This window comes from Colletotrichum graminicola (genome assembly GCF_000149035.1).
Source record: "Colletotrichum graminicola M1.001 genomic scaffold supercont1.2, whole genome shotgun sequence".
Lineage (NCBI taxonomy): Eukaryota > Fungi > Ascomycota > Sordariomycetes > Glomerellales > Glomerellaceae > Colletotrichum > Colletotrichum graminicola.
This window is the reverse complement of record NW_007361006.1, coordinates 636672-760070: the sequence shown is the minus strand read 5'-3', so window position 1 is coordinate 760070 and position 123399 is coordinate 636672. Positions and strand designations below refer to the sequence as shown.

General features: G+C 54.1%; 30 protein-coding genes and 1 non-coding gene across 31 annotated transcripts in view; 20 read left to right on the top strand and 11 right to left on the bottom strand.

The window, feature by feature from the left end:
* Positions 1–3973: 3973 nt before the first annotated feature.
* GLRG_00683 (dynein light chain type 1) lies at positions 3974–4690 on the bottom strand (the record flags this gene model as incomplete). The annotated part of the gene is made up of 7 exons (XM_008091368.1): positions 3974–4038; positions 4127–4196; positions 4263–4289; positions 4355–4389; positions 4458–4491; positions 4550–4572; positions 4642–4690. 7 exons carry the CDS (start codon positions 4688–4690, stop codon positions 3974–3976), a joined length of 303 nt encoding a protein of 100 aa, XP_008089559.1.
* A 717-nt stretch (positions 4691–5407) lies between these two features.
* GLRG_00682 (RNA recognition domain-containing protein) lies at positions 5408–8217 on the top strand (the record flags this gene model as incomplete). The annotated part of the gene is made up of 3 exons (XM_008091367.1): positions 5408–5638; positions 5696–6502; positions 6715–8217. 3 exons carry the CDS (start codon positions 5408–5410, stop codon positions 8215–8217), a joined length of 2541 nt encoding a protein of 846 aa, XP_008089558.1.
* A 2687-nt stretch (positions 8218–10904) lies between these two features.
* On the top strand, positions 10905–13794 carry GLRG_00681 (uncharacterized protein; the record flags this gene model as incomplete). The annotated part of the gene is made up of 3 exons (XM_008091366.1): positions 10905–11334; positions 11390–11593; positions 11645–13794. 3 exons carry the CDS (start codon positions 10905–10907, stop codon positions 13792–13794), a joined length of 2784 nt encoding a protein of 927 aa, XP_008089557.1.
* A 4213-nt stretch (positions 13795–18007) lies between these two features.
* GLRG_00680 (uncharacterized protein) lies at positions 18008–19297 on the top strand (the record flags this gene model as incomplete). The annotated part of the gene is made up of 1 exon (XM_008091365.1): positions 18008–19297. One exon carries the CDS (start codon positions 18008–18010, stop codon positions 19295–19297), a length of 1290 nt encoding a protein of 429 aa, XP_008089556.1.
* Positions 19298–21202: 1905 nt separating this feature from the next.
* On the bottom strand, positions 21203–22770 carry GLRG_00679 (cyclophilin type peptidyl-prolyl cis-trans isomerase/CLD; the record flags this gene model as incomplete). The annotated part of the gene is made up of 5 exons (XM_008091364.1): positions 21203–21403; positions 21500–21637; positions 21758–21903; positions 22372–22397; positions 22733–22770. 5 exons carry the CDS (start codon positions 22768–22770, stop codon positions 21203–21205), a joined length of 549 nt encoding a protein of 182 aa, XP_008089555.1.
* Positions 22771–31175: 8405 nt separating this feature from the next.
* GLRG_00678 (uncharacterized protein) lies at positions 31176–32654 on the top strand (the record flags this gene model as incomplete). Its single annotated transcript, XM_008091363.1, has 2 exons — positions 31176–31459; positions 31517–32654. The coding sequence occupies 2 exons, from the start codon at positions 31176–31178 to the stop codon at positions 32652–32654; spliced, it is 1422 nt and encodes a 473-aa protein (XP_008089554.1).
* Positions 32655–33181: 527 nt separating this feature from the next.
* GLRG_00677 (uncharacterized protein) lies at positions 33182–34243 on the bottom strand (the record flags this gene model as incomplete). Its single annotated transcript, XM_008091362.1, has 1 exon — positions 33182–34243. One exon carries the CDS (start codon positions 34241–34243, stop codon positions 33182–33184), a length of 1062 nt encoding a protein of 353 aa, XP_008089553.1.
* Positions 34244–34867: 624 nt separating this feature from the next.
* On the top strand, positions 34868–39727 carry GLRG_00676 (vacuolar assembly/sorting protein VPS8; the record flags this gene model as incomplete). Its single annotated transcript, XM_008091361.1, has 2 exons — positions 34868–35086; positions 35216–39727. The coding sequence occupies 2 exons, from the start codon at positions 34868–34870 to the stop codon at positions 39725–39727; spliced, it is 4731 nt and encodes a 1576-aa protein (XP_008089552.1).
* A 1823-nt stretch (positions 39728–41550) lies between these two features.
* On the top strand, positions 41551–43710 carry GLRG_00675 (MBOAT family protein; the record flags this gene model as incomplete). The annotated part of the gene is made up of 5 exons (XM_008091360.1): positions 41551–41809; positions 41880–41947; positions 42028–42606; positions 42669–43530; positions 43604–43710. The coding sequence occupies 5 exons, from the start codon at positions 41551–41553 to the stop codon at positions 43708–43710; spliced, it is 1875 nt and encodes a 624-aa protein (XP_008089551.1).
* A 374-nt stretch (positions 43711–44084) lies between these two features.
* GLRG_00674 (uncharacterized protein) lies at positions 44085–44991 on the bottom strand (the record flags this gene model as incomplete). Its single annotated transcript, XM_008091359.1, has 2 exons — positions 44085–44804; positions 44884–44991. The coding sequence occupies 2 exons, from the start codon at positions 44989–44991 to the stop codon at positions 44085–44087; spliced, it is 828 nt and encodes a 275-aa protein (XP_008089550.1).
* Positions 44992–51536: 6545 nt separating this feature from the next.
* Positions 51537–53802, top strand: GLRG_00673 (uncharacterized protein; the record flags this gene model as incomplete). The annotated part of the gene is made up of 2 exons (XM_008091358.1): positions 51537–52529; positions 52600–53802. The coding sequence occupies 2 exons, from the start codon at positions 51537–51539 to the stop codon at positions 53800–53802; spliced, it is 2196 nt and encodes a 731-aa protein (XP_008089549.1).
* Positions 53803–54538: 736 nt separating this feature from the next.
* Positions 54539–54834, top strand: GLRG_00672 (uncharacterized protein; the record flags this gene model as incomplete). Its single annotated transcript, XM_008091357.1, has 2 exons — positions 54539–54627; positions 54702–54834. 2 exons carry the CDS (start codon positions 54539–54541, stop codon positions 54832–54834), a joined length of 222 nt encoding a protein of 73 aa, XP_008089548.1.
* A 339-nt stretch (positions 54835–55173) lies between these two features.
* On the bottom strand, positions 55174–56756 carry GLRG_00671 (F-box domain-containing protein; the record flags this gene model as incomplete). Its single annotated transcript, XM_008091356.1, has 2 exons — positions 55174–56304; positions 56361–56756. The coding sequence occupies 2 exons, from the start codon at positions 56754–56756 to the stop codon at positions 55174–55176; spliced, it is 1527 nt and encodes a 508-aa protein (XP_008089547.1).
* Positions 56757–57522: 766 nt separating this feature from the next.
* Positions 57523–58837, top strand: GLRG_00670 (uncharacterized protein; the record flags this gene model as incomplete). The annotated part of the gene is made up of 2 exons (XM_008091355.1): positions 57523–57637; positions 57693–58837. 2 exons carry the CDS (start codon positions 57523–57525, stop codon positions 58835–58837), a joined length of 1260 nt encoding a protein of 419 aa, XP_008089546.1.
* A 919-nt stretch (positions 58838–59756) lies between these two features.
* GLRG_00669 (uracil-DNA glycosylase) lies at positions 59757–60848 on the top strand (the record flags this gene model as incomplete). The annotated part of the gene is made up of 1 exon (XM_008091354.1): positions 59757–60848. One exon carries the CDS (start codon positions 59757–59759, stop codon positions 60846–60848), a length of 1092 nt encoding a protein of 363 aa, XP_008089545.1.
* Positions 60849–66959: 6111 nt separating this feature from the next.
* Positions 66960–70379, top strand: GLRG_00668 (uncharacterized protein; the record flags this gene model as incomplete). Its single annotated transcript, XM_008091353.1, has 6 exons — positions 66960–67152; positions 67246–67391; positions 67446–67539; positions 67604–67832; positions 67879–70208; positions 70264–70379. 6 exons carry the CDS (start codon positions 66960–66962, stop codon positions 70377–70379), a joined length of 3108 nt encoding a protein of 1035 aa, XP_008089544.1.
* Positions 70380–71114: 735 nt separating this feature from the next.
* Positions 71115–73820, bottom strand: GLRG_00667 (uncharacterized protein; the record flags this gene model as incomplete). The annotated part of the gene is made up of 4 exons (XM_008091352.1): positions 71115–71491; positions 71550–73517; positions 73582–73731; positions 73793–73820. The coding sequence occupies 4 exons, from the start codon at positions 73818–73820 to the stop codon at positions 71115–71117; spliced, it is 2523 nt and encodes an 840-aa protein (XP_008089543.1).
* A 580-nt stretch (positions 73821–74400) lies between these two features.
* GLRG_00666 (WD domain-containing protein) lies at positions 74401–75595 on the top strand (the record flags this gene model as incomplete). The annotated part of the gene is made up of 4 exons (XM_008091351.1): positions 74401–74704; positions 74767–74866; positions 74934–75338; positions 75403–75595. The coding sequence occupies 4 exons, from the start codon at positions 74401–74403 to the stop codon at positions 75593–75595; spliced, it is 1002 nt and encodes a 333-aa protein (XP_008089542.1).
* Positions 75596–75766: 171 nt separating this feature from the next.
* On the bottom strand, positions 75767–76641 carry GLRG_00665 (uncharacterized protein; the record flags this gene model as incomplete). Its single annotated transcript, XM_008091350.1, has 2 exons — positions 75767–76199; positions 76256–76641. The coding sequence occupies 2 exons, from the start codon at positions 76639–76641 to the stop codon at positions 75767–75769; spliced, it is 819 nt and encodes a 272-aa protein (XP_008089541.1).
* A 340-nt stretch (positions 76642–76981) lies between these two features.
* On the top strand, positions 76982–78258 carry GLRG_00664 (uncharacterized protein; the record flags this gene model as incomplete). Its single annotated transcript, XM_008091349.1, has 4 exons — positions 76982–77033; positions 77097–77249; positions 77304–77751; positions 77811–78258. 4 exons carry the CDS (start codon positions 76982–76984, stop codon positions 78256–78258), a joined length of 1101 nt encoding a protein of 366 aa, XP_008089540.1.
* A 745-nt stretch (positions 78259–79003) lies between these two features.
* On the top strand, positions 79004–79657 carry GLRG_00663 (uncharacterized protein; the record flags this gene model as incomplete). Its single annotated transcript, XM_008091348.1, has 1 exon — positions 79004–79657. One exon carries the CDS (start codon positions 79004–79006, stop codon positions 79655–79657), a length of 654 nt encoding a protein of 217 aa, XP_008089539.1.
* A 495-nt stretch (positions 79658–80152) lies between these two features.
* Positions 80153–81325, top strand: GLRG_00662 (uncharacterized protein; the record flags this gene model as incomplete). The annotated part of the gene is made up of 3 exons (XM_008091347.1): positions 80153–80375; positions 80504–80665; positions 80859–81325. The coding sequence occupies 3 exons, from the start codon at positions 80153–80155 to the stop codon at positions 81323–81325; spliced, it is 852 nt and encodes a 283-aa protein (XP_008089538.1).
* A 500-nt stretch (positions 81326–81825) lies between these two features.
* On the top strand, positions 81826–82032 carry GLRG_00661 (uncharacterized protein; the record flags this gene model as incomplete). Its single annotated transcript, XM_008091346.1, has 1 exon — positions 81826–82032. One exon carries the CDS (start codon positions 81826–81828, stop codon positions 82030–82032), a length of 207 nt encoding a protein of 68 aa, XP_008089537.1.
* Positions 82033–84573: 2541 nt separating this feature from the next.
* On the bottom strand, positions 84574–87654 carry GLRG_00660 (uncharacterized protein; the record flags this gene model as incomplete). Its single annotated transcript, XM_008091345.1, has 8 exons — positions 84574–84883; positions 84938–85425; positions 85484–86043; positions 86094–86375; positions 86425–86772; positions 86825–87367; positions 87434–87478; positions 87552–87654. 8 exons carry the CDS (start codon positions 87652–87654, stop codon positions 84574–84576), a joined length of 2679 nt encoding a protein of 892 aa, XP_008089536.1.
* Positions 87655–97134: 9480 nt separating this feature from the next.
* On the top strand, positions 97135–98123 carry GLRG_00659 (uncharacterized protein; the record flags this gene model as incomplete). The annotated part of the gene is made up of 2 exons (XM_008091344.1): positions 97135–97372; positions 97744–98123. 2 exons carry the CDS (start codon positions 97135–97137, stop codon positions 98121–98123), a joined length of 618 nt encoding a protein of 205 aa, XP_008089535.1.
* A 6587-nt stretch (positions 98124–104710) lies between these two features.
* Positions 104711–104800, top strand: GLRG_13019. The gene has a single exon. It is a non-coding gene; the product is annotated as a tRNA-His (tRNA).
* A 694-nt stretch (positions 104801–105494) lies between these two features.
* GLRG_00658 (elongation factor Tu GTP binding domain-containing protein) lies at positions 105495–109008 on the bottom strand (the record flags this gene model as incomplete). Its single annotated transcript, XM_008091343.1, has 5 exons — positions 105495–106057; positions 106457–106544; positions 106605–108748; positions 108783–108934; positions 108989–109008. The coding sequence occupies 5 exons, from the start codon at positions 109006–109008 to the stop codon at positions 105495–105497; spliced, it is 2967 nt and encodes a 988-aa protein (XP_008089534.1).
* A 479-nt stretch (positions 109009–109487) lies between these two features.
* Positions 109488–110908, top strand: GLRG_00657 (acetyl-CoA acetyltransferase; the record flags this gene model as incomplete). Its single annotated transcript, XM_008091342.1, has 4 exons — positions 109488–109552; positions 109633–109682; positions 109750–109825; positions 109897–110908. 4 exons carry the CDS (start codon positions 109488–109490, stop codon positions 110906–110908), a joined length of 1203 nt encoding a protein of 400 aa, XP_008089533.1.
* Positions 110909–112025: 1117 nt separating this feature from the next.
* Positions 112026–117099, bottom strand: GLRG_00656 (histone deacetylase interacting; the record flags this gene model as incomplete). Its single annotated transcript, XM_008091341.1, has 6 exons — positions 112026–112571; positions 112630–114330; positions 114379–115227; positions 115300–115912; positions 115959–116059; positions 116467–117099. The coding sequence occupies 6 exons, from the start codon at positions 117097–117099 to the stop codon at positions 112026–112028; spliced, it is 4443 nt and encodes a 1480-aa protein (XP_008089532.1).
* A 1016-nt stretch (positions 117100–118115) lies between these two features.
* On the bottom strand, positions 118116–118901 carry GLRG_00655 (uncharacterized protein; the record flags this gene model as incomplete). The annotated part of the gene is made up of 3 exons (XM_008091340.1): positions 118116–118148; positions 118223–118282; positions 118359–118901. The coding sequence occupies 3 exons, from the start codon at positions 118899–118901 to the stop codon at positions 118116–118118; spliced, it is 636 nt and encodes a 211-aa protein (XP_008089531.1).
* A 2919-nt stretch (positions 118902–121820) lies between these two features.
* Positions 121821–123399, top strand: part of GLRG_00654 (flavocytochrome c) — a gene marked incomplete at both ends in the record, with an annotated part of 2087 nt that continues 508 nt past the window's right edge. The window contains 4 exons of the mRNA XM_008091339.1: positions 121821–121854; positions 121943–122011; positions 122074–122311; positions 122371–123399. The exon at positions 122371–123399 is cut by the window's right edge and continues 508 nt beyond it. Coding sequence (XP_008089530.1) covers positions 121821–121854; positions 121943–122011; positions 122074–122311; positions 122371–123399 — 1370 coding nt within the window. The remainder of the gene's footprint in view (positions 121855–121942; positions 122012–122073; positions 122312–122370) is intronic.

Below are 123399 nucleotides of genomic sequence, written 5' to 3'. Positions count from 1 at the left end.
GCGACGAGCTGATGATCAGACACTACTTAAGCTAGTGTACGGCTGGAAAGGGCAATTCTGTACAATATCTTTCACGGATTGCACGATCTTGGTCGCCCCAGCTCCCATAAACCGCCCAATCGCAGCGCGTATAGATGCCATTAAGAAACTCCTAAGAAACCAAATTGGCCCGGAAAGCGATTGACAGAAACGTACACACTTTCAACACATATCAGAGGCGCCTATGTTAACTTCCAGGGTGGCTGAATAAGAGATGTAAGAGACATTGCTACGAAGCAAATATTGGGGTAGGTGGTTTTTGTACTATGGTACTCCGTACTTACAGCTTACATCCGACTTGCTCCACCTACCTGTGTAGCGTCCCTGTCTTTTGCCATCCGCTTGGTGGGAATGGGAGTGCATCATGTGGAATAATTGTACCGCCCACGCACTATGTAGAAATGGGGGAGAGGGATGCATACACTAGGCAGGTGCCTCATTCCTCAACTCATTGCCAGTACCTCCTCAAATGACCCCAGCCTCCAAGTGCTGACTACCACCACACACGAACAGTCAGGACCTTTATTTTTTTATTTTTTTATTTTGGCTCAGGCTGGGAAAGATGGCACTGCTCTAGGCCATCGGATACTTCGCATCAACTCGACTCGGTTATTTGACTACATAGTTTGGGACCAAGCCAGCCAGAGCCAGGAATCGTGAGACATCTGCGTGACACTTTTTTCGCCAAATACGTTACGCCATCCGATGAGGGCAGGCCTACATTGAGAGACTATACATAGCGAGGAACCGATGCCGATGAGTGCGGGCCGGGAGGGAGACTAATGCATAAGAGGAACCTTCAAACTACCGTAGTCCAGATACACCGGGGGGGTCCGGGGGGGTTCGGGCAAGCCCGGCCAGCCTCGGGCTCTTTCGTGGAAAGATGAGCGGATAAGCCGACTTGTAGAACGAACCGGGCTGCTTCTGCTTCGAAGCAGTCAAACCGGGTCGAAGATGTGAGGAATCGCCCTCCCCTAACTCACAGACAGGAAGCCTCCAATGTCGCTGCCCGAGCAAGTACATGGTGGAACATAGGTCATCCAGGAGGGGAACGGGAGCTCATCCAAGTTGTAGCTTTTCATAAGCATAACCCTCCGCCCTGACACTCAATCCGGGCCCTGATCGTCCAGATCATCCATCCCCTACACCAGGACCCTGGAATGGTGTCCGGCCGCTGGCGTCGGTGATGCTCCGTTCCCGCCAACCATGTGGTTCGAAAACAGCCGTAAAGATAGATGTATGATCCGGATCAATCTGCTCAATTCCTCTGCAGCAAGAACATCCGAGTCGATGAATTGAGTTGGAACCCCGGCGCTACCATTGTGCTTACCCCGCCTCCAGCAGCGATGCTCCGTCATACTTGGTGCGTGCATGGATGTATATGTACCTCGATTCCAAACTACCACAGACGCTCAAGTTCGTTGAGGCTTCTGGAGAGGGGAAGCAACGACGACGGCCAAACCAAGCCGCATCCACCATGACCTCCGCCCTCAAATCATCTTTGCCCACTCAAGTCTCCACGGTTTGTGATGGGATTGCGTCTTGGAATGGTATAGTGTAGCCGTCAAACGCAACTTGTGGCAGGTCGTAGAGGAGTCTCCCCCCCAACCATATGTCTAGCTTGGGGTGAGTGCTGGAACCCATCCTCCGTGCTAGAATCTCCCGCCGGGAACTTTTCCCGGGTGGGAGGAGCTGAGTCGTGCGTTCCTTTCGGCGTCATTGCATCGCCGGACCGAGCTGCACACGGTCAACAGAAGAATGGGTTGAAATGCGTGACGCGCATGCGAGGGAAGCAAGCTCGTCAACTCATCCTCGCAGATCACCTCAGGGCGATAACCGCCGCTCTCCACTGCCCTTCAACGACCCCCGTTGCATCTGCTGCCCATCCCACACTCGTGTCGATCCGGGAGCAGCCAGCCATCGGCCGCCAAGCAGAGCGGGCGGGCTGAGCTGGCTCCCCTCCCTCCCCTCTCCTCCTCTTCGCCCTTTTTGGGTCTCTCTCTCTCTCTCGCGCGCGCGCGCGCGCGCCCACGGGACCGTCAGCCCGCTTCTGGCGCTAGGGGGAAGGGCTTATCCTTGGGTACGTACCCTGATGGCAAGGGAGGTACCTGACAGGAACCTGAACGGCTGGGCTGCTTTCTCAATCATGCTACCTAGGTATGTGCCTGGCAGCCTTCAAAGCCACTTCCAGTGTTACCCCAAACTGCCCAATTCGGGCAATGTGGAGATCGCGGAACGAGACGGAGATGCGGCAGGTGGTTTAGAAGGACACTACCTCGTGCACGACCGACAGCTCGGCTTTCCAGGCAACACAACGACCGGTGCTGCCGGATGTATCAGCTCCCTGCTTTTTTGATGGTTTCCCCCCCCTTTCTTTTCTTTACCGGCTGTCAAAATTCTGTTGGCGTCCTCTAGGGAATGTCAGGGCCGCCTTCTCTTGGGGTTTGCTCCAGAGACCTGTTTGTGGTTGAAACCAAGCGGATGGGGATGGGAGTGGGAGTGGGCACGGGAACGGTCGATCCTCCTTCTACTGCGCTGCGCTGTGCTTCAAGAGAGAGCTGTTGCCGCTGTGCTGCCACCGCTGCCGCCGTATCTAGATGAGTTATCCGCCGGTTGGACAGGGGGATCCCCTTTTGCCATTAACCAACGTGCTGGATCACTTAAAGTGAGATGGAGACCGCCAATCCATATATCTGCTAATAAACAAGGGGTCCGAGAAAACTTGAGACCAAGTGGCATGGGCCCCGTTTCGCCTGCGCTGGACAGTGAGGTCGGACAATAGCAACAGCAATAACAAGTTATCTTCGTCCTGACCGACAGACGTTCCTTGATGCGACCTGTTCGAAACACCCCAGAGCCTAGACATGCGAAGAAGATAGCAATACAAGCACCAAAAAAATTGTGAGGCGTAATTTCTTATTTGCCGTCGCCGTCCCTATCTAGCATGGCCTTCAGTCCTGGGGGCGACCGGCGGCTGATCAGAGATGGAGGGTATGAGCTTGGCCAGTGCCGTTAGAGGAACCCGTCTGAAACGGCATGTGGACTGCGGTTCCCTCACCATGGGCAGGATGCTAGCTGCGTGCGAACTTCTTCTTTTTTTCGGAACCTGAGAGTGATCGAGGACGTCGTTTCTCGGCATGATTGGCATGTGATGTTAGGAACACGGTGAGATATGCACCGACTCTGAATGCCTCTCGTGGTCGAGCTTGTGTAAAGTGACATGCAGTTGTTGTCCGTTCATCCAAACATACTGACTTTATGGCTGGGCTTCTCTGTAGACCGTTCTGTAAGCCCTTGGCAGATGATTCGACTTGGGCGTAGTCACATTAAGGAAGCTACCGTACCTACCCGTACCATGAAAAGCAAAGCTTTTCCCAGTACGGGCCAATCTGGTATGCCGCAGCGTACGGCATTATCGACAGAGATCCTCCGAGGCAAATGTTGCTCTTCTGATGTTCCCACTGCGATACGTGCTCTCCTGCTCGGAGTTGGCTAGATTTGACGGTGGACCGTAGAGAAAAGGGCTGGCCAGGGGCAACATAGACACTCTTCTAGCAGGAGCCAAACTGTGCAATAGGAACTGGATCGAGTTGATCAGTAATAGGGCCAAAACGCCGCCCAACAAAAGTGCAGAGTAGGTCTAAGTACTGAACGAAGCGTTCGTTTCAACCTCTCTTTTGCAGCCAGCATTTTCATCACCTCTCCGTCCCTCAACGGTAAGAAATCCCACGCGCCTTTGTGCACAAGTTCATATCCCCCAATATCCCATACCAAGCCAGTCGATGGTGGTTCCCCCAACTCCCCATATGCTTCTGCTCTGTATACCATATTTGTGACATTTTGTTTTGGGCAGAAGGGTCGCAGGTGGTTAGACAGTTGTCGTCGGTTAGGCTGTTCTGTTGGCCTTTTCATCGCCACTTCGCGCATTTGTTGCCTATTGGGTCTTGAAGAGGAGGATCGCGCAGTGACCGAGATAGAAGTAGATGAAGTGCTTAGTTTCTGTGTCGACGAGGTCAGTTTATAGCTTCGACTCAGGATAAGGGTACCCGTCCAGGTGGACCAAAATGTAAACTCTCGACAGACATACCATGGGTTACAAAGCTGCCAAAGTTGCGACCGACAATGCAGTGCCATGTAGGACCCTTACGTTCATCAAACTACGTCCGCGATAAGTCAGCAGCTGATCGCAATCGAAAAGGAGAAGAAGGGCAGGCTGGACTAACGGTCCGCTTGATATGCTGGGCAATATCCTGGTCACAGCCAATGTCAGTATAAGACGTTCTCAATAGACGCAGAGCACGCCGAAATTGCGAACCTTCTCGATGCTGAACTTAGCCATGGCCTCCTGGGCTGTAGAAGGGTCGTCAGTATATGGCGGGATCTGGCGGAGGGGCTTCCCAAATGATGACGTTACATACCGACTTCAATTGACTCCTGCTGCATGTCGTCGGTCTGAAGACTGTCGGTCAGCACCCGGGGGTCACGGCGCTCAGTTATGGGCGATCCTCACCATGTCGGCGCTCTTGACCTGGGCTACATCCACAATTGCGTTAGCACTTGTTGTATATCAGGATAGCAGACTGCTCTGCTGTCGCAACAGACCTTCCAACTTCTCCCTGGGGGCAGGCGAGGTGCTCTTTGCGTCGGCCATTGCGATGATATGTGATGTTGCAGATATGCCTGCTGTTTGCGCGATCGTATCAGCACCGGTCCAGGTGTTAGTTTCGTTTGTACAGCAGGGCTCGGGCAAGCCCCTCTTCCTCCGTCTCGTCTGCTGCTAAGCCTTCGATCGCCAAGGTAAACTCACTTATGTGGAGAGATGAGCCGATCAGCTGAGTTCAAGAGGGCCAGAAGTAGAATGCGCTTACTTACCTTGGAAGGCTCTAAACAAAAGAATCGGCTTACTTGACGAGGGTCTTGGGGATGTGTGTCTCGCGTGTTTTGAGAAAGCCTGACAAGTGCTCGCGACAGGAAAAGGTTCCATTCCAGTTGAGTCGTAGTTGGGTTGCCAGAACGCACGGGCCATAGCTCCTTCCGAGGTGGCATGCTACGCTAACAAACAATGTTGACATGAAAGGCGGGGCTGGTCACATGCTGATAGCGATAACGATGGGGCGGAAGTAGGAAGAAGAAGAAAAAAAATTCGAGGTAAAGTGCAGTTTCCTTCTTGAATGGCAACAAATCTTTCAACATCCCTCCTCTCTGTCTCTTCCACAAGACACTGTGGCCATGCATTTATAGCCGCCACAACCACTTCGAGCACCCAAGCTCATAATCTTCCATTCTTACTGTTGTAACCTTTTTTGTGTTTTGTTCAGAGATACCCCCTTTCGTAATGACTGCTGCCACTGCCGCCTCTACTACCGCAATGGAGACCTCTCGTATTTTTGTGAGAGGGCTTCCGCCCAAGATCACGGAGGCTGACTTCCGGCAACACTTTTCAGCGGGAGGCCGTGAGGTTACGGATGTCAAGGTCATCCCCCAGAGAAGAATTGGCTATGTTGGATATAAGACACCAGAGGTTGCTGCCAAGGCGGTTAAGTACTTCAACAAATCCTATATCCGCATGTCGAGGATCAATGTCGAACTCGCTAGGCCGGTATGTTGAGACTCTTTTAAACAACTTGAACCCCATATGCTTATACTCCTCTTCCAGATTGCAGATCCCGTCCTCCAACACACCAAAGGGGCCACCATTCATGTGCCTCTGGCCACTCCGTCACACTCGGCTGCCCTTACGCCACCCGGCGCCGAAGACAAGGATGTAAAGAAGAAGCGGAAACGCGAGGATTTGGATGAGTCTGACCCCAAGCTACGCGAATTCTTGCAAGTCATGGGCCCTAGTAAGAACGCTGCAAATGATGTGCCAGATGTCTTGGACCCTGTCGCAGCCAAGGAGCAGAAGAAGTTGCTCCAAGATGGCGAGAGTGACGATGAGTATGAGGCTATCCCTTCTCGGCCTGAGAAACGGCAGATGAGGGAGGTGCCAAAGGGAGAGCAACGTTCGATGCCTACGCCAGAGAAGGATGAGGTGATGCCTGATGCTGCTCCTGTTCCTGAGGCTGCGGAAGACGCGCCTCAAGAACAGGCTTCCGTCCCTCCCACCAACGTGGTCACGACAGACGATGATTGGCTCCGTTCAAGGACGAACCGATTATTGGATCTAGTGGATGACGACGAGGTCCTCCAACCTCCAGCCCAACAAACTGAGGGAGAGCCACTCGGATGTGCACCCGCGGAACAGCAAAAGCAGCCCGCAAAGGCTACCGAGCTGCCCACGAGCGGCGATGCCAAGAGTGGGGCTGCTGCTGAGGATGCCCCGGCCCCTTCTAGTAAGGTCGAGGATAACGACACCCTCGCCACCATCAAGCGGAACGCCAGACTGTTTGTTCGGAACCTGCCTTTTAGTACTAACGAGGATGACCTGCAGACGCACTTTGGACAGTACGGAGAACTTCAAGAGGTAAGCAAGCAGCTTTTCATCCTGTTCCGTACCACTCAATGCCATTCAATCATGTGATGAATCCAGATAGGGACAGCTTACATCAAATGATGGTTGATGCGAACCTTGGATCGGTATTTTAGTAGATGCTTCGACTTTCTGAAAAATGATTTGCGTTCTCAGCTGCACACCCGAACCAAGCGACTGGACTCAGATTGCTAATATCCCGTTAGGTACATTTACCAGTCACTGCTGCAGGCGCAAGCAAGGGCTTTGCCATGGTACAGTTCATGAGTGGCGAGTCAGCTGTTGCCGCATTCCAGTCAACGGATGGTCAGACTTTCCAAGGGCGACTTTTGCACGTCTTGCCTGCTGAGGGCAAGCGTGATGCCGGGCTGGACGAGTTTGCAATCTCAAAGTTGCCCTTGAAAAAGCAGAACCTGATCCGCAAGAAGGCGCAGGCTGCCTCTAGCACGTTCAACTGGAATTCTTTGTACATGAATCAGGACGCAGTCAACGCCTCGGTGGCAAGTCGCCTGGGTGTGTCCAAATCAGAGCTTTTGGATCCCACGTCGGCAGATGCCGGTGTTAAGCAGGCCATCGCCGAGACGTCGATCATCCAGGAGACTAAAGCATACTTTGTATCGAACGGTGTAGATCTCGATGCCTTCAAGTCGCAAAAGCGGGGCGACACAACCATACTGGTCAAGAATTTCCCGTTCGGAACCACCATGGAAGAGCTGAGAACCATGTTTGAGGAGCACGGCACCGTCCTGAGGGTGTTGATGCCGCCTAGCGGTACCATTGCCATTGTGGAGTTTGCGCAGCCAGCGCATGCAAAGGCGGCGTTCGCCAAGCTAGCATACAGGCGCATCAAAGACACTGTGCTGTTTCTCGAGAAGGGTCCCAAGGGCCTTTTCAAGAATGACGCCTCAATAGACATGACGCAGGGCAAGGAGGATCGGCCCACCGGTGTCCAGAAACTCAGTGTTACGGAACTCTTGGGACGGGACGAGCAGGGTGAGGCTGACATTGAAACTACGTCGTTGTTTGTCAGGAACCTCAACTTCTCCACAACCACGGAGAAGCTGGCAGAGACGTTCAAACCATTGGACGGCTTTGTGTCCGCGAGAGTGAAGACCAAGATGGACCCCAAGAAGCCGGGACAAGTGCTGAGTATGGGATTCGGCTTCGTCATCTTCAAGACCAAGGAGCAAGCACAAGCGGCGCTCAAGACTATGGATGGATTCGTCCTCGAGGGCCATACTCTTGCCGTCAAGGGTTCGCACAAGGGCCAGGATGCTGCAGAGGAACGCCGGCGGGAGGACAAGGCCCGCAAGGCAGCTGGGCAACGGACGAAAATTGTCATCAAAAACTTGCCCTTCGAAGCAACCAAGAAGGACATCCGCACCCTCTTCGGCACTTACGGCCAGCTCAGGGCGGTGCGGCTGCCCAAGAAATTCGGCAATTCGACAAGGGGTTTTGCTTTTGCCGAGTTTGTCACACCCCGAGAGGCCGAAAACGCGCTCAACGCGTTGCGAGACACCCACTTGCTGGGCCGCAGGCTGGTCCTCGACTACGCAGAAGCCGAGGCCGTCGATGCGGAGGAGGAGATTGCCAAGATGCAGCGCAAGATCGGTGGGCAAGTCAACAAGGTCGCCATCTCGCAGCTCATGGGCCAGAACAGGAAGAGGGTCAATATCGGAGGCGACAACGTCGACGAAATGGATATGTGATAGGAGGGGTTGAGGAACATCAACAACTCGAAAGGAGAAAATAGAAGCAAATCCAATACCTGTCTCTGGAATCACACTGTGGGTGCTGTACCGATCTTTCCTACAGACAACTACACCACCGTCACGTCATTGAGTATTTCCTGCAAGTGACATGATATTGATACCAGTCGACAAGCATGTGCCCTGCCTGTTCCCCCTTTCACTCTCCTCTTTGCCCTCTGTAGGATGTCACTTTCTTTAGCTTCTGGCTCTAGTGGCTATCCATCCAGCTGTAATTCTGTATGTAAATCTGTCTCGCTCATCCCTTGCCCCGCGATTCGGATCCCTGTCCACCCCTTGTCACCCTTCCGATCAATCCCCCCCTTCCAGCGCCCCTCGTCTAAAAAATAAATCGACCCGCTATTGAGGGCGCCTTTTCCCCGTGGCACACATTACCCGCGGCGGCGAGAACGGAAGCCAGGAGGCTTTTGTGTTAAACGGTCGGTGGGGTTGCGGAGGGCGAGTGCAGCTCACTACAGCCTGTGCTATTTAGCATCATATGCGCTTCACCATTGGACGGGTCATAGTAGAAACCGAGGGCGAAGAGGCGGGATGGTATAGGGGCTGGGGAGCTTCTGCCTGTCATCTGCCCTTCTCTTTCTGCCTGCCCGGTCCAGCTGGACGAACTCTATCTAACTAAGTATATGTCCCTCGTCGCCTCCTTGACCCGCAAAGCAGGAATGCACACATTTCCTTCCTCAGTGCTCTGTCTCTTTCTAATCTGGGCAGCATGCCAACGTCCTTGTGCACTATACCCTTTCTTCTATTATGTGTCTGATTTCATCTCTTACTTCTCTCTTCCCCGCTCAGTACTTTTCATCTTGGAAGATTTGTGGTGAAGATAGGTCTTAAGCCAGCACCGTGTTGAGAAACCTTCAAAGCCCCATCAACAGTTGAAGCTTGTCCATTGTCATTCTCCTCCCAGCCTCGTCTGTCTCCCAGTGGATATGATAGCAGTTGGACATTTCTGAATGAGGCGTGGTGGGTTTGGTGGTACTTGCTGAACCAAGAAATCGCAGCTTACCCGAATTGGCAGCAAACGCTCCTTAGACCAACCCCTTGCATGTTCGGCGCCCTCGATTCGTTCACCCCTCCAGCTTGTATAGTTCCAACGATATTCGCCATGTGGGGATGTCCCTTGTCAGACTAACAGACGTTCGTGTATAGTTAGGCGACTTAGTAGTTGTAGGGCGAAGGGGAAAGCCCATCCAGCTCATCTTGGGCGTTCGGTATTGGCCAACGCCTGCCTCGAGGGTGCATTCCTTCTAAGCTGCCAAGTCATTTCAGTCAGATTTGAGCCTCGCACCATCGTTGGATCTGCCATTACGACGACCCTCCTCCCTAACGGCCCAGAAGCACGCCCACCCAGCACCGTCCTTACTTCAGAGCTTCTCACCACTTTTTACCCTCTCTTGCTTGCCTGCTGGTCTTTCCCTTGGCACCCTGGATAGCCACTCTCGGATCCCCATCCGACTTAGCTTGCCGGAGCTTTCTGTGTCTATAATTCTTTACGTGCCTTTCTCTTCCTAGAGTTACCTCTTTCTGAATGTGTCTTGCCATCGGCCCCGCCATCCCTTTGCTCACTCAGGACCCCATTTTCCACTCCAACAGCTTGGGCGCGAAGTGACATCTGCCATCCACCCCGCTCAGAGGGGTATAGTTCGCAGGCGTCTCACAGTCCGGAGCCTCGAACGGAACCCTACGGAAGCACATGCTCTGTGTCTAGCTGTTCCAAGGAGGACAGGGCTGGGAGATGTTGACATTCGTACCCGGGGAATGGACGAGACGGATGATAAAGCAGACGGCTAGGAAGGGGGCGTATGTGTTGCCGTCCATCTGGAACCCGGGGTGCCGAACCAAATGGATGGCCTTTCCAAAGCTCACCATGCACCCACTCTGCCAGGTCACCCCATCGCTCTCTTCCTCTCGCTCGGAAAGCTAGGGACTTTGTGGATAAGCCTGCCCAGTGATGTCGTTCGTTCCCTCGCCTCCTCTCTACCAGACATTGAAGCGGGTGTACCTGACTTCAGGAACTTATATTGACGTACGCCCCATGCCAGTCTCATTCCTTCCAGACTCTCCAAGCTCTTCTCTTCCTCTTCCGCCATCTTTACTTTCTATCCTTTTGCCCGGCAGCACCAGTAAATCAAAATAGAGAAGCACTTTCAAAGCAGTTCCCAGAGCTGTGGAAATCAAACACGCTCCTTTCATCTTTGCCCTTTTCCTAATCAGAAAATACCATCCCAACGCTCACTTTGTCATCATTACCCCCCATTCCAGTCCTTCTCGAGAGGAAATTTGCCACGAGGAATTCATAATCCCGGAGCATATCACGCTGGAGATCAAGCATTTGCAGTCGCCTCACTTAGCAACAAAACCCTTGCCTGCCCCGTCACGGAATTCCTGAACAGTCATTCCTTTCACTTATCCTTTTTGCCTCCCAACTTTCCTTCCATTCTTTCAGTCAAGCTTTCCGTGCTTGTCAAGGAATCCGTTTACAATCCAGTCGAACTGTCTACCGTTGGAAAAGAAAGAAGACCAGGAACGGAATAAGTTCTACGCATCAACCAAACCCCATACCATCCATCACCCTTCGGAGGAATCCCCAGCAACACGAGATCAACGCTATATACCCAAGAAACGCACAAATGGAGCACCCGCGTCCAATGCTCCCGTCCCAACGCTACTCTCCCTCGCCCGTATACAGCTACGACAGCAGACGATGCACGCCGACGGGGAGACAGCCCCTGAAGGAGTCAAATGGCAACGCCCAGCCGGCTGGCTCTCATCTGGGCAGCCTCGCATCTTCATGCCGCAATAGCCCCCTTGGCCTATTCTCTCCTAGCTTTACTGGCATACCTACACCACCCATTGTGCCGTCTCAGGCCGGGGTTGATTACAGGACCAGCGGTAGCATTCGAAGGCCAGATGCCCTCCAAATGGCCAGACGGGCACGGCCTGACATCAACCCTATCTACTATGCTCCCGAGTTTCGACCCTACCGTGACAAGCAAGATCAGAAGGACCCCAATGAGAAACAGATCTGGCCTCGGGTATTGGAAGATGCCTTCCTCGATTGTAAGATTTCCCACATTGAGTAGCGCGGTACCACCCTTGCTGATGCGATGCCTAGCCCTGCTTATTATCCCTCACATGGGGAGGAAAAAGTACAGCATGCAGGGCAAGCAGTTTGGACGGAACATGCTCATCAGCGAGTATCTTTGGATCGCGTACTGCGACAGCCTGCAACCTGGACAGAAAGCAGAGGAGCGGAAGAGGAAGCAGGTATCAAGTCACATCCAAGTCGTCAAGAAAATGTTTGAAAAGCACCGGTGCTGTAAGTCAGACATGAATCATATACAGACATCGATATCTAACATTTACCCAGACCACTTCTTCTTTGTGAAAGACCCTGACAAAAGCGAGGCCCGTCTCAAGGATAACATGGAGGTTGCCTCGTTCAAGGACAACCCAGTTCTGATCGCCCTTGCTGAAGGTCGTCTTCCGGATGTCCGTCCCAATTATAAATACTTTGCGCAGATCCTGGCCATGGACTCCCTAGTGGTCATGAGACCCAAGACAGCCTGGATCTTTGTTGCCTCCAACAACGTGAGAATGGACGAGGACGGCGAGATTTACGACCACCACGGCAAACCCCTCGACAAGAGCTACTATCCCCACTTGGAGAAGAACATGCACAAGGAGGATGGAGCTTCCAGAGGCCTTAATGGTAGCATCCTCTTGCATGAGTATAACAAGGAACTCTCCCAGAAAGAATCCGCCGCCGTCACCGAGCTGGCACAAGAATGGGAGACCAAGTTCCCGGCTCTACACGAGTCGCTTGAGTTCGCCATCCGCGATAACAAATGGCTCGACATCCTGGAGATGACTGTTACACTAGAAATCCATCCTCGTAGCAACTTTCCCGCCGGTTCGGAGCTCAACGGCTTCGTCGAGCTAAGCATATCTTTGCCCGCGCTACAGAACCATCGCTGGAAGTGCGTCACGAAGCTGGCACGCCCAGAAGAGCTCCGCCGTGCCGAAACCGACCGCCTGATCGTCGAACAGACGAGCGAGGTGGGAATTCAGTACACCCACCGACCCGGATGCCAAGAGAACAAGTTTGAGTGTGACTGCCGCAGCCGTCCTAGGCAGGACGTCCGCGTTCCTTTCCCTGCGGCCGAATGGGCCAGCATCCTCAGCACATGTGCAGGCTATCTTGAGCCCGCGGAGAACAAGGCCAAGATCGAGGACGACGAGGATAGGTCCAAGGCTGCCGAAGACGCCGCGATCGAAGCCGAGAGAACCACCGCCGAGTTGATCCAGCAGGTCGGCATGTTCCAGGAGCTGTGGTCTATTCCGCCTGACAGCTCGGATCGCCGCGCGTGGACGCGCCGTGGCATCATCCTATGGAAGTTCCGCACAATCCACGCGTTTGACGACAAGTGGAACCCCATCTTCGAAAAGCCGGTGCCCCCAAAGGGCAGAAAGCCTGCTGACGAGGAAGACGAGGAGCAGGGCACTTCGTCCCGACGCGGTGGTCGGTCTAAGCGGGTTTTCAACCCGCCCGGCACGACCTGGCGGTTCCTGACGGCTCTGGATCCGGTTTCTTCTGCCCATCAGCAGAACGTATGCATCAACCCCGCGGCTGCCCCTGGCCGCGATATGCTTATGGCCCCAACACCTCCCTATTCTCATCAACTCGCAGCCGTCATGAACGATAACCTGACCTCGGCCTGGGACCCCGTCTCCATGTCTGGTCAGCTGCCTAGCCTAGCATCCACTGGGACACTTGGATTGATGGACAACTTCTCACACGGGCTGGCGACGCCTCCCCCAACGGCATCAATCCACTCGTCGTATGCGAGCAGCTATGACGGCAGCCATGAGCTGGCAAGCGGGTCGCATCACCATCATCATCAACTTGACTTCCTCGCCGCAGCCTGCACCAGCTCCATGGATAGCCAGAGCACTCTGGTCACCGATATGGGTCCCGCTTCCGCTGACCCTTTCCTGTCGGCGACGGGAGGCATTCAAGTGTCAAACGGCGTCGGCGTCGGTGTGTACGACGAAGGTGAGGTCGAAGGGATCTCCGATTGGGACACTGCGACGTCGTCTTTCCACAGTCTCAATCACTGGAACGGCTGGAACGAGACCTCGGACACAAAAACGCACCAATGGCAGAACGAGAACCAGCGCAGCGCCGCAGCAAACGCCAACCTCTGGACCGAAACTAAGGATCATCATCAGACGTGGAATCAGCAGCCATGGGCCCAAGCCGTCTCGGCAGTTGCTGCCGTTGCCGGCACGGACGGCAGGTCCGGATGGTCGCCAGTTGACCAGCAGCGCGGGCTGCCCTCGTTGGACCAAATCACCCCGCTTAAGCCCATGTCCGGGATGAAGAGGGCGCGCTCTAACAGTCTCGACATGGAGAACCGGGAGAACTATCCCGCTACAGCAATCCAGAAGCTGGTGCATCACCGAGCGCCAGCAGCTGTGATGGATGAAAGCGGTCACGGACACCGAAGCTGGGAATGAAACGTTCACAAAGTGACTACAAGGTGGAAGACAGTATAGCCTGCCTCTGGAAACGAGTCTCTTACTATTCCAGAGCTTTGTATGATACTTGTATGCGGCGGGCATGCGAGTAAGGTGTAGGTGGGTGGTGGGTGGGATGACTGACGGCCGATTCATGTGTGAAACGCTTAGAAGAAAAAACACAAAAAGAAAACCCTCTATAAGAAGAGTTGGGGGGGGAAGGAGGGGGTACATTGTAAGGAAGTGGGGGAAACCCGTGATTTGATATACTACTGGAAAGAAACGACACCCTTTGATACCATAATTTTGTTTTGTGGAGTTAGTATAGGGTGTGCTTGTGGAGCTTAGGCTAATGAAAACAGAAGACAAATCTTGCTTCGGTTTCCACATCACGGCTACGTTGGTCCGACAAGACGGGATGTTTCTCCCGTCGTCGTCCGCGCTTGCGGGCTGCGGGATGGGTTGGGACGGTCCAGAGGGCTTGGTTGAGGGATGAGATGAAACGCTCAGAACAGAGGCGGCAGAAGGCGGATGGATGGATGCCTTTTCATGTACCCACACTCGGGTGTTCCCCGGGTGAGAGCACTTTTTTTTTCCCTTTTTCATCAGCGTTTGAGGTGATGGAAGTTTAAACATCAGATGACCCCCTGTGTGCCAAGACAAGTGTTTTATGATACGTTGTATACACACCACCACGATTGCCAACAAGAGTGGTTTTGTGTTTCTTCGCTTCGCATTGTTGTGGGCATCGCGGCGGCTGCCCAGCCTATAGAGGCGAATGTGGTGGACTCTTCCATCATGGCTGTAGCGCCCGGACATAACGGTGCTGATATTGCCGGCAACTGGGACATTCAGTTGCATATTTCATTCGGAACAACATAATGAGACGCGGGACAGCATGAGGCAAAGAGACCACATGAGAGCACGTGGGTGGTTTTTCTTCTTCTTTTTTGCTATGCAATGTGAGTACTCAGACAAGGACGATCAGTGGGCAAGCGGAGGATGTTCGCAGGGTTTCCTCTTATCTTAGTTTACATAGGTTAGAACAGACGAAGGTTGCGAGGGTGGTCTGAACAATGCGAATGGCAGCAGCGGATGAAACGATGCATGTCTGAACAGCGTTGGCGGAGGTGCGTACACACAAGTGATAGCGGGAGTGGTGGCAAAGATGGATGAAAGGACCGAACAGCCGCGTGCTTGATACACGACCCAGCCAAACGCAGAGTCGAAGTTACACTAGTGGTCGATTGAATGCCGCAATTCTTGCGGCGGTACAGATAGAGCAAGTGCCATCTGGCTTGAGCCTCAGCCGTGATTTGATATGGGCAGGGGAAGGGGAAAAGAAAAGCGAGGACAACTAGGATGTGCACAGACGATGAGACAAATCCGATTTGTGTGTTCTGACCAGCGGGCAGAATTCCATTGTAGGCTTGCTGGGATATTGCCTGATAACTGACATATCCAGTGCATTGCGCTCAGAGGCGCAGGTGACATGCATGGTTCATGGTAGGTGGCGTGGGCCTGTGTTTCGCGTTGGGTTGCATTTCGCTCTTCTAGACGCCGTCCAGACGCACAACGACAAGCTTTTACCTTACGCAGGAGGATACCCTTGGTGGTCTGCGGACATTTGACTTGCATATCGGAGTAGATAGTGGTCCGTTTGGGTTCGCCGGTGTTGATCAAGATCTTCATGCCGGTGGTCGTCACTGTAGCTCATGAAGATCTCTGGTGCAGGATTTGAAGCAGGTCGGTGCTCCGAAGTAGGTAGGTAAGTTGACACCTAGTCTATCCGTGACTCCGTCCGCGGCAATACACACGGGGGTTCTTGGCTGAGGGAGGTGCGTCGGCGAAGCATTCGGGTTTCCGATTTGGAATGAGAGAGGTCTGCGATGGAGCACACTGGTCAGCATATTAGTCACCCGGGCGGCATCATTATCCCTGGTCCAGTCCAATTACGCAGGCCCCGCCAGGCGGTTGTCTGCGCCAACGGTGGCCAATCGAGTAGACCGGCAGACCCTTGTTTCCAGGCGGCGCGGCAAAGCAAAACGGTGAGTACACGAGGCCGGGCCGGCCTGACGGCCACGCCTCGTACGAATAGACGAGGCGAGGCACGTATAAGAAGAAAGGTGAAAAAAGTGGTCGAAGGGAGTGGCGTTGGCGCGTCGATGGTGGAACGAGCAGAAATGGAAGGCAGGCAGTCTTGGATGGGGTGAGAGGTGCCAATTTTGGCAGGCGCCGTCAACGTGCAGAGCGCGCTCGTTGCCAGTCAAAGTGGTGCAAGACCCTTGCGTCTGGAGGTCGCGTATTTCGAGCAGGGGCCGCATGGACATGGTTGACTGGATGAGGTGCATCGAGGCCTGTCTAGGTACCTAACTCTTGGAGAGGAGCGTGGGCTCCCCCCCTTGTTCTAGATATCTTGCTGTGAAGCATGGGGCTAAAGTCTCCCACCCATCCGTTTTAGCCTGCAGAGGTTGTACGGGTTTCGGCATTCGTTGCCCACACGCGCCAGGGTAGAGTAGAGCAGAGGCACCACAGGGCCCGTGGCGCCTTCTTACCTAGGTAGGTACCTAGTGGACCAAGATCGGTGCAATCCCCACGAGGGTCGGTACCTTGTAACGGAAGAGCAGCACCCATTGGTACATCTGGCCCCCATCCGTACCCCACCTGCGCGCCGGATACGACGTTAGGACGATTCGATGTCCCGTAGCCTGGGCCATCTCCCGTGCAGTGCTCCCGACGTCTGCCCGACCTTCAAGGCGCCACCACCTCGGCCTTGCCAAGACGTACACTTCAACCGCGGCCGTTCCTTGTCAAACATCAACCGCGGGACCTTTCGTGCTTCGTGCTTGACTGGCGCCCGAGACCTCCCATCAGAAACGTACCCTCTTCTTCGTCCCATAGTATGCCCCGTCCGACCCCATGGCCGGCCCACCGGCACTCGGGCGGTATTGTATGCTCTTTGGCCAGTTTCCCAGCATTCCCCTGTCCGAGGGCGCACCTCACTTCCCACCGCTGTCGTTTTGGATCGCAACACCAAGATGTGCCGCATGGGTCTTAACTTGTCAGTCCGGGGGCCCATTCGCGTCGGTCGATCCCGACGCTGGTCAACGGGTTGGGCTGTGAGCAAATAGAAGGAGAGACGGTTTGAGTCTAGATCTGTAGGGATATCCAGGGCAAGGCGGCAGATGCGAGCCATACGGCCCTGCTGCTTCCTGGATAGACAGTCGTGATATTAAACCCAACGCGGCCTCGCTTCCCAAAAAGGTTTTGTGTTCCTGAACTCACCTCATTTCCCTCGTCGACCAAACACCTCTCTCTTCGGCCTCACTAATTCGACAAGAGGAAGAAACAATTCCATTGTTTCCCTTTTGCCTCAGAGGCCTATTCTCTCGACCGCCTACCTAGTCTCCTGGCTTCCATTGTGCGACAATTGAGGCAGACAGGCATCCTCCTTTATTTGTTCCTTGTCCCCTCTTCTGCACGACATCGACCGCTCGCTCTTGCCTCTTTCGCCTTTCAACCTTACCCTCACCCTTAGGTATCACGTTACTGTCTGGACAAGATCAGCCCGCCTTATGTAGCAGCACAAAGCCTCACTCATCTCTTATCTTTTTATTCTTGACTCAGCTGGTATCTGACTGCGCCGGTCGTATTAATCACCTTTTAAACCCTGAATTACTGTGTGTGCGTGTGTGTACAAACAAATAAGTTGGTTTTGCAACACACCTACCTGCCCAGTCGACAAATATTCGCCCGCCTCATCAAAAGCCCATCTACTTAAGGCAGACGACCTTTTCTCAGCCAGCCTCAATAACTACGTCATTGCCTCTCTTCGATTCTTCTGGAAGACTTGAATAAAAGAAATCGACTCGTTCCTTCCTGCTCAGCAGCTAGCTGCCCACCTGGTTTGTTTACCTTCCTTCCTTCCTTCCCTTCTAGTCTACCAGCGCCAGTCCCTAACGTCTTTTTTTTCATCTAGCAGAAAACCCTTTCTCACTTTTGAGATTCTCTCTTTTCTTTCTTCTCTCCATACCCACCACCACACTCTCACGACGCTTCCTTTGAAACCAAATCGCGAGTCCATCAAGCTCTTTACATATCCTTTTACTCTGCGAGTATCAACATCATCACTTTCAAAAGTATCATCCTTCACAAAAATTCCCACACTCTTCCCATAACTTTCACCAAAATCATCATCATCACCAAAATCACAATGGTTCGCCGCAACCTCTTGGCTGTCGCCATCGCGACCATCTTGGGTGCTCCTCACGTTGCTGAGTCTCACACCTGGGTCGAGCAGCTCAACCGAGTTGCTGCTAACGGTACCCTTGTTGGTCCTGCTGGCTTCTCGGCTGGATGGACTGGTCGCATGAGCTCTGCTTTCAACGACGCTACGTTTACCAACCGTATCCCGGGTGATGGCTTCGCCATGTGCAAGCAGCCCGTTGGCCAACAGGTTGAAGGCTTCCCCGCCCTCACTGCTGCTCCTGGCGACTTTGTCTCCCTTCGCTACCAGGAGAACGGCCACGTCACTCTCCCCAACACCCCAGAGAACAAGCCCCTGAACCGTGGCACTGTCTTCATCTATGGCACCACTGAGCCCAAGGCTGATGACACTCTCTTCGACGTTCATCGCCAGTGGACCGCTGATGGCAAGGGTGGCGACGGCCGTGGCCGCCTCTTGGCCACTCGCAACTTCGATGACGGTCAGTGCTATCAAATCAACGACAAGTCCATCTCACAGGAGCGCCAAAGCAAGTTCCCCCACGAGGCCGCTCAGCCCATGGGTCGCGATGTCTGGTGCCAGTCGGCTGTTCAGCTGCCAGAGGACTTGGCCCAGAACTCCGACTACACCCTCTACTGGGTTTGGTCTTGGCCTACCCTCACCCCTTCTGCCCACGCTGCCTCCAAGAATGGCCAGTTCGCCGACTTTCCCGCCGGCTTCACCAAGGATAAGCGCGCTGCCACCTCCAAGGATGTTACCGTCGCCGAGCTCTACACCAGCTGCTCCTCCATCAAGGTCAAGGGTGAGAAGCTAGTCAGTGGCGTAAAGTCAGCCTCCAAGTCTACTTCCAAGTCCGGCAAGGCCAACGGCAAACTTGCTGGGTTCAATCTCCTCCAGAAGCCTGACTACAACAACAACGCAGTCAAGGACCAGCTGGCCAACCAGTTCCAGGTCCGCGTCGACGGCCAGGGTGCCCCGATCAGCTCGAACCCTAGCAATGGTACTCAGAGCAGCGCTCCAACTGCCACTGCAGCTCCCGCTGCCCCAACTGGAGCCACCGGTGTCACTAGCAAAGTTCGTGTCGTCACTGTTACCGTCACCGCTCAGCCTGTCACTCTCTACTCGATGGTCACTGTCACTGCTTATGCACAGTCAACCCCCGCTCCTGCCAAGAAACATGCTGGCAATGAGGGTGCCGCTCAAGCTGATGTCACCCCTTTCCTTAAGGGTCGTCACATTCGTCACAGAGACTCTTGGAAGTTTGGCCAGAGCGACTAAGCTTTTGGGGGTTGAATCACGCAAGCACTGTCATGGACGCAGCTTGCCTCAACAACTCAACACTCAACTGTTCGCATGATTCACGAAACATTTTCCTTCTTTCACTTCAACAATACCCATCATTCTCTACCACTCTTTTGGAGTTTGGGCTTTTTCGGTCTTTCGACCACTTGGTACACACGGTTACAGGCATTACGTTCTCCTCAACTTTCCGGCATTCACAGCTACGGAATTGGACAATGGTTCATGAACAGGAGTATTACGGCTTGATTTGGGATTACAAGCATTGGCCCTTGTGGACACTGGGCAGGTTTCCCCCTTCTTCTCTTGACAACTCGGCATATAAACGGAACGGCATTTCCGGCGGCGTTGGAGGATAAGGATGATACCAACTTTTTTCTTCTTCTGAAATTGCCTCATTTGAGGATTTTTCTTCTTTTTCATTTGGTTTCGGACAGGTTCATCATCGAGTTTTCAGGTCTCCCACATTGGAATGTGTACAGGAGATGCCTTCATCGACATGGTTCGGGAAGCATATCCCCCATGTTCCTCACACCACTCTACTTATCTCAGCTATTCAGCCTTGTGTCTCCCTACGGGTTGTGCAGATTGACTCTGCACTTAAGGGGTATGAGATGAATGATGGAAAGGCAGAGAAAGGATGATGAGGCAACGCGTTAAATGGTCATAGAACTCTGAGGCTATAGCAATCACTCAGAGGTCGATAGTGATATGGAAGCCAGTTCACTCACTTTGCAATCTTGTCGTGATCCATGTGATTCATGTGATAAAATGTTTGGCTAGCCAGCATGCCCTGGTGTGAAACCTTGTGTGACGTTTTTGCGTGGCTCTTTCATATGTGTGCTTCCTGATTGACTCACTCAGCTTTGGTTCTGTTTACGTATGAAGAGTCCTTTGAATGTCTCAGTTATCCCGATGGCCATGCTAGATATGAACCTCGGAGTTCATACATCACTGCGACAAAGGCATATCTTACGAGGCTTTATGAACTAGCCGTAAGGCAGGTTGACTTTGCCGGAAGCAAGTGACCACCCAGATATGTACAAATCATTTAGGCAGGCAGTGTGAAGTCACCCAAAGAAATGGTATACCTGAGGTTCATCACGATGCCTGGAAAAGGAGTTGCTGGTTTTTTCTATTTCCTTTTTTTTTTGACCGCGTGGGCAGGCCATCCACTGGAAGCATTTTACCGACGGAGGCTACAGCAGGCCTAAAACACCGTTGTCTTGTGGTAGAGGAAAGGCCCTATTGCTCTTTGGAAATACCTCCGATCGGATTGATCCCGACGTGCCAAGTAGATCAACGGTTCGTGTAGGTGACCGTCCAGTCGACCAGGGGATTGCAGGTTTGGCTCAAAGCTTTTCTGCAACATGAGGGGATTTCCTTTAATGACGCACTATTGCAAGAGGGGGTAAGGGGGTTCAATATTCGGGAGGGAGATATAAAAAAACAAAACAAAATGAACAGGTAAGACGATGAGATAGCAGCTTGAGAATTCGTTACTCGCAAACGTAGAGACAGCGCGCAAACCCATCATAAATTTACATTTCACCGCGAAAAAGTCCCGTCGATTCTGCTCAAGGAACGACGCGCCCCTGATTGTCCGCCGTCTCTGATGTAGCTAGACTAACTCCGACACTCGGCATGACTAGGCCCATAGAGTGGCCGCGAGATCCTCAACGGGACGGGCAGTATCACCTTCGTCTCGAAGATTCATCTCTTGTCGTCCAGCGTGAACTCAACCCCTCTTCCGTGGTGCAAGACCCCGAAGAGACGTCCGGGGGAGCCGCGCGCATTGTTGTGCCTGCCATCTCCCGGCCTCGGCTCGATGTCACCGGTCCCTCACACACCGACCACCCACAGGCAAGCAGACGGGCTGCCCCCTTACATCTCGCCGCACTGCGCGATGACAACGTCCTGGTTCGGCTGGTCCTTGCCGCGGTACCCCGTCTTGGTGGACTCCATCATCTTGACGATATCCATGCCGTCGACGACCTTGCCAAAGACGACGTGCTTGTTGTCCAGAAAGGGCGTCGGGACGGTGGTGATGAAGAACTGCGAGCCGTTGGTGTTCGGACCGGCGTTCTACAAGCGCAAATAGAGGGTCTTGTCAGTAAAGCATCGTTACCAAACCGGTGACACGCCTGGTAGAAAGGAGGTGGACTAAAGGGGTGAACGTACAGCCATGGAGAGTAGGCCAGGCTGGTCGTGCTTCAAGTTAAAGTTCTCGTCCTCGAACTTGGAGGATCCGTAGATGCAGACGGAGCCGGTGCCATCGCCGTTGAGGAAGTCGCCTCCCTGGCACATGAAGCCTTGGATCTGCGGAGCGTCGCGGTCAGCCTTGCAAAGCCCCTCCTCTGTTCCCCGTCACGGCCCTTCACACGATGGACGGCGCAACTATGGGACGGGGGGCTATGTGCGCCGGGTAGCGGAACTTACAATACGGTGGAACTTGGAGCCCTTGTAGCCCTGCGGGCGGCCGCGGGCGTCCTTGGACTCGCCGGTGCAGAACTGGCGAAAGTTCTCGGCCGTCTTGGGCACGACATCCTTGAAGAGCTCGAAGGTGACGCGGCCCAGGGGCTCACCTATGTTTTCGGTAAGGCGTCAGAAACTATAACCGGGCGGCGCGGGTGGGCCTGGATGTTTGGCGAGCGGAAGGATTGAGAGCTGGAGGGCGGAGGGCTGAATGACGAGCTCAGAAGCCGAAGGAACTAGAGCCGCAAAATCGAATTGCAGAGCCACAAAATCCCATCGCCATTGAAGACGATGCCCATGGGACAGCGTCTTTGACCATCGCCTCAGCTCGCGTGCTCCGTGACGAGCCGGCCGGCTGGAACCATGGTACGAAAAGGGGCGCTCTCAGCATGTGCGCACATGGGCAGTACCTGCCACTGACTTCAGAGGTTCCAAGAATTTCTCTCTTGGCTCATCCGAAGACGAGACGAGTGACCCTCTCTTTCTGGGACGCCCTTCTCGATCATCTGCCGCAGCACCCGAGAAAAGTAGGTGGATGAATAGAGGCAGTGCCCTGTTAAGGAAAGGTGTGCACTTACCGCCAAGGGTGATATCAAAAAAGACCCTGTTGACACGATTGTGTTAGCCCTGGAAGCTCATATGTTCATGGGTTGGGGAGGTCACAGCTTGGGATCATGGAGATGCCGTATCCCACCCCCACCGGCTTGTGGACAGGAGGGTGGTGTGAACGCGTGATCTCAGCCACCGCCGGCGGTCCGTTAAACCCATACCCTTTGGTGCCGATGAGAGGGCAGGACGGTTCGGTGAGGTCAGAGAGAGGCGCTCCCGAAGGGGGGGAGGGGGGGCGAAGCTCGATGTAGACCAAGGGCTACGTCCAGAAACTCTACTCCGTGCCACGCGGGCCAGCGGAACAGTGGAGGAGGCTGTGGTCAGACTTACAGCGGGTTGCCCGACTCTGGAAGCTTCGTGGGAGGCATGCCTGCGTGTGCGGTGGTATTCCGTATAGGTCGCGTGTGAACGGGATTGGGGAAGTGGTCTGTTTCCGTAGGCGCCGGGGGCTATGCTGTTCTCGGGAAACGAATGGTCAGGACGCTAGGAAGTTGCGGTTGGAGAAGACACTGAAAATAAGCTGGGGATTCGCTGTAAGAAGGCGGGGGGGCAAGCAGAAGAACAATAAAAAAAGGCACATGGATGCGGATTAATTCAGCGGTCGAGGCCTAAGCCGAATTGTCGGAATGGGACAGAACGTATAGAATGTGTGGAGACTCTGAACACTTCCCTAATTCTCCTCTCCAGCTGGTCCGGAGGTGGGGGTGAGCAGAAACGTCAGCGAGATGCAGCCGCCATGCGGAGGACCCTAGGTACTTGTTTGGGCTCATTTGTCCCTTCCGGCTGTCTTTTGCAAGCCTGAACTCAGGGCCTTGCAGACCTGGTCGGCATGCATTCACGCGTGTCGTACCCAGCAGGTTGCCCCGGCTATTGCCACTACATGTGTAAGACAGACAATCGATTTGAGGCAGTAGCTCAGATACTGTCGAGTCAACCACAGAGCCCGATCCGAACCTCATGGCTATAGTCGTTTGACGACTTTTTGACCAAAACAAGTAGAGGAACGGCAATCCCCGAGAGTCGTTGGAGCAAGCCCCGCCATGTCGCTGTCCAGTTTCGTACCCAGGGTATGGTCGGTTGCCAGAGACGTTTGCGTCTGGCGGGCAGATAACGACGCTAGAACTCGGCAGGATCTTGACTGTCCTCATATGTAGGCAAATAAATGTTCTGGTGCAGTTACCGAAGCCCACACGGGCACATCACCAAGAAATGGAGCGAACAGGTAGTAGCGTCTCTGGAAGAACAATGAAGCCGGACGAGCTCTCGTCTGGTATTTTAGTAGCCGTCATATGTCGGCATTAGTCCATAGAGATCAAGACATCAGACCAGGGGACCAGACACTAAAAACAGCAAGCTTGCCGTTGCCTTCAAGTGTCTGATTCCGTGATATATCAAGAGGAGACAGACAGGCGTGGTCCAACGCCAGCATACGGCTACGGTCTACCCATACTCGCCCAATGTTCCGGGGTCTTCGCACTACAGCCCGCACCGGCCCATAACACTCAGCGCCCATGTCTTGCCCCGAGTCATCCGCAAACTTTACGTGAGCCACCATGGAATACAGGACGCTCTCAAGTCTCAACCACCTCGCTGAGGATCACACACAGCGCAACCCCGCAAGCTTGCTCTCTCGGCAGTAGGTTTCGCGAAATTTGCCATGCCCCCGTGCTGCGAAATGTATAGCCGGGCAGGTTGGCGGCACCATGAACAAACCTCGGAACGGATATAATTTCCCGAAGGGCCGTCTTCCGTTCGCCGTTTATCCGAGCCGTGGCCGGGGTCGTCGAATATAGAGTGCTGGCCACACAAACTCGGCGTCCTGACCCCGGACCAAGCACGGCACTCGGCTCGGGCATGTCATGAGTAAGGCCATTGCAGCAGTAAGGGCGCCCAAGAGCAGATAGGGACGGATGGTGAAAATGTCATGTTAAGCTTCTCCAGTTTTGCAGAAAAAGCTTGGTCGTCGTGGTTGAAACGATAAACCAGCCATATACACGTTAGCGTAAGCCTTTGGCGACACGGGCGGCGAGCGAAAGAAAAGGTTAGCCAAAACGGCGTTGAGTTCGTCTTTAATCCCAGGGAGACCCCCTCCTTTTGTTCTCCCCCCCATGTATCCGTATTTGTGGAAGTTTTTCAAATACCTGTCGTTCATGTGCCTTCCCCTCCTGCTCTCGGCCGCCAGTTGAAGGGGGAGGGGAGGCCAACAATACTCTGCACAAGGTCTCGCGTCGCTAATACATACGAGCTCCACGCATAGCGTAGCTTTCTTCCCTTGCCGATCTGCCATTTTAGCGAGTGCAATTTCTCTTGAACGAAAAAGATGCAGAGAGCCCCGCGGGTTCTGCTGCAAGCTGCCGGGCCTGGGGCCGAAGTGAGGGGATGCCCAAGGTCCGAATGCAGAGGCCGCGTCACGGCAGTCGGGGTTGCTCGCTTGTCGCATGCCCAGCCTCTCTTAACCCTAGGCTAGGGGATTGGGTTTTGCGGGCCTTCTGATTCGGATTCGTTGAACTATTTCGTCCCTCTCCGCTCTTGTGTCCATTGTAAGAACAGAATAACTCCCTCCTAAGAGAACAAAAAACCAAAGAAAGCCGAACCCTCATGACAGCATCGATAGCCCCTACGGGCGACGCAGAACGCAGCGTCTGAAAGACCGGGTTGGAGCACTCGGACATTCGCTGGCGTTTTTCGTTACCTTGCTGCCGTTGCATCGCGCTGCCGTTATCGTGGCAGTTTGACTTAGTAGTATAAGGTGTAGCTAAATAAGGCCTAGGTCGGACGTCCCCTGGATGTCACGGCGTCAAAGATCGACGGCGCAAGGCAAGGTTGACAAATTTGGAGAGCCATGTCGGGTTCCATACAATGAGCTCAGCCACTCTTGCTAGCAGTCCGATGGGCACTGGCTCGGTGGAACGCGTCCACATCGTCTTGGACCACGATCCGCAAAACGGGTTCCAAGGACGACATTTTGGGGCCTGCGTTTTGTTTCGGACGCGGTTGGTTCCCCCGCCCAGCCCGGCCCAGCCCACACATGACCGGGTGACAGAACACTGGCCCCCATCCAGGTTGATCTTCCCGGCGTCAAGGAGGATTCCACACTAGTGGTAGGAGGCAAATCGACCCCAGATCATCCGAATGCCGGTGTTCGGCAATGGTTAGCAGCCAAGGTTGGCGGTTGACGATGTACTGCACGATGTGGGACTAGCGAATTTGGAATCGGCAGTCTTCTCTGCGTCTGCACAGCCTGGCGCCACTCTTAACCCGGGCAAAACCAAGCAAAACAACCCATGATGACATCGCCATTCTGATGTGAGAAAGATAAGTATTTGGCCTCCGCAAGACTCGTGGTCTGACATCACGATGCCGAGGTTGCAAGACAGCTCGTGCCATCCGGGAGGTCGGGATGGCGAACTGGTCAGGCGGTTGACAGCATAACAGTGGGGCTGTGGGAAGTCGCGGTCGTTGCCCGCTTCCGCGACTTCCGTAGGGATAGTTGTGGCATGATTACTGCCAGTTGTATCTATTCAACAAACATACCTAATGTTTGAGTAATGGTGAGGGATATCAAATGGTCCGTCTAGAGGCTTCGGGGTTTACGGGTTGACAGCGTTTGGCGCGGTATAGATGATGATGGTATGATCCTGGTTGTATCCAGGGAACCTCTGAATTACCTACCCAGCCTCCGGGGGGGGGGGGGATATCTTCCCTTGAGAGAGACTGACTGCTATGTCGGAATTTTTTTCTTCTTCAGTGGGCCGTTCCGTCCGGCTGGTTCACGATGATGAGGGCATTCGTACACATGTGTGAGGGCGCGTCAGTTTTGCATAGTCACAATGTTGACGGATAGCGATAAAGACATGGTAGAGAATTTTCATGGAGGCATATATGTATGATAGAGTCCGTTATCGTCGACCATGCTTCAGATGTATCGGGGAACGTGATGACCAAGCAAACGGGTGCCAAGTCGTTCTTGTCGCCGTCATCAACGGTGGGGATAAGTGGTCCTTACTTAGTACAGGTAGGTCAGCGTCAGCATCCCTGGGCATCGGCTATGGAATCCCTGTACGCACCGTCAAAAGACTATCCTCTCACACTGTCGCTCTGCTAGCCCCGGATCAAGCGGCTCATCCCCACGAGTCACAAAGGACACCGGCTTCATACGTTTCGACAACACCCATACATTTAAAGCATTTTCAATGTTCCCTCCATTGGTCGGGAACCAAGTATGTGAGGCGTGTCAGCCAGCCCATCGCTGTTGCCGATGTGCGCAGTAATATGCGCGCGGTGATATGTGCACGCGCTGGTGGTTGCCAAATGGTTACGTGGATACCGGTAGATGGGCACCCCAGGCACAACCGTGGTGCCCGAGAAGGCTAAGCTTTGCGAGGACGTCTGAGCGTTTCCAGGGGCGGGCTCGATGGTTTTTTGAGACAGGGCTCGACACCGGAGTGTCTACGAGAAACAGCTACTCGCCAGTGAGCTGCAAAGTAATCGTGGCCTGGCATCAGATCAGACGTTCGAGACATGCATGTGCCGTGTTATGTCGCTTTACGCAGTGGCATTACGCTTTTCGTGTCCGAAGTCTGGACCTGGGGTGATGGGCCACGCCGACAGCGAGGCAGCGCTTGGGCTGTGTGGAATGGCACGGCACTGACAGTTCCAAGAGAGCCGCGGATGGCGCCCTTTTTGCAGAACGCTAACGTTGGCCAAGGAGTCAATTCGAGCAGTCAAAGATGATTGGTGTTGGAAAACGCTTGGATCAGCGCTATCGAGTGAGTCACTGTGGCAAAAAAGCGTCGTCTTTGTCTGTGACGCTGAAACATCACAAAGATGAGGTGAAATCAACTACTCATCGGCCCTGGCGTTTCGGAGACACATCCCAACTTTGAGTGGCTGCAGCTAATGTTGTCTACACGCTGTTCATCGTCACGAGAAACGTGTGATTTGTGGCGATTCCAACTTCGGACTGACCGCCTCGTCCAAGTCCAGCACACTGCTCAGTTGCTGGATCTATTATTGACCATGTCTGAGACGTTGAGACATGTCCAGATGAGGCGTAACATGAACTGAGATATCCCCTTCAAGTCGACCAAGCAACATATTCCTTCTTTCGTATGGAGCGGATACATGGATGCTCCGCTTCGGTTTCGTTAAAGCGGGAAGACAAGCCGCCGTTTAGTTCCTGATGGGTTGGGTGAGGAGCATGGCGATTTAGAACGCGTCGAACATGTTGCTCTTGGCTTCTTCTTATTCTTCCTTATTTTTATCATCATATTTACCGAGCCTGAAAAGTCTAGTGTGAATTCGTTAGTGCCATGCCAACTAATGACAGAAGCAAGATGTTGATAGCGTGCTAGGCGCAATCCGGTGCTTCGGGCCTCCCAAGGATCCACAACTCAAGGCTTGTCCGATATGCTCCTGATGAACTGGTGCCATCAAGTCAAGCTAATGTCTTGCTGTATGATGTATAGTAAGGAAACCCTCAAAGTCAAAATTGGAAGTCTGCTCATGGTGGCCAGGATTGAAGAGTAAAACCAAAATGCCGCTGTGTCACCACAGGAATAAGCAAGGGTCTTTCGACAGCTTTGTGTTTTACAACCCTTGTAGAATGCCATGGATGCATGGCAATTCGGGTTGCTGGAAGCAGTGCGTGTTGAGCAAGCGACCACTGTTGTTCATGGCCCCGAGCCCGTTGCTATCCAAGCACAGAATGTCGGTCGCACAAAGGTAGTCGAACTCGTCTTATCGTATGGCTTTCAGAATGTATAGGGTCGAGACTGATTGAGGAGTTGAACTCGGGCAAGCAGTCGGTGAGAAACGCGACACAACCAAGCCGGTTTGCCCCACCCACGCCGGACTTGCTTCAGGTGTCAGGCCGCCGCTCGGTGCTTGCTTCTTCCTTTGCTGGACTCCTGCAAGTGCGTGGTGCCGCGGCCATGCCGTCTTCCGCCTAGCACCGCAAACCTACCCTTCTTATGCTTCCCTTGGGTGTTCACCAACGCATCGGATTGTGGTACCGGGGATGGCTAACGGCTGGCGGCGGCGGTGGCGGCCGATGGTCGGGAAGGGGAGGACAAAAGGATAAACAAAGAAGATTCGATTTTGAGATACTGTTGTAGATGGGCGAATGAGGGGCCATCCATGCTGTAAGATACCGTCGATAATTCAGTTCTGGCCCGAGGGAGTGGAAACAGGGATACGAAGTCAAGCGACGACGAGGGGGGGAAGTAAAGGAACTGGAAGCTTTGATACCTTAGCCATTCACCATATCGGCAAGGGAAGGACCCCGTGAAGCACGCGGCAAGTCCGGCCAGTATTGGCCCAATGTTGCTGACACGGTTTGTGCGGGCGCCGACCCGCCTTGGATGGAGGCTACGCGGGTATTCGTACCGCCTCTCTAGGTGCCACTTGTCAGCTTGTTATCGTAGCAGTATACTGTGATACTTCTGTAGGTAGCGTGGGTATCAGATTGGCATCAGTTGTGCCCCTTGACCTGAGACGATTTTCACCAGGATAGGGTTTGTGGTTGATGATACAGTGTATTCGTCTCCCGGCAAATGACGACGACGACAAAGAAGAGACATGCTGGCCGAGATATACCACAAAGCTAGGTTGTCTAGCAAGGGGCACGTAAATGTAAACTGTAGACACTGCCGAGTGTGGATGACATAGAGAGAAAGTAGAGATGGAACGCACCGTGGGGAGGCCACAGACCACATTGCAGTCAATCTCTGGCCCAGCCAAGCAAGCGCTTGGGACTGACCTGTATATCGTGCTACACATACTTGTAGATATGTACTCTGTATCCGTACAGATATATACGTGCGCCCAATCCTTGCTACCTACATACATACTATACTGCATGTACCTCTTGTTTGCGCACCTCGCACCTCGAAAACGTCAGGACGTGTAAACCGATGTTTTGATGAAAGTCCAAGTCTCCCCATTACCTGTATCCTGGCTGTCCCATTCCTTCCCGCTTCGCTCTTTCTTCTCCTGTCTGTCTTCCTTCTTTATTTATTTTGCCTCTTGGTTTCCAAACTAAGATCTCGTAGTACCACCATCGCATCCCCCCCAGCGATAGCAACCAAGCAACCTCTCTACTGTGAACACTTAAAACGAAATGTGCCACTAGTCCCAAAGGAGGACAGTGACTTGACTGAGTGTTCAGTCCCACCACTCACATTGCCCCTAGTGCGCTGCCATTTTGCTCAAAAAAGACAAGTCTGGGACTGGCAAGCCAAGTAAGGTTACAGAAAGGGTTTGGGTCCATGCCCCTTGACTGCTCGCTCGGACTCCAAGAGGTGTCCCTGTCGGTCACCTACACATGGGCATTGTATCCGTACAGATGCTACGCTCCAATATCTGTGTGATGCCTTGGACACTCGGATGCCCAGGCACTGTACCTACTGTAGTTGGTATGGAACAGAAGGTGTGTTGGTACAGTACCTAGGTACTAATTAGGTAATTCCAAGGCGCCTGTCTGGCCTCACATTTCCCATCACACGGATGGAAGAAAGCGGGAGAGCACACGCATTTGTGTCGCGTCTCCATGTCACCCTGCCACCCTGCCCCTTTCTCAGGCGTACTTTTTGGCTTGAGTGAGGCGTCGGCACCGGCACACTATCCTACCCTCCCGTATCTGTGCAGAGGAGATATCAATGTTAATAATTGTCAGAGGCATCGCAGTGGCACAGTGTGAGTTCAGCCAGCGCCTCTGATACCCTCTCACCCTCATCCTCACCCACCCTCATCTTCATCCTCACCCACCCTCATCTTCACCCGCACCCCGGGCACAATTCCCCACTCTTCCATCCCTCCACCTCCTTGCATCCATTGACTTGTTGACCCTGTCCAATCCCACTGCATCTTGCAGCCTGTCGCTCCATTCCATCGTCCTTCCCCGTCTTTCTTTCCCAGCTTGCGATGTGGTGCGTCTGGTGGCTGCACATAAAGTGTATGTGTATACGTACACTACTCAGTAACTAGGTACCTGTCTCCCTACCGATGTGCTTAGTCTTAGTGGGTAGAGGTGGTCTGCAAAGTACTTCGCACCTAGTGGCTGCGCCTGCTGTCGCTGGCTCTGCTTCTCTACTTACTGGTTGCTCCTTCCATTCTGCACTTTGCTGGTTTGGGTGTCTGGGGGCTGGGGTCGGTGACTAGGTCCTTCTTGCTCTTCCTGCTCAGTGTCCTTCGCACTTACCCGCCCGCCGTCTTGCGTACCCACTTTTCTATTGACTGGGGCTGTGTTGCTGTCCGTCAGAGTTCCACGTCCTGATCCATCATACTTATCCCACTCCACCTGCACTTTCCCTCACTCCGCAATCTCTTGCCTGCTTTTGTCAACCCTTCCACCAACCCCCATCCGACATCGTGTCGTGATTTCTTTCCTGTTTCAACCCCTTCTACCGACGACGCCATTCAGGCTCAGAGTAGAACTGGGATCACGACAAATCCAGTACCAACCAAAATCGCTCCGAGAGGGATCTTTCATTTACTAGCGACCCTGTCTCCATTCCATACCGCATGCGACCGGGGGTTCAGGTCAACCATTTCCGTCCAGAACCACTGTTTTCGGCTTCTTGGTTTCAACTCGTGGCAGACTTTCCTTCCCTACGACACCCAACTCGCTCCTCCATGACCTCGACTTTCTTCCGACCGTGAGTCAATTCTTCGGCATCACCCACCGTTGGTGCTCGGCTTTTCCCCTCCCTTGCCTGTCTCCGATCGCTCGGACTCGGTATTGATTTTGGACCATCGCGAGCCTGCCGTCAAAATGGCTGTCATTGATCAGGTTCTGGTCGAGGTTTCCCGCTTCGTGGTGCGTCAAGTCACGGAGTCAGCCTCATCCCTTCCACAAACTGCGGCACCTACATCGACCCTCGGCGAAGTCCCGTCTTCCACCGAGACGGTCACCGACAACCCAAGCCCGACCGGCAACTCAGGTAATGGAGGAGGGAATGGAGGCGGAGGAGGCGGAGGCGGTGGCGGCGGTAACTCGAGTTCCCCGTTGCTCTTTTTCGTTGCCCTAGGTTTCGGAGTTGTCTTCACCAACCTATGGTCAGCAACTTGCCCAATCCTGCCTGTGTATTATCAAGCATCTAACATCTGCATCAGGATCATCGTTGGAGTCAAATACTGCTTCCGCTACAATGCACGCAATCGTGCCATGCGTCTCAACGAAGATGGAGAGCCCATAAACCTCGAAAATATGCCTCGCCCGCATCGTCGTCGCCGTGAGAAGAAGTTGATGACAATGGACGAGGTCAACGACAAGTTCCCCATGACCAAGTACAAGACATGGGTTGGCGAACGTGCGAGAGAAGGCCTGCCTACTGCCGGAGGCGTGTCCGCTCCGCCTAGCCGTGCAAATAGTGTTCGATCTGCCGACGGTATCGTTCCCGAGCTGCCTTCTAAAGAACGCGAGTCTACAGATGATCGCCCTACCACTGGGACCGGCAACAAACCCGCTGCCTCCGAAAAGACTTCCGAAGATGCAACAAAGAAAGACGGCGATACTTCAACAACAGCTGGCCATGCTGACGCCCCGCAAACCACCCCTACTTCTGCGACTCATCTTCAGCGTGTCCATAGCGACGATGATGACGAGGAAGACGATGAGCACATCAACGCCGCTGTCCCCCCTGAACTGATGGCAACCAGTGGCGATACTTGCGCTATTTGCATTGACACCTTGGAGGATGACGATGATATCCGCGGACTAACTTGTGGTCACGCCTTCCATGCCGTCTGCGTCGATCCATGGCTTACCAGCCGCAGAGCCTGTTGTCCTCTCTGCAAGGCGGACTACTACACCCCAAAGCCTCGCCCAACCCCTGGCGAAGGTGACCCGAGCGCTACTGGCGAGATGGGCCGTTCAGCATCCCGCGCCAACATGCCCAATGCCCCTCCAACTGCCTGGTACAACCTGACCGGCAATAACATTGTTTTTGGACGCCGCAGAGGCAATCGGACAGCTAGCAGCCGTTCCGACCGTCGCCATCGCGCCCGTCAGCAGAATACGCCTGCATCCTCTCCCCAGACTGCCCAACAGGCATCATCGCCTGTTGCGGAGAATCAGGAGTCTCGCGGGCTCCTAGCCAACATCAGATTGCCTGCATTCCGCAACCCCCTTCGACGTGGTGACAACCAACAGCCTGGTAGCCCGACAGCTACTGGCGCTCATGTCACGCCATCTCAGCTTGAGGCCGGTACGCAAACTGCACCTGCTGTCACCACTACTGAGACACGGTGACCGCGTTGATAAATACCATCCGCAAAGGTGATTTCGATCTTATATTTTCTTTTTTACTGCTGTGTTGCCCGTGTACATCATCCATACCCCAAAGACGGATATGCAGATCTTAGCAAAGGCCTGCGATTTTTGCTGCATTATATATGCTACACGATGCCACTTCTCATACCCACACATACATACACCCGTCGAGAGGATGAAGCCATATGCAATAAAAGAGGACGGTGGGAGATTCTGTTGCGGTACGGCAGAGAAGGATTTGCGTGACTGCACTAGGTGGTGGCTTGGTTTGGTTTCTCTCGAATTACAAGGGGAGCGGCGGAGTTGCGGCGATATAGGCATCACTCGTCACGGAATAATGACAATTGACAAGAAACACAAACCGCTGGTGCATCTCAGGGCTATGACGTGCTTTCCATAGTGTTCACGGCGAACACCGGCCTACCACGAGAGAATACTAGGATATCGGCCACGCCTGCGGTGGATACTAATGCAGACATAAATTTCCGGCATCATGTAAATGGGTATCAAAGGTACGACCCCTTCTGAAAACGACCACCAAAGTCTTTGGCTCGATTGAGCAGCTCCCTCCTCTGTGCTGTTCCAATTTTGCCTCCCAGGGACATGTCCTTCTCCCGATCGAAGGCTCTCTTGCTTGGGTCGTCTTCCTCCTCTTCGTCCTTACCCTGCTTCACACCTCCTTTCTTGCTTTGCTGATGTTCTTCGTACATGCTGCGACCACGTGCCGTTGCGATGTTCTCGCTGATGCGCCTGTCACGCTCCTCCTCTTCCTTTGTACGGCGCGGCTGCTGAGGGCCTGCCGCGTCGGTCGCATCTCCGCGGCCGAGCACAGCATCCTCCAGACGCTTGCGTTTCTGCTCCGGCGTCTCAGTCCATATGCTGCTGATGCCGCCCGCGCCGGAAGACTTGCCGCTTCCGAATTTGCGGTTCTTGAGCTTTGTCGGATCGCGTTCGTGGTAGCCTGATTGCGTGGGGGGTGCGAGCATCCAGTCGTCGCGTTGAGGCGCCACGGAACTTGCAGAGGCTTGGGACGCTGCTGCGGCCGCCGCAGCCTGGGCTCGTTGGGCGGATGTTGTAGAAGACGGGAGGGCAGGGCCATAATCGTCATCGGAATCCGAGGAGCTGTTACCGTTCTCATCGGCGCCACGGTGGTCTGGAGGTGGTGGCATCGCTGGGCCTATCATTTGTTTGGGCGGTGGAGTCGGTCCTATTGCGGGCTTGCGTTTCGGAGCTTCTGCTGTTGATGTAACGCGGGGAGCAGAGGGGCCACAACCATCTTCAGAATCGGAGTCGTCGAGAGGAATTTCGCTGGTATTTGTTGGGTTGGAGGGGGGGAGATTTGGGCCGATGGAAGGTTTTAATGACGGGGAGGGCTTCGAGGCTGCTGTGGCTTCTGCTGCTCTTCCATGGGCACTAGGACCGAAGCTGTCGTCATCGGAGTCATCTTCTAGGTCAATCTCGTCGGTGTTGCGCGATTGTTTTGTCGGTGGTGAGTCTTCGCCTTCGTCATCTGGGGTGCGCTTTCTCTTTACGAGATGCGGTGGCATTTGAGGACCAATTGAAGACATAATGAAGGCTTCGGGTTTGAAATGTCAAAGTGAGTGCGTTGATCAGGGATCACAAGGGTTATTTATTATTGTACGACCTGGGGTTGGCGCAATGCGCATGGATGCGTGTCGGGTGTAGCTGCGGATACAAGACACTGGAGCGTATGCCTCTGATGTAAGTTTTAGAGGTCCGGTCTAGTAATTAGTGCTTGGGACAATCAGACAGGCTCTTCGGAAAAACACCGGTCCGTGCCTGAGCTTTGGGTTGTTGGAACCTGGAACCTGGAACTGCAAGGTGCGCCCAGTTGGTGTGGGCTGTGTGTTAAGCTGCGTAATGCGTGCGCTCTTGCAGACTGCAACTGAATGCCTGTTAATGTTGCAGCTCACATTCATCTGATAGGAGCTTTAGAAGCGCGTATCACCAAGAGACCTTCGCATCCGTACAAAGTTCCCCGTTTCCAACTTGTGCTTCCTACTAAAGAAGTCCATTCCTATACACTCTCCCTACCAAAAGCATCCATTAAAGCTTCCGAACCCAAACCGAACTCTCCGTCCAACCCGACTGCGACCGCAAGCCATGTGCCTTATGAACCGCCATTGATGACCCCACCATCGACAAAGAGAGACGATGGACCTGGAGACGCCATGGCAGATCAAGACGACAGGCCCTCCGTGGGGAAACCAGCTTTCGGCGACGAAGAGACTGTAAAGGCTGAGAAGGAGGAAGACGGCATTGCCGGCCTCTTGGATGACGAGACCCAGATATCCAGCAGCACGCCACCAGCAATTGAGAACGGCGCCGTTCCCAACCGATATCGCGACATTTTGCGCGAACAAGCTGACGATGTTTCTGAGGAGGGCTCGGTAGATGCAGCCCCGAAGCGGGCGGGGAGCCCGATCGATTCCCTGATGTCAATTCCTGATGATTCCCCGTCTATCCAGGCAAGTAAAGCCTTGAACAGATAAAGAGACATTAGCTGACCTAGGACCCAGGGCTCCGTAATCTCTTCTCCGAGCAGCAGTGTCCTCCCATCCGTGGCCTCTCGACCAGGCCTCAGCAGCCCAAGCCCCTCATTCCGACCCTTTGACCGCCGCTTCCAGTCTCGCATCTCCTCCGGCTTTATCCACAGCCCACGATCCTCTTCCCCCGCCTTCCTCACCGGCCACAGCCGTTCTGCATCCCTCAGCTCGGGTCTGTTGGACCGTGATGACACTGATACACCCACCCCGCCATGGGAAGTCGTACGATGGACGAGATTAAGAAAGCTCAATGGCCAGGCCTTCTCAGAGGCTGGCAAGCGCAACTTTGGAACACCCACCTGCATTGCTGTCTCTGCTTCAATTGTACTTGGGACTAGCAAGGGCATAATATTAATGTTTGATTACAGCCAGGTTTTGAAAACCATTATCGGGCCCGGTACCAAAGCAGTTGAATGCGGCGCCATCACGGCGATAGCGATTTCGGCAGACCACACCACGATCGCTGGTGGCCATGCAAACGGAAGCATCTTCACCTGGGAGGCGAACCGCGCATCAAGACCGTTCTTGCACATACCGCATCTGGATCAAGCGCAAGTCCTGAATCGGACCATGGACGGCCACCTTCCCAACGTTGCTGTTACTCATCTCGGATTTCTCGGGACAAGACACACGGCGCTCGTGTCGGCGGACGACCGCGGTATGGCGTTCTCACACCTGGCTACGCGAGGAACGGGATCCCTTGGCCGCACCGTGAAAACAACCAGGATCCTTGGAAGGTATCCGAATGCTGCACCTCCTACAAGCAAGGCTCTCAAACCCAGTACAGTTCTGGCATTCGGCTCTTTGCCTCTGGGCAACACTGAACGCGCAACTGACACCATGGGTCTTACGGCGATGCTCACCCCTTACCTTTTGGTCATCGTATCTACGACACCCATAGCCCAGACCCAGCACAAGTCGGCCAGACCGAAGGACGTTGCTCACCACGGCGCGATGACCGGCTGTTTAGCATGGTTCCCCGCGGTCAAGCTCAAGGTCCCAGATTCAGCCACAGGAAGCGACATCTCCAAAGCCAAACTGGTTTACTGTTGGTCGGACGTTTTGACTGTCCTCGACGTTGACGAGATACCGGCCGAGAACAAGGACAAACCTCCGACGCTGAAGTTCAAGGCACGGAGTAGATGGAAGTGCGAAGAGGCCATCGTTGCGGTCCAGTGGCTCAGCCGTTCGGTCCTTGCTGTGCTGACCATCACACAGCGCTTGGTTGTGCTGGAGGATCGAACCATGCGCATGACCGAGAGTTTCGATCTGATCAACAAATTCATCTACCACGCCGATCTCTTCTCGAAACAGCTGCATAGTCTGGTGGAGCAGTTGGATGAGGACGATACATCCATGCATGGCGTCGTGGCTGATGCGTTTAATATGAGCTTCAAGACCTACAAAGGCAAAATTTTCCTTCTTGGGTTCAACGATGTCTCCATCGGGTCATTGTCAAATTGGGCCGATCGAATCATTGCTCTCATGGAGAATGGTGATTACATCGGAGCCATACAGCTCGGCACATCCTACTACACGGGTGATGCTGATAAGCTTACCATTGGCTTGCCTGAAGACACCGGCTTGCGACATTCGATGGTGCGCGATAAGCTTATGGAGATCATGAGAGCATCCCTCAAGTACGCTTTCACGCAGCGGCAGAAAGACAGAACTTCTGCTGACGACAGTCATCTGCGGGAGCTGGCTGAGACCTGCTTTACTGCCTCTCATAGCGTTGGCGATATCGACTTCCTCTTTGAAGAGATGTACGAGTGGTATGAAGACGCCGGCGTGGAGGGCATCTTCTTCGAAACCATGGAGCCTTATATCCTTGAGAAACAAATCACCGTCGTACCCCCAGCCGTTATCAAGGCCACGGTAACACATTATGTCACCAAGGGATGGGAGAGCCGTCTTGAGGAGATGATTGTTCACATGGACACTATGACTTTGGACTTGGACCAGATTACCTTATTGTGCAAGCAGCATGGCCTTTACGATGCGCTGATTTACGTCTGGAACCAAGCGCTGGACGACTACATTACGCCACTGATCGACCTGCTAACCTTGCTGGTACCTATCATGGGCAATGGTGACTACATGTCTTCCGGGAATGTGGAAGACGAGATATATGGCGTGAACGCTTTGAAGATGTTCCCTTACCTCTCCTACACGTTGACTGGCAGAGTATACCCCACTGGAGAAGTTATGGATGATGCAATTGCCTCGAAAGCTAAAGCTGAGATATACTGGTTTCTGTTTTCAGGAAACAGCGTCATCTGGCCAAAGGGCAGCGATCGGCGGTTCCTTACACGACCAGACCAGCATACCGAACCGTCCTTCCCGTATCTGAGACTGATTTTGAAGTTCGACGCCCCAAGCTTCTTGAGCGCCGTCAACGAGGCCTTTGAAGATTCATTCCTCAACGACTCGCCTGAGAAGCAAGTTAACGGCGGCTTCAGGGGCGATGTGCCCGAAGAGCAAATCTTTGGTCGCACTGTTGATCGCCAATATATAGTCTCTATCCTCCTGGAGATCATGAACCCCTCAGACTTCGCCGCAGAGGACATTATCTATCTCGATATGTTCATCGCCCGCAACCTTCCCAAGTTTCCCCAATACTTATTATTCCCCGGGTCAATTCTTACAAAGGTCTTAACGGGACTGTGCAACTATCCTGGAGCAGATCTATCCGAAGACGCACAGCTCAGCGCCGAATACCTCCTGTCAATATACCAGCCTCCCGACGTCAACGCGTTAATCCCCATGTTCAAGAAGGCTGGGTTCTACCGGATTCTAAAGAGGCAATACAAGGTTGACAAACAGTATGGCAAGCTTGTCCAGACTTATTTCGAAGACCCCGCTGACCGGGACGCCGTCTTTGAATGCATCGGGGACTGTCTACGGCCACAGAGTGGTCTGGACCGTCGCCAGGTTCAAGAAGTCCTAGACGCAATCAAGAACAACGCCAGGGCCTTGCTCGAAACGGACCCTCTCCAAGCCGCGAAAGCTCTGTCAGCTCAGTCGGTTGACATTCATCAGCATGTTCTCGACTCTGTCGAAGACGCTCCGGGGATACAGTTCTTTTACCTCAAAACATTGCTCGAGCCCGAAAAGCAAGACGGCGAGTCTCCGACGAACCCAGATCGGGTTCTCATCGAACGCTACGTACAGCTCATGTGCAAATACGATCCGTCTCATGTTTCCGACTACATCGGGTTGGTTCAGTCTGTCAATCTCAGACTCGATGTCCTGCTTCCGGCCATGGAAGAGACTGGTGTCATCGATGCTGCAGTTGTATTGATGGCTCGCGAGGGCCAGGTCAAGGATGCTATGGAAAGACTTGTGAAGCACATTGGTACTCTTGAGTCAGCCTTGCAAGGCATCCTGACGGGCGCTCAAAAGGAAGAAACCGTTGGAATGCAGTCAGGGGCGGAGGAGACTCTACGGGCACTTCAAAAGTACGTCCATGTGGGTATCTGGCTTTGCCAGGGCCAAACCAAGTCGTCGAGGAAGGTGAATGGCGTTCAAAGAAAATCAAAGTCCACCACGCAAACGCTATCACCAGACGAAGAACTCTGGCTCAGCCTGATCGATGCAGCCGTGCAGACTACTCGACAACTTTCTGCGACTATTGAGACCTTGACTAGTACCAAGAACGGCAATGGGACAGACGAGACCCACGACGCACCGGGCGGTCTGGACAAGGAGAAGCTCTTGGCACTTTTGCGGTTTCTGGTACAGCACACTTTTACTGCGCTTCTAACAACGACCTCGAATCCTACCGGAGCTCAGGCGAGCGGCCGACTGCTTACCAATGCCGGAAGCAATTTGTCTTTTCTGCGTATCCTACGATCCTTCCTCACCCGAGCCGCGGCCTCTTCGCCAAATTTAGCAGACCTGCGTTCTGTCCTAGCTTCAATCTTTTCGGCATATGCCTATGAGGAATCAATACTTCGGCTATCCAACCGATTGCTTGAGCGAAGTTTGTTCGTCAACGTCAAGCAGGCAGTGGAACTGCGACAACGTGGTTGGCGACCTAGAGGCTCGACATGCGAAGCTTGCAGTCGCCGCATATGGGGTCCGGGTGTTTCGGGCAATGTTTTCGAGGCCTGGGAGGAGAAGCAAGCGCGGGATGAAGAGCTGAGGGCGGAGAGAAAATCGCAAATGACCGCAGGGGACACGGGCAAGGCTGGAAGCTCGAGCGATACGTCCCAGACCGCGGGGGACTCAAAAGGCAAAGGTAAAGCGGCACCTGTGACATCGCAACATCCAGCCGAAGACGGTACGGACAAAGTCACGAGTGGTGCGGATGACGCGAAGACGAAGCCGCCAGAGCAACCGCTAGGACCCTTAGTCGTGCTGGCTTGCAGACATATTTATCATCAGAGCTGTTTGGATGCCTACCAGGCCCGACCGGACGTTGAGGGAAAGAGCCGAGTGGAGGCGCACGCAAGGGAGTATAGGTGTCCGATTGACGGGTAGATGAATGAGGTGTATCTTCTGTGTAGTAGGCGTGTACAAATTTCACGAATTCATGATAAGTATCGGAACCTTCTTGCTTCGCATCGGCGAGCCCCCGAGTGTCTGGAATGGACATCAGCGTGCCTTTCCTTGGCTCCTCTTTAGTTACATCTCTCTTGCCATCGTGCCGTGCCCTAGTGAATGAGCAATAGGGCCGAAAACATTGAGCCACACAGGGGGATAAGGTAAGATCTTAACTGGTCTGCTCGTTGTTCCAACACCATATTTTCCCATTTGATTTACGAGACGCAGGATATGGCAGCTTCAGATACCATCAAGGATCGAGGTGGCCCGAGCAAGCGTATAGTAGGCAACCGTCAGTGCTTTGTAAGGGTTCTTAGCCAGGAGAACACCTGTGCTAGGCCTGTATAACATTGCTCCATCAAACTGAGCCTGGAGACGCCATTCGATCGATTAGAAATGCCTGTAAAGACAATTACCGACGTGTTGCGCGATACAGACGTTGGCAATGCTATATCTTGAGAGCCGGAGAACGCAGAGGTGGATGGTACCGTTCAAATCCCTTCGTCGCGTGCCGACAGGCCACTCCAACGACATAAATCTCGCCAAACCGAAGAAAGCAGGACCACAGGCATACGTGCTGGGATCATCTGGGCTGAAGCCGAAATTCCACCTGCCATGAAGTTGGCGTCCGGTTTCCCTGAACAAACAACGCACGTGCTGCCAAGTGGCCTTGATGAGCCTCGTCGCCGGATTACGCGTTGGATGATTGGCCGTGGGCCGAGGCATCTCATATATATGGGCGAGATGCCCGTCTTCGTCATCATAAAGACACGAGCGTGCCGGAATTGTGGTTAGACGCCACAAGCAAGATATTGAAAGGACAGCAAGTAACATCGAAGGGAAAGTCTCGTGCTATTTTGGCGGGAAACATCCAAGTATATAGGTAGGTAGCCAATGTCTCTCTGTTTGACGTTGGTGGTGGCATCTATCAGCCCCACATCGGAGCCGAACCCGAAATGTAAATAGATAGGAGCACGGAGTACCCGTATAGGGAACATCTATTCTACTAATGTTGAGAAGACATGCATACTAGGTAGGTGCTTTACCTCTCAAGATGTTCAATTTGTACCTACTTCAAATAGGAAGAAAAAAAAAACACCAAAAAAGACCTTGTGTGGGTTGAACAGAGCAACGGTACCTTGCATTCGCTAAACGCGCTTTTGTTGTCTGCAATAGGCCAGAACACTTCTGTAGCAGTTGGTACCGAGGCATGACACGACCCCTGACCCTCCTCCGTCGAAGCCCAGGGCAAAAAAAAAAGGGGGGGGGGGGTTCCGTCGATCCTCCCCGCCAACTGGGTGCTGCCCGACTCCTCCGTTGGCCAAAGGAGAAAAGAATGCCCCGGGTTTGCGGCCAGTGCAGCTAAACCAGCTAAGCTAGCAGTTGAGTTGTTAACAATGTGGGTCCTGCCGACCCTTGCCCAAAGCTTAGGCTTAGCAGGCAGTTTTGCGCTACAAAAATAACACCCCCCGTCGGGATGGGACACTTGGGGACAGAAATGCAACAGTCCATCTGGGGGAACATAAGACCACACTGCATCCTCTTCCAATCTCCCACAACGGCGGTCCCCTTTTCCCATCCATCTATCCAACGACTGCGTTCCCCACGACTAGCTCTATTTGGGCTTCTTTATTTCCAACCACTTCGTCGACAATGATCTAAGAGCACCCACTCGTTAGCTTCTTTCCTCCTTACAGCCCCCCTTTTCCGTGCGCACCAGCAGCTCCCTCCCCTCCCTCCGAAGAGCTCGCGCCGCAGCTATGGCCGCCCTCCTCAGGTTTCTGAGGAGCGTCTACGACCTCGACAACCTCGACACGCGCTTCACCAACGCCTCCTCCGTTCCCTACAAGACCGTCGTCGAGGCTCGCGCCGACCCCGCGCTGAGCAAGGAGTCGCCGGCCAAGGTCCGGGTCCACGCGCAGCCGTCAAAATGGAACACCCCTGAGTACTGGTTCTACGTGATATTCATCGGTGGCATCGTGCCGTACATGTTCTGGATTGCCTACGAGGTCTCAAGACGTGCGTTGACACCTCCTTTTCAGATGAAGTCCCGAGGAGTCTTTGCTGACGCCCAATTGCTCTTCTACAGCCTCTGACCCCCGCTATCACAAGTACGAGCGCTTCCTCTCCGAAGGTTGGATCCCGGGTCGCAAGATCGTAAGCCGCACCTCGTGACGGCAACCCCCTCCCGCACCCCCAACGATGCCATACCCGAACTCACACGTGGGATCTTCTAGGATATATCCGACTCACAATACCACACCTTCCGTAAGAACCTTCCATTCATGGCCATCCTCTTGACCTTCCACCCTCTCCTGCGCAAGCTCTGGAACGCAGTCTTCCCTGTCCCCGCCGACCTGCACAAGAAGTCCGTCGCCGAACAGGGCGCTGCCCGCCTTGAGCAGCGCGCCTCCTTCGACTATCGTTTCGCCCTGGTCTTCCTCGTTGCCCTGCACGGCTTCTCCGCCCTCAAGGTCCTCGCCATCCTGAACATCAACTACCAGATCGCCAAAAGGCTACCGCGCCGCCATATCCCTGCCGCGACATGGATCTTTAACATCTGCATGCTCTTTGCCAATGAGCTGTGCCAGGGGTACAAGTTCGCCGCAATTGCGCGGCACATCACCCCGCCGCCTTTGGGGAAGAGCCTCCTCGACGAGGACCCGTTCCTCGTGCGCTGGGGAAGCTGGATGGACCACCACGGCGGGCTGATGGGCCGCTGGGAGATCCTCTTCAACATCACCGTCCTACGGCTCATCAGCTTCAACCTAGACTATTACTTCAGTCTCGACCAGCGGAGCGAGAGTCATCTAGAGGTGAGGCCGACATATCAACCCTCACTTGTTTACCCCTCTGCGCCAGCGCTGACGTCCCCAAGAAGAAGCAACTCGACCCCGCCAATCTCTCCGAGCGCGACCGCCTTGCCACCTCGGCCGCGCCCCAGGACTACTCCTTTCGCAACTACCTTGCCTACGCAATCTACGCGCCTCTCTACCTCGTCGGGCCCATCATGACCTACAACGACTTCATCTCACAACTCCGCTATCCGCCCGCCACCATTGAGACCCGTCGTACGATCCGCTACGCCGTCCGCTTCCTCATCGTTCTCTTCGCCATGGAGGCCATCCTCCACTATGAATATGTCTGCGCCATCTCCCACGCGGGCCCGAATTGGTCCACCTATACGCCCGCCCAGCTCTCCCTCCTCTCCTACTTCAACCTCCACATCATCTGGCTCAAGCTCCTCCTTCCTTGGCGCCTCTTCCGCCTCTGGGCCCTCCTCGACGGCGTCGACCCCCCTGAGAACATGCTTCGCTGCGTCTCCAACAACTGGTCCCCAAAGTCCTTCTGGAAGGCCTGGCACCGCTCCTACAACCGCTGGCTCATCCGCTACATCTACATCCCTCTTGGCGGCGCCAATTTCCGCTCCTGGGCCACCACCGCCCGTTCCATCGCCACGTACCTGCTCGTCTTCACTTTTGTCGCCCTCTGGCACGATATCCGCCTGCGCCTGCTCATCTGGGGCTGGCTCATCGTCCTCTTCCTCCTTCCCGAGGTCCTTGCGCAGCTCCTGTTTCCGGCGAGGAAGTGGGAGGGCCGGCCAGACACATACCGCCGGCTCTGCGGCCTTGGAGCCGTCGCTAACGTGCTCATGATGATGATTGCCAACCTCGTCGGGTTCGCCGTGGGGCTGGACGGCTTGCAAAGCATCCTCTACGGCATCTTGCATGACTGGTCAGGTAAGTGTTGCCCCCCTCCCTCCCTCAGCAAGCTTTGCGCGTAGGTACGTACCTGACCTAACCCGGTATCCAGGCATAACGTTCTTCATGATTGCCTGTGCGTCACTGTACATGGGCGTGCAGATCATGTTCGAGATCAGAGAGTCCGAGATGCGAAGAGGCATCTCGTTGAAGTGTTAGACTTTCTCGACGTGGCGGTCCAAAAGGGAGCATTAAAGCGAATCGTTTGTTTGAATATACACACACATATATATATATATACATATATGCACTACTTCTGCTACCGTCTTAGACAGGTGTGATGTACCGTGTTGGCACTACTAGATATACATATCTCCTCTGGGCCGCATTTTAAGTCGTGATAGGATCATGACATGGGACACAACAAATCCCTGGGGGTATAATTAAGAGCGCGGTGCCCGCTCCTAGTCCTTCACCATGCGCCAACCCCCTCCGTAGCAATCGTCGGACGCATTCACAATGCATAAATATATCGTGTAGGTTGGTGGTTTAGATTCTCCTTGTTCAAAAAGCACCTTGACGTCCCATTCACCTCAGTTCTTGGAGTTGACGGTACCCAGCTCGGTATCGTGGCTGAGAAAGTGCTGCTTGGCAAAATTACCATCCATGCCCAGCTTCTTCTCCGTCACCCACATCCTCAGCCAGATAAGGCCTTTGACGACGAGGAAGAAGACGATACCAGCGACGGCGATGCCCACGATGTAGGCGGCCACAGTGCCGCTGCCATTTGCCCGGATGTCGAGAAAGCTGTACGTGTAGAAGCCCTGGGTGTAGTAGGTCACGTAGGCGAGGGCGAGGTAGAGCGCCAGGACAATGACGAGCCAGAGCAGGTGCGGCCACTCAAGCTGGGTGGGGGCGGTGCGTGGGATCACGATCTCGAAGAGGGCGAAGGCCGAGTTGAGGCCGTGCTGGGAGATGTTGCTCCAGGCGCTGAACTCGTCGGGGTACCACGGCGCCTTGTAGATGATGGTCCAGTACACGATGGTAACGATGAACGGGTAGGTGGTGACAGTGGTATAGTAGAAGGCGTGCAGTGCCTGCAGAGGGCGCGGGAAGCGTTCGAGCAGCGGGCTGCCGGTGCGGGCGTAGGTGAGAGTGTGGATAGCCGAGATGAGGAAGTAGAAACTCAGACCCCAGTAGGTCAGGACGGTGAAGTAGGAGAAGCTCTGGCCGACGGCCTTGCACCCGCCATACTCGGGGCGAGAACACGTCCAACCGATGACGAAGAAGCGGACGGTAAAGGTGTAGAGACTCTGTTGTAGGCGGTATTGTTAGTTTATGATTCGCCGAGATGCGCGGGGGGGGGGGGGGGGGGGGGGAGCCAAGACTTACAATGAGCGCGCGACAAGCACCCAGCTGGTAAGGAGACAAGAGCCAGGAGGTTTCGAACCGGTGAGACGGATCCCACAGGCCCGTCCCGAGGCGGAAGGCAGCGAGCATCGTGGTCTGCCTCGTGGAGTCTTGCGACAAAAGGGCCTTTGGTGCCTTGGTTGTTCTGGTTCTTTGTGATGATGAAGTTTTGGAGTTGAGAGCCAGAACGGCGGGTAATTAATTTCCAGAACGAACAACGAACCGGAGAGGGAGGGATTTGAAAGGGGAGGTGGCTTGGCCCTCGGTATGGGTCGTTGGGTTGCAGGGGTGAGCGCGGCTGGCCCGAGAAGCGCAATCACGTCGCTGCTGGGGTGGCCTGGTCCCGATCCTGAAAATGATGGTGATGGGTTTGATGTCGCGTCCGGCAGTGTACAGCCGAGTCCGTGTTATCTCCTGTGGTCGCTGCTATACGTAGTATGTGTAACCACCTGCCGAATGTGGCTTGTTAATGCATATATGGCCTTGAAGCTGCACACCGGACGGGGGGTCCGGCAGAGACGGAGCTGGAGTCGACGGTAAACGTTGTGATGCTCGATGCGTAAGATGGTTGAGTGGGCGCGGATTGCGACGACACGACGAGGGATTCAGCGGCCTCTGGAGAAAGCGAAGTGGCCTCTTGATTTTCTGGGTCCAGGGGCGCGGTCCTTGAAGAGGGTCTTGACCGTTGCTGCAGTTGGCCGGAGATGATGCGGGGCGGGTGGACGTATGGGGTAGGGCGATACGGCCTAAAAAATAAAAATGAATGAAAAGAACAACAGAAGAAGAAAAAGCAGAAGAAGAAAAGGGGAGGGGGGGCAAGGTGAGGGACGCCGAGGTTCATGAACTTGTCTACAGGTACTACTTACTCCTCCTCTTTACAGGATCGCGTCTACTCGTCATTCTAGATGTGTACAGACAGATATACATGGGCTCTTGACTGCGGTACCGCGCTGCATGGCTGGCGCTTGTGGGATGGAGGATGAGCCGTGATGAACGGCAGGTGTGACTAATTTTGGCTTGAAGGATTAGTTGCGTCTCTTATCCAGTACCAACAGCCAACGCTGACTTGGTTAAGGAGGGGGAGTATGTATGCAGCTAGCTACCTACGCTGAGAAGAAGTGTGAGATACCAAGGCTGAGACATATGCAAGCCATTGTGGCTTGAAATGGCTTACCATCCTTCTGCCCTCTCATGCAACTCGTCACGCCTTTGCCATTCCCTCGGTACCTAGAGACGCGCGTGTTGCGGGGTGAGGCTCATTCATGCAGGAGCAGGCAAGGCAGAGAGGGTTTCTTCGCAACTGGATGTTAGCAGATTGTAGACCGATCCACCAGACGAGCCGGCCGTCGATCAAGAACTTGTCCAGGGCCAACCAAGAGTGCCTGCCATAAGGGAACTCGATTGCCTTGCAGCCCGCGCTTGTTGTGTAAAAACGGCTCAATCGTGGGTGCCCGTCATTTCCGCGCTTGCGACGCCAATGTGGTCACCACTCTCCGACCCTTGGTGGGGGAACCAGCAAAGAAGCAATCAATCCTGGATGGAGACGGGTACCTGTATCCGCGTATAGCGCGAGGGGCCGAAAGGAGACCAACGCCTTACATAGTAGTAGTCCCACAGGAGCCACAGTGTAGCCATATTGTTGACAAGTGAGTAGCCCCTTGACCACGGCAACACGGAAGCAGCATCGCGCGAGTCCCACCCAGGCCCTGTAGAATGTGGTCCATGTCGCGTCGTCATGCCCGTCATCCTGAAAAGGGCCCCCATCACCCATCTTCCTATGTCGTATTCAACTACGGAGTAGGTAGTCTATATGTAGTACTCGTCTCTTAAGATGTGGACTGGCAATCATCGAAAGGACCAATATTCCGTCGACCCAATATTGGCTATTGCCAGAAGCAGGCAGCATCAGTCATCAATTGAGAAGAAGCCTTGGCCTGACTCGGTTTGGGCCATTTATTGGTTTCTACGAGCCACAATGGGCCGCACAGCAGCCACCGCTCTTCGCGTGTGGTACACTAGACCTGGACGGGGAGAAGAGAACAACTTATCCGGGCTGAGATCGACGGCTCCAACCCCTCGGGGAGCGAAGCTTCTGTTTGTTGGATGGAGTTCTGGAGCGCTACCTAGGTAAAAAATTTCAGCTTCCATGGTTGGAACGGCTGTCCGCACGGACGAGGTTTATGCTTAGCGCTAGGGGTTTTCGAACGAACTCAACGGGGCTCGTCCGTTCATCTCGTCTCTGTCTCCGGTTCCTCGTCTCTTCTCATCTTTTTTTCGGTAGAGCCACACGTCAGGGATGTCGTGACCAATCCTGAACGGCGGCCAATGAAGCCTTGGGGGGGCGGGGCCATGAGCCCAAGCTGGTCGGTGTGGACGCCAAATGTGCTATTTCATCAATACATAACGTTCTCCCCCCCTAGAGGGGGCCGGCCAAAGGGAGTAAGCGGGCTCTGGACGGGAGATGAGACCGATCGATCGGGACAGTGAGCCTGTGTCTCGTGTCAAGCAGCGACAAAGAGACGGTGAGCGTCGTGAAGCGAACTGGTCGGCGGTTTGAGAGTCAGGAGGCGTAGCCTCGCCGCTTCACCAAAGGCCGTGAGGCTGGAGACTAGGCACGTCGGCAGCTGCCACTCTCACTGGCGGGGCATACATATATACAGAGTCTATGTGGTAGTGTAAATACCATTGTAAAAAGATGCACATTGGATAGTGTACCGTAGTGGTCGAGGGATTGCCAATGCAGTTGCCGCTCGGCGACGCGTGCAGTGCAGTCCCGGGCGGATGATGTAGGGCGGCGATTCGGAGGAGCAATCTGGCGATAACAAGCAGAGCCGATTACAACGCTTTCTTGGTTGTACCAATGATCATCCCTATTTTATTTTACTTTATTTCATTTCCGACAGTCACAAAAGGAAAAAAAGAAAAAAAAAAAAAGAAAAGGCGCCTCTTCAGGAGCAAGGTTGCAGAGAGAAGTCACATGCCATTCCACATGGACACCCAATGGCAGGTCGAACGGAGCACGACGACGGTAAAGTCGATTTGCGTATCCGTACTCCGTACAGAGTACCTAGGTACCATGTGTGACACCCAAATATTCAGTAGGTAGATCAAGAGACAGGGAGAGAGGGGCTCCCGCACGTTAAGGCCCGATCAAGTGCCCCATGTTGCCCTTTTGATCCCGTCATATGGGGTCGAATTATCAATTGGCCGGATGATGCCTACTGGAATGGGGTAGAGGGTAGAGAGCGGGTGACAAAAGGATGCATGATGAGGAGGGGGCGTAATGAGACCAAGTCCCAGACTGGCTGCCATCCGCAGGGGTTCAATCCCAATCGAGCCTCGTCCCTGCACCAAGCAAATAGTCTTTTTTCTTTTTCTTTTTTTACGGGTGCTGTGGGCTGCATCTCCAGGTGCAAAAGTCGCCGTGCTTGGTGGCTGACGAACTGCAGCGCGCGTTTACTGGGTCAATGGCGGCAGGTCTGTTTCTCACAGTGAACATGGCACGCATGAATCGCAACTCGATGGCTACGCATTACGGGTTGTTTGCGCTGGTTGCCGACCTGCCGAATAGAATGTGCGTACATAGGTAAACTGTGCTAGCGTACGGAGTACGGTATGTGTATATACGTGTGTATATACGTGTGTGTGTGTGTGTGTGTGTGTGTGTGTGTGTATACAAGTATACATGTGTGTCAGTGCAATGCCTGCCTACTTTAGTACATATAGATACCTTTCCCTCCACGTCTGTAGAAAGCAAGACATGCCTTCCACAGGTATCTATCTCATCGGCGCAGGCGGCAACAATGGCAGCACCGCGGCGATGGTGTTCCAGACATGCCAGTGCCTAGACCGGCAGCAGATGTAAGGCAAGGGATGGAACAAGAAGCGGGCGAGCATTCATTTGGTTTACTTTCCCTCTCCGCTCTTTCCTTTTTCCTCTTTCTATTACCTTCGTTGAACGGGAGAGTGGCAGCCACAGCATCTGCAGACATCGCCGTATAGTGTTCAGTATTTGGTGACAGGAGTCAGTCACTAGTAGAGCCGGAAGCATGTCGTTGCATTTTACTCTGTCTATACGGAGTACCATCGCCTTATCCTTATCATTGTAAGCTTGGCAGCCCAATATCCGGGATGGGGGGGCAGACGATGAACGGGGCCGGGAGAGGTCGGCAACAATATGGCCATCAGGCCACCGAAGTTGGTGGTTTCCGGCGTGCTTGGTTGCGCTGCGCGCATCGTGACAGCATCCGCGATCCCTGAACCTGAGTCTGCGCCTGAGCAAGGGGCGAACTAAAGCCCGTCAGAGTGCAGCACGCAACGCTGCCGCGACGTGACATGTACATAGTAGTAGTTCCAGGTTCAGGATGTCCTGCCACCGTCTGTCATGGATGCTAAAGTCCAAAGCGACTGCATGGGCAACTGAGAATGAGCGAGGTGAGACTCATCAAAGTTGGTCTGGGGTTCTGGGCCGAGGGCCCCTGCGGCCAAGTGGTGGTATGGGACTCTGTCCTGCCATGTCTTTCCCCCGTTTTCTTCAGGGGTCTGGGTTGCAACCAAGAGAAGACTAAGTGCGAAAAGGGGACTGGCGACATGGGGTGAAGGGAAATACTTGATGGTGGTGGTGCATGTTGAAGTCTCTAGTCTCTCTAAGGAGGCGGTGGGCGGGCGTTGCTAGGTTCCACCCTCCTCGGCTCGCCGGGGGGGGTACATGAAGGCGCCTACTAGTACACGACTGCCTTAGAAGGAGGTTGTGTAGGTAGATGAGTGATGCGATTGCCAGGACAAGGGGATTAGCTGGTTGGAATTGCTACCTAAGATGACGAATCCCGTGTGCGCTAGGCTGGGTGTCCAGATGAGCGAGCTATAGCTATGGGCGACCGGAGGAGAAGCGAAAGGAAGGAAAATAAACCCAAGGGAAAGTAAGAAAAAGGCCCCAGTACGGATAATGGGAGAAGCAATGTGACAAAGACAACCAACAAAGGCCGCGCGCGGATGGGACACGCAAGGACGTGTTCCTGGGAGGAGGGGAAAGGGAGCTCAGCGAAGCGTTCGTCTCCCCCCCGCTGTCCCGGCGGTGGTCGAAACAGTCAAGTATAGATACATACGACAGCAAGTATCTTACCTACCCGAGGTAGGCAGGTTTCTCCCGCGCACAAACACTAGGAAATGTACATGTGTGCACCACCGAAAATGTCCACCAATGTCACTGTCAGACCCAGTGCCAACCAACAGCACTAGGTCGATATTCGTACACAGTAGCACTTGATGTCCTCTTTCTCTTTCCCTTTCTCTCTACACTAGTCGCATGTCGAAGCCCTGGTGATGGCCATGAACGACAGGTTGGCGTCAAGCCAGAATGGAGGGCTCTAGATGGATAGATAACCTTACAGACAGGTCCTAGGAATTGTGGTAACTACGGTGCCTTGTCTCACGGGCTTAGAATGCACCTACTATATACTTAGCTAGTATCCATACATAAGTACCTATTAGTGGTGACTTGGGTATGCGGTATCTGATCTGCCCTCCTGAGATCGTGTCCATCTCGGGTAGGGATACCTGAGCTCATGTATCCGTACCTGAACTGACCTCGCTCCGTACCTTGCACTACCACTTTAGGTAGTCCCACCATTACACTCCTCGGTATCCGTACAGTGGGTAGCGTCGAAAGATACATTGCTCTTTTCCTTTTTCCTTTCCCACCACCACCACCACTACCACCACTACCTGCCCTGGTCGGTCTTGCCTTCGTGTACCTTACTCCCCAGCATTCGAGCCATTCATCCACTCTGTCTCTCATCCCAGGGTTTGGCGTTGCTGTCCAGGGCATCCATCCTCTCCATCCATCTTCCAGCCAGAGAGCAGCCTCTTTGCTCTATTATTTCCTTTGCGCTTTTTCTCAAACCGGAAGCCCTTTTCGTTTTCCAACGTCCCAAGAACTCCGACCTCACTATACACCTCTCTCGCTCACCTTGCCCTCACTCATTGCTGTCGTCGACGCGTCTTTGCCGTTGGGGCCGGTCGAGCCTCGTCTGGAATGCTCTCTTCCGCCAGTGTCGCCCAAGACTAACCCTCCGCGTCCCCCCCCCCCCCTCGTCCATCGCTTGGCCCTTGCAATTCTTCATCTTTTCGCTTCCTAGTCTCAACCAACCTAGGCCGTAATACTAATACATCCCACCTCGCACTATATTCTATACCTTACCTGCTCTGGCCTTACCTCCTTGCTCGCTCTCGCCCACCACCCTTCTTCTACCACTACGACGACCCGACCCCGGATCTATTCTTACTCGCCCCTCTCCTTCTCAGCCCCCTCACCAACCAGGGGATATCCTGCCTGTCATGTCTATGTGCGACTGCTGAACACCAGCCTTGTTTTCTACCCAACTCTCGCGCGGCTGCCTCTTTGCCCAACCTCGACCTTTATTCCTCGCCTCCGACCGACAACCTGTTCTCCCTAAGCGCCCGCGTCGCACGGCGTCCTACATTGCGCGCCACCAGCTTGGCTCCTCGCCCTGCCACATCCTACGATACCGATTATCCTCCGATACGCCCGCTTCGTCGAGCGGCTGTGACAGTCGTCGCACACCAATGCTTTCTGCCGCTCGTCGATAGCTCCCGCGACGCAGCTCCTGTACGCCATGGCTACATCGACCGGCTTTCCGCGCATGTCCTTCGGGGCCAGCAATAGCCTCGACTTGAGTCTGGGTATCCCCGTTGTTCTCTTGCCTCCGTCGGACGGCCATCCTTCGCCCATCTATGAGAGCGATGAGGATGCTCAGCGGACGCCCACTACGGCAACCGGACCCCGGATCCCAGAACGCAGCATATGCCGAACCAGCCCCGGATCCCCAGCACTGGCCGGTCCCAAAGTCCCTTACCATCCCATTCCGTCAATGCAAGCAGCCTTTGCCGAATCGTTTCTCGAGGTCGCTGATGGTAACCCATCCGACAAGCCAAAGCTCAGATTTGCCGACGCAAAGGGTCGTCGCGAGGAGCTCATCAGCCAGGAGCGCGATGACGATCTGCCCGATATGCTTTGGCGATATCGGCCTGGCCAGCGGGAGCATGAGCTACAAAAGCTTATGGCTCAGATATCCTTCGGTGTGTACTTGCTGCTGCATGGCATGGCCAATAGCGCGGCTCAGGTTGTCAGCATCCTGCAGGGACATATCGACGAGGTGGATGAGTTTCTTGAAGTGGTCATGGAAGACTTCGATCAGGCGACCAAGGATATTAAGGAGAGGATCGACTATCTCCGTCTGCCCATGGAGAACACAGATGCCTTTGAAAAGATGCTGGAAGGTCGTAAATTTCGGCTCGAGATCGTTCAAGGAAACGAAAAGATTGAGCACATCGTGGCCCGCACCAACGTCCAGCTCCAACAGTACGACAACGATGTGCAGCAGGGCTTGGCCGCAACCAAGGAGTTTGCCATTTACCTGGGTCAGCAAAATGCGGGCACTTGGCGTCAAGATCGCTCAGACCTCGTTGGCATTTACACTGCCATGAAGGGCAACACCGAGGGCTGGTACAATGCGTTCGTGGAGTTGCAGGCTCGTGGCAAGGAGCTGAACTCTCTGGTCACCAAGCTTGGGATAATGGTGGCAGAAATGAGTAAGAAGGCCGGCGAAGTAAGTCGGAGGACCTGGGTGAGTCAAAGCCTCGCGTGTTATCGCTTGCGCGATGCTGACAAGATTATAGGCCAGTATTCCTCCCTTCACCTTACCTTTACAAGGCGCTCGAACCGAAGAAGCCACGCTCAACTCTCCGCCGTCTTCACCCCCATCCTCCAGGGCTATAAGGCGGTCAACCCTACGCGCGTACAGCGTCAGCTCATGCGCCACGTCTTTTGACTTTGATATGCCGCTGCAGAGACCATCACCGGCCGCTTCTCCAAGCCAGCAGTCATTTGAATCACATCAAACATCATACTCGAACAGCACGACGCACTCATTTCATACCACACGCTCCCAGAGCACTTCAAACTCACAGAAGTCATCGAATTCCCACGGAACCACGCACTCATATGGTAGCACACACACAAGCAACACTATGCGCAGCGCCAGCGGGAGTGCACACCCAACCACACCAATGTTGACCTTGGAGGCCCCCGATGGACCTGTGTCGGAGCCTGTGAGTGATGTAGAGGTGGAGGTGACCCTGGATGATGCCTCGCTTTACATTCTCCAACCACGAACGTATACCCCGCAACCACCGGAGCCTATCCCGTCACCTGTCACGGCAGAACCAGCCAGAAACCAGCCCCAGCCAGAAGCGCCCATGCTGTCAAAGAGGACCTCGCTTCGGCAACGTGTCTCGTTGAAGACGACTCCACCCGAGTCAATCCTGATTCCGCCGCCAGCGAGAGATCTTCCCCATACTAGGCAAGAATCGCCTCAAGAATACCAGGCCCCGGATTCGGCTTATGGATCAGATGTTGAACAACGGCCGCGTTATCCCACGGCCAATGAGCTTTCTCCCCCGGTTTTGCCACCTGTGCTACCTTCTCCGCGGTCCGAGCATCAATTTTACCGCCCTGTACAAGCAAGTCCTCACTCTCCGCTACAACAGAGGCCACTCACCGCGGGTGCGCAGCCTAGGTCGCTATACGAAAGTCACCCTGGGTACCATTCCGCACACCAGAGAAATGTGCCGTCTCGTCTTGGGGGCGCAAGTATGCTGAGCACAGTCACCACAATGACATACGACTCGAAAATGATGGCTAGCGGAGAGAAACGACTCAAAAAGAAGCGCAGCGCCTTTGGCTGGTTGAAGAAAGCCTTCTCTCTCGACGAAGAAGAGCGTCAGGTATATGAGGCGCGACGACAGCAGGAGGTCCCCAATATCTACTACGACAGCAGAAGCCCCAAGTTCCTGGACGGAAAGAGGGTGACGCCACGGTGAGACGGCCAGGTCTGATCTTAACCGCCCTATTAGCCATATTCCTACTGTCACATCTGAACCGTTTCACGACGCCACACCAATCTGTGAGCGCCACGCCAGTAGTCCAACTCTCTCGAATTCGCCATGTTGTGATCTTCACAGCACTGTTCTACAGAGAGGCCTAGCATTGATGCCCCGGGCCTTCATCACAGCATTTAGGCGCATCCATCATCGCTATTTGCTTACGATGATATATTCTTGCCTTGTCAAGACATCGTAAACACATAGTGCACTTTTTTATATCTATCTATTCACATCACTTGGGATAAGGGGCCCGCAAAGCGGGAAAGCAAGGGAACAACAACATCAAAAAACACCAGCATTCTGCGAGGTGTCGGGGCGTTTTGCCATCAATGTAGCGATTTAGCATTCTGTCTGATACATTTTACAAGTCACAGTTACTTTCCAGGTCCGCGCATGGGCCGTAATCTATGATCAATAAGAATCAAAGGCAACAGCAAAAAAAAAAAAAAAAACCGTCTAGCCGGGTTTACATGGAGGACCAGCTACTTCGTCCGCTCTGTGCCGTCCCGTTCATCTCCCCAACGAAGAAGCTCGATCGATGAATTTGTAGATTCTGACTGGCTCATGTGGGTGACATACGGTAGGATCAAGATCCTTAAAGGGCTGACGAGGAAGCTGACAGTCAAGGACGACAACGCCATCGCCATCACGAACCGGGCGTGCTGACGTAAGAATGGCGCGCTTGCGGGACACCGGGGCTTGTATCATGGAGCTCGACGTCGCGGCGCTCGAGACCAAGGTCCGAGTCGAGATCAACAACGCGTAGGATCTGTTCAGGGAGAGGTGCGTCCTACATGAGCAAGTTCGCGCTGGAAGGCGAGCCTCCCGGGCCCCAGAGCCCCCTCGCCAATTCCCGGCGAAGCAGAGACTCGCTCGAATAAGCAACCCCAAGAACGCCGTCAAGACCCGTCGAGGCACGTCGAAACCCTCGCCCCCGGTCTCAAGGTTCTTATCGCGAAGCCGGGCTAGTTCCGCACCCAGGCGTTCCACAAGATGGCGTCGATCCGGCCTCGCGTGTCCGGGTGTACGGGGCCACGCCGCGGCGAAGGCTAGAGCTCGTCAGGCGATGGGAGCGGGATTACGACCGAGCTAAAGGTGCCGTTGTGGGTGGCGCTGGGGAGCGATGGGTGGGCCAAGATCCGGAACACAGTGCGAGACGGCCGTGAAGGTGGTAAGGTGTTGCGATGAGTATAATTTGTAAGATGCTGCGGATATACGTCGTAGTAGGTTGGTATTTCCAAAAGTTGCGGAAAATGAGCAGCCCAGCTTTAACTTCGAGCTTCATTCGTCTACTGCGCGAGCGAGGACTCACTCCCCAATGCCGTAACTCTTGACTCTGCTGAAAAAGAAGGACTTGCTGTTCTTCAGCCCGAACTCGCCCAGGTCGTCCGTCACCTTGTTGTAGCTATAGAAACCCTTCCACATGAGTTTGGTGTTCCGCGCGCCCTTGCTCCCAGCGCTCCGCACCTCTAAATGCATCCTATACGTGTACTTTGCCCCGACCCCCTCCGTCTCGATGAATAGATCGTTCTCGGTCTCACCAAGGGGCACATCCGGGTGGTCCAGCACAGAGGACATCCGCCACCGCCCGCGGAGGCCGTACTGCATAACAAGCGACGGCAGGTGGGCCGCGCCGCCGCCGCGGTGCTGCTTGAGCAGATCGCGGGTCATGTAGTGCACGACGCTGGCGGGCTCGTCGGTGGTGAGAAGGCTGATGACGGTGCCGTCGCGGAAGAAGCGCAGGTACCGGTAGTACGTGACGATGTGCACAGGGGTGTTCCAGGTGATCTGGTTGGCGTCTGCCTGACCGGGGCGGATGTAGTTGACGGTGCTTATGTAGCAGCCGTTGAACCGGATCCTCGGCCGGTGCCTGAACATCCTCTGCCATGAAGACGAATAGATCTCCGGCAGCAGCGCCAACGTCGTGGCCTCACTCTCTTCCCTACGGCGCTGCGCGAGCTCCTCCATGCTGACGTACTCCAGGTCTCCCGTGTCTTCCTCTTGCTCCAGAGGCTCCCAGAAGACGCCCCTTTGCCAGTGGTAATGCATTCCAGCGAAACCAAACTCCGGGCCCAGACAGATGCGCCGCCAGATCTGCTGTTCGGTGGCGACAATGTAAGCAAACCGCTTGCATACCAAAGCAAGGCGCACAAAGTCCCCGACGTCGAGGACAGCCACGCTTTTGAAGATGTGGACCAGAATCTCTTGGGGCATTTCTGCGATGGGGCAGGGAGGCGCCGGATCTCCCTCCACTGGCGGAGGCGCTGCGGCCACGGAAAGCCCGGAGAAGCTGGCGATAAGCTCGCTCATGGTCTGTTGCTGCGTCTCTGGCGGCTTCCCCGCTACTGTTGGCGCGTTTGACGCCGACGGTTGAGCCGGTTTTGTGGCGGCTGGAGGAAAGTGCTTCTTTCTATATGCCAAGTCCACCCGGCTGTCCATCTTCAACCCAGGGTTAGCTTCTTGTCCCATCGACGATGGAAAAGTGGAATACTGACCCTGAAAGCTTTGCGGTACAGCTTCAGACTATCGCCCAAGCTTCCGATCGCCTCCTTCTCCACGGCTGCCTCAAAATGATCCAAGGCCGATACTGGCTCCTCAACCTGACTGGGCGCGTGTTCCTCCACAGCAGACGCGGAAGGTGAATGTGAAGGTACCGGCTCATCAAATACCAGGGAGCGGGCATATTCCTCATCTTCTTCTACTTGGTGTCTCTTGGGCACTACGGCCCTTGAGCTCTCCACCAGGACGGATGGGTTGGAGAATGACGGGGCCTTCTTATTGGTTTGTGAAGACTGGGGTTCTAGGACTGTCTTCTTCGTCTTGAGTTCCGAGCGCCATTGTTGCCGAAACGACTCCAGCTCGGAATCGAGCGGCGGCGGCTGGTCTGCCATAATTGCGAGACGGACACGATGCTCAGGGATACTGAGCTGTAGAGGGCCGTCAATCCTGTGAGAGCGACATGGGCGAGAGAGAACGTCGAGATTTACCAGAGTGCTAGTTTCGAGTGGCGATTTCGGAGTTCTTGATACTCGCTTGTAAAAGTGAATCTGCCGAGATGATATGTAGTCAAAGCCGACCACTCATCATCGACCTTGTGTTGTAAGCAGAGCACGCCGAGGTGTAGTCACTCGGCAAGGTCCCCACCGATGTGGTTCTTATCGGTGACATTTGGGGGGCCACACCAGGGCCAACCAATTGGCACGGGCGCTCGGTCCGTGACATCACCCAAACGGTTGTGAGCTCGGCTCGGCCAGCAAGGCGCCCTGGCGCGCGCCACCCATTCATTTCATTATCTCCGGCAAATTTTTTGGGGAGGACCAGATGTCGGAGCGCGCACCCGATTTCGCAGTCATGACGAGCCGACTTTGGCGAACTGGGTAAGGTCAACTTCACACACGCACACACACACACACACACTCTCTCTCTCTCTCTCTCTCTCTCATCTCTCTCCCATAAAATCTTGTGAAAGCTTGCTTTTCCCCTCACCTACCGACCGTCATCCGCAACTTCGCTTGTTGCACTAAACAGCAGATGACTGCAACACCTTTTCCTAGCTCCGACCTCTCCGACCATGCAAGCTTGTCCGCAATGACCACAATTCACCAGGCCACCGTAGGCCAGGATCACGACATATTCGATCCCGATGACTCTTTTCCGATGGCGCACATAGCCCCGCCCCGGAACGATGGCGGCGGAGGAAGCGACGATGATATTACGGCGTCGCAGAAAATGATCTCGGCCATGTCGGGCAGTCTTTTGACGTCGCTTCTAGGTGAGACTGTCTTCTGCGCCTCGGCCCGTCTGCCATTGCTAACACGCTTGCCCAGTGACACCGCTCGATGTTGTCCGAATCCGATGGCAATCCCAGAACGTCACGCCGCCGACGGTAGATTTCTCGCGACTTGCTATGACGACCAACAACTTGAAAACTTTCAACACACCGAACCTCGGAGTTACCGCGTGCTGTCGCGAAGTGTTCTTCATGAACAATAGCTCTGAACTATGCCTCGCAATGCCGAGAGCTGCAGAGGGCGTCGCGACCGGCGCGGCCACCGATTGCGCCGTCGCAGAGGTTGAACGCAAGACAATCAGCTCGACCATGGACGGGCTGAGGAAGATTGCGCGGAATGAGGGGTTCACTAGCTTATGGAGGGGTCTTTCCCCGACTTTGCTGATGACAATCCCTGGAAACATCATCTACTTCACTGGCTACGACTGGTTGCGATACAATGACAAGAGTCCCATCGCCCAGAAGCTCAACGAAGATACCGCCCCACTTGTTGCTGGCGCCGGAGCTCGGGTCCTGGCCGCAGCCGCCGTTAGTCCGATCGAACTGTTCCGCACGAGGATGCAAGCATCGACTGGCAATTCAACAACCGGCCATCTTGCGAACACATTCCGAGGCATCAAGGAGATGGTCAACAGCAGTGGCTACACTTCGCTGTGGAGGGGGCTGACCTTGACTTTGTGGAGGGATGTGCCCTTCTCGGGCCTGTACTGGTGGGGATACGAAACGATCCGCGGCAAGCTGACAGATATGCGAGAGACCCGCCGCGGTCGGACTCTAGAAACTGGAGGCTCGCGGCAACAGGTGCGGCGCCGGTCTCAGAGTCGGGAGAATCACACGGAAACATTGACGGACAGCTTCATTGCTGGTGCTGTATCCGGCGGTTTCGCGTCGATAGTGACGATGCCGTTCGACGTAGGCAAGACCAGGACGCAGGTCTACCGTGACTCACCGCGTCAGGCGGCCGGAGCCAATGCCACCAAGGCGGCTGCAGCTGAGCAAGGCTCTATGGTGCGCTTGCTTTGGCACATATTTACGACCGAAGGAATCGGGGGCCTGTGGAAAGGATGGATCCCCCGGACTCTGAAAGTTGCTCCAGCTTGCGCCATTATGATCAGCAGCTACGAGGTTGGGAAGCGGACGTTCAGGAGCGTGAACGAGAAGTCCAGAAGAGACAGAGACTAATGCCGAAGCATCGCGACTATTTTTTTTTATTCCAAGCATTACCGGGCGTTGAGCGGGCTGTTATTGACGAGTGGGAAGAGACCCGGGGCCTGGAGTTAGCACGTCAAAAGGCACACCGTGGTGGTTTGGGTTAGACATGGCAGAACCAAAAAGTGTATATCTATGTAGTTGAAGTGTAATGATACCAACCCCCCACCCCCCACATAGTGGCTTCCTTGACATTTCGATTTATGGACTCTGGAGACGAACCAAGATTCAAGACAACCCGCAAGATATGCGCTGACAAGACGCAGTGACCAATTATGTATGAACGAGGAAGCATAGAATTAGAGGGTATGAAGTCACCATCTCGTTTCGTCCTAACAGCAGTAGGAGACAAATGGCAGAATCTCAAGGGGCAATCCACCTCTCTCGCACCAAGTCGCCGGGGCCGGTGCAGGGCTGCAGCTCCTAGACCGCTTTCCGTCCCTACAGGCTACCAACCACTTAAACCCTCTGGACGCGTTAATTACTTTTTTTCTCTCGCCGATGGCGCGTCAACACGCGACGGTCCGCAAGCCGGCATTTCACCCTTTAAACCAAGGCTGAGAAATCTCGATTACATATCCGTACATGCTTCGAGGAATCCAACCTCCCTTCCCCCACATCCACACCCACATCCACATCACATCTCTCCCTCTCTCCTCTTCACTTTTGTTCTGTTTTGCTTCTCATTGAACTAGACTGATAGTTTCCATTGATGACCTATTGTACCGATTCTTCTCCAAATCCATTATAATCGAGCCTTTACGTTTACGCCTCGCCAGTCTCGCAGCCCACTCCATCCGCCTTCGGCTAGAGGCTGTTGTTCTACGTCATCACCTCCCTCTGATCTCTCTCCGGGCAGACCTCGTGCCCCTACTCCTCTACACGCGTAAAAATGTCGACGCTCAAACGCAAGGCCGGTACGCTGTCTGCCACGGACAACAAGAAGCCCAAGCAAGATGGCAGTATCATGTCATTTTTCGGGGCCCCGAAGCCGGTGGCCAAGGCGAGTGGTGCGGGCGCTCCGGAGGCGTCGCCCGCCGACAAGTTTGACAAGGCCAAATGGATTGCCGGCTTAACGGCCGAGCAGAAGGAGTTGCTACAGCTCGAGATCGACACGCTGCACGAGAGCTGGCTGGCACTGCTCAAGGACGAGGTCACCAGCAAGGAGTTTCTTGATCTCAAGCGCTTCCTGAACCGGGAATCAGATGCTGGAAAGAAATGGTTTCCTCCAAAGGAGGACGTGTACTCTTGGTATGTTTCTGATCCTTCAGCGGCCCATGGCTTTGGCACAACCAGCCCTAATCAAGAGCGCAGGTCCCGCCATTGCCCGTTCAACACCGTCAAGGTCGTTATCCTTGGCCAAGACCCCTACCACAACCACAACCAGGCCCACGGCCTCGCCTTCTCCGTCCGTCCCCCGACTCCGGCACCGCCCTCGCTTAAGAACATGTACATCGCCCTCAAGAAAGACTACCCAACCTTCTCCCCGCCTCCCAACAAGGGCGGCCTCCTGACCCCCTGGGCAGACCGCGGCGTCCTCCTCCTCAACACGTGCCTGACGGTGCGTGCCCACGAGGCCAACTCGCATGCGAACCGCGGCTGGGAACGCTTTACCCAAAAGGTCATCGACCTCGTCGCCTCTAAAAGAACCCGCGGCGTTGTCTTCATGGCCTGGGGCACCCCCGCCGGCAAGCGCGTAGTCAAGGTGGACACCAAGAAGCACCTGGTCCTCAAGAGTGTGCACCCCAGCCCGCTCAGCGCATCCAGGGGCTTCTTCGACTGCGGCCACTTTAAGAAGGCTAACGAGTGGTTGGTAACCCGGTATGGCGCTGGCGCTGAGATCGACTGGGACCTGAGCGCGGCCAAGAAGGTCGAGATTGACAAGGACGGCGAGGTCGAAAAGGTTGAGACGGAGGAGAAGGAGCCCAAGACCTCGCCCAAGGGCCCTGCCGAAGGAGATTCGCCCAAAGACGACAAGGCTTAATGACTACATGAGAGGGAAGGAAACCGGCCCGGAGTTTGGTCTGGTATATATGCTTGGAATGACATGGGAAGACCGCCACTTGATTCCGATCATCTGCTAGGAATGGCTTGGATGACGTGATGACTTGTAAACACTAGATGATGCAGCCTGATGCTGGTATATGGGAGAACATGCATGTACGCATGCTGGGTCGACCATGCAATTGACTATCTTGGTTGATCTCGCATGTTAATAAATGATACGTAACAAGACCATTTATCTTCAACCGGCTAGACTGATGTCCACCGATGGGAGCCATTGAAAGGCAACCAACCGCATCCAGACAGGTCATATTGTGATCATTCGTATGTCAGTCGGGAGAAATCACTGCTCCGTCTCTCTCTCTCTCTCTCTCTCTCCGTCTGGAGTCATCTTCTCTGCTTCCCCTGTCATTTCCCCTCTTGTCGGCCTTCCTGCTCTCTTCACATACTTGCCATCATCGCTCTCAGTCGTACAAAGTCCCTTGGGGAACATCATCGAAGCTTACGTCCCCAGCGACCGGCGTCTGTCACGTTCCCGCTCTCCAGCCACGGCTCTTGGCCAATTTCCGTCTCGCTCCGGCCTCATTCTGCTCTCGCAGCCCCAGAAGTAGTAGTGATGCCTATGGGTCGGTAGTTCATGCAACAGTTGACTGCCAGACGTAGTGCATGATAATCGGCGGGCGTAATACCTTGGGTGCTTCTGAACACTACGGCAAACCGCATTATTCCGGTATCAGTTTCTACCTACCCGAGTGCACAGAGGTGACAGCGATACGCTTAACCTAGCAGCCCCTCTTCTACATTACGCTGCAGAAGAGGGCGTTCAAAGGTCAGGTTGAACCCAGGGGTAGGATGCTGTTCCTTGAACGGCGATTCCAGATGCGATTCTCGGCTACTGTAGTCCGAAGCAAGGGTACACTTTCTGCGAGCAGATACTATGTATTTCGGGCCTTCAGTGTATTTCTCTGACCATGCTATCTTTCGTTCAGAGACTGTATTCGGTCACGCTGAACCTCTAATGATGAGGAGAAGCGGAATCCCGAGCACAACGTACCACATATGTCGTGGACGACCTTACCAACGTGACAACGAAGCGACGGTAAACACTGTCGCGACATGCACCATCATCGGCGCTCTCATTTTGAACTCGTCGGCTTGGTTTCAAACAGCCCTCGAACACGTCACACGGGTGTTACTGAATGAAAGGACGCATACGCATCCTTCGCCACGTCGCTCTCCACGTTCCTTCGTTCGGGTACACCGCCTGTCAGGACGTCCCAGTACTCTGATGCTGAGTGAGATCGTTCGTCACGCTTCGACAACTTTCAAAGTCCCACCGCCGCTCGTTGCTTTTTCCACAATTCCCTTATGCGGGTAGATCTCGTCTTAGTAAACCTCTCATATATTCGTCAACAAGTCAACTCCGCCATGTCGTAAAGAGAGCCGCAGTATCTAAGCTGTAGGTGGCTGCGGCCGTCAGCATCGCCGCTGAACGCAGGAAATCAACGAACCTGGCCGGCATAACTAGTTGGACGTGGTGTTACACGGCTAAGTTGTACAGATTTGTCCTGCGCCATGCCGAATCGAGTCAACAAACCATGATGAGAGGTAATGTGCGTCCATCTACCATACTGAACTCAGGCTGTCCATGTATTACTTCAATAGTTCGAGCCCCGTGCAGACCCACTTCTTATGTTTTCCGACTCCGGCTGCAGCGCCGATACGGATCATGACGGCCGAGTAAGCCGTAACCCAGCGCTCCAGGATTACGGTAGCAAAGTGACGGTAAGGCTTCCATAACCTTAGCCGGCTTAGGCATAGCAAGACTGTTCGGTACAATGCGCTATAATATAATCAGAGGTAGCTCTGCTGCCGTTCGAACTGTGCCGCATGGTGCTATACAAGGACCGTGGTGTCCCATCTAGTGCCACAGCTCATGCCATCTGTTGGAATACAAGGGTCTTGGCAGATCCGAGCAAGGCTGGGCTGAGCGCAGCGCCATGCCCGGAGCTTGATGTTGGTAGAAGAAAGAGGAGGTATGCAGCGGCATTGGACAATCTCATCTGCAGATAGTACGTTGCCAGCGGCTGCCATGGCTTTTGGTGAGTGCTGCTGGTGTCATCGGAGGTGCGAAATCGTTCATTTTGGCAACTGACACATTTCGTTTGAGCGGATGCTACACAACTGACAACAGTCGGCACCCTCATTCCCTTTAGTGCCGGGGCGCTGAGATATCGTCCGATGATTGGGCTGACTGCTGGTTGGAGTCTGAGCGGACGTTTCTGACGTTGATTGATTAGTAGTGTAACTAATCTCCTCCTAAAGAAGGCCGAGAGGAGAGTTTCGCATCTAGTTCCAACCACTCGGAGCCCGCTGGGCAAAGCCAAACAGGCAAGCAAGGTCCTTGGGCTATTCCAAGGTGAATTCATGCGTACGTGCCAGGATAGATACCCACGTAGCAGCTGGAGGCTCGAGCGTTGCAGCGCCCCGCCGATGATTGGATCGAGGGAGCAGTGTTACCATCAGCCCGATATACCGTAAAATGGCCTTGCCAGCTCCGTCGATAGTAAACGCCAAGCAAGTAAGCAAACATTTGGCCGCGCGGAGAGGCCCATCGTTGAAATGACTGCCGAATCCTGGAAGAAGAAAATAAAGGGGGGGGGGGGGGGGGGGGGGAGTGACGTGCACGATATGCCCAATGTAAGTGATTAGGATGCTGCCCGTCACTAGGCTTTGACAGCACCATCCCTACGAATAGCTGGATGCCAGCACACGTCGATCAAGCGCACGGGTCACAGCCAATGACTTGTCCGAACAGGGTCCTCGGCTCGGCGGGGTTACGACGAGGAATACATAGTATGTGCTATTAGGTATCACCAACTCATGCGCAACAAATCCGACTTCACACAGGTTGATCCTCAACCTATTATTAGTATTGCCGGCGAGTACCTAAGGTGCCGGGAGTCTCGAGAGGCGCAGATCGGGTGGCCATGAAGCACGTAGATGGCTGTGATCGATGGGCTTTCCTCGACGGCCGACGTTCCTTTTGGCGTCCCAATCCGGTGCAGAATTATAAGTGGCCGACGTGGGACTCCCGAGTACTCCCGACGGCGCTCTGTTCTTGAGTTTCTTCTTCATCCCAATCTCTTGTTGTGTCCCTTGTCGGTTGGAGTTCAATCGAACCGATGCAGAGTGAGTGGTTCCGTGCTGTCCTACTGACCGCTGGGACTGAGGTGGGGCGGGCGGACGGGCGCCGGGAGGGAGAGGTCGCCAAGCGAGCAACAGGTTCGAGACGCCTCTTGCCGGATACGTGTGTTCGTAGTCATGCCTTGTCGATCCTCAGTCGAGGGATGGCGCGAGACACATGCGCTCGGTTACAGTGACAAAATAACGATGGAGAGGTGAGTCGTGACAGGGGAGCGATGGGAATTGGAAATATATGACTCGGATTCAGCCCAATGACGGCAAGATCGAGCTAGCCAATGGGTTTTCGATTGGCGAACGATGGGTATATCTGGGTCTCGACCGATGGCCCCCGAAAGCAAGGCGCCAGTGCTGCTCAATATACGTATGGGTGTCTCTATTTGTGGTGAAGAAGTGCCGAGTGGCACGATTCACGGCGACATTTCTCGGACTCCCAAACAAGGGTGGTAATTTTTGTGTGTTCATTTGCGTGGCGCATGCACGTAATTAGTGGCTGGACAGCTGAGAGCAAACGGGATGTTCTCTTCTTTCTCTTTCTCTTTCTCTCTCTGGAGGTAGGCGAGACGGGCAGGCAGGCAAGGTCGAAGAAGGTCCGAAACGAGACGGTAGCAGGGTTCACCCCACCATATTGGAGCGCCAGGTAGGTACCTAGCGACGCACGGGGGGGAGGAGCGATGTCACAAAACCAATGCTGGGGTGGGTTTTGGTTTTGGTTTAGTAGTAGTAGTCCTCTCTCTTCATTCCTCTTTGCTCAGGAAGGGGCTTTAGTGCCTTACGGGGAAGCGAAGCACACAATACACGGGGGAAGCGGGCCAACAAGGTGTATCACGCCTTCTTCCCTGTACTGTTAAATACTACTGCTATTATATATAGGCTCCGGTCATCACTCGAGATCGCAGCAACGCCCCTACGGACCTACGTATCTACCTTGGTATCAGCCGCCCCATCAGAGGTAAATACTTGGACGGGAGGGTAACGCACGACAAACGGGTCTCAATTAAGATACGGTCGACAAATGGGGCAACCCTTCCACGCCTGGCCACAGCAGAGACATCATGTCTCGAGTAATTCATGGGCTGGACAAGGCATGATCGGCTAGGTATAGTGTACTTGGCCGGGTGGGATGTGCCTGAGCAATAAAGGCCGAGATTTCTCGACGGGCATTGATATGAGATCAACAACTCAAGAGAGTGATTGGGTGGGCAATCTATGACCACATAGGTACTGTATGTGCGCCACGCCCAGGGGAGCACCAAGCTGTCCCGTCTGATGTTTTGAACCCTTTGACGAAGCCGACACCGAAGATAGAACGACGGCACCGTCTTCTTCGTCTGATGTTTCCTCACTCGCAGTAGCAGGCATTGCGAATACGTCAACGTCCAGGTAGTCCGAGGAGCTGTGCGTTATCGTCTAGTCTCCCTATTCCGTGTTGGTGCCTTCCTCCTTTCTTCATTACCAGCGCCTTTATTAGAACATGAAATTGTGAGTCGCCCGGGCGCCGCATCGCTCCCGTCGTTCCCCCAAATCGATAATATTAGCATCCTTGCCTGAGATCACAGTCACTAGTGAGTAAACTGCGAATTGACACCCACCGCGGCGTACCCGCCCCTTAATAGGTTCTCAGCCAACCAACGGACAACACCAAACTCTGAATCAGGACTCAGTCGACATAATCGACAGGCCTCCGTCACATTGTGCCCAACGCGAGCCAGCGAGACTGGTCAGTGTTGACCCTCAAGTAAGAGAGTAGCCTGCAGTACTGGACAAGGGTGCTCGTTCCAGCGATTTAATTTTATTTCAGGGCCTGTCGTGCCCCTCCGCCTCTTCTACTCTCCCAGGATCCTAGCTATGGTGCCGATTGCCTGTTGCTTGAGTGCCACGCCACTAGCATCACCCGTAATCCCATCCATGGCTGATAAGTCCAGACTCAAACAACGGGCCAGCGAGTTTACGGCCCATCAGACGCCGCCAAAAGCCTCCGACCAACTCACGAGCTTCCACACCGTCTCACAGACCGAGGAGAAGAGCAAGAGCCAGCCCCTAACGCGTTGCATTGCCGCTATTCCCCATCAGGCTGTCTGTCACATCACTATTGTCCTCAGGTACCCGGCCGCGGTGATGGTCACACAAAAGGTACCTGTGCCAACCTCCAAAAGACCAGCAGGGGGTGGGGGATACATTTTAGAGGCAGAGGAAGAAGAAAAGAAAAAAAAGAAAGCAGGGGAGAAGGAAGATGGAACCCCCCCATAGACAAGCACTCCAGGGGACCCCTCCAAATAATACCATTTCCTCCTTCTCCAATTAATAGCCACCTGTCGTTCATTCGCCCCTGAAAGCAAAGAGAAGGAGCACCTCCGGACTGGACGCAGCCTCTCTTTCCGGTTCTTGCCCAAGCCCGAAGTTATGCCCAAAGCACAAGCAGAACCATCACCACCTTTCTCCATTCTTCTCCCTCTCCGACTCTCTTCATATTCTTTCCCTTGCTGGAGACTTTCCCTCGTTTCGTTAGCCCCCTAGTCTTTGTTTTCCGATACCCTCAGCTACTGATTTCCCGCTACCGCAATTTCCTACTGAAATTCCTCGCGAGGTGGGCCGCTCCAACCACATATTCTTGACACTGGGCTCGGCAAACGCGCAGCCTCTCGTTCTACCACACTTCGCCCATCGCGTCCCTCTTCGCGACCCCCCGCAAATTCCAAACCGACTGCGAACGTTGGGCTCTCCTTGTCTCAGATCCATTATACTACTGTGACCTGCCCTTCGCTTGTCAAGGTAGTTAGTCACGACTGCTGCTGCCCATTTATCCTCCTGGGCTCCTCGAATACCTCGCGCCTTTCCCCGCCCCGACCATCGATCGCCTCGATAACGGCGATTCTCCACCAGCATCATGCCTAGCCTCTTCTCTCGCCTGAAGAGCAAGGACGGGTCGCACAAAAAGTCCAAGAAGGGGTCCAACTTCGATGCTTCCGATCAGCTCTCTACGAAGCCAAAATGGGACGACGCTTACACGAGGCAGACGGTTGAACCCGAAGAGATACAGGACTTGATCAGACGTTGTACCGAAGAGTTGAAGGCAAGAGGTATGTTCTGCATAATAACCAGCGGTTCCTAACGCTACACCTCTCAATGCGACCTATCATCCTCATTGCGACTGACATCCTGCTTCCATGCAGCACTTGACCACCCTTTTCTTCTGTTGCCATTCCGGCCTACCTCGGACCCTAGTGCTGTCCGGACCTTCATCCGACACTTCTTCGATGGCGGCCAACCTCTTCGTGGCGAGTCGTTGTCGCAGGAGCTGCGCATGACAGCGCCAATGGTGTGATCTCCTCGAAGACAATTCTGCTTGCGCATGCTAACACACAATTCTCAGGTAATCGCCGGTGTGGTCAAATGGTGCTGGAGTCGACTTTCAGGTGGTGTCGTAGGCTGGGATGCGTACGAACTCTTCAAGGTTGGCGAGCAAGGTATGTTGCACGAGCGAGCTGACTATCACATTCAACTTGCCGTCATGACTTACACCCAGTCCAGATTCGAATATGGCGAGAGACTCCTTCAAGACTTTCATTCCTCTCAGCGTTGATAACGGCGCCCGGTCGAGTATCATTTTCGATTTTTTTGACCTGATATCTGCAATTGCCGCCCATGGGAAGATGAACGGTCTGGGCGGGCGCAAAATCTCTCGGATGGCTGCATGGTGGGCGTTCGAGCAGAAGGACACCGGCAGCGGCTTTGAAGGCGGATACAAAGCTTGGGCAACGTGAGTGGCATTGAACATGCAACCTGGCATCACTAACCTATCGCAGTGCTGCCGACGCCACGAGCCATCTTTTCTTTGCATACCTTCGATCGTTAGCTCCTCACAAGCAGACTCAGGGCGCAATCTCCATGCTTCCGATGTCTCTCCAGAAGTTGCTGCAGGAAACAGAGTATCCGCCTCAGAAACCGTCTTTGATGCAATCTTCTACCTACAGAGTAGTCATGATCGTCGACACTGTCTCGCCGACACCCTTTGCACTCCTGCGCCGAGCAAATCACTTCCAGTATCGCGAGGAGGATCGAGCCTTGCGCGAATTTTCCGAGTACGAGGACCCTGTGAAGGCTCTGACCGAGGAATGTCGCCGAGTGCTGAAAGCGATTTCGTCGGCCAACCAATCTCAAGTGTCCAGCGCAAAGCACTCCACAAGCTTGCGGGACGCATCATGGTCACGATTTGAAGACATTGGGTTCACCAGTGCGCTCGAAGACGACGACGATGACGATGAAGCGGCAGCCGCTGCGCGCAGGCCCCACGGCCTTAGAACTACACCTGCGTCCGGAAACATGGGACTGGGTAGGCCGACTACGCCATCTTGGGCCGACTTCCTCTCGTCTGGGTTCGTGGACGACAACCCTAACACCCCTAATATGCTGTTACCCCCCGACCAGGTACTCCCACCTATCGAGACGACTGCGCGCCAACGAAGCTCCCAGTCCCACAACCCGAGACTGGAATCGGAGCGTCTGGAGCCCGGAGAATTGGCGAGCATTGCTCGATTCGATCTGGATGAGAGCTTTTGGTGGGTTTGGATGAGCAGTCTTGCCCCGGAAGAGACTCCGGAAAGAAAGTCAGCTTTCGGCCGATGTGCCGTTGTCGAAACCTCTATCAAGCGTGGTCGATGGTTGGTCATGGAGGAGATGGTGGCTGGAGCAGCCCCTGAACCCCAGGAAGGCGCATATATTGCTGAGAAGAAGGGTTTCTTCAGCTGGACCAGACGCAACAAGGGCGTGAACCGTCGCAAGTCAACGGGCAAGCCTGCTCTTGAGAAGGGCAGCACCAACGCCGATTCCAACCTCAGCAAGTCAAGCATTGGTCCCGATCAGCAAGCCCGAATCCAGGCCGCTGCCGCCCAGTTACAGGCGCGTCAACAGCAGGAGCAGCAGCAACAGATGCTCCAAGCACGCCGAGGCAGAAATGATGAGTCGGCAAGAGAGAAGACGACAAGTGTCTTGACTCTTCAGCCCGATATTATGCGCCAGGCATCACCGGCGATGAAATGGGCAAACAAGTATGACAAGGATGCCATTCGGGAGGCTTACTTGGCAAACAATGCTACTGGTCGTGGCCTTGGCGTCTCAACCATGCAAAGGAACGGGAGCAATGGCTACAACGAAGACTCGAACGGCCACACCAACGAGGCCGAATTACGTCCCGAAGTACCGGAGAAGTCTCCTTCTTTGCAATCGCAGTCCCCGTTGACGTCCCCATTGGCGATGAACTCTTCGGCGGTATTCCGCTCACCATCTCCGCTGCCGCCCAGCCAACAGGACGACGACCCTCGAGGACCCTCGGAGAAGGAAATGGAAGCCCCGAATGGGTTGCATCCGGCCAACCGTTTCGAAGACGGTCGCAGTTCCCCACTGCCTCCGCCCAAGGACTCGCACGACTATGGTCGGGAGAACATGTTTACGCCAGAACCGGACACCAGCACCAAGGACAAAAAATCAAAGAAGCTTCATAAAGAGAAGACCGGCGGAGGTGGCCTTCGTAAGCTCTTTGGCCGCAACAAAAACCGAAGCTCGAAATTGCCTGAGAACGCCGCCGCGGATGTGAACGGTATGCTCCAGCGCGAGACAGCAACCCCCGAGCCGCCAAAGCCTGCTCCTTCTCCCGTCCCCCAGTCCATTGCTTCTGAGTCCAACCTCCCCACACCAACACCTGCTGAGGCTTACACCACGCCAATGGAAACTCCTCAGCCAGCTCCTGTTGAAACCCAAGCTCACGAGCCGCAGTACGAGCCGTCCGTTGATGAATCGATATCCCGCGTCGATACCGAGGATGCCAACGAGGCTCATCACGAATTCTCACGCTTCGACCAGGGCCCTTTGCAAGAACAGCCAGCCTTTGTCCCTGATGACGAGTCCGAGGATGCCATTCCACCCCCCATTGCGAGACGGGCAAAGTCCCCCCAACCTACCGTGGAGGCCTCGCCGACCTCACCAGACAACGGTCCTCGAGTCCCGCCCGCGATAGACCGATGGGCGCAGATCCGCAAGAATGCTGCGGAGCGTGCGGCGCAGCGCCAGAGCGAGGAGCAGAGCCGTGGCGGATACAGCAAGACCACCGATGGTGATGACGACACGAGTGGAGAGGAGAGTAAGTACCAACGAACTTCTGGGCAAATATTAAACGAGTCTGACAAGCCGTGCAGCGATCGAATCTCGCGTAGCCCGCATCAAGGCTCGCGTCGCCGAGTTGACGGGTAATATGGAGAACTCCCAAGGCCCTCCTTTAACGGGTGCCCGAACTCCTCCCGTTCGCCGCTAGATTGGCAGCCCACGCCCAAGCCACGCATTCTTATTTCCAGTTTTCCGTGTTCTCCTGAATGATGGTAGTGGCGAGCATCACTAGTACGAAAAGGAAACAGCGCCACCTCTTTTTCGGTTCCTAATACTTTCGAAATACTAAGGACATACCCAGTGGCCGAATTTTTCATCGCATCTGGGCTATTTTAAGATAGTCGCTAATACCTTTCTTGCTGTTCTTTCTTTGCGGGTTACACAGAAGATGATACCACTAGAATAGCAAGCCAATTATGCACAATGTCAACAGTTTATTTTTATCCTTCACATGACGCTGTACGATATTTGAAACTAATTGATGCGCCGCCGTTTGATGAGAGCTGTTGTTTGTTCGGCCCAAATCCGACTGATGGGCATTTCTACGACACCAGGCAAACGACCCCCAGACCTCGTTCAGGCTAAGCGTAACTCAGTTGTCTTGATGATGTTGGAATCCATCAAATCTAGGAACTATGCAGGGAAAGAACTGTCAAGCGCGTACCGGTCGCAGTGTAAACGGTTGTCACTGTCACGCATTCCACAAAGGCAATCAAGAAACCTGTCGAGTTGTAACGAGCACACAAGAAATACATGTCCTAGTCTCAGGACGGTTCCCAAACGCCAGCGCTCATTATGCTTTATCGTCCTCTCCCGCGTCAAGCCATGTAGATTCTAAATCTTCCGCTTTATCCGTGCAATCGTACATCCAGGAATCACATTTTCAATGTCCGATACCACCAGCGACCCAGTTGTTCCACTCCGGGTTACCGGGCTGCGGAAATAGACCCCGGTCTTGCTGCTGCCCCTGCAACACGGGGACGGCGGGCTGGCCCTCGCGACGGCGCCGCTCCTCTTCCTCCCGCCTGTGCTGTTGTTGTCTCTGCTGGCGATAGTAAAGCAGAAGCACGAGCGACAGGGCGATGAAGACTATAATAAGGCTCTCGACGATGCCGTCATCCTCGAGCGGGTTGCCGTCAGGACCGGTGCCGCCAATGGTGTCATCAAATATGTCCTCATAGTACGCGTCATCGTAGTACAACTGATCGTCCTGTAGAAAATTGGCGATCCACTCGCCAAGGGACCAGTCCTTCTTGGGCTCTGAATTAAACATTAGTATCAGGCGCAAATATCATAGCACTTACGCAGTAGTACTTACTGGGGTCGTCCTGGATGGAATGAATTGGGCCGTGGGTAAAGGTGTTCCAGGCGCTTCTGAGACGTAGCTTCAAAAGACTGAGGGTGACGGGGAGGTAGGCCTCCTCGTTGACCTCAAGGGCTTGATCGTAATATCTCTTGGCGAGATGGAAATCTTGGGTTAGACCGATGCCGTTCTCGTGCATCCAACCCAGGTTCCAGAGAGCCTGGGCGCTCTGCGAATAGTCCGAAGCGCCAGTGTAGCATTGCACGGCCTTGTTCACATCCGGCTCGGATCCGATGCCGTAAAAGTAGTAGTCACCCATCTTGACCTGGGAATCTACATTCGACTGTCTGGATGACCTAGTCCAGTACGTTAGAGCAAGTCTCTGGTTATCCAGTAGGTTTGAACGCGTGCGTCGGAGACCGAGCCATTCGGGGATGGGTAGCCAGTCCGGCAACGGAAGTCTCGACTGAACGGGGTCAAGAATGAACGCGACGTTGTTCTGCGCGCGCTCGTAGCCCTGTTCAGCCGCCATGACGTACTCCAGAAATGCCAGTTCCTCGTCGCCGTAGTAATAGGCCTGGTTTGCTTCGGCCCACGAAGAGACGAGGGGCTCGGCCTTCTCAGCGACGTTCTTGTAGTACCCTAGTGCCATGGAACACGTCTTGTCGCGGCCTACGCCGTTGTAAACCATCTCAGCAAGGTAGTAGTGTGCCTCGATTTGACCGTACCGGGCAGCGAGCTCGAAATAGTTGTTGGCAATTCGAACATCTTCCGGCCCACCTTGGTCCAAGTAGAGAACGCCCAACTCAATTTGGGACGGCGCATAGTCCTGTTCCGCCGCTGTCTTGAAGAGGTCGGTGGCCATAGCTATGTTCTTGGGCATTCCGTACCCATGAAGCATCATAAGACCAAGACCGTGCTGGGACTGGGCGTCTCCATGCGAGATACCTCGCTCAAACCATCTCTTGGCTTGGTCGAAGCTCTGGTCGACACCATCGCCCCTGAGGTACATGCGGCCGATGAAGCCGGCGGCTTTGCTCGCCGTCTTCTCAATGCCCTGCTTGTGGTTTTCCATGATGCGGCCATCTTTTTTCCAGTATCTCTTGGCCACAGTGAAGAAGTACTTGCGAGCAAGATCCAAATCCCGGTCCAGTCCTCTCTGCCCCTCATAATAGATACGTCCTAAATTGTAGGAAGCTTTTGCATCGCCCTTTTGCGACATGAGGTCGAGATACTCGATAACGTCGTCGATGGCGGCATTGGCGTCTGAGTTGGGGCTAGCTTTGATGGCGTTCATACCTGCACTTGAGGCACTCGCACCCTCGCCGTAGACTCCGCCAAGCTCATCAGCAATACGGTACGACTCCACCACCCATGCCATGCCACCAGGGGGGCCCGATCGATACCATTCAAATGCCTTGTCTGCCACCCTCTTGTAGTACTTGGTTGCCACCTCACAATTCTTCGGTGTCGCAATGCCGCTGTGGTGTCGGTAAGCAACGGCCATCTCGGCACGGGTGTCGCCCTGTATCGCAGCGAACGAGTAGTAAAGCAGTGCCTTCGCCTGGTCGGGTGCAACGACATGCCCGATCCCAGTCGCATAGTAAATGCCTATCATGTACTGCGCCGTGCGGTTGCCATGGAGCGTCGCAAGGGTTTGGTAGTGGTCGAAGGCGACCTTGAGGTCTCTCGGGTAGGTGTAGTTGCCGTAGAAGTTCATGTCGGCCAAGAGGTAGAGCGCATCAGTGTTGTTTTGCAGCGCGGATTGTTCCAGAAGCTTCACGGCTTCCAACAGTGGCCCGGTGACCTTGGTATCCTGTACTAGGTTGCTGCCGGGGACTGGAGCAGCCTTTAGACTAGGTACAAACTTGAGAGCATATCTGAGAACAGTCCAGACGAGGGTGTAACGACGTTCACGTCTCGGGTAGGTTCGGGGTGGAAGCTTGGCCAGCTTTTCGAAGGCGAGGTCAACCAGTTCTGCTCCTTCTTGATGTCAGTCCTTGCGATCCTACTCGCCCTCGCCCGACCATTTGGAAATCGTACATACCAGGCTGCCTCGGAGGGGGTTTGTGGTGTTCAGGGAGAACATCTGTTTGTATCTTCGCGTGTCCTTCTTTGCTCTCTCCATCAGTCTTTTCGTGGTCATGCAAGATCTTCTGCTCATCGGAACAGAAGACAACGGCCGCCTGCAACAGCACTTGTGGATATGTCAGCTTTCCAGCTGTGTAGAAATGCCGGATAAAGTTCATGAAACTTACGGACGAGCCAGAGAAAAGAACGCCTCATGTTGGACAGATATTATGTACCAAAGTCTACCGCCAAGGTCTGCGACATGTTATTTTACAAAGACACGCTTGAGTGAGCGAACGACGGTTGGTGGTTGCAACAGTTGCGCTGCTCGATGCTTTCAGAACAGCTGTCCTGGCTCGAGGGTCCACGTAGGTGGTAATTGAGCTCCGAATGGACAGGGTAGTCCACTCTCTGAGACATGATTGGGTATTGACTTGGGAAGTAGCCGATATCGCACTATAGCGTCTATCAGAGTACCATACTGTATAGTTGCATAATATGAGGCTTTGTACTAAAGGGCTCCCGTCGTCCTTTCCTTCACTGGGCTCTTGATTCTGACTCTGGAATATACCCTGTGCTTGTCTGCGTTCTGCCTCTTTCTGAATTTTAAATTATTATTTTTTTGGACTGGATCTGATAAACTCATTGTCTTCTGGTATTCACAACCTAACGAATTGGTCAGAGCTCATTTTGTATCTAGCTAATTGTGCGCGAGCCTCGTCTTGTGAGTTGAAAGCACTGATGATTCCCCCCCGAGCCCATGCTCACAAACAGACATAGATCCCCCGCTGTTAAGATGTACAACCTCTCTTGTGTAGATGGCCATCATTTTTCAAGCCAGCAGGATGTCTATGTTCTTGACGTCCAACGGCTCAATGCTGGCCTAGCTGCCATCTCCTCGGATCAAAAATTAGGCCTTTTCAACCCTGCGAGGCTGTGCCAAGGCCCCATCAAGTCGTATCCTACCAGTCATGGTAACCTGACATGTCTGAAGACGTTTGACTGGCAGAATTCGATTGTGTGCACCGCAGGTGAGAATGGAGAGGTCTCGGTATGGGATATGAGGGAGTCATCGAAGCCTCAGGTCGCCCACTTTGCAGGTAGGTACTTTGCATCAGACTTAAGTGAGTTGTAAACCGAACACCACTAACACGACATACAGCCAGTCAATCGCCCATTCTTTCTCTTGATTGTGATTCGAGAACAAACACAATAGCGATTGGCACAGAGTTCCAGAACCACATGGCGTCGGTGCTACTCTGGTACGTCGTTATCGCCTCATACCTGACTCCCTACTTAGAGACGCAAGAGTCCCTGACGCAACCGCAGGGATATCAGAGCCGGTCCGACGCAGAGGCTCCAATACGACGAAGTTCACAGTGACGATGTGACTGAGCTCCGCTTCCACCCCTCAGAGCCGCACATTCTCCTCTCAGGCTCAACCGACGGCCTCGTCAACGTTTACGACACGCGCATCTCCGACGAGGATGAGGTTGTCATCCAGACACTAAACCAGGGATCCGTCCATCACTCCTCGTTCCTTGGTAACACCGAGGTCTACGTGCTGACCCACGACGAGAAGCTCGCCGTCTACAGCGTCGCCGAAGACCACGGTTCAGGCGCTGCAGTCGTCGACTTTGGCGACGCGAGGAAGACCCTCGGTTGCCAGTACATCGCCAACGTGACGACTAAGGTTGACGGTAGTGGCGCCATTGTTGGTGCTGGCTCGCAAGAGTAAGTTGCTCCCTGCTAGATTTTGCTACTTCACTTTCGACTTCTATCTAATCTTGTCATTCAGCCGCCAAATCTTTGAGTTGGTGCACTTGTCGCGTACAACAGAGGGCGGTTGGGATTTCGACAGGGCGAACAGTGTTGGACTGCCTGGCGGCCACGGCGAAGAGATTGTCCGGTCGTTTTGCTTCTACGACGACGAGCAGGTCGTCTTTACTGCTGGAGAAGACGGCAACATCAAAGCGTGGAGACCCAATTAAGCATGAAACAGAAGAAGAAGAAGAAGAAAAAAAACCCCCAGAAAAAAAAAAAAAAAAAAGAGGAGTTGAGCGAATGATGCATTTTTTTTCTCTTGAAATCTGTGGTTCTTTTCGCCTGGGTATCATTTGCCTTCTTGCCCCTAACCAAACTAACGGAGCCGCGCGACACTTTTAGCCGTACTTGTCGTGTTTCCCCTTTACTTTCAGCATAAGCAACTGTTCGTGATAGTCGCCCTCCCTCCTCGCTCTCTTCAGTTTTCTCACTTCATCATCCTCGAGCCTACGGCCCACAGCCTCTTCTAGTTCCTTACGACTGATCTTCTCCTTTGCCTTCTCCTCCTTGCTTGCTTTAAGCCGTGGCTTGAACCTTGCCTGCATTCTGATACGCCACGTGGTGTTGAATGTGATGGACTCCTCATCGCCGCGGACGTCAAACGTCGTAACGTTAGACTTCGGCGGCTTGACGGTGAGGAAGGTGTCGCGCAGCGTCTGGATCTGGAAGGTGCCAGGGGTGTCTGCTGTCGCGATGATGTTGAACGATTCGAGGGGCGACACGGCGGCCGATGTCGCGGACAAGACGCCGTTCTTGTCGCATCCCAGATACCTGCTGTACGTTAGAACCCAGGCCTCATTGGGGACCGGCCACTTCTTCACACTTACTGCCCGTGATGGCCCTTGAACCTGAATTGTTCCGTCCCTGTTATCCTGTTCGCAACCCACACTTGTCGCACGTCGTGCGGCTCCGCCGTCGCCGGGTTCGCGTCGACGATATTCTCGATCCCCAGCGTAAACACCTTGCCGACGGCGTCGCATGCCAGTGCGGTAGGGGGGTCCGTCGGCAGCACGAACATAATGGGCCCAACGACATCCGGCACAGCATCGGCAGCCACCCAGCTATCGTCATCGTCCGCATTCTCTTCCGTGCCTACGGCACTGTTCGTACGGATAACCTCGCCGCTATGTACATCGCGCTCCTGGGCCTCAGCCTCCGTGCGCTTTCTCTTCTTGGGCTTCTTGTCGCCCTTGAACGATAGGGGTTTGACCATACTTGGGTTTCTCTTGTGTGTTGCGTCTCGTTTAATAATTGGGTATCGATGAGGAAGGTAGGTTGTTGATATTGTGCGATTTTCGGCGGCTCCGGTGCTGAGTCTGGCAGCTTCGAGAGGTGAACTAGCGATGGGAAGCTCCAGTACTCCGTGCTAGGGCAAAGAATGCCTGATGGTGTGATTACGTAAGTATTGGACAGTGCCCCTCCCCCACCTCGAGGACCGTGTCTGGCAGGTGGTATTGGTATTCGGACATCTTGTCGATGCGCCCACGGTTTGATCGTTTATTCTCTCGTTTCGTTGTTTCCCAACAATACGGACTTGCACTAGGACAGCCATGATGGTTCAGATCGCGCACCCAGTCGTTGTGTCACTGGGCGACCTCAAGCAGGGTAAGTGAGTCCCATGGCTCCATGAATCGGAGCAATAACTTACATGTGACAACCATATTGCAGGCAACATTCCCTTTGAGACGCTTGAGGAAGCTTTTGGGCCGGAATCTTTAGGTATCCTGGTAGTTAAAGATACACCTCCCGAGTTCAGTCACTTGAGACACCAGACACTGTCATATGCTTCTTACCTGGGCAATCTGCCCGAACATGAACTTAGTATAGAGATGAAATTCCACCCTGCTGCAGGATCTCTTACTGACATATGATCAGAAAAGCTAGAGAATGAAAAGGCCAAATACCTAACAGGCTGGTCTTTAGGGAAAGAGACACTCAAGAACGGACAAGTTGACACGTTCAAGGGGTCATACTATGCCAACTGTGCGTTCTACGTCGATGCCACACTTGACTGTGCCAAGCCAACCACCGAATTCAACACGGATAACTTCCCCGAGTACCTGTCGCCTAACGTATGGCCGGCGCAGGACGTACTTCCGGGGTTTAAGCCTAGCCTCGAGAGCCTGTGCCGCGTCATCATCGACACCGCGGTCCTCGTTGCCCGGGCATGCGACAGATACGCAGAATCCGAGATACAGGCATATACCAAGGGTTACTTGGAGCACGTTGTCAGCACGTCCAACACGACGAAGGCGCGCTTGTTACACTATTATCCGCAGACCCAAGAAGCGCTCTCTAAAATCGGTGCCGCCGACGATGACTGGTAACATAATCTCTCCAAGCGGCCTCCTGGAAATCCAGCTAACGCGCGCGGGGGGGAAGGTGCAGCGTTCATGTCGATCACGGATGTCTCACTGGTTTGACGTCGGCCATGTTCATCGACGAGAACGAGACGCCAGCTGCGGTACCAGAAATCACAAACGACAAGTCTGCAAGCCTGCCACCGCTTGCCGAGCTAGCAACGTCACCCGACCCGGCTGCTGGGCTATACATCCACTCGAGAACGGGAGAGACAGTTCAAGTCAAGATCCCGCGGGACTGCATTGCATTCCAGACGGGGGAGGCTCTCGAGCGCATCACGGGCGGCAGGTTCAAGGCGGTTCCGCATTTCGTGAGGGGCGTCAGAGCGTCAGTGAGCGACGGCCGAGTTGCGCGCAACACGTTAGCAGTTTTCACTCAGCCGAACCTCGGCGAGGAGGTCGACATTGAGCAACACATAACGTTCGGCGAATTTGCGCGGGGCATCGTGGCCAAAAACACCGTTTCTTAAGAGGGGCGGTGGGGTTCGATGCGAGAGGTTGAATGAGACCAGCGGACATTACGGATACAGCAAAGAAAGACGAGGGGTCGGCTCTTGAGTTGTTCCGCCATAAGGAGGGTCCAGAATCGGGTGAAGCCGACTCGCGGTATGGACTTGTCAAGTATCAGGGCCACTTGGTGGGCCCGCGAACATGGAGCCACCAAGGGCCCCGACAGGCCCGGAGCATGCTGCATGGTTTGGTTTGTTGACAACTGCGCCAAGTCGAAACTGGAAGCCGTATGCATACCATGTTGTTATGCTAGTCCAACGGGATACACAGTTCACTAAGAGATAGCGCATGAGATTGGTAGAATTGCGTGATGTTAGAGGCCTTCTCCATGTGCCCAGTCAGCAAATTTTCGTGACCGCTTGCATCATTATCTCGCAAAACCTTACCATCAGTTGATATTGCGAGGGACAACTCTGTTGTTAGTTTGAGCTACCCCGCCCCTGCATGCTCCAATGGGAGAGGAGGGAGCCTTTTCGTCATCACCCAGGGCTGCTGCACGTAGCGTAGCACCATCTCTGTATCGACAGCAATAGAAGGTAGATGAAGCTCCCTTGGCCCATCGTACTAAACCTGGGTCGACGCCCAGCCATCGTCACACCCTCATCCTCCATCAAGCCAATACTCACCGACAGAGCCACCACTTCCACAACACACCGCCGACTTAGCACCACCCGCCCATCCCAATTCCACTCCTCACCACCCACAATGGCCGTGCCGCCCAAGTTTGCAGCCCACAAGCTGACCTTCGGCTCCCCCAAGCCCCTCGCAGATGGCGTCCCCTCGCAACGCCACACCATCGAGCTCTACCTCGACTACGTCTGCCCCTTCTCGGCGAAGCTGTTCAAGACCTTCTACCACGAGGTCATCCCCGCCATCCGCGCGAACCAGGCCTGGGCGTCCAACGTTGAGATCATCTTCCGCCAGCAAGTCCAGCCGTGGCACCCCTCGAGCACACTCGTCCATGAGTCGGCCGTCGCTGTCATCAAGGTCGCGCCGCAAAAGTTCTGGGAGTACAGCGACGCGCTCTTCAAAGCGCAGAAGGACTACTTCGACGAAAACGTCGTCAACGAGCCGCGCAACGACACCTACCGCAGGCTGGCCAAGCTCGCGGCCTCTGTGGGCATTGACGGAGACAAGGTGCTGCAGCTGCTCCTCATGTCGGATAAGCCTCACGGCGACGGCGCACTGAACGCCGGCAACGGCGTGACAACCGACTTCAAGGTGCTCATCAAGCTCGCGCGGTTGACGGGCGTGCACGTCAGCCCGACGGTGCTGTTGGACGGATACCCGAGCAACGAGATCAGCTCCGGGTGGACGCTGGACCAGTTGAAGGAATGGCTGCAGAAGAACATTGTTTGACTTGGAGGAGATGCTCGGCGAGCCGCAGGTCAGGGGCATCGGGTCTAAAAGAGATGCGCGGCCGGTTAGTTGGAGCGCTCAACCCTGTGTGTGGAACGGCCGACTATGATGTAAGTGGCCTTGAGTTAACATTGCACCCCGACCAGTCCGTAATTCAAGAAGCTCAAACAAGTCGTTTCGAGTGCTTCATGGCGACAACTTCTCGTTCGATATCAGTAGACCCATCACGAAGTGTTAGTTCAGGGATGAAAGACGGTTGAAACAGTTTATCGAAAAATGTTTCGGCGAGGGGATGGCAGCTAAGCAGGTAATTTAGACATGCCGCGTCGCGTAGAGGGGGGAAAAAGTTGGGCAGGGCCCGGCAGCGCAGTGACCTCACCCACCACGGCATTTTATCTCATCAAACTCTCCCTCTCCACCTACCTACCCAACCCGTCCACAACCACTCACTCTTCACTCTCACTCTCACCCTCGTCCCCATGGGCATCCATCACAATGCCCCTCCTCCGGCTGCTCCTTACACGTGTCTCTCCGTCGAGAGCACAATCCCTGCCTTCCCTAAGGTCATGCACGCCCCGCGTTTTCCTTCAAAAATCTTTTCAGTCCCGACAGCAATGTAGTCCGAGACGGCCCTTCGCCTCTGCCGCCCCGAGCCCCGGACCTCGGACCGTGTCAAAACCCGCCGGCGCCGGAGGCTCTGCCCGGCCCGGAAGTGACGGTATGTGTATCATCCCATGATTTCTACCGTTCATTCGAGCGACCCCTCCCTCCGAAGCGAAGCCGAGGGTGGAGTTCCGCATCTTGCCGTTACAGACGCTGATTGTATACTTACCTACGCATTGACAGAGCTGCCCGAGAGACTCCTCATCTACCACGCCGGCACCGGCCGGACAGCATTCCTGGCCTTCTGGAAGATCACGAGCGTCTTCTCGTGTGCCTTTTTTTGCCTCGTCGCCGCGCCTAACTACATCCGCACTGATGACAAGACGCTCATCGAAGCCGCAGGGCGTAAGTGTGCTCCTCGTGCTCATTTCACTCACCTTCTCAGCCCCTGCCTTACCTATTCTTCCTCACAGCCCCCTTTTTCTTTCTTTCTTGTCTGTCACAACCCACACCCAAAACACCGTCGTCTGTTTCTACCGCCTGAACGCCAAGGCCCATCAATCAAGATGTTCCTCCGACATCGCTAACAACCACCTAGTGGCCGCCTGCGGCATCATCCCTCTCCTCTTCGTTGCCTACACCTCGGCTCCCTTCGTAACCTATATTTACCTCCGCCTGCCCCCGTACGCGCGGCAGTCGCGCGCCCTACTCGAGCGTTACGTCCGCACCCTCCCGCCGACGGCCCAGCTTGAGCTCGGCACCATGGGCCTCGCCACCCGGCCCAGGACGACCCTCGTCTCCGCCGCCAACCTCCGCCCCGTCTCGCCGCAGGCGGCTGGCGGGGGCCTTGCGACGCGCCTCGGCCTCGTCACGCACGTCCGCGATGTCTCGGCTCTCATGGCGAAGCGCAAGTGGCACCACTACCGCCCGGTGAGCCGGTTCGGCATCCGCGAGGATGTCGCCTCTGGTGGTGGCGCTAAGAGCGGCGGCAAGGGCGCTACCTACGGCGTCAAGGATGGCTGGGTCTGGACCATTGTCCGTGAGTCGCTGGGTAAGCGCAAGTAAGTTGTCCTGACCCGAGACCCCGCCGGGATGCCCTGTCCGAGCGGCATTGTGTATGATTCATATAGAAATGGGGTGAATTGTAGGATTTGTGTATATTGGGTGTATTTGGCTTGCCTATGGTGTCCGGCCCAGAGAGAAGAGAAGGACGTGAAGACGACAGCTCCCTGTATATTTTCAGAGACCCGGCCCCTCCTTCCAAAGAGACATTCGAGTGCACTAGTCATTGTACAGGTAATTTACTTTGCATTTGCCGAATTAAAAAATAGTAACCTAGTGTATCATTGTATATCAGCTTGCCCATTATAGGAATGCAGTGGAGCCGAGAGGCGACGATCAGCCTGAATCATGTTGTCGGGTTGCCGCCGCCATCGATGTGCTGTTGCCTACTACGTAGGTACGCAAAATTGTAGGTATGCCGCTCGGTCGCTGACACAAGCCTTACCTGATATGTATTTCTTTTCACAAACCGGCCCCTTCCCTGGAAAACCCCTGTGCGCCGCATGCCTGCGTCCGCCACATCACTCATCGCTGGCAATGACGTCCCCTCCGACAACCTCTCGGTCGCCCACCCCCACCTCCGGGACGCCGTCGCCGTCGCCATCGCTGCCGCCACCGCCGCAACGGCACTGTATTACATGGCCCTCGATTTGCGCAGGCGCCGAACGAACCGTCTGAGCTCACTGGGGTTCCCCATCTTCATGTGTTAGCCCTCTCATACAATAGAGGCCTATCTTTTGTAACCTTCTTCCAGGCTTTTTAATCTGTGACGGGAAAATATTGAAGGGCGAAAGGGAAACGAACGACACCTGCCCTGCGTAAGGTTAATGACCGATTAAAATTGTGACGCTGCGGCAAAGGACAAAGGCCACAGACAGACACCACCAAGCCCGAGCAGAGGGGCGACACAGGAAGAAGGCTGTGTCATGTTTCGCAGGCGTGGGTGTCGAGTCCCAAGACAGATCGATTCTACGTGTACGGATACAAGCGCACACAACGCATACGACAAATTCTCGGCCACGCCGATGTCCCAAAAAGAAATAGGTACACAGGACGAGGGGCAGGGGTGGCCGTTGTTTCATCAGAAGAACGGTGGGGGGGGAAGAATAATTGGGATGAAAAGAGACCGGATCCGGGACTGTCGTCGGCCTTAGGATGTGGCACAGGGAAAGGAGGATAAGAAAAAAGAGTGAGGCACTTGGGGGTAGCACCTGCCTGCCGCGTCCAAGAATACCGCCTTTTCCCACCCCCTCACCCTCCCCCTTCCCCCCTGTTCATCGTACCTACCTACCCCTTCTTCATCCTGCCTTACCTGCATGCCGCGCTAATTCCCATTGTCGGAAACGCGTTAGGGGAACCCGGCATGGCATTGCAGCAACACCGAAAAAAACGTGCCATCTCAAACCTTGCATAGTAGAGACGCCGGGATCTCACCATTGCTGGCACTTGACTGCTGAGCTGACGAAAAGGGAGGAGACGTCAACATTCACACCCCCCTCCCCCTCCCCCCTCTTTTCTCGAAAGGGGACGTTGTTGTCCAACGTGCATCTCCAACATCTCCAACAAAGCTCCCTAAGGCTGGCTGCCCAGGTACCTTATCTATCTAGCCCCGGCCCCGAAACATGAGACAGAGATGCCCATGTTACTACGCTTTACGCCTGCCTACCATCGCGTAACGCCGATCCGACTAAACTAGGTACCCGGTCCGGCCCCTCTGATCCATTGAACAACGACTGTTCTCGACCTGTCCTTCAGCCGAAAAAGTAGGCCTTTGCGGATGCAGGGCTGTGGCACGTAAATCTTCTCCCCTCCCCCCCACCCCCGGGGACACTCAAAACGTCGGCAAACCACAACGGCATCGAAACAGGTAGGCGTCAGCAGCAAGCCATAATAGAAGCTTCGGCTCCAGCACACCTGTTGCATTCTTAGGTCCAACCCCCAACGGTTCCCAATCCGATCGATCCCACATATCCACCGCCCTTTTTTTCTTCCAATCCAAGTGTGAGGCTACCCACCCACCAATTTCACAGCTCCCGCTTGAAGCATCCGACATCCGGTCCCGGCGTTCCGCGCCACATCTGTTGCATCGCCGAATCCCCCACGGCGTCTCTCGGCGCGGGCTGTTGACAGGTCAGGGATCCCAACCGCCAAGTATATATATTTGGAAGAGTCAGTGGCAGCAGATGGCCATTTGTTTTTATTTTTCAAGGAGTAACTACCCCCCATTGGTAAGCTCGTTCCCCTCAACGTTGCCTAAAATGAAAGTAAGCCCCATCGTGACCCCCCATGCGGGACAGATGGCTAGTCCGCATTCAAGTTGAGACCATCTGCATGTATAGAGTTCCTTCAGCTCGAAAGTGCGGTTAAACGAAGCCGGGGCATGCCCAACATTAGCCACAGCGGCCAATCACCCTGGTGGCTGGCTTGACTTTGCGACCGCTTCTGGGGGTTCCTTGACACACCTCTTCCCTGCCAAGCCGGGATACACCAGCTATTGCCAGCTCGATAGATTCCCTCTTTTCTTGGCCAGAGGATAGTCACGGCGTTGTGTCATGATGTGAAATGCTGAGATGCCCGCAAATGTGGTATAATGACCGTACTGACTGGTCCAGTCCTAGGAACACAACTTTTGTCTCTCGCTCTTTCTTCTCTCTTACATGTACTTTGGGGTTTCCATGGGTGAACAGTAAGCAAATAAGGCTCGTTTCAGTGCCGAGATGCGTGCTGTCCGTCGCCCAGCTAGACAGGCTGCGCCGCGCTGTCAGTTCAATCAAAAGAAAACATGCCAAATATAGTAATACAGTCCTGAGTACAGGAACAGGACACCCGCCTCGTCTGTTCTTTTCCATCCTCGAACCGTCCAAAATAAAGTTAAAAAAAACCACAAACGCCTCTTTGATGTCCCCGTTGTCGGTTGGGGCCATGCTTCTGAATGGCATGAGTGACGCCGGTGCCCAGCATGGATCTTCAACCGTGTTTCCCTTCCCCTCATTTTCATCGTAATCGTGTACATGTATTCGTCGCGAGAATAAACCGTGTATGAGGCCAAGGACCGTGAGAACCGAAAATCCAAGATATGTACGTATGAATCGATTTGCCGCTTATTTTGTGGCAGAGATGCTCTGCGATGTCGTAAACCCGTGCCGTGTCGATTGCAGGACAACCCTGTTGTACCAAAGTTGTGGCAAAGGATATTCGATGTTTGTTGACGAGGTTAGATAACTTTGGAAATATCAATTTTCATCAGCTGCTCATCGCCGCTTCATCATAGGACCACTGCCATCGTAGTCCCAGGCCCGCTTCAGACCGCCTTCGTAGACACTAGCTACGGACTCTTGCCACATGGCTGGCGAGACAAATGTCTGCACTGGCGCTGCTGAATACTGCTGCGCCATTTGTTGAGAGACCACTGGCAGAGTGGCATTGACAGCCTGAATGTCTTGAAGAGATGGAGCTTCGGGTGCACCTGAAGATGGAGAAACACTAAGCGAACTGGACTGGGGAGGGAGCGTCGAAGGCTGTGGTTGGACCTGAGGCGTACCGAAAGACGTGTTCCATTGCCTTGAAGATTCTGTAAGAGGACTATCTCGCCACAATGGGGTACAGCAAACTTACTCAAAAATACGTGCAGGATTCCAGGCCGGCGCATCTGAAAGCGACATCGATTGCTGCAACCCCGGCGCTTGGGAACCTTGGTTGGCCATCATGACGAGCGACTGTATAGCAGGCGAGTCACCCTTGGTATCCATAGGCCCGGCAGAAATAGGAGGTGTAATGGGGTGGCTGGTATAACTGACTTGAGAATGCTGAAGGTTCTGAGTGTCCAGCTGTTGACCCAAAGACGTGGTGCGACCCATACCAGGCCTGTAACCCCGAGGAGGACTGGAATGGTTGGACGACTGAGGGCTGCCGTAAGGGAAACTTGGCTTGAGTACAAAAGGCTTTCTGGTATCAGCAGAAAACGCTTCGCGTACTGCGTCCACTTGCTTCTGAAGATCCGCCATTGGCCAAGCCGTCATGACCCTCTCAAGGACTCGCATGTGCCGTGTGAAAAATTCGCGAGCGTCGGTGTTCAGATCGGGATCTGGCGAAACAACAGCTACCTGAAACACCACCGCGTTAAAACAATGGTTGATAGAGAAGCGCAGGAGGGAGTCTCACCAAATGCAGAACAATGCAGCACAGTCCGCAGTAAACGGTGAAACTGAACCCGCGAAGCATGCATTGCAGGCCGGGGAGGCCAAAGGAGTTCAGAACCGCCTCCTGCAGCCGACAGAGTGCCTTGGCCGCCGAGTAGCAGATCATCATATGCTGCTTCCATTGACCATCCTGTCCGTTAGGGTCGAGAAAGTTGAGCTGAGGTCGATGAAGCAGAATCAAGGTCAGGTAGTAGTAGGAGTGCATGTTCCCGATATATGGCGACGAAAGCCACGGCGGCGAACCGTCCGGAGGAAAGGTAACCGATAGATCTGCGGGGAGGTCGTTCAACCAAGCGTTTAGGGCCGGGTTGAGCTGCACAAACTCGGGATCAACGCCCCAGTCCTTCGTCTTCTTCTTCTTTAGATGGCCGTAAGCAGTGTTCATGCGGCTGACATTGCGAACGACTCGTGCAAAGTAGGTAAAGTTACGGGTGATGTGGTACTCGGAATCGTCGCCGCCCGGGATGGGACGCGGAACACTGAAGTCGATGGAGTCTAGCTCGACAGCAAGATCGGTTCGTCCTACGATAATCAGTAACTCGCCCGGTATAAAAAGGACCAAGAACACCGACCTTGAGGTGATCCAATCATGGTTTCGCAGACAAAAATTGCCTGCCAAATCCTACTCTTCATCTGGCATTCTGTTGGAGAAGAACCACACGGCCGTCCAAGCTGGTGGTCCGAATAATGCTCGTCCAGGCCGAGATCCTTACCCATTTGCACGCACTGCACGATCGTCATCCACGAACGGTAATAGTAGCCGCGCTTCGGTGCTGCTTCCCTGGCTTTCAGAATGAGCAGCAACGCCTGAAGGGTGCTGAGTCTCGGTACGTCCATGAAAGAGTCAGCATGTTCTGCTTCATGTCAGTAACAATCCGAAAGGATGAAACGGTGGGTCCGTACTCGTCGCCAAGGCAAGCCATTGCTGCCCTTGAGCAGGATCGTCGGCAAGTCTTCCCCCCATGGCAAACAGGGCTTCGACAATGAGAGGTGATATGGACTCCCGGTTGGTGTTCCATTGGTGATAGAACACGGTCTTGCTAAGAACGGGCACATAAGGATGCACATGGCTAAAGAATAGGTCGAAATAATGCATGACAGTCTCCTCGTCTGGCATTAATTCGGGGGGGATGCGAATCTTCAGACCAGGTCCCGAGGTGATGGGCGGTAAGGGAGTCTTGAAATCTTCGGCGTCTTCAACGGCTGGCTCCTCGTCATGGAGGAAAGAGGCTTTGTTTCTCAGGTATGGCGCTACAGCAGCCCGTTAGTTACCAACGTCGGGGCAGCAAAAGGATCGACATACCTGTCCCCGCCTCATTGACCTTCAGTGAGCCGAGAAGGTCAGCCAGATCGGATTGCTGATAGGAGCCGTCTTGGGAATATGTATCGGGAGGAGAATCTGGATGTGCGCTATGCTGAAGAGGCGGCGTAGGAAACACATTCTGGCCGGTGTAAGGCTGTTCCATCATCGACACCGAGGGGGACACCGTGGTATAGTGCAAGTTATGCTGGTGGGATGGCTGCTCAGAGTAGTGAACAGACGGGAAGATGCTGGGATCCGAATATGCACCCTGAGCAGCAAACATGGACGGGTTGGACTTCTGCCCGCCGGGCATCATCGACTGTTGCTGCATGGAGGCTTGATGGCGGAAGCTATCTTGCAGTTGAGAGGGCGTGGCGGCGAATTCATCCCTGCCAGGCTCGTAACTGTCGGTGCCATCGTACTGGCCATTGGGACGAACACAATGAAGCTTGAGCCTGATGCACGCTGAGCAAGGCCAAGTGTTTGTCGTGGCCGCATCGCACTTGATCTTCCTTCTCCTGCATCCTTCACAAGCCCTCATGACTGAAGGAATGTGGTTAGTTCATGTCCAGTTGCGCGCTGCTCAGCGGCGGGGGAGCGCGAGCGTACCCTTCAATCGTTTATGACGATTGTGCTCATCCACGAAAACATAGTCTACATGACGTTGGTTAGACGGGACTGCATGGAAAAAAGCCCAGTTGGAAAAGGGTGGAGGTAGATGGCGCACTCTTCTGGGTTTCCCTCTGAGGGAACTGCTGCGGCGCAAAAGAGAAACTGCCCATCTGGGAGCTCTGAGGCAAGATGCGCCTCACGGACGGATCGTTAGACATCTCTGGTTGGATCGCGGGTGGTTCGGTATGCCTGGTAGCGGTGAGGTTGAAGACGCAGTCTCTGACGAAGAGCGGAGACAAAGAAGCAGCAGTTACATTCAAGCTCGCTGCTTGAAGGCTGGGTATGCGTGGTTGGCGCCGACCGTCTCGGCCTGGCCGCACACTCGGCGGGTCTTTCTTGCTCTCACTCTCACTCTAGGTGAGCCTTTAAGTCCGGAAATCGTTGGCGACTAAACAGTTGTGTCTTGTTGAAAACAGTTGCAGAGGGGAGGAGGTTGAAGGAAAAGAAAGCACCCAGAGGGGAGTTGTGTCTCGAAATTCTATGGGAGCGCGAGCTGGGCTAGGAATTATTCGGATTGGTGGGTGATGATGAGGGGGGTACGCGGGAGAAGGTCAAGCCTTATTATGAATGGACGACAGGTCCCGTCGTGAGGCGTGAAGGGTTGACGTGGGTATGCCTGGACAAGGAGACGACCGGGATAAGGAACAAGATCTGGGCTGGGTACATTGGCGCAGGCAGGGTCATCACTGCACCGCTAAGGTATAGGAGACGGATGTTCGATGATGGGTGCGACCAGGAGTCGGCAGAGGAGAGAGGGCCGGGTGGACAGGGTATGCTAGGAGCTGTGAAGGAGAGGAGAAACAGAAGAGGAGTGGGGACAAGAGAAAGTGTGTGTATGTGTGTACAGGGTTGAGGACAGGGTTGTGTGAAGGTAGTCGAAGTGTTGTTGTAGGGTAGTGTCGTCGTAGGGTATTGGCGACGGAAACTTAGGAGCGCGGTGTGGATAATGAGTGAGCGCAAGAGACAGAGGGGGCAGGGCAGTGAGCGCACCTCTATGCGTGTGTGTACCTAGAGAGAGGAGGGGTGGGCGGGCAGGCGGGTGTGAATATCCAGGTGGATGCGGGAGTGGGCGAAGGTTTGGAGTGGAGGGTGGGAGGTCGCGCAATGCGGCGACAACGTGAGCGGCAGCGCAGGCACACAGCAGCAGGAGCAACCCCAGGAACGGTACCTGTGCTAAGTACTATCTATACCTAGTCTGCCAACCTTGACAAAAGCTGCATCAATACCAGCACAGGCCAGGCAATGTCGCTCAGGACTTGGCAGAGGAGAGAGGCTTGGTGAAGAGAACTAACACCGGTACCTAGTAGAGATAGGGGGGTGTGAGAGAGGGAGAGGGAAAGGGCAAGGAATAGAGCGTGGCATTGCAGAACGGGATACAAGGAAGGACAGCATCGAAACACAGCAGCGTCAAAGACCCTTCTCCATTTGGATGCAGTATAGTAAGGATCTCGCCTTGCCTCCCAGGCCGGGCCCTCCGCCTCGCCTTGCCTCACGTTAATCGACGGGTCGCCGGAGCCGGAGCCAGAGCCAGGCCAGCGCACAGGGCAGCATGGCTAGTCTAGAGGCCAAAAGCCTGTCGCGGGCCGAATCTGGTAGAGAGATGAAGGATAGGGCCTGGGGTTGCGAACGTTCGACGACCGACGACACGGCGGTGAGGACGACGACGACGATAGATACCTGCGCTGTACTGCCTATTTTACTCTCCTTTACCGGGCCCGTGGCTCGATACTTGCTTTGAAATTGGATCCGGCACGAGGGAAATGGCGTGGACAAGAGAAAAGAATTAGCTTCCCTATGCAAAGCAAGGAAGGGCGTACCCACACCAAGCCGGTGAGAGCCTGCATCCCCGGTACATTAGGTAGTGTAGTTCTGGTAGACTACGCTCATGAGAGCGATGACAATGAGGAAACTGGCAGACACACAGACAATGCAATCCGAGCAGAAGAAGAAGAAGAAGAAGAAGAGATGGACGACGGAACATTCTGTTTCTTTTCTTGGTTCAGACGGAGAAGACGGGCGGGAGTGGGCTAGGTTCGAGCGATGTCACAGCCAGGGCAAGGCGGGACGGTCAATTCAGAGCCACATCCTCCTTCTATCGCATTTGCATGCCGTAAGTCTGTCGACCTCGTTTCGTCGCGGTAGGGCAGTTCGATTACCCAGGGAGTGATAGTCGACGTATGGCCAAGGCCATTGACATGCATCACGGCAAGGGCGTCAGAAATCTAGAACCCACCTAATTCCCGGGACACGGCCTTAGTGGACCAGCTGAGTGCGTCTGTCAAATGTAGGCGCACGAGGCATGCAAGCTACCTTGACTGTTGCTGGAAGTAAAAGTCAATTGAGAACAATAAAAAAAGGGATTCATGAGGCGAAAAAGCAGTGGCGTTTGGGGGTTTGACAGATACGCGGGCGACCAATGCCGCTGTGAGGAAATCCTCCTCATCGTGTCAGGTTGGCCGCGAAGGGTGAGAAAAAGAGGAGCGGTCCAGCTCCAGCTCCAGTAAATCGTACCGGGCCAGATGAGAGATACTGCAACGGACGCAACAAAGGCGCCTCGCCTAGTCGTCATGCTACGGCAGGGCAGTGTCACGAATACAGCGCTGGGGCCCACACTGCGCGAATAACCTTTGGGTATGTACAGAGTACCTTGTCTGAAATAGCAAGCCGAAGAATATGGCAGGTAACCCCCCGCGCGGCAGCTGAAGAGTTGGACCTGTCCGTTCTTCTTTACTCCAGGGGCCGCAAGGGGGGATATGCTGAAATGGCGGTGGTGGACAGCACTGCCAGTTGGGTCAAGGAACTAAAGAAAGAGAGGTGGGTGTAGGTGTCACACATTCGCCAATGTCCCATGTCATCATGACAAGCGGCCATGCTCATTCGATATTGATATCGAATTCCAACTTCCGTTCTCCATGGCGCATCATGGATGCGTTCCCATTATAGATTGCCTCTGGCCGAGGTTTTCCACACACTCGAGAGTCGCACGTATCGATGCCCATATTGGCCTCATGCCGGGTACCTCGAGCCAGGAGAAGCTTGGCTCACGGAAGCCAAGGTATCTTTTGAAAGGTCTCCATCCTGCCTGTCGCAGCAAGCACCCCCGACGACAATGGCCAGGTGAGATGCATGTCTGGCTACTCTCCATAACAACCACCTTGCAAAGAGCTCCTGTTTACAGAGTAGTAGGGTCGGAAACAAACCAGCCAGGTGGATTGGCATTGGCAAGGCGCAAGGCAGAACAAGGTGTGTGTATCCGTTCCCGTTCCCATTATTAGGCTGTTGCCGTACCTTACCCGTCCTCGCGCCCCTGCGTAGGGCAACGGGTGGGTTGCGGTTGGAGGTCTGTGGCAGAGTTTGAGAGCAGGAGGGCAGAACGGATACGGAGGCGATACCTGAGGTTTCACCCCATCTTATCCTGACCTGGTGTGGACGGTTTCACCAACAAAGGTGGTTCTCCCAGGAGTCCACGATGAGCATCCACGACGGGGGGAGTGGGAGGTGGAGAGAGAGCCACGAGGCCCCTTGGCTACTTAGCTGTACAGGAAATATGTTCAGATATGTTAGCGGAGACTCTGCTCGGAAGTCTACTCCCTTGGCTGGGCGTGAGAGCAACGGCAAGCTCCTAATGCCAGTGTAGGACATGGAACGTTCTCCGACAGAGTTGTTCAGGGTATTCTACAGCGATGGAGGCATGCCATTACAGCCGGATCTTGGGACCAAGGGCTAGTTCGTCCAGTTTAACCGCCCAGGCGCCCTTAGCCTAAGACCATGGCCTTTGGCAGACGTTGTCCCGTCTGCCGAGGTACCAGCCAGGAGAAGAAAGCGCCGGTCGAAGACCGGTCGGCGGAGGCAAAGCGGGAGGAGGCGGCCGTCACGCCTTGGGCGGAATGTCTCTTGACAGGTGGGCGCCGAGGTAATTAGAGCTCGAACAAGGCCCCGGTGCCCAGAATGTCATGTGGCGTCCCTGGTGTCGCTGCACGAGCTAGTGCGCGATGGCTACGAATAAGCATGCGTACTGTACTGTAGGTACGTCGGTTCGTGTGATAGCGCCCTGTCAACGTTGTCAAAGGTACGAACATGTCCAAGGCCAAATAAACACTGTGCTGCGCCGTGCCATAAGCTTGCATGGGGCCCGTCGGATGGGATGCGCAACAGTGACATGGGGCTGAGTGAAAGCTGACGATCCATTGGTACGGAGAGACGGCATCTGCCGTACCGCGGTAAGGTACCTCAGTTGCTGTGTCGCGACGTATGTGAGATGTTGCTTCTGGCGCGGTGCATGAGGGACTCTACCGTCTACACTGGTTAAACTGAGATACCGCTAAAATTCTGGCTAACGGCAAGCGGTATAGCGGCCCCCGATCAGTTGAGCCTATTATAGAAGGCGGTCAAGCAGCACACTCAGCCAGCCAGGCTTGAACCCAACCTTCCTGCTGACGTACGTGACTAGCCCCTACTTTTGCCAGTATCTGATCGCTGTTTCTGCCAGCACGCTATACTCATCACAGCGGCCGCTATACCCTTTGCCGTTAGCCCGATTTTTGGCGGTATCCCAGTTTAACCAGTGTAGACGGTACCTACCTGTAGGTACCTACCTAGTTTACCACGTTATGTTTCCACAGCCCAAGGTAGGTAGGTAGATAGGCAGTTTTGGATTGACTGCAGGCGTGAAATATGGGTTCAATTGTCTCCACTACCCGCTTACCTTATCATTACAGGCCGGCTCGCACCTGCCCTAATCCGTCTGGTTTTCTTTTTCCCCCCAACCGACTAAGATAGTGCTTGTCTTCCTATATCACAAGCTACAAGGACTACAACTGGCACTAAGGAGCCAAGGATTGAGAAGGAGCCCCGCCGCTATTACTTGCCTCCAATGCTAGACTGGGAATCTGAGCCTGCCAATCTCATCACTCTGCAGATTTGGTCTGCAAGCCTGCCAATGGCCACACACACACACACAACACACACACACACACGAAGCCATGGTACTTGCCCACTCCCTACGGATTTACGGATATCCGTGAGGTCTCTCTATGGTATTGCACGAATACACTAACAACACTTACCTACCTCGGCCCGGGTATACAAATGACAACACAGCGCAGAGGGCCATATATGGTTATTGTGATATAGGTACGTACTGTACCCTTCATCCTCTAGGTACTCGGCAGCTCTACATCTCAGATGTGATAACGCATCTTACCTCGCCGACTCGTGGCAACAAGCTACACTAACTAGCACTCACCATACCTCGTCCCTCAGTCGGGCCTGATCCTCTAGTGTACTACGTACATGTAGCAAGTCGGGCTCGTCCAAGATAGGTACTCGTGTCTTACCCCGCCTGGCTTTGGTTCCCTGTCCACTCCCCCCTTTCCCCTCCTCACTTTCGCCCAACTTCCAACCGCTCCATTTCGCCAGGATCAGCCTTCCAGTGGATGCCGCTCGCATGGGACCTGGACCACCACCCCTACTGGGATTTGGTTCTGGAAGCCCCCCGTCTGAGTATGTACATGGTACAAATACGCGTACGCGTTAGGTACCTAGGCATATTGAAGGCCCATCGTTGGACCATTGATGTGTGCTAGTTCCTTCATAAGTGTACGTACATAGTAAATTAGGCAGGTACCTACTTACTAATCATGTATGCACTATAGGTACCTACAGAGTATGTACGGTTAAGGCTTATTCTCCATCTCCCATCTCCTCATTGTTCCGAGGAACAGGCTGTGCCCATTAACAGCATACGGCTCTGGCCAAGCAAGTGCAAATCTCGTTGGAACGTATCGTCACCCGCCCCAGATACTCCGTACTAAACTACAAGGTAGTGGATAACCAAGGTCGTAGGAATGTAACATTGCACCAACAGTATCCTGGTCGATATGCCTACTACTACATCAAACAATCTCCTCAATCATCAGCTTTGCCATGCATGTCCGCTCCGTCGTCGATGGATCGATGCGCATTACGTGCGGCGAGACTTGGACACTTTGCGTTAGGTTCCTGAGCCCGGCGGTCAGCCATCCCTTCTTGTCACCTAATCGAACCGTTTTGTGCCTTTCAAGAAGGTTCAGGCCTCTCTGTCGCCTTTCCGTCCTGGCGGCGCGAAACCAAGTGGCACTCGCCCAAGCTAGTGTAGGCACGCGTCTCCCTTTCAGTCTGCAGGTACGTACTTACGGGCTTGCCAGCCTCCACCTGGTTCTGCTCCGCATGCCATCCGTCCGATGTTTTGAACCTTCCGATGTGGATCCAGTCAGGTGTGGCAAGAAACGCCCAAGAACTTCCCCCGTGTTCGCTCATTATCAAACACCCCATCTTATCATCCACACGCTTAGAGGTACTAGGTATCAAGGCATTACACCACCCGATCAGGTAGACCGCTCGACAATACCAGACGGGGCTGAGGGAACCAAATCCGAGCACGACGGATTAAAGGGTACCAGAGTCTACGCTAATGTCAGATATCTTATCGATGAGCAACCAGCTCTGTCATCCTCAACTACAACAACAGGCCAGGCGTAGGCCCAGCCCTTTGAGTCGGAGCACAAAACACAAACAGCTAATGACAAGACCAGGGTATATGTTGTATATTGCACTCATCCCTCTAGCGTCTGGGTTTACAAGGAATGCTAGACGCATTATTGGATGTCGCTATATTCACTCGTGGCGCAGAGTAGTTGGCGTGATGCCGTTTGGTAGTAATAGGCTTATTGTTCTCGGTATCCCACGCGGCAACCACTCCTGCAACCCCTGACGCCGCAAATGAAATACCAGCAGCACCGGCCAGTCACGAACTCACGGTCAGCAGGGGGTCTGGTCCGAATAACAGAGAGGAGGAACTGGTAGGTAGTGTCATCATTCACGTGCGAAAAAGTTTAGCGGTGGCCACTTGGTCCAGCAATATCACAGGCTTTTGGGATGGAACCTACCGAGGAACCCGACACTCACCACCCATGCCTTGAAGCCCTGCAATGGCCTGTTCTGCCCGGTCGAAGTTGTCATCTACTGCGCAGCGCAGCCTCCTCCTCCAGCACAGGATCAGCCCACCCACCTCTCCATACCAAGCTTGATCTGAAAGGAATTCGTCGTTCATAGTTCATCGTTCTGCGAACCCATTGGCCCTCTTGTATTTGGGCATCCTTATCGAATATCAAAGGAGGCTTCGATGCACCGAACTGGCGCAATGGTGGTTTCAGGCCTCATCGGTCGCCCTCCCTGCATCCTGGGCTGTGTGTGCTTCGGATCCGAACTCTTGCCAATGAACCAGGCGCCTAGCCCTGAGAGCGAGCATCTATCACGTCTGGTTGTTCCTTTTCGCACAATCTGTTCTTGAAATCGTTCGTTCAGGGGGGGCTCCTGCTCTCCGCCCCCAAGATCTCGGATGAGCGTGGCTGAATGGACAAGGGTAGGGGGCCAAAGTGGAGGTATTTTATGGCGACACGGCAGGGCGTGTTCACAGATAGAACGGTCCGAATGGATATCCAGTTGCAAAGCCCGATGTCCACTAAGGTGCTGCTGACCCATGTTCAGTCAGCATGTGGTAGTGGTGTTCGTGAGTCGCATATGGAACACTTGCCGACAATGTGGCGATTCAACAATGCAGAGAGCTGATGATGGTGGCGGCGAAGACAGCGACAAAAAGATTGGCCGAGTGCCCGTTGGATAATGAGGAAGGTGGACATTATCAAGCTCACCACGAATATTGCCATATACCTACCTAGGCACGTGCCGTATGTGCGGCGCGGAGGGGACAACGGATGACTCGGCCGACTGTAACGGTTACGGCACCTGGAAGGCCAATCCCGTCCGTCCACTCTGGGGAAGCTTCAAAGAATTCATCCGAGCACAATCATACACTGTATACCGCTGAGTCCTTCACAAGATTCAACGCCCGACCCAGTTGCGACAAGAACATCGGTATCTAGTAACCGCCCCAATAAGAGGAGATATTCCGGGGCAGATGGCTTGAGTAACATGACAGCACAACGGCAAATAACACACACACACTCTCTCTCTCTCTCTGCGGACTCCCTGCGGATTGGGACGGGTGATTCCCCACGACAGCTGCCAAAAGGTACGAAAGCGTGGTTGGAATTGTGAGTGGTGTGAGCGGAGCTTCGATGAAGCGCTTCTGTAAGGCTTGCCGACCAGGGTTGTGGCGTTGCGAAATCGCGTCTCATCTTGTTCTAATGCTTCCGTCATGCTTCTGGCAAGCTTCGAGAACAACGAGAGAAGGCAGTGCGTGCTGCGGAACGCCATATCTCACAAAACCACCTAATCAGTACGGAACACACACACCATTAAAAGTCCGCCTTGTGAGTCAAAGTAGATTGATCCTCCGAACGACAGGCGACCGAGGCCATGGGTTCGCGACCACGCGAACGGCGCATTTTACCAATGGAACGGCCCAACGTGACCTTGGGCATTAGTCTTCATTAGACCCGTCCGAAAAAGAGATGAGAAGGGTATGAAGTCACAATGGGACTGCTCAAGCCGCGCGCAGTCCATCGGACTGGGCTGGAGATGCGAAAGAGTAATTTAACCTTTAACATCTCCCCTTGCAGGTTGGTTCTTCTCCCCCCCCTCTAGGCCAGGGTCTACCTACGCGTAATCAGCCTTACGCTGCTGCTACCACGAAAAGGCCAGGCGCCTGAGACGATCTTCGCTCCAGAGTGAGCATTCGTCCGAAGGTGTGGTAACATGGGGGTGGAAGGGCGGTGCGGAAAATGGAAGATTCACCGTCCTCCAGGCAGGCTGTCATTACAGATGGCATGCAGGAACATACAAGTCCACCAGGGCACATCCGCGGGGCCTAGGGTGTCTATGGGGGTGTCTTTACAGCAGAGGGTCCTTCGGAAGGGTTTGAAAGGGGGTGGGTGGGATGAAAACAGACATCATTCGTCCTCACTTACTGTCTTGTTCCACCAAGAGGTTATTCTGAATTTATTGGAGGATCATCGATAACCCTTTTTTGGTGGATCGCTGACGACACGGGGGCGGGAGGAGTGCGGCCCATACATTCGACGACCAATTCTGGAAAGTGAGGAGCAATATTGGAGGGTGCTTTCCTCATGATAAAATTGGCGATTCATGCATTGTACCACTGAAGGCGCGATAGCTTATATAATCCCCGTCCGTTGCGGGGTTGTATGGGGCCACTTGACCAAAAATATTGATTCCCTCACGGCCGGTCATTTCTTTCCCATCCACAAGCCATCCACCAACAAACAAGTACGTCACTCAAGAAAGAAACCCATACTAAGAGTGAGTGGCAAGGAAAGTCGAAAAACGGCATCTTCGTATTTCGAGCCACAAGCGACGAGAGGCCACCGATTAACATCATCCCAGAGTTCCATCCGTCGCTACCGAAGAGCAGGGGGGCAGGACGGAAAGAAAGGTACCTTCGACAAGGCTACCTCGGTTTCTTTGTCGGGCTGGTCTTTTTTTCCCCCTCTTAATCCTGTCACATATTGGGACTTTTGTGGCAGCCCGAAACGTACACCGAGATCGCAGCGGAGAACATTTGGGGATCGCAGTTGATTGCGCTTGCCGGGGTGGCGACAGAAGCCACCGACTTGGTCATTCCCCCCCCCCACCTCCAGGCAAAAGATATCACCGGAACATTCTTGTCGCTTGACGCCATGGACAAAGATCTTGACAACGCGAACCCGACCATTCTGAGCGCGGCTCAGCTGCCGACACGTCAGAACAAGCGCACGGCGCCCAAGACCGGCCCCGAGCACATGTTTGACGACATCATTTACGCCAAGCCCTGGTACCTCAGTCAGCCCTTCTGCGACGATGAATCGCTATGGTCTGACGCCGACACCGAGCTTGACAAGTGGGCTCCTGAACCCATCGACGAGCAAGAAATCTATGGTGAGGCCTCCCCGTTTCCTTGCACCTGCCATCCGTTCCATTGCATCGTTGCGCTCCTGGAGGAACATCGTTGAGTCACGTTGTGGTTCACAGCCTTGTCTGTCATACGCCTATCATCTGAGGGAGCAAAGCAAGGCAAGCGCCACTCCCTCGCCTGTCGACCACGTAGAGCCAGCCGTTTTCTGGTACCCATGCATCATGGCATTGGCATCTACCTGCTTGATGGATGTGTGTAAGAAGGTCATCGTCACGGCGTTGTCTTCTCACTCAGCACCCCAAAGTGTGTCATTCTTCCGGTCCAACTCGTGGTCGCTGCGCATTCCCTGTCAATATCAGCCCCCCAAGAGGATCACACAACTAACGTTTCATAGACTTGATATCAACAATCTCTGATCCAGAGCACCCCCTCTCCCTGGGGCAGCTGGCCGTCGTTAATTTGCCTGACATCCACATCAGCCCTCCTCCCCAGGCGGGCGCCATGGACCCCAACAGGCTGGTTCGGGTTTTGGTTGAATTGACGCCGACCGTCTCACACTGCTCCCTCGCCACCGTGCTCGGCCTCGGCGTTCGCGTGCGCCTGGAGAAGGCATTGCCTCCTAACTGGCGCGTGGACGTCAGAGTCAAGGAGAACGCGCACGCCCAGGATGACCAGGTCAACAAGCAACTCAGCGACAAGGAGCGCGTCGCCGCTGCGCTGGAGAACGATACCCTAAAGGGGGTGCTCGACAAGATGCTTGAGACTTGTGTCTGATTGGTAAACAATTATTTGCCCGGGTACCGGGCGTTATCTCAGTATTGGTCATCGAATACGGATACCAATATCAAGATCCATGGTTCCCTGAATAATGGCGGCATTCATTTGGCCGATTGTCGGATAAATCATCCGCTCATCGGGTTGCACGTCACGGGGGGGGGCTTGTCCTTTAAAAAAAAAAAAAAAGTTCGACCCTTTGCGCCAAGTTGAACTAGAAAGCATTGCTATCTTGGCAGGTAGCATTCTATCGATTCTCGTGCCGTGGCAGACCAATATCTCAACCCTGACCCTTTCGAAGCTTTCCCTGGGGAAATAGATCTACAGGTACCACATTCATCCAACCATCAACCGCGACCTGGAACAAAGGCGACGAAAGGGGTCTTGCTCGCCTGACGGGATATCAGTGGTTAGGGGCCAGTCATGGGCCTTTCTCCACCTGTGGAAGTCGGGAAACGGGGGTGGGTGGCGGGATCGACTGATACCGGTAGTTCATGACTCTTGCAAACCCACGGCAAAACTCCGAGTAGGGCTGTGCGGGCGGAAGGAGACGGTCGGTTGATTCTCTCACACACATCCACTACCAAAATCGCATGCTGAGTAGAGGTTGGCTATTGCTGGGTAGCATTGGCGAGTCGGATTGTCCGAGCAGCCATGATGGTCCGCAGAACGCATATACACTAGACCTCATTGAATGACTTTAACATCCAGACGTGCTCAAAACCCATTTGTCTCTGTGCGATGTGTCAATGTCCAAATGGTGTTCGAGGAAGCGTACATTCGTTGCCACTCCATGTTGGTTGACCAGTTTCAGCGACTTAGGCATGGACCATGCATCCTGGCCACCACTACCGTGACAGCCGACCTGCTCGTCAATGCATGATATTGATGGAGACACAAAGATAAACCCGATCGGCTCGGGAAAGGAACTGAGAGACCTCGTGTGCCGGTATGAAGATCGGCAAATTATTGATTGTTACGTCCAAGGCAACGGAAGAGCTTGGTCTTGCCGGTATGGCGCGAGCGTACGCCTGACCAACTTTTTCCCGCCGTTCCCTTGTATTGCGGACGACATCAAAACTTGCCTCGACGTTACATTGTGGCGCTACATCTCGCTCCGACGACCTGCGCGAAAAAGGGATGGCTATCCTTTCCGTGATCGAGGTTGAACGTTGGAGGCGTTTGCAACGGCGAGTGAAGGAAGGGGGGGAAAGAAAAGATAAACAGGCCTGTGCGAAGCAAGATCGATTGAGGGGAAGCGCCCGTCTGATCTGCGGAACCGGCGGGTATGCCTCTCCCATGGCGGCCCAAGCGCACTTGCGTCGCCGTGGATGCGGGACGCCCTTGTGAAAGGTCAGACAGACACTTGATATCGATGTCGATGCGTCATTGCATCGGGAATTCCGCAAGCGAATGCATCTGTTGGGCGAGAAGGCCAGCTGCGGCGCACGGCATACTACACACATGGAAGGTCGTCCACGGGCGACAAGAAGGGAAGGCAAACAATGGAAGCCATGCAGTCGCGTGTAAGTGGCTTGACGGAACCACAGCATCGTCTTCCTCATCGCCGCCGACCATACCGACATCACACCGACTGGAGGTATATTCTGTCCGAGGCGGAAGGTCGCACAAGAGCCACTCGCCGTATAAGCTACATGCATCCCTTGTTACCCCTTACACCCCCTTCCCCCCGTTGGGGGGGGGGGGGTTTGACACGTCCTGCGCGTACACAAGTACTGGAATCCAGTGCAATGAAGAATGTCAAGACAACAGTGATGCAGATTAGGCCACGAATGCCGCAGCGTAGCTCCCTTTTCCAGAAGGAAGTTCAGCGCAACACAGCCCAATGGGGGTGGCTCATACGCCCAAGAGGGAAGTTACCAAATGAATCTGTTGAGGAACAGGGTGAGTTGGTTCGTGGGGTGCATGTACATCCGGGCGACGAGGGGAAGGGGGATGTGCCGAAGGCTGTCACGACGCAACCAAACCGGCAGGTCCCATGGGTACGTAGGTGGTATAGATACCGCCCACCCAGATCCCCCCCAAGCCCGACAGTTGGTGTTACGATGTCATACTACGTACTCCGTAGTGTATGCAAGGTAGCGAGGTGGAATCGCGGACAAATTATAAAAGGTGGTGGATTATGGTCGTGTTTACGCACCAATCAGAGTCAATTCAGCCGAGGGCATGTCTTAGCAGTCTTTTTTTGCCCTGGACGACTGGGGCGCACTATAGGTGCTGGCTATATTTCCTTGTTGGCGCCTCCTCTGGCGTTCTACAATACTGTGACTGTGTACCTGTGCCACCTCACCGGGAACGGGACGCCTTGGCTACGTATCTCAGTCTCCTCCGCCTCTGGCAGCCGCCACTTATGCCCGATCTCATGCGTTGCCGACAAAGACATATGGCGAACCGGGGTTCAAAGATGTAAACTACTAGACTCTATCCGTACTACGTAGGTATGTCGGTGTCGGTCAAGGCGGTCGGTCACCTTCGGACGGACGGAGCCCGCCGATCCCTCGACAATCCCTGACCATGTCCGAATAGCACACCTAGGTTCGTTTTGTCTCCTGTTCACTCTTCCCGATTTCCTCATTCACTGAGGTCGCCTCGGGAAGCAGAGCGGACGGGCTCACACTTCTCTTAAATACCGTATCCACTGGCTAAATGCAGCTTTGGCTAGGGCATGATCTAACCAGAGGAGGTATCGCGGCCTTTCAGAGCACTAAGCCTGTAATCGAAGGCGGTCAATCTATCAACCTGCCTAGCCAGCTAGTTTTGTACCCAAACTTCCTGCTGACGTAATGCATGGCTCCTGCTTTTGCCACCAGCAGATCCATGTTTCTGCCAGCACGCCAGTCCTTATTCGGCGTCCGCGATACCTTTTCTGACTAGTCTATACACTAGCCAAAGCTGTATTTAGCCAGTGGATACGGTAGTTTATCTGTACCATTCAGAGCCCTTGAAATACATTCCTCGGTCTAACGCTAGCCCTACTAGCCCTATTTGACTCTGATTCTAACCTGCATCCCTACTTATCTTTCTTTTTATTATCTTGACTGCTTACTATCTTCTTAAGCTATCACAATTTCCAGAGAGTGCACTTAGTGATGTGCGTGAGTGTATTTGGGCTGAGCTAACTGTGCTCTTTTTTTCCCCTCCCTTTTTTCTTTTTTGGTACCTCCTAGTAAAAGTGGTTAGATAAAACTAAATACTGAACTGCCTACGGACCAAATACCCACACCTTAGTCCGAGGGCGGTTCCATAACTTCGGCGGCGTCAGTTTGGACCTTCAACTTCCCTATGGAGCTAAGGGAGGAGGGTAGACACGACGGCGCGCGTTGTTAAAGCACGGATGCTCTCCTCTTTCTTTCTTAATGTTCTTCTTTCCTTCCTAGCCACTACCGGTGCGCGACGGCGCATACGCACGAACTTATCCTCGTACCCGGCCGCTCAAGCTAGGGACTTCTGTTTCCTCCAAGGAATGTTCCATGCGTTTGCCGTACTTAGGGGGTGGGTTCCCCCTGGGTCGCTTGGCGACGAAACCTGTCTGAAGGAAAAACGGAGGCGGAGATTGTGAAGAAGAAGAACAAACTCCGGCAGCGAAGCGATCCCAGAACGACGTGCTCGCTCCATCTATCTGGCTCCCTGCTGCCATCGTCCTGGTCGCCGCTGTGTGAACGCCGATGCTGCTACACCGAGGACACCACCAGCTTGACATTGAATACAAATATAAAACCGCGCCAGAAAAGAGGATGCCCATGGTTGCAACGGTGATAAAGTTTGGCCCCCATGGTTTTGACGTGGCAAGGGGGTGGCGTCGGCGAAAGCCACGCCTTTCAATTGACTTTTGGGCTTCCTGTCGCACGGCGCCAAAGGAACTAGGTAGGCCTCCCCAAGCCCATTAGTAGGAAATATGTAAGATAGGCTCCCGCTATCCGTGCGTTTCTCTTTTCTCCCTTCTTTTGTTCTCCCTCGCACGACTTAAAGTTGGACCGAATTCGAAATCCGGGTCACAACCTACATCTCGTGATGTCTTCGTTGCGTATCGCTACAGCCGTGCCCACGAACGAGGTTTATGGGCCTGTGGGCAGGTTAAGGAACTTTGGGCTTGCTGGGGTGCATCATGGGTCTCACTACACGTTTCCCCGGTACACGGGGCGACGAAATATCGCGCCAGTGAAGAAATAGCGTCTCGCACGAGCCAGGGTTCGGGGTAACAGAGAGAATCAGGAGGGACAAGGGAGCAGTTGGCGATGGAAAGCGGCCTAGTTTGCTGGAGTGCTGATCTCCACCGGCCACAACCGTTCCTTTGGCTATCAAGCGTGCTGACCTTTTTGGGCGGTGGGCGGTGTCGACTCTTCTTCCATCCGACGAGACCAACGTCCGACCTTTTCCGGGTCTAAAACGCTGGTGTGGCCGTTTTGCCTGTCTTTCCATCCCCTTGGGATCACTCCTACGCGGCATACATCCCTTGAGAAGACCCTGCCGGTTTGGGGTGGTATATATGGCGTGATTAAAAGCTGTGGTGCCCATTTCGAGGGGTCACCAGAGGTTGGAGTGTTGTAAAGTCGGTGTGTATGAGTGCTTCCTCAATTGTTTAGTACCCGGGTGGAGTTTGCTGGGGCCAACTCGAAGCGATGGGCTATCGTGCGGGCTGGAGGAGACTGGGGGTGAGGTAACACGCTACTGAGCAGGGGCAATCGTAGCTGTAGCTGCAGCCTCAAGCTTATGTCCCTGTTTGAAGAGTGGTGGCAAGAAGAAGGAATATCCGCATTTAAATGTCAGACAGAGATGGATCTACGTAGTATGCCTCCTTTCAGGTTTCCGAGGGGTTGCAATAGGATCTCAGTGGAGGGGATTTACGTCTCCGCCGTTGGATGATCCCCAGTCGATCAGCCCTCCGTGCGGCCGGTCATGGCGGCGGAGTTTGGAGAAAGACAGATGGAAGACAAGAGAAGCGAGAGATAGGACGTTGCTTGCTGAGAAAGTCGGATTGCAATGGTTCAAATATCAATGCCCAAATCCAGGGCGTCCATCCTACACCGACTGTTCCGGTCCGTCGATGATGGCAATAGGGGCTGCGGCACGAAACTTGGAATCTCGTGTGGTTTGGGATGTTGTTGAGATATAATCACTGGTTAGACATGCCGTTCTCCGGCATGCAGGATACCTAAGTAGACAGGACCATACGGGCAGAGGTTGTATCTTAGCGCCACTTTCCCCCACGCAGTTCGACAATCGCCGTCGTCGCCGTCGGTCTTGTTACCGCGGAGACGCGGTCGAGGACTAAAGGAGGGATGCGGATGCAGGAGGGCCGATGACTTGAGGCGGAGTTGCACTTGTCACAGGAGTTTTCGTTTCATGGGGTGTTCATTTGTATTCACACAATAAGTTAGGACTTGTTTCACGACGGCTGGATCTGCCGAGGCATATGGGTCTACTCGAGGTCCGTCACGGATGCAAGAATCTCCGTACTGGCACGCTTGTCATATTATGTATGTACCAGGCATCTTGACGGTGGCACCAGTCGTGCGACTTGCGGCCTTACCAAGGGGGCAGGATCTGTTTCGCGATGCATCTTGCATTTCTTTGCCATCTCCGGGTTTGCCTGCTTTTGAAATAAGCAGCAATCAACACTTGATCAAACTTATCAACTTGGTATGCCACCTCGAGGGTGGATCTCTGGGCGAGTGTTAGGAGGGCAGCCTTCCATGTCTTTCTAGACGCCGACGTTTCTCGGGCCAGGCATGCTATTCATAGGTCATCATATCACAAGGTTCGTCGATGTGAATAACGAGTATTGGATATGAGCATTTGTCACTTGTCAGGTGTCATAACGGTAATGCGTCATGCCTGGTTATTACTCATTTATCTCGTCCTTTCAGATAAGTCAAGCATCTAACGTGTTATTGATGGTAGGAGAATTAGACATTAGTCGTTCTAAGATAACCATGGTGTTGTGCCAAATGGTTGATGAGGATGTCTCGCCATGGCTCCAATGTCTGACCGAATGTCCTCTCATGTCATTTCCATACAACTTACCAATGAGTCCTTATTAGACACGGAGGCTGCATGCATTTCTTATATCGCTCTTGGACTACATGTGAAGCAAGCATACATACTATCGTACAGGGATTGAGCAACTTGGAAGTGAGTATGCTCAATTCAGGAGACGGGCCCAATGCAGGAGAGTACACGTACCATGATATCTAAGCCGTGGTTGAGTGTGACCATATTCCAAACTCGTCACTACTCATGTACACTTGGTGAGCGCTTCCACCTGGCGACAGCAACATGCTGAACTAAATCCGAGGCTGACGATGGGCCTCGCGAGTTCGAAGAGACGCACAAATCCTCCACACTGTCAGGCAAGACCCTAGTGCATCTTAATCGAAATATCTCGAGAGGGGCAAAACCGTTAGGCTATTGAGTTCTTGCGTTCTTGCTGGCAAACACATGGAACCAACCTCCAACGCATGAGTGGGACTTTATTTCATTTCCTTGCAAGCTCTCGGTACATGGGTTTCTGTCGGGGCCAAAACTTTCAAGCAAGGATCTGGTTTCTTCGGGTTCGTCAAAAATTCGCCCAGATCGTCTAGTTGGTTAGGATGATACGTTGTGGTTCTTCTATACAGCGATCCGTGTTGACGGCGGTTCGAATCCGCCTCTGGGCAAATTGTCTTTACCTTTTTGTGTACAATCGTCGGGATTTTCCTATGCGCTTATTCGTCCTGATCTGGTGTATATTCGCTCAACAGTCTGTTGCCGGCCCTTGATTCGTCAATCGAGAACAGCATAAAGGATCCGTTCCGGCGATAGCCTCACTCGTCAGCTCGCACATTGGGCCAGTGACGTTCATGGGCATATTCATTTATCCCTGTCGTTTGCCCTTGAGACGAATCAGCCGGGAATGGAGGAAGATTCAAGACGAGAAAGCGAAGCCACACGTTGGTTGTCATGCACACTCTTTCAATGCCGGTTCCCAATTCGAGTACCTTCATAGGGCGGCCAAGTTCAAGTATTGCCAGTCACCCGCGTGCGAGATAGGTACATACCGTCAGCCATCTCCAAACCATATGAAAAACCCACCACCTTTTACGTCACCGCGCTCTCCCCCATCAAGCTGATACACAATCGGCAAGTAGCGGGGCGATTCTACAAGATCCCGCATCGGGGGACGAATTTTGACAGAAAGCGTTAGTCGCGCAGTTTCTGTAGTCTCTTGGTATACACAACAGCCCTGAGTACTGGTCGTCTCATGGCTGGTTCATCTGCTCATCTTATAAATGCCACGTCCTCTCTACCCCATTACCCGCACGTAAGCGCCGCCGGCTTCTGACGCTCCTGCGCACATCCGCATATTTCCGCCTAGTCGCCAAGCGCACCACTCTCCATAAGACTCTGGTAGAACTCGGGCTCCAAGAAGGTCGCCACGCTCACATCCTCGCTGAGGCCCTTTCTCCTCCTGGTCTTGAGCACAAAGTCTCTGGCCGTGGCCTGGGCACTGGCCGGCTGCAGCGGCCGGATAATGACCTCCTTGTCAAGAGGGTCACCCGGCACAATGCTCCAGCTGTCAAATGTCAAACTGACCATGGCCATACCCTTGGTCTTGATGCGTAGGTCCGTCTCGAAACCGAACGAGTCGATAACCGGAATCAAACCGTTGACGCGGTAGAGAGGTGTGCCCGCCACCGGACCATCCTGGAGGACATGGCCACGGCGTCTGGCCAGCGTCGTGTAGACCTCCGTAGCCGAGTCCTCAGGCCCTGTCACCGAGACGGAATACAGCGGCTCCATCAGTCGAGGAGAGGCCATGAGGAACGAAGAATAGCAGGCCCGCCTAGAGGTGGGGATGATCTGGCCGCCTCCACGGAAGATGGCCTCCGAAGCCAATGAGACGTCGGTGATCCTGAACTTTGTATTTCGAATAGCTGTTCCACGCAAAAAGTCGTTAGCGGTTGGCTGCTGACTACCGGTGAACCGGCAAAGGCTGGGGAATGGCCTGATGTGGGGACTGAATGGTCTGTTAAGGGCCGTGCCCCCATCCCTGGTCAACCACAGCCTCTCCTGGAGACATGGTTATGGAATGAGGTTTCGTGTGCAGAAGCAAGTTTTGGCCTAACAGGTCGAGGTAGGGGATGAAGGAGGCAATGGTTCTGTTGCTAATGCAAGCCATGAAAAAAAAACCCCAGTTACATGTGGAGGACCCTCCCGTAAGCCAATTCCGTCTGGTTGGGGGCCACTGGCGGGTCTGCTGGCTGGTTCCACGTCCAACACAAAGGCAGAAGGCGGATATTGACAAGGGTAAGTGAAATAGAACAGAGACTTACGCTCTTCACACAGGGGACCTTCTCTAGTCGCCCAGCTAAAACCTTGGCGAATGGTCTCCTTCACTGTTGCCAGAAGCTTCTTGTCAACCTGTAGTGCCCGTTAGCTTGCTTGTCCCTGTGAGTTCAAGAATGGGCAGCAGGGCCTCACCTCCGAGGGCAACGTATCGTCCTGCAGGATGTTGGGACCCATCTCGTCAGGGCCAAAGGCCCAGATGCTCCTCGCTGCCAGCTTGTCCCAGCCGTAGTTCTCTTCAAAGTAATTGGCCGTCTTGCGAATGGGATCCCTGATCTTGACTTTGCCAGACTCGATGTCTTCTGAGATGCCCTTATCCAGCTGCTCGGCGACCATCGTGATCTTGTTCTTCTTGTTCGGTGTGATGGCGTAGCATTTTGTCGCCGATTGTTCTACGACAGTCTCGCAGAATCGTGTAACAGGGTCCGACACCTTGATTTCCATGTCGGCATAGAGACGTCTCAGGTCGTGAAGGACGCAGTCCATGTATAATTCGCCAGTGCCCAGCACGATATGTTCTCCTGATTCCTCAACCTTAGTGGTGATCAAGGGGTAACTCTTTTGGATCTTCCGCAGACCGTCAAGCATCTTGGGAAGCTCTGAAGGATTTATAGGCTCGACTGCCACCTTGAGGACGGATTCTGTGAAATGTGTGACAGGCTTGAAGATAAAAGGGTCCTCGTCGTCCTCAAGCTTGGGCGGCACGAGGGTTGCTGTCTTGACGATGGAGTTGTCGACTCCACCAAGAAGCACGTAGTTACCCGCTGGTACCCCGTCCGTCGGAATATTGTATCTTGACTCGCCAATAAACACATCGGAAATCGTTGCCATCGCCATGTCTTCGTCGTCGTCTGTTGAGTATCCTTCTCCCAAGACTCGAACTTGCATGCCGGGTTGAGCTGTACCGCTCAAAACCCGACCAAACGAATAGAAGCTTTTGGCATCCGCTGTGCTGAAGAGCTTCGTGACATGAATAACCAAAGGTCCATCCTGGTTACAGGACTTCATGGACTCGGCCATCTTCGTGTCCAGAGGGCCTGTGTAGTACTTCTCCAAATACCTCTCCGCTGACTCTTCAGGTGACGGGATGTGCCGCACTATCATGTCGACGAAGCCAGTTGACGGACCGAAGAACTGTTCACACACTAGCTTCAGCAGAACCTTCGCATCGGCCTTGTACTGAGACGGCTTCAAAGTGATGCCGAGACCACCCAAAACAACCTTCAGATCTTCAGGGCTATCGCTAATGGTGTGCGTAAAGATCTTGTAGATGGGCTCCAGTACGAAGTTGACAAACGACCGACTTGAGCGGGTTTCCAGCGGCTTGCGAGTAAAATTCCTCTTCTCAGGGTTGAAGTAGATGTCCCCCCACAGCCTCTTTGCAAAGTCCTCTGCGTTGATGCCGCCGTACGTATTGGTGTACATCTTGGCGAAGGACTGCAGAGTAAAGCACCACCCCATGTCTGTGCAAGCAAAGAGGACGTTGCCCTTCTCGGGGCTTATCCGCTTCGCCTCGCCTTTTCCTGGAACTGTGTTTTCGATGACTGTGTTGACCTCCTCAATCACATGCTTGAGCTTGAAGTACGCATCCTTGGGCGGCAGCTTGAGCTCCAGGATGAGACGATCCATCTTGTTGAGAATAAGTGTTAGGGGGATATCCTCCAGGACCGCGTGTTTGATAATCTGCTCGGTGTTGACTTGCACGCCTTCTACGATGTCGACAACCAAACAGACTCCGTCGGCTAATCTCAAGCTGGTCGCAACCTCGTCAACAAAGTTGACATGGCCAGGGGTATCCAAAATGTTGACCAGGTGGGATTTTCCCTTGGAGCTTGGTAACACCAAGCTCATTGGCGACGCCTTGATCGACACTCCTCTTTCTCTCTCGACGATGTGAACATCGGTGTATCTGAGCTGTTCGTCTCTCTTCTTGCCGACCCGGCGCTCGAGTCTATCGGTGATGTCGTGAGTCTCCAGCACAAGCATGTCCATAAACGCAGTCTTTCCGTGGTGAAGATGTCCTGCCAGCGCAACATTTCTTATTTGGTTGGGGAAGTTCATTAGGTCCGCCATGAAGCTGCGGTCGAAGAAGACTGGGGGCAGGTCGGTCTCCTCAATGTTGAACTTCTTTTGCTCTACAGGCGCAATGATTGGTTGTGTCAGAAGCTGCTCATCTTCCTCTCGTACCAGTACCTCGACTTCATCTCCGTATACTTGTTGCGCTGTCGGGTAGTACTGTTTGTCTTCGTGCAGGATGATCGCGTTCGACGGGCCATCGTCTGTTCCCAAGTTAGCCAAGGTCTTGAAAGCAACAGTATGATTTGTACATGCCGTCAATTTCCATCAGTTCTTGGCCAGTGGCCGCGGGCGCTTCGCTGGCATCGTCACCGTAGACATAGTCGCCCTCCGCTCCCCTTTCAGACGCCTCTTCAGAGCCAACATCTTCACCAATAAAGTTACCGAACCTAACCAATTTGTGAGTACAATGATCTAGTCATCTTAGAGAAGCTTCAACTTACTCGTCGTATAGGTCGTCCATTTTGGCGTCTAATGATGTGAAAGGGAATTTTTATTGCAGGTTACCAAAAGGCTGTGAGGATTCTCGGCTTAAGCGCAAGCGCAAGCGCGTTGAGCATGACGCCGCTAGCAAAGTTTCTTGCGAGGCTGCTGTATGACTTGACCACGTGAGTGGCTGCAAGGCTGAGTGGCTGAAGCTAAGTGATTGGCCGCGGGTCCGCCGCTACAGAAGCCGGTACATTGGAGGGGCTTTGACAGTGGTCAATGCTTGACAGATCGACAGCTGCTGCGCCACACGGTTGTCGAGCCACCACAGCGGAGGGTCTAAACAACCCCACCAAGCATTACAACGAGGTGAGGGGTGGGTAGGAGGAGCATGTCTTGTTGATAAGTGACCGACACCCAACAAAAACTGGTCATCAAGTACACAACGGCTCCCAGCTCGTCTTTTCAACCTTTCTCTCCATATTCTCTCAATACCGCACTGTACCCACCCTCAAAATGACCAACCTTCCTCCTGTCTACATCGTTTCTGCCGCCAGAACCCCCGTCGGTTCTTTCTTGGGGTACGAATGAATCAACCCACTGAGACAAGCTGTCTTGACCGCTTCAAACAAGAAGGCTAACATATTTTCTCCTCTCCCAGGTCTCTGTCTAGCCTCAGTGCCACTCAATTAGGTGCACATGCCATCAAGGGTACGTGAATGTCTTATCTCAATTCCAGGTCGAGACACGGGCCAAACCAATACTTACTCCTCCACAGCTGCCGTCGAGCGAGTCCCCCAGATCAAGCCCGAGGATGTCGAAGAGGTTTTCTACGGCAATGTCCTGTCCGCCAAGTACGTCGAAAAGAGTCCCTGAAAATAAAAAAATAAGCATAACTCCGCGCAGGTTCTGACTTGAAGACTAGTCTTGGACAGGCTCCGGCGCGCCAATGTGCTCTCGGAGCTGGCCTTTCGCAGGGCGTTGCTGCCACGACCGTCAACAAGGTCTGCGCCTCGGGCATGAAGGCTATCATTCTCGGCGCCCAGACCATTATCACTGGTAACGCCGACATCGTTGTCGCTGGTGGCACCGAGTCCATGACGAACACCCCTCACTACCTCCCCGTCCTTCGTAACGGTGCCAAGTACGGCGACCAAACCCTCGTCGACGGTGTCCTCAAGGATGGCCTGACTGATGCCTACGGCAAGAAGGAGCACATGGGCATGGCCGCCGAGCTTTGTGCCAAGGAGCACGACATCACCCGTGAGCAGCAGGACGAATACGCCATCGGCACCTACAAGAAGGCTCAGGCCGCCACCGAAGCTGGCGTCTTCTCCCAGGAGATCGCCCCCATCGAGGTCTCCGGGGGCCGTGGCAAGCCTAACATCAAGGTCGACCGCGACGACGAGGTCAAGAACCTCAACGTTGACAAGCTCAAGGCCATACGCCCGGCTTTCATCCCCAACGGTGGCACTGTCACCGCTCCCAACGCCGCTCCCCTCAACGACGGCGCTGCCGCTGTCGTCCTTATGTCCGAGGCCAAGGTCAAGGAGCTCGGTGTTACCCCCATTGCCAAGATCCGCGGCTGGGCCGACGCCGCACGTGAGCCGGAGCGCTTCACCATTGCTCCTGCTTTGGCCATCCCCAAGGCCATCAAGCACGCCGGTCTCACCGAGAAGGATGTCGACTTTTACGAGATCAACGAGGCTTTCTCCGTCGTTGCCCTTGCCAACATCAAGTTGTTGAACCTTAACCCTGAGACGGTCAACGTCTTTGGTGGCTCCGTCGCCATCGGACACCCTCTGGGATGCTCCGGTGCTCGCATTGTCACCACCCTCTCGACCGTCCTTCGTGAGAAGAAGGCCAAGATTGGTGTTGCCGGTATTTGCAACGGTGGCGGCGGTGCGTCCGCCATTGTCATTGAGAGCCTGCAATAAAGCAAGCAGAGCAATTAAAAACCAACCCCTCTAAACCTACGCCATCTCGAAGGTCTTAGTTCATGCAGCCTGGCTCAAGTAATTGACTCAGGCTGCCGCATGGGGGCCGTGGCCTGGTAAAGCGCGCACTGCCAGTGTCGTGCCGCCTGGGATATTGCACTATTTTTGGGCCCTTTTCTGTAGAGATTCGACGCAAAGGAAGAGCATAAATTTCGCTATAACATCGCCCGGCGCTGCGGGCTCACTCACCTCCCCCCAAAAAGCCAGTATACCACTTTTTAGATATAGCGCAATGGGCGGTCATTGCGGATCCTTCTTAATATTACGAATAAGACGAAGTAATCTTGTTCCCTGTTCCCACTTTGGAGCCTGCCGTTTTTTGCGTCTTTTTCTGTCCATCTCTCTCAGGCAAATCAGTTCTGGATTAGATGGCCTGATAGAACCCCACCCACGTTGCATCTCGTTCATGACTACCTAGTCTTCACAACCTTCACTGGTGTTTAGCATATGTGGCTGCGCTCCAATGCCGCGATATCGGCCTTCTGTGGTGGATCTCAAGGTGGCCAGTGATCAATCACATGGGCCTGCCGCCACTCGGAATCAGTCAACCACAACGCGTCGGAGACCGAGCTGTTTAAGTTGCAATGCTTTTTCTTCTGTGCGTATACATAACTATTGTACACTTGCGAAAATCAAGCTCGGAGAATGAAACAAATCGAAGGAACGCACCCCGAGACGATTAAGCGCGAAAGCAAGCCGCTGCACACTTCTAGATGAGGACCCCTTGTCGGTTTCCTCTCTGTGCGTCACACCAAAAACAAAGTTGAAATCGAAAAAGGAAATGAAGCAACGCCGAGCCCATTCCACGCCATCCCATGCCAACCCGTCCCACGTTTTACCAAGTGTGGTCAGGGTATCAAGAGACAAACCCACGTAAGTTGATGGGTAACATGGCAGCCATGCCGCTCTGCACCGCTATGCCGCCTGGTATCTTCGTAATGTGAACTCTCAGTCTTCGTCACCCCTGTGTCCATCCCGCCAATGCCACTGCCGTCATCGCGTGAACCTTGGGGCTAGTATGATCCCTGAGTAACAACGTACGCCGCCGAGCGCAGTCTCACTCTCCGGTGTCCATTGCGTCCCCAACATCGGAAGAAGGGACTGTACCCTCCTTCAACCATTTCGACCAGCCCTCGTTTAACTTCTGGACATCGGCCTGGTTCATGCCCTTCATCCAAGGACTGTTGAAGACAAACTTCTCACGGAGCTTGGTGTCGCGCTTGTTGCTTGCGTTCTTGAGTCTCTCGAGGTGTCGTTCGCGGCTTTCCTTGTCGTTGGGAACGTTGTCGTAGACGAAGTATTCGGACGTGCCGGCCTTCCATACCATCTTGCTAGAATTGAGGCAAATGCTGATGGAAAGATCTTCGTCAAAAGAGATAGGTTTTGGAATCTGGCTATCCTCAAACTTCTCGTCGCTAGAGGGAAGGTTGCGTGCCAGAACTGTCTTCTGAAGCTTATGGCGAGGCACACCTTCTGTTGGCTCCACTTGGATAAATGAGGAGATATAGTATTGCCAACGGTCCTTAGCCTTCATCTCATCCATGTAGAACGTTGTATCTTCGCGCTGCAGCCAACGGACTGCGGCTTCAGACTTTTGTGGAAACTACACGATTAGATGTCAGATGTGTTAGTTGAGTGGAGTGATCTCTACTTGGACTTACCCAGCATATAACGAACATCTCGCCGTCCTTGACGCACTTCTCTGCATACTTTCGAGCAGCAATCTCAGCTTGGTAATTCGTCTCCTCCTTCTCACGGCTGTGAAGGTATTGCTGAATGAGATCAGGAGTCTTCTCCTTTGCGTCAGTGCTACTACAAGTGAGAGCGAGACGGCATAGAGTCTTGAGAAGGTCCTGAATGGTGTACAGCTTCCAACCGCTCTTCAAGTAGTAGTGACGAAGAACATCTTGATACCGAACCTCGTCGATATCACCAGTGATATATTCCTCAACGAGCTCAAGCGTCTTTGGCCAGAACGTTGAAGGATCGTCATTCGGGCCAAAGTAGTTCAGGGTGTTGTCGGCCAAGCCGATATCCTTCGCTGGACGTGGTCGGTTGACACGATTAATCTCTTCAATAACACTTTCTTTGCTCTCCTTGACATCCCTCAGGCGTGTGTAGACCGTCTGAAACACGTTGAAGAAGACGAAAATCGTCTGGTTGCAGAAGAAGTTGTACCAGGGTCGGGAGAAGAACCCGTCGGCCTTCAGTTCGCCATCAGCAGTCAGAAGGGCATCGTCCCCCGTCGTAACAATAGGTTGTGGCACGATTGGCATCCAGCGTTCGTTTGACACATCAGGCCCAGCACCATCTTCTGGGGCATCGGGCATCTCCTCTTCGTTGGCCGAGCCCACTTCGGGAGTTGTCTCTTTGCTGCCGGATGCTGCGCTTCCCTCCTTGTGCGCACGAGGCTTAGAACCATTGCGACCAGGGTCAAGTACACCACGGAGCAGATCGCCTCTTCTGCCAGTACGACGACTACGGCCGTTGGTAAGCTCGGTTGGGACAGTCTCTTCGGCGTCATCTTCTTCTGATACATCCTGAAGCCTAGGCAAGCGTCCATCAATCTCCTCCTCAGGAATATCAAAGAATGCGGGGATGAATGTCTCGAAGAAGTCGGAAATGCGTTCTTTCTCTGGGACGCTGTGCTGACCGCTGCTAACAGTGTAGAGCATCATCAGACGAAGCAATTCAACGACAACCTTCTTGTCGGAGAAGTCCCAGACCAATTGATGGCGTGGAGCCTTGCCTTTCAAGCTGCGCTGGCGCCTCTGTTCCTCCGCCTTCGTCTTGATAACATCGACGAGATGTTTAGCCGAGAGGGTCCTCTTGTCGTTCTGCTTGACAAGAATACCCATGTGATCGAGACTCTTGAGATGCATATGTTCGACTTGAGCATGCCATACCTTCTCCCATTCACGCTGAGAGAAGCGCCATTCCTCGTCCTTCTGTTTCATACGGGTCAGAACAATTGGAACCACGTTCAACGGATTCGTGAACAGGTCGTTGACAACTTCGGGGCCCTTGTCGCCATAAATCTTCTTGCAGACACGCTTGAAGACTGACGTGCTGTGCCCAGCCAAGGCTTGGGGCATCTGAAAGTGCTCTCTTTCCAGTGGCGACATAACGCTGATTTGCTGGGCCACAGGTTCCAAGAGCTGGATGCACTTAAGGTTCGCCTCAATATTGAAGTCGTAATCGTGGCGTTCTTCTTCAATGCGGTGCAAACCTTCCTCAAATCCATTCTTACGATGGGCGACGAAGCCCGAGTCTTCGGAGGCCCAAGTCGGATGTGAGGCCCAGTCGTCGTTCAGAACAGAGTTGCACAACTCATCACGACCGCTGCAAGGCTTGAGGCGTTCCTGAGAGATAGTTAGAGGTGAAGGGTAGTGGAAATAGGTCAGACGTACCCTCTTTGGTAGCAAACGGTAGCTAGGGCCGTAGCCTCGGCAGTTACTCAAGGACACTTTACCGCTAGGCGGAGCAGGTCGGTTATCGACAACGTCCTCATGAGGCTCGTATTTGAGGAACGCCTTCCAGAAGCCCATCAGTTCAGGATTGGCGGCGAAGAAAACACTGCCCTTGTGGAAGACCGTGTTCCGGTCAATGATCGACTGACTGAACAGATTGCAGACTTTGAGAAATTCGTTGAATGCGGTCTTGTTGCTGAGATACTTCTTGACCTTCTCGAAGAATGCGATCTCGTCTGAGTTAGTCGTAGAAGCAGTTGGAGGCCCCAAAGGCTCCGGCAGAATCGGTGTTAAAGTTGGTTCAACCGCAGAAGCATCAGAGGTTATTGCCTTGTTATGCGCCAACTTCGTCCGCTTGTTATTCGCGCCAGCAGGGGGCGGCGCACCAGGAGCAGCTCTGTTAACTGGAGGGGCGGTCTCAACAACAGCTGGGACAGGGATGGGTGTTTGCTTGTCCGTCCGAGGTCGCTTCTTGCTGTTCTCTTTGGAGGCACTGGGGGGTGCAAAGCTACCAAGAGGGGGCATCTTCTGACCGCTCATACTAGGCTGAGGGGTCTGGTTCGGGCCAGGACCAGGAGGAAGCTCGTCGCTTGGTCGTCCAGGCGTGCCCTTTCCTTGTCCAGCGGATTCAGGCAAGAACTGCTTAAAATCTTCAAGTAAATCGGGTGCTGTGTGGAACAGAGTTGTAACCTGAGCGTAGACGTCTTGTATCGGTTTTTGTTCTCGCTGATAAGTCTGGAGAATTTCAAGGAATTGTTTATAAATCTCAGGCTTATCCTGAAAGCGGTTCTGCGGCGTGGTTAGTGTGCGAGGCCTCGGCCTTGGGAAGGAAATGACAAAAAGGAACCTAGATAGACTGACCTTGATTTTGTTCACGTAACTAATTGCATGGTTGAATTCAACAGGACCACGGCGTTCCATATTTGCTTGCTGCTGCTGGTTGGCAGTACCGTTGACATTTGCGGGTCCCGTAACCGGAGTTGGCGTATGCGCGTTGCGAGGCGGCTGCTGCCCATTGTTCACATGAGCTGCACCCTGCAGAGGAGGACCACGTTGCTGGGCCGCCCCTTGAGCTTCGAAAGCCGCAGCTAGATTCTGGGCAGCAGGTCCAAATGACCCGGGGCCATTCTGCACAGGCGTGCTAAAGTTGGCTTCGGGGCTCTCGATGCTGTGCTGGGGCTGCTGAGGAGGTGGCGGCTGCTGTTGCTGCTGCTGCCAGTTATTTCCGCGCTGCGGGAAGAGAGGTTGCGAAGCACCACCGGGATGCGCGTGGGCATCGACTTGTGTGCCTCTACCCGCGATGGATTGAACGGTGGTGCCCATTGGCGTTGTAACTCTGATGGTGTTCGGATCATTACCAGCGCCGCATTCGATTCGGTAGCCAGGTGGCAGGAAGGTGTTGAAGCCTTGGATCAGGTTGGGATGGCCAGCAAAGAGCTCCGAGACGCGGTTAATAACCCCGGGAGTATCGATGCTGTTATGGTCAGCCGTGCCAACCAGGCGACGAATAGAGCACCTACGCTTGGCTCTTGAAATCTTTCATAATGTCAAGAAAGCGGTTATACACATCGGGTTGGTCGTGAAACTGTACTTTAACTTGGTCCAGATAGGTCAAAGCATCCTGACATTTATAATTAGCCCTGCTCTCAAATTTAACAATGATCAAACTTGGTCCCAAGCTTTACAGTGACCATGTCCGCCTTCTCCATCATGGCTGCTGTCGCGTGTGGTTTGTGGACTTCGAGCAAGTCGACGAATTACGCATTGTTTTTTTTTTTGGGGGGGGGGGGGTGGGGGGGGGGGGGGGGGGTATAATGAGGGATGACGAAGGAGAAGTGCAAATGGACACGGAGGGATTGAAAACAGAGTGTTCACGCGGCGCGGCGCTGCATCCTGCCTGGGAGACCTGCGCCGATACGACGCACCAGCCCACACTGGTTTCCACTTTGAATGGCCAAGCCACAAGCAAGAGAGTCGCCAAACGGCCATTTCGTTACGCGAAACTTGTGATACAAGATTGCAACTTACGTTCAAAATCGGTTGCTGGCCATGGGCAATGCCGCCTTGCGCTTGTTGCTGCGTCTGGCCCTGGCCACCAGCAGCGCCAGCGGTACCACTGCCACTACTCCCACCACCACCACCGTATAGCCCTTGTTGCATCGGTTGCTGGCCGTCGCGCTGTTGCAACGGGCCTCCGAACACAGGGGGGCCACCGCTGGCAGCGCCGAGAGAATTGCTAGGTGGAACGGTCGTATGCGGGATCGGCGCGAACATCTGGTGCTGGGCATTCGGGTTATTCGGTCCGCCGTGCTGCGGAGGTCTGCTGTTATCCGGTTGAAGGGGGCCGCCAAAGTTTGCGCCAGGCCCTGATGGAGCACCAAGGGGCATTGGGGGACCAGAGGACCCTGAGCCATGGTTCGCGAGAAGGCCGCCAGGGCTGTGGATAGCGCCCATCGCGCGAGATGCGACAGGTTGGTGTATGGGGATCGAACCGGCGTTGCTGTGATGAGGTGGTCCAGGAGGATAGCCTTCGCGGCGACGCCTATCGGCCTGCTCTTGTTCGCGTCGCTCCATTTCGTCGGCTTCCTGGACGAGACGGCGACGATTCTCGGCCTCGCGCTCGTAAGCGTCGGCCTCGTCAGCGGGTTTACCGCTCATCATCCTTAGATCGATCGTCCTCTACCGATCGGATGTCAGCGGCGGGCACGTAGGAGAGGTACGAGTAGGGAGGGGCTGTTGTGGGAGCTTGCGCACTGAAGAACCTGATGGGGGGCTGGATCTTCAACCGCGCAAGGTTTGCGTCGGCCGCCGGTTCGCAGAGAGAAAGAGATAGGAGAAAGACCAAGAACTTACAGACTGATGCTACAGAAGATATAAAGTCTACATGAGGATGAAACGACTGATTCCCAAGATGCGGTGTTGAAGGCCTACAAGGTCGTCCTGTAGGGAAAATTCGTGGTTTACGAGCTGAGTAGCCAGCTGCTCAAGCCCCTTCCTGGCTGGTTCAGATGAGAGACAAGCGCGGAAGAAGCCGGGTCACGTGGAGATAAGATTGTTATCAGCCAAGATCCGGTTCCTAGGTACAGCAATAAGGATGGCCAATCAAAAGCTACAGTAGGTGGTTGCGACAGTGGGCTTTGATGACGCACTGTGAAGTGACCTCGAGCTATTAATGGATCCCCCTCTTTGACTCTTCGTTGGGTTATCATTATTGCTGTGACCAGACTTTTGACTTAGTACTGTAGGTAGTTCCGAGATGGCGTAAATGCACATTCTATATGATGTCTGGATCGCTTTATGAGTATAGTGAACTTTGTCTATAAGGATTTTCCCTGCTCTATGGCTAATCGCTTCAAGGCTATATATTATATTGAATTGCGTGCTGTCCAAATGACTGATAGAAGGTGGAAATGGTCTGCACCAGCCATATGTTCTATGGCAAGCTTCAAACTGATACAGCAGGTTTGCATGAAAATCAAACCCATCCTCTTTCTAGGTTGAGACGACCACACTAGCTAGCGACCTATGGAAAAATCTTAAAGATCATGGTATGATGTTGCGAAGAAACTTGGAGATGTTCATTTAGTGCTGCCCAAGTATTCGTGCACTGTCTGTCTCATCCTTCATCCACTCGTCCCCAAGCCAACCCTGCAGGCATTCGTTGCCAACCCGAAGATCTAAACATAGTTGCGGACCTCCTTGATAATCCACTAGGTACACGAGTTAGCCAACAATTTGGTAGGGCATGCTTATGGGGGGGGTTAGTGGTGCATGGACAACTCACGACTTCACCGTTGGCGACAGTGCTGGCGACATTGACAACCTCAATATCGCCAGGCTGGATCTAAGTGTGTGTCCCGTCAGTTTCGGCCTACAAGCATCAAATAAATAATAATAAAAAGCCTCGGTATGAAACCCACAAACTTGGTCCCATGCTTGTTCTCCCACCAAATGTCCCGATCGTCACCCATCGTCTTGGCCTTCTCGTTCTCGGGCCAGGGGCTCATAGCGACCATGTGTGCCTCGACAAACCGCTGGATATTCTTCTGGGCTCTATCCCGACCATCATCACCCTCGTACACGTTCTCCCCGAGTTTCTGGTAGTCCTTTGGGTCTTCCCACGGCTTTCGGGGCAACTTCTCGACAGCAGAGTTAAGCGGCGCCAGCACGGTGGTGTTGCGCGCCTGGTCATCGAGGCGGCGGGAGGCCGATTCGACGTCGCGCGTGAAGCCAGCGAAGACGTTGATGCTCCGGTCACGGCCCATAACGTCGGAGAGCCTTACGCCGTCTTGAGCCGGCGGCGGCTGGGAGTCGGATGGGTCTGATGGTGGCATGTCCACGAGGGGTTTCTGGCGGAAGAAGTGCGGGGCGTAGGTACCGGAGCGTTCTACGGGGAGCGTTCTCAGTTGCGCCGTTACCACGGAGCAGGCAAGAAGAAGTAAAAGGGCGGCGGGCCGCTTCATGTTAGCTTCTGTCTCGAAAGGTTTCCGTGTGCGTCAAAATCAGTGTTCCTGCCGGCTGCATCTCACGAAGGCAGTGCGCTAGGCTTGTGAACCACCAGCTCAGACTATCATGGGCATGATGCGGTTCTGCGGCTCCGAACTCCCCACAGAACCTGATTTTTTCAATGATATCGGGACCTTGATTGGCCATTCACGTACATGAATGACATCATCCCTGCTTCAACAATACACAGCGCAAGCGTACTTTGTATACCTACCTACCGTGACATGTAATAATGGCACATTGTGTGGTGAGCCAGACTTATTACATGTCACTGTAGTAGCCGCCTCCGCCGACAGTGGTTTTATGTACTGCCTACACAAAAATTGTTAAACAGAACACGAAACTGGAGCTGCACGCCGCCTCTCGATACACGATACCCCTCGGTTTGGAAACATGAGCGTTCCTTGAGGAGACGATGACGCTTTATCAATTGATTGAGCTTAGCTTATCGCATTCCGGATGGTCGCCGGGGCACACCGTAGACGTCCGCAATGTCTCTGGGCCTTCTGGGCCCTTTGGAGCCTTTTGTCTCGTAGGAACGCACATTTGTGGAGAAGGTAAATCTCCACAAGGATATTTGGTCGGGTTATCGGTTCTGGGGGTTTGCAGGCAGACAGACCGGCGCAGGTGAAGAGGAGCGCTCGGGAATTATTGCTGTATTGGAAACGGGGCATTTTGAGATCCCCCAACATAAACAGCTGTCGACAGCACCAACATGGACATCAACATCCTCAGGAACCAACCAGTTCTCATGAATCATGAAAGGTTGAACTGAGACGAATTCGACTGGGCGGGTGGCAAGCCGAGTGCTTTACCGTCAGCGGAAGTGCACCTGACCTGCCCAGAATGCCCGCACAGCCCGCGCTTTTTGACGCCCAAGATCCCCTATCACATGCAAGTGCATACTGGTTTACACCGGCCCGCCCAGCCTCTAAACATACGCCAGAAGGTTCCCCCACGATTGGACATGGCCTTGCGCGGAGGATAGAATTCTTCACGAGTGCGCTGCGGAGGAGGAAGGCTAGAATGGGACGCTATGGTCGGCCCAGCAGCGACGAAAAGAGGGGACGGCAATGCAGTGAGAGATCCTCGGTCAGGTGCTAAAAGTTCCGGGCCGGGCATCATATGACCTGCTGGTAGGCATTCGCCGCGCATCCGTGTGGGGAGACGGAGTTAGTCGAGACAGGTGGGCGAGGCGTGGTGTGAGTGGATGAGACTTGTGAAGAAAAGACACTTCGTTTCGCCAGGTTGCTCGAGCAGCCACAGCCTCAGATGCAGGTGCACAGGCTAGAGGATCTGAAGAAGGGTTTTGGAACATGTCCCATGGATGGTGCTTATGCCCGTGAAGATTCATCCATCACCTGGCATTACCCGTCGACGTTCGACACGAGGCCTCTACCGGTAGACTAGCTCAAATCTCGTCCACGTCTGTGGGGAGGGGCAACAAGAGGGATCAACGTCTGGTGTTGAGAGGTGGGCGGGATACCTTAAGCTTCGGACGGGACGAGAGGCACCCGTGACCAAAGTGACCTTCACATGTCAAAAAAGACGACGACGTGTGGTCCAAGGAACGGCCTGAAACTGTCCCCCAAAAATCTTCGGAAGCTTTTTTTTTTCCGCGACAGCACGCTGCCTTGCTGGGTATGTACACTACTTCCAATTGCCTCGTGAAAGTCCACAGTTGGAGCTAGCAAGTTGCCATCTTCCCTGCCATCCCTTCTCTAGCCTTGGGTTGAACGGCTTCACGACTGACAGACTAGGTAACTCTCCCTCCAATGCGGACTCTCCTGTTTGACAAGCAGCAAGCAATTACATAGTAGAGTAGCCCAGCAGCAGCAGCAGCTGGAGAGCCACCCGATTAGCCGCACCCCACAATTCCCCCAGTTTTGTAATGTCGCGGTCCACTACCCCCAAGTCCATCTCGGCCAGAATTACTGCGAGAGGACAGTGGAGGGGGGCCTGGTCGCCCCAATTGCTAGAGCTTCTACTGATACATAGTAAGGTTATAAAAAGAATCCCCTCACGAATCGGTCACAATTACCTGTCGCGTCGTCTCGGTACAAGGCGAGGTCTGTTGACTCTTCATAGTCATTATGATTTTCTGTTGATCTCTATTTGCTACTGCAACTGGGAGGATAAAGAAAAACACAGAAACAGCAGACAACATTCTTGGTGAATTAGTTTCCCCACAATCGCCCCCAAGCAGCGCAGCCCGCTAGGGGCACTCCAGGCTTTACCTAGGTACCTACGTAGGTAGGTACTCAAGTGCCCATTGTTCCCGCCCCCTTTGTGTCCCTCCACTCTGTTGCCACCGCTTGACCAAAAGCCTCGATCTTACTGGTTTATCCGCAATGGGCGACGCCAGCTCTCCCCTCCGAGTCCCCCAAATGCATCCCCAGGGCCCCAGACTAACTACCTAGTCTCCCCCAGCCCTCTCCTACCCCGACCCCTCCCCCCCCAAATTCAGCCCAAAACCGACTAGTATGGCGGGCGGTTCAGTCGTGTCGTCCCATGAAAGTCTCCAATGCTAACCCGCCCCCCCCTGCTTCCTCCGCAGTGCTTCGACCTCGGCTCACGAGTCGCCGTGTCAGCGCGACGGGCTCTGTACTGCTACACCTACCGACCCCCCCCCCCCCCCCCCCCCCAAGAAGTACCAGAACCAGCATTCGGCCCCAAACCGATACCTCGTGCCCGTCCTTTGTGCCGTCTTCCTCGGCGTAGCAACAACGAAGGGACGCCTCTCTTCTCGGATTTCTTCTTAAAACCTCTCCATCTAAACTCTCCTCCTCCCCCACAACCTTCTCTTCCCCCCATCCATCCTCTTCGTTTGTACTCCATACCTGTCCTCCGGAGCGCATCAGCACACATTAACCAAAATGGCACCAAGAGTTATCGTCGTCGGCGGTGGTCGTAAGTTGCCCTCTCAATCCCGCCTGCCCCTCGCGGCTCAATGTCGGTCGCCTCGTCTCGCCCTTCACATGCTAATCCGCGACACCAGTGTCCGGCTTGAGTGCTGCCCATACCATCTACCTCGCTGGAGGCAACGTTGTTGTCCTCGACAAGCAGGGTAAGTGTTTCTCGGTCCCTCATGTCTTTTGCCTGTCGCGAAGCTGACGACTTGTCGCATAGGCTTCTTCGGTGGCAACTCCACAAAGGCCACCTCCGGCATCAACGGTGCCTTGACCCGGACGCAGGTCGACACCGGCATCGCCGACAGCGTCAAGCAGTTCTACGATGACACCTTGAAGTCTGCGCGTGACAAGGCTCGTCCCGACCTCATCAAGGTCCTTACCTACAAGTCCGCCGCCGCCGTTGAGTGGCTTCAAGATGTTTTCAACCTGGACCTCACCCTCGTCTCGCGGTTAGGGTAAGTCGATTACTGAACTCCTTGCTCTCACACGATCCGCCCTCTAACAGCCCCTCTAGAGGTCACTCCCAACCCCGTACCCACCGTGGACACGATGCCAAGTTCCCCGGTATGGCCATCACCTACGCTCTGATGCAGAGACTTGAGGAGCTCGCCGAGACTGAGCCCGGTCGTGTCGAGATCATCAAGAAGGCCCGCGTCACCGGCCTGAACAAGGACGGCAACACCATCACCGGAGTTACATACGAGTTCAACGGAGAGGAGCAGAAGCTTGATGGTCCCGTCATCCTCGCCACCGGTGGTTACGCCGCCGACTTCAGCGAGACCTCCTTGCTCAAGAAGCACCGTCCTGATACCTACGGCCTCGCCACCACTAACGGCACCCACGCCACTGGTGACGGCCAGAAGATGGTCATGGCCATCGGCGGTAACGGTATTGACATGGACAAGGTCCAGGTCCACCCAACTGGCTTGGTCGACCCCAAGGACCCCGGCTCCAAGTGGAAGTTTTTGGCTGCTGAGGCCCTCCGTGGTGAGGGTGGTCTTCTGCTTAACGCTGACGGCGACCGCTTCTGCGACGAGCTTGGCCACCGTGACTACGTCTCGGGTATGATGTGGAAGGAGAAGGAGAAGAACAAGTTCCCCATCAGGCTTGTCCTCAACTCCAAGGCTTCCAAGGTCCTTGACTTCCACACTCGCCACTACTCTGGCCGCGGCCTGATGAAGAAGATGACCGGCGCCGAGCTGGCCAAGGAGATCGGTTGCAAGCCCGAGCACCTCCAAAAGACCTTCACCACCTACAACGCCATCGCCGAAGGCAAGCAAAAGGACCCCTGGGGCAAGAAGTTCTTCCACAACCTTCCCTTCGACATCAAGGACGATTTCCACGTCGCACTGATGGAGCCTGTTCTCCACTTCACCATGGGTGGTATTGAGATCAACGACAAGGCCCAAGTCCTCAACAGTGAGAAGAAGCCCTTCGACGGTCTGTTTGCCTGCGGTGAGCTTGCCGGTGGTGTCCACGGTGCCAACCGTCTCGGTGGTTCTTCCCTTCTCGGATGTGTCGTTTATGGCCGTGTGGCTGGTGA